Genomic DNA, 104,074 nt, shown 5'->3' on the forward strand with positions numbered 1-104,074 from the left:
AATACACGCACACATAACCTGTCTGGTGTTTCTACTCTTCTCACCTGGTAGGTTGTTTCAACTCTGAAAAGGATAGGACATTTCCCCTAGACTTGTTATCCTTCTTTTTCCTCTTTTTCTCCTTCCATAACTGGAAGGGATTTCCATTACATCATATCTTATTCTTTCCTGAGGTATTATTTGCCCTTCTGTCTTGTAACTATAATGGCAGAAGGGCTGCAGGGCAATCTGATTTAGGGGGAAATGGAAATATATATGCTTAATATTTTTAGTATTAAATTATCCTCTTTTCCTGTCTAATAGCAGTCTGTGTAATGCAAATCACATCTCTTAATTAATTGGTTATTTTACATTCACTTTTGCTTTGGGAATTCTTGTACTATAAGAAAAATTATATGCATTTTTAGATATTTCTAGAAAAATGAAGCTCTTTGGGAAAATTTCCACTGGGTCCACCTGGCCTATACTCATGTTCTCCAAGTTGTTTATGCCAACCATCTGACTCCATTGAAGCCTCAGCCCCAGAGCTGTGTTTTAGCTCCTGTGTTGTCCAAGGTTTGCAACCACAAGCCTGTCCTGCAGTAATTCTCTAACTTGGCCTGCATCCCCAAACCCCTTGTATTGCTTTGTTTGGAAGGCAGATGAAACGCCGCCCAAAAAAAAAGGTCCTGTCAAAGGAGCAGGGAGCTTCAAGAAGGAAGAAACTGTTAGCAATGTCAAAAATTGAAGAGAGTTCAGGTAAAATGAGGAAAGAAATATGTCTTAATGACCTTCATGAGAGATTTTGGCAGAGCAGTAGAACTAAAAGTCCTAGATAAATAGCCGATACTTCCAGAATTGTTGTATTATCCTCCACTTCTTTATAGCACCCATTTCAGCTCTAATTCATTTCATAATTAATGGTTCGATGTTGCTTTCCTTCCAAAACTCTAAGCCCCCTGAGTACAAAGACTGTACCTTTGGTATACTGCTTGTCTGTTTTGTGTCCTTAGGACTGGACGTAGTTCCTGGCACACAGGAAACGCTGAGCAAATAAATGTGGAATGAGTGCAAATTAATGGAAATTTTAAAGACACACAACCTTTTAGGTATTGAGTATTAAGGGTGCCAGTGGAGGTTCCAGGAGATGTCACTTCTAGTCCTGGTCCCATCATCAGCAAGGTGTATAAACTTGGACATGTCACTGAATTCCTCCGACTCCCAGTTTCTCTTGTAAGAAACTGATTGGATCTGTGAAAGATTTTTCTGTCATTGGTGCTTTTTTAGTAAATTCAGCCTTGTTTTTCACGTATGAAATGAAAAGTTGTAACTTTATCTTCTTTAGAGTCACACATTTTATTCATCGCTCCAGGCAATGTATTGCCTGAAGTTGAGCTTGCTGGCATGGAGATATTGACTAACTCGTATTTGCCTTAACGTCTTGTCTCATTTTCCGGTTTTGGGGATTCTACCTTTTCTCATTTCTCTTACGATTTTACGTTCCCCGGCCTTGTTTATTTCTTGCTTGGTCTCTGCTTGTTCTCGTTTCCCTTCTTGGCAAGAGGAAAAACACAAAAGGAAAATAGAGGCTGAGGCTGGGTACCTTGGGTAGCAGCGTGACTCTTACATGATGATCTTTTTCTAATAGTGAAGATTTTCCTTTGAGAACCACACTACTGTTTTTTCTTTCCAAACTGAATTCATATTTATACCTTATTAAGAGTTCATTTGCACTAAATGGCTCTTCGTCGAGCCTCTATTTGGATTTGCCTGTGTGTGTGTGTGTGTGTGTGTGTGTGTGTGTGTGTGTGTGTGTGCGTGCCTGAGTTTATGCCACAGTTTCCTTAAAGGTTGAGCCCACTTTTTATTCTGAACCTTTTAAACCACATCTAAACTAAACACAGCAATTAATTTTTTTTTTTAACTCAGAACTGTGCTCCAGATATACAGTTTTATTTCAGAGAGAAATGCTTTATAATGGTTAAAGATGGAGACACAAATCCTTCTGATTATATCAGAGCATTCTGTACTGTCATTTCCATGGTTTCTCAGCTACTAAAGAAATTTAATATCCAAGAGGAACCAAATTCAAAAAGCTTTAAAATAGAATAGAATAAACTTAATATGCAATGCAGTTTCCTAGTCTCCCAGTATTATGATGTAGATTAAATCAGGCTCTGAGAGGACAGAAAAGATTCCAGTTCCTATTAGAAAATCAAGCAATTAGGGAAAAAAAGAGTGGTTTAAGGAAAAGAAGAAACCTTGAGCTACTGTTAAATTAATTATGTGAATTGAATCAAAGAAGGTTGAGTTGAAATTATTTTTACAGCTTTAGTCTTCTTTGGCAGAAGAGTTAGAAGGCGGTACTTGGGAGATCTAGAAAAGAAGATATGGGAAGGGAATTTTCAAGAGATGTAGTGGTCCGTTTCTCCTGTAGTCGCATAACTCTTAATTCTTTTAAGTTTTCCTGCTGGGGAGCATTATTTTCCATTGTAAAAATGTCCTAAGTTCTTGCCAATAAAAGAGCACCTATATATTATAGTCTATTGAATCAAGACTGATGATATGGTAAGTAATTTACAGAGAGAGGCATTGAGGCCAGCCCCCAAAAGATGCTATCATTTCATGCAAAAGTGAGTCAAGGGTAAAATGAACTCTCAGAAATGTTATTCTTTCACTGGCCAACTCCTGTCATCCTATAATCGGGACTTACAGTTGATGCGCTCAGAGGTGGGAGGTTGCTATTGTAGCTGTGTTTCTAAGTCTAGGAAGTTACTTCTCATATTTTAAATAGTAAGAGGACGTTATAACATTTAAACGTTTTCTTTGGGGTATTTGCCCGCGTCAAAGAATTGAAGATACCAACTTGTATTGAAATAAAACCGCAGCCAGAGGGAATTCCTCCCCTTCAGACTTACATTCGTGAAGTATTAAGAATTCCCCTATTTTTCTAAATACAGTGATGGATGCATTTTGGCAAAGTGAAAATTGAATATAAAATGTTATGATGAATTATAAATATAGATATATTTCATTCTCTCATCTCAACACTTTGCATTAAATATGGTGTTGTATTTCTTTCAAGTGACGAATTTTATCTGAGAAAAATAATAAAATGATCATTTATTTCAGAAAGGCCTTTTGGAAAAGTTTACACTCGTTTCCTTTCTATTTTTACATACATACATAACCCACTCTTGAAGAGCCAGGAAAATGCTTTACACGTTTCATGAACTCCATCAAGTGAGAAAGAACTTAAAGCAAATATTGACATAGGGTAGTGTCTTTGCATATCACCTAGTGGGGAGAGATTTAAATTAGCTTCCTGGAGGATGGATCAACAAAACCCAATGGTAAGTTAAGTCTGCACTGATCTTTTGAGAAAGCTTGAACTGAGGGGTAGACTTTGGAAGTTTTAATGAGACTGAAATGGAAAATGGGGTGAGAAGTAGTTTACAAATCATCCATGATTATTTAAAAGATGTGTGTGTGTGTGTGCACACATGTGTGTGTGTTTGCATGTGTGTCTACAGATGAAAGGAATATGGGGGAACAGGATAAACCAGAGTATCTTTTAATTATAAACTAAAATAAAATAATCTTAATAAAATATAAAACAAATGTAATAAAACTGCAAATATGACATCAATACAAGATATTCAGCAAAGAGAGTCAGAAAACTAGTTTTGCCTTCCATATGAACTACATGTAAATATGTAAATTTTCTCCATGTGGAAGGGCTTGTGGGTCCCATGAGGAGTTCATAAAGGTGTTTATCCTAGGAAAAGTCACCAAGATTTCATGTTTCCCTACAGAGAACAGAATAGTATATTAGGCTACAGAATAGTATATCATTTGAGCCACTTGCTCTTCAACCAGTTCTGTCCTGCAAATCTCTTCATGGATACAAACACAGAAGATCCATGATGAAAAGGACATTTAAAAAATCATTGGGTCAAATTCAACCCTGTGTTTCATAATATTTAACTTGTCAAATTCCAGGAGGGCCTTAACAAATGATTCAAGATTAAATTTAAAAGTAGATAGGGGCAAACAATAATTAATGTTAAAATATGTAAAATTAGTCTAAGATTTAGATTAATACTAAAAACGCATTCTATAAGGAACGGACCCCAAACTTGGCTCTGAGGTTTCTAATTAATAATACAAAAGTTAAAATAAACCAATTATATGATAATTCCAAATGTCTGTTATTTCCCTCAAGGGAAGGAAAACCTTAACATTCCCAGCACTCATGCCAGGGAGGTTTCTGCCAAGGCTTAATAAAGAGCATTGTGAAATGTAATGAGCACAGTCTTCAACCACATCTTCACTTGCTACACTTTTGGTCTCTGAGAGCAATTTGGAGATCATAATGGCATGATCCTGGAAGTGTCTCTTGCATTGACCAACATACTACTTAGGATAACCTCACTGATTGGTTTTTGTTGGTGTGGGAAGGATTTTGAATTTACAGAAATATATACAGATTAATGGTAGTATAACAAACAGCTATGTAACAAACCCTCAGCTTAATTACATCTTAATTCTTTGCTAAATATTTACATTATATATATATTCTTTTAAAATGAAATAAAACATAGAGTTGAACTCTTCCCAGCCCCACCATCAACCCCTCCCAAGTCTTAATTTCCACCCTCTTTCTCCAGAAGTAACCACTGTTATGATTTTGCTATTTGTTATTCCCATGCATTAAAACAATTTTTACCCGTTAGTTGAATTTTAAATACATGTTAAAGAAGAAGTATATAAATGTTAAGTGTACAGCTCAATTAATTTTCATAAAGTAAAAAGGCTCATGCAAACACTAGTTTAGAAAATAGAACATTTTCAAGCCCCTCCCCACCCAAACTTTTACCTCCTATAACCACTATCCCCCTACCCTTCTCAAAAAGTAACCAGTATTCTTTCTTCTATGACCATAGATCAGTTTTACCTGTTTTTGAACTTGATATATTAGGAGTCAACATGTATATCTCCTTCAACTTGGTTTCTTTTGCTCAAAGTGGTGTTTGTGAGATTCATCTTGTGGTTGCATGTGGCTTTAATTGTTCATTTTCATTGCTGTATAGTATTCAGTTGTATTCGTATACCAGAATTGATTTAATCACTCTATTGCTAATGCCATTTGGATTGTGCCTAGTTTCCAAATATTAATAAATATTGCCATGGGCATTCATCTCCATAGATTTTTATTGGCCATAATCAAAGAAGGAAATTGTAGAATTAATGAATGATACCAAATAGTTTCCAAAGTGATTCTAATGATCACACTCCCACCAGCAAGGTTTGAGAGTTGCCATCGCTCTGCATCCTTGCAAAGCTTGGCATTATCAGCCTTTTAACTTTTAGCCATTTTGATAAATATAAAGTGTTACCATGATTTTTATTTGCATTTCCCTGATGATGAATGAGATTAAGCATTTTTCTTCTATGTTTATTGGCTCATTTGGGTGAAGTGCCTATTCAAGCATCTTGCCCAGTATTCAGTTGAGTTGTCTGTTTTTTTCTCTTATTGGTTTGTAGGAACTCTCTATTATGTGCGTGAGCTGTTTGTCAATTTATGTATGTTAGAAATATATTCCCAACTTGCCTTTTCATTCATATAATTTTTTATTTGATAAATAGAAGTACATAATTTTAATGTGTATATATTATAGTATTTTCCCTTATGGATATGCCTTTTAAAAATCTTATTTAAGAAATATTTCCCCAACCCATAGTCATAAAGATATTCCCCCATGTTTTCTTCTAGAACCTTTGTTGCTTTTCCTTTCACATTAAGTTCTTCAAACTACTTAGAATTGATTTTTGTATACAGGGTGTGGTAGGGGTATAGTTTCATTTTTTTCCCCCATATGGATATCCAGTTGATTCAGCAACATTTAATTAAAAGGCCATTATTTACCCAGTGCTATTCAGTGTGTGTTTAACATAAATCATAGACAAGAGGATTTGCTTTCTTTATTATGAACCATTTGTCCACCTTTGTATTAATACCAGACTGTTTAGTTAGCTACTGTAGCTTTATACCTTGTAATTTTGTAGCCTTGATACCTGGTGTAGAAATTTCCCTCGCATTTATTGCCTCTTGTAGAAGAGAAAAGGATGAGAGAACTCACTCTTCATGAGTGTTTTGGCTATTCTCAGCACTTGTATTTTTCCCTATTAATTTACACAGAAAAAACCTGCTAGAATTTTGTTTGGAAATGTATGGAACAAATTGGTATACTTGAAGATAATTTAAAATTTTACAGTATTGAGTATTCTAATTGATGAATATGATATACTTCTTCATTTATTTAGGTCTTTAATTTTTCTAAATTTTTCCAAATTTTCCGTGTACAAATATTTCACATATTTCATTAAATTAGTGCAAATAATTCCCATTTACTCTTCACCCAGATTTATCAGTTTTTAGTTATTTCCCAGACACACAGACATAAGTATTTATGTACTATCTATCTATCTATCTATCTGTCTAATCTCTCCTTCCCAGTGCATTACATCAGAAGGCACATATTGTAAGTTTTTTCCATTTTAGTGATGTTACCTCTGATCAAGATGGTGTCCACCAGCTGTGGTCCACTTACGCTTACCATTTATTTCTCTTTACCATTTATTTCTATTTTTAATTAAGTTAACTAAGGAGAGATACTTTGAGATTAAGTAAATATTCTGTTTCTTTCCAAATATTTACCCAATAATTTAAACATTCATTTATGATTCTTGCCTGAATTAATTATATAATCATTGTACTGTTAAAAAAAACTTTCAGTTCTCCTTTATATATTTGTTTATTTCCTTTCAGCACGAGTCAAGGATTATTATTTTATTCAATGGTAATGACTGTCATTATTCATTTTGAGGGTAAATTTGCCCCTAGTATGGCCAGTGGGGAGCGTCTTCAAGTTGGTTTTGTATAATTTTGACATGTCTTCTTCATTTTGGGAGTACTTTTCTCTTTTCAACATAATAAAATGTTCCAGACTCATCTGTTACTTTTACTGTAATGATTTTGGGATTAGCAAGATCTTCAAGGAGACTTGTTTCCTCAGTTTGCTAAATTAAATTAACTTTTTTATTCTAAAATTTATTATAGATTCTTTTGGATCTTAAAATATATAATCATGAGATGTACAAATGATGGTGGTTTTCTTTCTTTCTTCACAATCACTTTATCATTTATTTTTCTTGCCTTATGGCATTGGGTAGGACCTCCAGTACAGTGTTTAATAGAAAAAGTCATATTGGGCATCCTTGTCTCATTTCTGATTTCAGAGAGAAATCTTCCAACATTCCACCTTTAAGGATGATGTTCACACTGTATTTTTTGTAGTTTCCCTTTTAAGATGGAAAAAATTCTCTGCTTTTCCTGATTGCTAAGATTTCTTAACCATAAATGATAATATATTAGTTTCCTATTGCTGTTGTAACAAATTGCCATAAACTTAGTGGCTTAAAACGGTACAGATGTATTGTCATACAGTCCTGGAGGTCAGAAGCCCAAAAATGAGTCAGCAGGGGTGCATTGCTTTTCAAGGCTCTATGAGGGAATATGTTTCCTCGCCTTTTTCAGGATCTAGAGGTTGTCTACACTCCTTTGTTCATTGCCTTGCATCATGCCAACTTCTGTTTTTGTTGTCACATTTTTTTCTCTGACACTGACCTTCCTGCCCCCCTTTTGTAAGGATTCTTGTGATTAGATTGGCCCAATCATGATAATCCAGGATAATATGCCCATATTAAGATCCTTAAACTAATTACATCTACAAGGTCCCTTTTACAGTTTAAGGCATTGTATTCATAGGTTCTGGGGATTAAGGTATGTACGTTCAGCCTACCACAAATAATAAACGTTATTAAATAAATGTTCTGCATCAGTTGAAATGATCATACTATCTTCTCTTTTAGGCTGTACATGTGGTGACTTCACTTCTGATGTTCTCATGTTAAACGACCTTCATTCCTAGAATAACTCAGTTTCTTTGTGTTGTGCTACTCCATTTATAAATGGCTAGGTTCTATTTGCTGATGTTTTACTCAGTATTTTTGCATCTATCTTCTTAAGTAAAATTGGCCTGTAATTTTTCTCTTTTGATGTCTGAGGTTTTTTTTTTTTTCAAAAATCACAGTTTTCTTGGCTTCAGATAATGATCTGAAGAGTGTTTTCCTTTTTTCTAGTTTCATTAAAGTTTCTGCTTTTATTATTTCCTTTCCTGTGCGTTCTATGAATTTAATTTACTTTCCTAAATTCTTCAGATGAGTGCTTAGCTCGTGGTTGTTTAGTTTTTCTTCTTTTCTGATAAACATATTTAATGCTAAAAATGTCCCTCTGACATGACTTTAGGTGCAGCAAACAAGCTTTGATATGTAGTCTTTTCACTATCATCAATTCAAAATACATTAAAAATTCTACTTTTCCTTTTGATTTTTTTTCTTTCACCCACAGCTTCTCAACTGCCTCTTCCAGAATACATGCAAACATGCATACAGATTTTCCTTATGGGTGTATTTATCTAAATTGCTTGTCTGCTGTTATCAGCAACAGCATTCTCTCTGACTGTTTTGACTATTTCTGTATATGTGTGGATCCATAAACAATATATGATGTTTTTCTGTGCACTTTCAAATTTATATTTGTGTATATAAGTTTATATAAGATGTCAAATAAACATTAATCAGAAGTCAAGAGGCAGGGAATTATTAGTATCAGATTAAACAGGACTTAAGGCAAGAAGGACTTAGTAAGAACAAAAAGTAATAAAAAAATAATTCATAAGGAATACATAGGAATCATGAGTTTGTGTGCTACTAAAAATGTCATCTTGTATAAAGCAAAAACTGACAGATTGTTCACAATCACAATGAGATATTTCAGCTCAAGCTTGTAAGAAACTCCATAGGTCAAACAGCCAAAAGTAAAGTAGTTAAGATAGATATAGATGTTTTGAATGAGACATTTACAAATAGCAGGGCAGGGGTTGGGTGGGGAAGACAGAGAGAGACAGAAAGAACTTTACATCAAAGAAATAGCAAGTATACTTTCATTCAGGTACACAGTAAACATTTATTAAAATGGAGTTCATACATTCCACACTCTCTAAGATAAAATTGAATTAATAATTCAACAACAAATTGGTAATTAATATTAGAAAATTTAGAAATTTAAGATGGTTCTTCTAAATTTCTAATAGAAATTTTAAAATATTTTGAGTTGAAAAATAAAAGTATTAATAAAATTTATAGTATCTAAGATTATAATTTGAATAAATTCATAGGCTTAAATGCCTTTAGTTAAAAAAACAAGAATATTTGAAAATAACTGAGTTTCGCTTTCAACGCAAGAAGCTAGAAAAGTAACAAAAAACAAACTCTTAATTAGGGAGAAGAACATTTCAAAAGTAAGATAAGAAATTACTGTAAAATGAGTCAAAGAAACAAAAGAAAAGATCACAAAGCTAAGTATGTTCATTTAGTGAACTAGTAAAATAGTGACACTTCCAGGTGATCAAGAAAGACAAAAACATTTTTAAATATCATGAACTAAGGAAACACAACCACAGATATATCAATTTTTAAAATTGTAAGAGAACACTATAAAGTTTTAAAAATTTGAAAACTGTGATTAAGTATACAACTTTCTAGAAAAATGAACTAGAGCTACACATACCAAGATTAATCAATGCCAAAAACATAAGGTTAAGTTAAAAAAGAAGGTAGGATGACACAGTATGATTTATAATTTATGAGATACCCATATTCATATTTTAAATTTCTCAGGGTAGTCTTGTCTTAGATAGATTTTGTTTTCTAAACCTTATTAATAAATCACAGTCTTTTGTTCATTGTTAGCTTTGTTAAATGTTAAATCTATTACACTTATTATATTTATCCATCTGTTTAGTCTTATTCTTATCATCTCACTATGTATTTTCTGTTCACATTCTTTTCCTTTGTTCCTTTTTTCTCCTATTTATTTAGGCTGTGCCGTGTCTTAGTTATGGCACACAGGATCTTCATTGAGGCATGTGGGATCTTTAGTTGCAGCATGCGGATTCTTAGTTGTGGCATGTAGGCTTCTTAGTTGCAGCATATGGACTTCTTAGTTGTGGCATGTGGACTCTCAGTTGCAGCATGCGGGGTCTAGTTCCCCGACCAGGGATCGAACCCAGGCCCCTGCACTGGGAGTGTGGAGTCTTACCCACTGGACCACCAGGGAAGTCCCTCTACTATTTTCTTTTGAATTAATAAAAACTTTAATCTACTTTATTTTCTTCTAGAGGCCTAGAAGCTCAATTATATTATTATTTCACCAGGTATTCTGGAATTTTTAAAAATATATAAGGTTAATTTTATTTTCTAGCAAATTCTACAGCTGCGCAACATTTTTTCCCTTCTCTCATACATAACACAGAACCTATCGTACTACAGCTATGAACTAATCATTTTAGTCTATCATCTAATTATTTTCAGTTATATTTCACATTTCTAAAAACATATAAAACAGTAAATTGTTTTTGCAGTCAATAAATAATTAAATTTAGTGACATATTTTATCAGTTTCTGAGTTCACTTCTCTGCTTGATGACAATCTAATTTTTTTAAGCTGAGTATCTGTGGTAGTTAACAATCTTAGTATTTGTATATTTGAAAATGTCTTCATTGTGCTTTCACTGTTTTAGTTTAACTGGGTATAAAATTCTAGGTCACAGGTATTGGCCTCAGCACCTTAAATAAATCCATTGTCTTTTGGGGTTTCTTATTGCTGAAGAGAAATCTCCTGACTATTTAAGTGCCATTTTTCTTCAGATAAGGTTTCGATTCCAGCTTTTAGGATTTTTTTTTTTTTTTTTTTTTTTTTTTTTTGCGGTACGTGGGCCTCTCACTGTCGTGGCCCCTCCCGTTGCGGAGCACAGGCTCCGGACGCGCAGGCTCAGCGGCCATGGCTCACGGGCCCAGCCGCTCCGCGGCATGTGGGATCTTCCCGGACCGGGGCACGAACCCGTGTCCGCTGCATCGGCAGGCGGACTCTCAACCACTGCGCCACCAGGGAAGCCCTAGGATTATTTTTAATGTCTTCAATGTTTCAGTTCTAGCTTTATGGTTAATCTTGCACACTCCTCAGAATTCAATAATTTCTTATGAACATTTTTGTCTTTCTTCACTTTGGGGAGATTGCCAGTTATATCTGTTCAGATATTGTTCGTTCACCATTTCTTCTGTTCTCTGATTCTGGAGCCTCTCAAATCACTCATCCATATTTCTTTGATGCTTTTCCTTATCCCTTAGAAATTTATTTTGCTCTTTGTGATGAATTCTTTGTTAATTCTTCAGTGTAATCATATAATTCATTAATTCTCTCTTTTCTACCACATTGCTTCATCTTTAGAATTGTTTCACCTAATGAGTATTGCGTTTTTTTCTTTAATTTCAATGACTATATTTTTCACTTCCAGAGTCTGTGATTCAGTCTGTTTCATCTTCCCCAGGCTTGTTTTATTTATGAATGTATTAATGTACATATGTTTTATTTATATATATACTTATTTTATGTTTTATAGATTCTTGCTCTTGGTAAATAGGAATTATTAATTATTCTTTCATTTGAGCCTGTGTCATTGCCTTCCCTCATCCCTACAATGCCCTAGTTCCAGGTAGCAAGTCAGCAGTAGTTGGGTTTGTTTTTTTCCTCCCAGCTTTATTTTTTCATGAGCAGGAGAACACCCTGGCCCCTATTTTCAGGTAGTGTTTCTAGCTTTGGTCCTAATATCATCTAGAACTCTTAATTTCCCACAGTAGCTGCTACAACCTGAATGTGGACTCATGGATTCAGTCTTGTTTACCATCTTCCTTTTCTTCTATTTCTCATCTCTTTAAGAGTTTATCTTGGGGAGCCTTATTAGGACCGTTGTAATGCCTAGTATTATATTTTACTTCTTATTGCTGTGGTTTTGGAACTGTACATGTGGTAAAAATGTAGACTCTGCTCCATTTTGCACATGTTTGGAAATTTGTTATTAGATTGAAAATTATAAATATGCTCCTATGCCAAGTCTGGTAGGATGTGTGTTATGCCTCCAGAAAAATTAGTGGAGAATATCTTCAGGCAAGTAACCAAGAACTCTTGGTAACAATGAGATGATTTGGAATGGAAATAAGGAAACCTTATTGCCACTTAACAGTTCTGCAACAGGAGCCAGGCAACCTTGGAATGATATCTATGACCCTCAAATTATCTGCCAAATGGGATTTGTTGTAGATGTAGAAAATGAATAAATTTTGGACACTGCGGACTCCAAAATTCTGATTTAATATCTCTCATTTCCGACATTGTGGAATTTCATGGAATATTTAACATATTTTTTCAAGAAAAACAAACCTTCCTCGATCAGATAGGCTTGATAATTCTGTTTAAATGAAGGGAAACAGGTTTCTTCACTGCTAAAAGTCTCAGGACTTTTAATGTGCTCATAGTTGGGAGTCTTCCTGAATGAGCCATCCATGCAACACTTCAAGTGTTGACCTTGAAACGCATGGTCAACACGAAACATGTAGGGGTTAGCCTTGGAGCCTCCCTTCCTTTGCTTTTTAAGTAATACTTCCTTTTTTTTGAGAATTAGTGTTCTATGAAACAAATGTTTAAAATTCAGTGTTTGATTTTTTTTTTTAAGTTAGAGTGTGCTTTCTAGAAGAGAACATATTGATATAAACACAACTGACTGTCTGTCACCTTAATTTTGGTGGAACTGACTGGGTCAAGGTATGAACTCAAAGAACAATAATAACAAAAAACTCTGCCTAGGACTTCAGCCCATTATTTAACCTCATTAGCATCCTACTCTAATCACTTACAGAATTAAAGGTAAGAGGAAACTTGAATGGGACCTACCACAAATTCAGGGTCAGGATCCTTAGGCTTGGAAAGAGAGAAGTCAGCCAGCTAAGGAGAACAGCTTCATAGGGTGATGCTAATGGGCCCTGAAGTGCTAGCTTCTGTTTTTATGGATGGCTACTCTAACCAGTTAATTAGGTTAGATGAAGCCAGGACCTCTATTTCTTAAAAGGGAGCAGATATCATTTGCCTATTTTTATCCAACATGATGATAAGTAACCTGGATTACAAATAATTTTCAAATAGCACTGGTCAGCGACCTCAGTAATTATAGGATTTGGGGAATGATTTTTAAAATGAAAGTGTACTGGATCAAAAATATGTGTATTAGTGGATAATATTTTTAGTCGTAGAGTCAGACACATGTCATAAAAAGCACTAATGAGGTATAGTTTGTATATTTACATCTATATCCTTATATAAGGATAGTAAGCTTACTATAAGCTTATAAACTAAGCTTATAGTAAGCTTAGTTTGCTATATTACTTAAATTAATATTTTTATATCATTTGTATCTTTCTTATAATCTTCTATCTGGCTAATCTCTTGAGTTCCTATAATGCACTTTCTTGAAATTTGAAATCATTTCTGAGAAACCCTTGGTAAATATCCTCATTGTTTGCTATGAAGTGAGCTCTGAGAACAGAGATATTGCACCACAAGCTGAGACTGAGTTTTTAATTCCTTCTTTAGAGATACTTCCCCTCTGGCAATTCTGCAGACACAAGCTAAAAAACAAGGTCATAATTTTGGAATCTTACAACTGTTATAAGGGACCCCAGAGGTCACTGACTTAATATTTATGCTTTCTGATTGTAATCGGTAATAATCATTTAAAAGATGCTTGTAGCCTGTATCATTATTTCTGATGAATTTTAAATATAGCAAGCAATATTCTAATTAATTAATCTCCATAATATTTATTTTCCTGCCTTTTGCATCATTTCTCCCCAGGCATCAGAAAAACATAAAAGAAGAGACGTCTACAGTTTATTTCATTCTCAGTTGTTTAACATGCTCGGCCCACCTACACCTCCCCCATCTCCAAAAAAAAGAGAGAAGGATTTGAGCTAGCTTAGGGAAGAATGGCTCCCTAGCAAAAGCAGAATTAAGTTTGGCCATCAGACGCCCCCATGATCTGACCCTAACTTTGACCTCCAGTTGCAGCTCTCATGACTGTCTTGAAGTTTATATTCCAACCGCACTTAATCTCATGCGACTGACTCATTGTTGGGTCTTATTTCTCCCCCTGCAGGAATGGTCTCTCTTCCTACCCACGGCCTGCTTGTCCCTTGGCCTGGTGAACTCCCACTTGTCCTCTAATCTCCCTAAGCAAGGTTAGGGACTTCCCTGGAGGTCCGGTGGTTAAGCTTCCTCACGTCCACTGCAGGGAGCGCGGGTTCAATCCCTGGTCGGGGAACTAACATCCCGCATCCCACATGCCGTGTGGCAGTGCCAAAAAATAAAATTAAAAAACTCCCCGAGCAAGAATTTGCTGACCTTCTTGGGTTGATAAGTGCCTTTTTCTGGGCTCTCATAATATCTCATGCAAAGATCCACCTTTGCAGTTTCTGTAATGCATTATGTTTATGTGGTTTTCTCCTCTCTGCTTGAAAAGGTGTGCATCTCATTCTTCGTGTCACCAGTTTGTAGCACAGTAGGTGCCCAATTAACGTTTACTGGGCTCATGAGTGCCATGTGTGATAATTACACAATAAAATATTTTGGAGTTGGGCAGGTAAACCCCACTAAAATGAGGATTAAAAAACAAAGCTATGTAACACAATGAAGAAGGTTTGAAGGACTGGAGATAGAAATCCTGAAGGCTTTAGTGGAGGATAATTGCTCTCTCGCATCAGTGAGGCATTGAAGTGTTCCATATCAATGAGTTTATCGTATATGCCCCAGTTGGTAAGTGACATGCTGAGTAGGATTAAGAAGTTGGCTCTATCTTTGCTCTCTTTACACCAAATTGTGTTGCCTTCGTGGTTCTCAGCTTTATTTGACATCTCAAATATAGGTTCTTTTTATTTGCATGTATTTCCAGGATATACGGTGGGATACAATTTCTCTGGTTTACAGATTGGTTTGGAAAGTGGATGTGCTATAGGATAAATTAAATTCTGAATATGGTGGTAGAAAAGGACCAAAGACAGATTTTGCAAATTTACAGGTTGCTGTGAGTTGACCTTGGGATTATGCCAGATTTCAGGCTTTCTGCTCTAAGCCCCTTAAGGCAGGGACTGAGTTATATTAGTGTTACACTCTCAGGCTGTTCTCAGCAGCACAAAGTCAGTGCTTGATAAATGTTCCATGACTGACATGCTCATCCAACAACTCACACATCAAAGAATAATTTGTTAATTATTATTATCGTGATGTCTATATTTGTTTTCTGACTCGGAATCCCCAGTGTTTCCAATAAATATATTTATAGATAAAAGATGTTTTGCTGCTGATAGTATTTTATTCAAAGATAAAAGGTATGTTGACCCAAATTAATTACAGAAAGCCAAGAAAGTCAATTGGGGCTTTAAAAAATTCTCTTGCTTCCCTTACAAACACTTTGATCTTAAAGTATCATGCTGTCTGTAATCGCCTTACTTCTTAATCCCACTGACTGAAAATATCAATCTTCTAGCAGGTCCAAGTGGGATGTTTCTATGGAGGGGAAAGGGCAATAGAAAGGCAGGAACATAAACCAGATCTCTAGTCTTGAGCTCTCTCCTGACCTCCAAACTTGCATATACAAATTCTTAACTTGATTTTTCTACTTGGATGTCTAATAGTCGTTTGAAATTTCCCATTTCCAAAAATGAAACTTTTCATTTTCCCTCCTTCAGTAACTCAGGATCCTGCAGTCATCTGCCATCTCATCAACAGCTTCATCTTTCTCTCTGACCCCAAATCTTTACTCTTCCTCTACTCCTGTCTTCTCTCAAAACCATCTCTAAACCATCGGCAGCCCTGATAGCTTCTACCTTCAAACTAAATGAGAGTCCGGCACTTCCTTGTCCCTCTGCAGCCACCATTCTTACCCAAGCCACCAACATCTCTCACCTGGACCACGCATTGGCTGCCCAACAAGTTTCCTGGCTTTACCTTTCCCCTCTGTTGTCTATTCTTAACGCGACATCTCAATAATCCTTTTCCAGTGGAAGTCAAATCACATCTTATCTCTGCTCAAAAGCTTCCAGTAGCTTCCCATCTCATCCAGAGTAAAATTCGAAGTCGTTACCATAGGATATCAGCCCCTGGAGGATCTCCTTTTCTGTGGTGTCACTCCTGTCTTCTTCCTGTTCCTCAAACACAACATGCCCACTCCTGCCTCAGAGCTTTTGCATTGACCTTCCCTCTGTTAGAATGCTGTTCTTCAGATGGCCCCGTAGCTCACTCCCTAATTTGCATCATGTCTCAGGTGTTATTGCATTATTGAGGCTTTCTTTAAGCAATCCACCTAAAATAGCAACTCCTTCACCTCCATCACTCCCTGCCACCTTTACACTACATTTTTACTTCCTTTTATTATCTGTCATACAATATATTTACTAGCTTCTAAAAAACAGTTATTGTCTATTTCCCTCCCTTAGAACATAAATTCTATTTGGTAATAATTTCTTTTTCTCTGTGCTTTATACTCACATCCAGAGCATTGGACATAGCGGATGCCAGGTAAACATTCGTTGAGAAAATGAATGAGCTTGAAAATGATTAACAAAGAACGTCCTGGTCCATCAACTCACTTGCCCCTCCCTTTGAGCCCATGATAATAGTGGGTCAGGAATTCTTATTTCTGTGGTAGAAAAAGGAAAACCAAGAGTTCAAGAGTGTCTTTAGAATTCTTGCAGTTGCAGGGAACAAAGACCCACAAAATCTAGAAAAACAATAGAAAGCACCCCAAGTGTCATGACTTAGGGGGTCTCACAGAACCAGAGTGTAGGGGTGCAGACAGATGTCAAGTAGGGTCTCAGTGGAGGTGATGGGATGGGAACACTGCCAAGGTGACTCTGGCTTCTTTCCTAGGATGGCTTAAGAATACACAAGACTCAGTCTCCCTTTCCTGTATTGCCTCTTCTCTTCCTTTCGATCACATTATTTGCTACGTGCAGATCAACTTTTTCTGCTCTTTTGTCCACATGACAGAATGAAGCTTTCCATAGCTTACCTTTTGTCAACCCTGTTGGGGGAGAAAATCTGATGGGTAAGGTCTAGTTCGTGGTGGGTGAGGAGTGTGCAGACATGATGGACATAGTTTCCCAGAGAAGTGGCGATCATTTTGAGCTGGTCATAGACCCTTAAAAATATCTGTTAAGAAGTGGGAAAGGCATTTTCCCAAAGTAACACATCAAAGGAAAGTAGAGGCTGGACTTGAAGTGGGGTCTTCTCTTCCAAATCTTGTGCTTCTCAGACTTCTCCACACATACTCTTTAGTGAGTTACCCAAGGAGCTACTATATCCCTTTGATGATCATAAGCAAGAGTAGTTAGGCTTAAAAAAGAAAGACAAAATAGGGCCTTCCCTGGTGGTCCGGTGGGTAAGACTCCGCGCTCCCAATGCAGGGGCCCCGGCTTCGATCCCTGGTCGGGGAACTGGATCCCGTGTGCGTGCTGCAAATAAGAGTTCGCATGCCACAACTGTGACCTGGCACAGCCTAAATAAATAAATAAATATTTTTTTTAAAAGACAAAATAAAAAGGGCTTGGGAGAGAAAAAAATAGCATATAGGGATGGGAACTTTGGTATTCCGAGAGCCCAGCGCCAACTACCGTGCTGCTGGAAAGATGGCTGCAACACCAGGCAGCTGCTCAGGCTGCTATTCGTATCCATGGTGCTGGAGAGTGTAGGGGTAGAGAAGTACGTGCTTCTTTTGTGTTGCCGGGGAGTGTGCCCAGTGGAGCATCAAGGGCACTGGTCTGGCATAATTCTACCACTGGTGAACGTAAGCCTGCCCTGTAAAATATTTATTCTTTAATTTTTATTTATTTATTTTTGCGGTACGCGGGCCTCTCACCGTTGCGGCCTCTCCCGTTGCGGAGCACAGGCTCCCGACGCTCAGGCTCAGCGGCCATGGCTCACAGGCCCAGCCGCTCCGCGGCATGTGGGATCTTCCCAGACCGGGGGTCGAACCCGTGTCCCCCGCATCGGCAGGTGGACTCTCAAGCACTGTGCCACCAGGGAAGCCCTTATTTTATCAAATTTATTTCAACTTCATTCCCTTCCAGAAAAAGAATGAAGGCAGCTCATGTACCCCTGTTGGTTCATAAAAAATGTAATTTACTTTACTTTCTGCCCCCAGTTAATTTGGCCCCATTGTGTCCTTGCCCCAAGTGCATGGAAATGTGACTTCACTATGGAAGAATCCATGTAAAAGGTTGTACACTATACTTTAATGTCAGAAGGGCGGATGAGTTGACATCGTATAATGGAGAGCGTATCACCCCTTTTCCTAAGAGATGTAATAGCAGAAACAGTCTTGACTGTGGAAACTTCCATAATAACTGCTATGCTCATTTTTTATTGATGATGGATAAAAATTCTCATAATACTGACGCACAGTTACTTGCTGGAATATAGCTTCAGGCTGCCCCTAGGGCAGACTTTATTTATGCATTCCTACTTTCACTATTTGTAATGATAATGATGATAATAATATTATTAATAATAATAATAAATCAGTACTTTCTGAATTACAATAGGAACTAGAAGTTTCAGCTATTTTCACCTCGACCTACTCTGCTGAATCTTCTTTTAAAGATGTAATGCAAGAAAAACCATTATAATCCTCACCATTGTTCTGGTTGCTAATAGACCTGTGCAAATATTATTGTAGGCTTTTTAAAAATTATTAATTTATAAAGTGCCCTGAGCCTTACAGAATATGAGCAACTGAGCAGGCTGGGGCAATAAAGTTACATAAATCACTGTTAAGTTAATAGCATAAACCACAGTGACCCTACGGTGGCTCAGTACAGTAGTTTTGGAGAACAGGCACAATCAGGAATTTTTGAAAATCTAAAAAAGAAAGTATATTTTAAAATATGTAAATATGTCTGTTGATTTATAAAGGCAGTGTCAAATGGAGATTAATGGAGAGCCCAAAGAATCAGCAAAAACCAGTAAGATCAGAATGATGTTTAAAATTCTTGTATAGTTTGATGATATTTTGATGACTTCAGAAATGTTCATCAGAGAATCAAACTGCAGTCAGGATAAAAAGGACAACTCACAAGTGATAATCACGCTTTCCCTGAACTGGGCTTGCAGCCCACCCAGACTTATGAAAATCCTCACTGCATTTATTGTTTGCATACTGTAGAGGATGCTGTTCTGAACACTGTGTACAGTGTAACTTTGTCAGGTGCAATGGGAGAAATTCCTGTCTGATCTTAGTACCAACCACTGTGGTACTTCTGAGTAATGGGTTTGTTTTTTATTTAGTGGGCCCTGGGAACTATGTGATTGACCACATTTCCCTTTTAATAATGGCAGTGAGAGAGCAGAATTCTCATTTATAGCCTTCCCATAGCAGTGTATATGTCCATATAGGAAGTGTTTTCTCATTATTTCTGAATCCACTTTATGTTACTATAACACGTTTTATTATGTTTAGTTAGCTTTATACATCTGGTTAGCTGCCTTACCTAAATCCTTACTGAAAAGAATGTGGGGCTTAGGGAGGAAGAGAAACGGGGAGAAAGTTGAAAATTTTAAACTTAGACATAAATATAATTTTCTATTACAAGTTATAAAATCTAATTTTTCTGTATTTACAAAAGAGGTAATTAAATTCATCTTAAGGGATTCATACCTCTAATGCTGAATAATAAATAACTTTGATAGTAAATATCAATTTTCATTTATACCACATTCATGGGTATAACCACATTAATCCACACTGAATATCACCTCAGAGTTTAATACTGTGGGATAGTTGCTTAATAGGTTTGTTCATCTCTGTTTCAATTTATTCATCTGCAAAATGGCAGTAATAGTGTGTAGGCTTGTTGAAGGCTACACATAAGCTTGAAGGCTTGTTGTGAGAATTAAAAAGAATCTCTGTGAAGAACAAGTCTTAACCTCCTTGCACCTCAGTGTTTTCATCTGTGAAAGGGGTATACAATAGTACCTATATCACAGCTAGGTTGTGAGGATTAAACAAGCAGGCATAGTAACATGTTTAGGAAAATTCCTAATACCGTATAAATCCTATTATTGTTGTTATTATTTCTTATATTTTTATTTTATTTTACTAATACCGTATAAATGCTATTATTATTGTTGTTATTATTTCTTATATTTTTATAAGATATTTTCTTTTACTATTTATTTTATTTACTATTTATTTTATTTTACTATTTATTTTATTTTACTATTTTATTTTATTTACTATTTACTATTTATTTTACTATTTATTTTATTTTACTAATACCGTATAAATGCTATTATTATTGTTGTTATTATTTCTTATGTTTTTATTTTATTTTACAAAGGTTTTATAAATATCCAAAATTAATTTCCCCAACTTAAGGGTTGGAAATATTGCTTTACTGAAACTGAATCCATAGTAGGCTTCTTAAATGGGCTTAAAATGGCCGTTTTTAAAAAATCACACAGTGTGCCAGTGCCTCCGTGGGATTCTCTGTTTATATTGGTCCTAAATACCGTAAGATTAGCAACTGTAGAGCGGTGGTTCTCAACTGGGTGATTTTGATCCCCCCCACTCCCTAATGCTAAATAACTTTGATAGTAAACATCAGTGTTAATTTGTATCGTGTTCAGGGTGCATTCGGCAGTGTCTGGAGTCATTTTGGTTGTTGCACCTGGAGGGGCTGTGCTCATGGCATCTAGTGAGTAGAGGCCAGAGAGGATGCTACACATCCCAGAATACACAGGACAGGTCCCACAACAAAAAGTGACCTAGCCCTGAATGTCCATGGTACCGTGGTTGCAAACTCCTGGTATAGAGTTTCATGGCCAAAAATGGAATAACAGAAGGAATGGTTAGAGAACCGGTGGAGATCAAAATCTTTCTTACTTAGTTGCTGCTGTTTCTGCATTTCCCACCCCCAGATTTTAGCTTTCAATTTAGTTTTGTCAGAAGCCTAACAAATATGGTAAGAAAATTAGGAAATGTGACATGGTATAGTTTAAAGAGTCCTGGAGACTGCCATTGCCCACTTGCCTCTAAATGTACAAATAGTTCTATTTTCAAAAAGTAACTTGGACCCAAATTAAGAATCTCAGGAAGATCTGTCAGAGTCCACATCTAGCACACATCCTAGAGAAACTCTTGTGTGTGTGAGCCTGCGGGGCTGTGCAGAACAATATTTTGGTAATGGTGAAAAGTTAGAGACAATCTAAAGGGCCATCAAAAAGAAATGGATAGAGGAAATAAATTTAAAAGTAAGTGAACTAGATATGTATCAGAGTGGATAGAGGTCAAACATAATTTGAGTAAAAAAAGCAAGTTGTAAAACAGCTCGTTGGGATACCACCATTTTAAAAATCTTAAAAACAATATATCAACAGTTAGGATTGTGTTTGGTCGCATTCGAAGAAATTTAATGACAGTGGCTTAACCAAAAAGAGGTTTATAATTTTGTCCTGTAAGAGTTCAGCTGAAGGTGATCCAGATGAAGGTGGCTCTAAGAAGCCATCAGTCAGGTCCCACAAAGCGAGGGATGGGCCACTTGTACAATTAACCAGGTCTGGTGGTCCAGAAAGGGGATAGGGTATATAACATGTAAATATGTTTAATTAGTCCATCTCTGGTGGAGAGCTTGAAAATTGTTTTTAGGGGTCCTCAAACCTGCAACCAGGGTTCCTTCCCCAGAGCTCATTCTATCTTTCACTCTTTCATCCTCAAGATGACAAGATGAGAGCTTCCACACCACACAGTTCATCCATGTGTCAGGTCCATAGAGAGAAAGGGTAGAAGATGAATCTGAACCTAGTCTGAATATACCCCCTCTTACCAAGAAAATGATGGTTTTTACAGAAGCCTCATCTTCTGAACTTCTGCTTCTACCTCCTTGGTCAAATCGAGGTCACGTCGTTCCCTACCCGCCCCTCCACTCTTTAGCTGCACCAGAGCCTGGGAGGGGTGAATGAATAGACTTCTTGATCTCTGCTTCCTGAACAAGAGCAGTGTCCTGACAGAAGGGAAGAGGGGAATGACAATGAGTAGGTGGGCAAACAGAATCGTCTGCCTCAAATAGTATAAAATGTTTAAAGATGGGTAGTAAAGATGTAAAAACATGGTCTGGGAGAATATATCCCAAATTGATGAGAGTGTGTGCCTCTAGGGAGGGAGAAAGAATACCATTGAGTAGACGTACAAAGCAGATTTTTCCTTAATTCCTATTTTATTTATGTATTTAATATAAACAATTTCTGAAGCAAATTTAATATTAAATTTTAAAAATCTGGGTCTTCGATGTATGAATCTTTTACTCTGTTCTTCTATGTAATTGTTCTAAGTTAAGGAAAAATCTCATAACTTTTGCCAACCTACAAAATACTCGGGCTAGTGGTATGTATTCTTTTGTCTCAAGAGAAAGAGAGATATGAATGTATCTGCCCAAATAATGAGACAAGAGGGGACTGAGATGAAAATTCCAGGGAGCAGCATTCCCACCGGCCACAGAGCTGGACAGTTCTTGGAAGCTCTAACTCCCAAACCCATATTGCATACGGCTTCCCCCAGGTGCATACTCTGAAACAGTTAAACTAGGATTTAAGCAGGACCATGGGGAAATAATTTTAAGTATTCATGATTCATCTTGTTCTCAGTGAAAGTCAGCATAAAAGCTTGCATGTACAATGTTTCCAAATAGCTGACTGTCCTAACATTTTCTTTCATAAGAGATAGGTCACACAGGATACTCATACAAGAGGTACTTTTATGAAAGGCACTTTTATCCACCCCACCACCAAAAAAAAAAAAAAAAGAAGTGTAATGAATTATTTTCCAAAGCTGATGGTTTCGGAGCATTCATTTTCATGAAAGTCAAAGTCACCGCCACTCAGTAATGAATTCCTTTTGGATGCAATTCAGACTTTCCAAGGTTACCAATTCAGGTTTTACAGAAAAAAATTATACTGGTCTGACAAGAGATATGCCTGGCAAGTTGAGGAACAAAAAGTTAAGGAAGCAGAAGACCCAGGATGAGGTGACTGGGCACCTCATGAGCACTTGAAGAACTTATTTTTGTGCCAAAGCAAAGAAGCCAGTTTAGAATAGGTTTCAATTTATGCAGATGAAGAAATCAGAGAAAGAAGAAAAAGGAAAACTTAGTGTTTTCGTTTCACGTTTACTTGCTGCAGACTCCTGACCCCCATGACTTAAAGTGCTTCTATGAAAGAGGAGGAGCTTGGAGGGGAAGGGAAGGGAAGAAGTCTGTGTCAGGGAAACTCAGAAGGTCTTCTGTAGAAGAATCCCACATCTTCCCTGTAACGGTGTCTTTTATTAATTTGCCTAAGAAAATATTGTAGGGGTTTCAGCGTGGGAAGGAAGAAAAATGAGTTTTATTTTTCCTAGCTCCACTAAATATAGAAAAGGAGACAATAAACGAAAACAGTCTGGCATAATTAATCCCAGTACCACAGAAACAATGGCAAGACTTTTCTTTGAACCAATCTGCACAATATAAATCTCTCTTTGGGAAGAAGCCGTCAAATTACTTTAATATTCCTGAGGATTGAAACTGTTGGGAACAAACCAGTTTAGGGCCCAAAGAAATCGAGTGGTAATTAAATCCCATTCTGATCATTCTGACAGATACTGTTTTCACCTTCTCGAAGTGTCTGTGGACCCACTTCTGGGTACGGCAGGACAATTTTGCTGGTCAAAGCTAAGTTTGGAAAATTACAGACCAATGGGAAAAAGCAAATCTATTTAGATGTTTTAAGTTGCTGCTCGCTGATGGGTAGAATCATTTCATCATGCATTCCCGCCTGGGGATCTGAACCTTTGGGCTTGAGCCCCTGTTCAGACCCAAAGACATGATCTTTGCCAGTCTTCTGGGCACGCTGAATGCTCATTTCCTCATTTGTTTAAGAAAACAAAACTTGCCTCTAGAGTGGTTGTGAGGATTAAAACAATTTATGTGAAAGCATTGCATAAACTCTAAAATGTTGAGCAAGGAAGATTATCCTAAGGGTATTACAGATACCATGTTATTGGCAGAAAACTTGAATTTTTAATTTAAAATGTTTAATTTTTGTTCTGTTGTATGTATTTTGCTTTTGTGCACAGGTCATTTTGGTCTTGATTGTGCCATTCGCTAGAGTAGAACTAGGACGCCCCTTCTCTTCTTCCACCTTTCATCTCTTCGCCTTCAAAGAGGTAAGGAGATCTAACATTCCTTCAAGCTCAAAGGCTCCAAAGGTATGTGACTCAAAGTACAAATAAAGAGCAGAATCTGTCCTGAATAAAATCCTTGTGTAGGCAAATCTGAAAGGAGATCAACAGCGTGAAAGAGCATTTCTGAGGCACTTGAAACTGAAAAATAGAAATTATAGTAGTGGATGTTTGCTTTGGCTTCTCCAGGAAGTTGGAGAAATGAGGTCTGTATTCTTCGGAAGATTCTGATTGAAAAGAGGATTTTTATTAAGTTTTAGAAAAGCCATAAGGCAAGGATGAATTCTCTAATAGCTGCTCACACAGTTCCTGCACACTATCCCTTTCGAGGGACTGGAGCTTTGATGAATGTGGCTGTCACCCCCAGAGGTGTCATGCACCATATAACATGCACCCTGGATCCACACCGCGGTGTTTAGTCTTCTGTGGAAGAGCACAGAACACACAGATTCGAGGGGAAGCTGATTCTGCTTGGTGCTGATTTTACATGTGGGCAGGTAGGTGTGCAGTTTTAAAACACAAATTACCAGGATGCTAGAGATCACCGGCACTCAGGCTGTGAAGGGGCGCATGTGTGCAGCAGAGCCAGAGATGTCCGTGAGCTCAGTCAGGTCCGACTCCACAGTCTCGAAAGTAAAAGAAACAGCAGATCCAGAAAGACCAGCCATTGCCACTCATGCTTCTGACTCTCAAGGCAAAATAAACCGGGCTGAATGAACTTTTTTGTCACATCTGATTCAGCAGCATACAGCTTAATGGGCTGCTTCCCCAGAGAGAAATGGTGGACATCTGCTCTTAAATATGACTGACATTTTCAACTACCTTTTTCTCTAATGCTTTTTTTTTTTGCGGTACGCGGGCCTCTCACTGTTGTGGCCTCTCCCGTTGCGGAGCACAGGCTCCAGACACGCAGGCTCAGCGGCCATGGCTCACGGGCCCAGCCGCTCCGCGGCATGTGGGATCTTCCCGGACCGGGGGCACGAACCCATGTCCCCTGCATCGGCAGGCGGACTCTCAATCACTGCATCACCAGGGAAGCCCTCTCTAATGCTTTTATGCCATATATCGCTGAAGTATAATCTTAAATTTTTTGAAAAGTACTTGCAAAGAGTTAATGAAAGAGGTTGTAATCTTCAAGTAGAGATCAAGTATGTCTTCCTTCTAAGATTGTTTTTGCTGTGATGGAAATTGCTAGAATGTGATGGGCCCACGTAGTCTTCCTTTCAGCCCAGTGAATCTGTAAAAATAAATTTCACTGCTCCCTCACATGTGACAAATGAGCATCTTCTGTCCTGGACATGTACTGGGAACACACTTTAGATTATTCTGTAGGTCCATATAGTGCTTTCAAGTCTTCCATGGTGCTTTCACATGAGCAGTGTCCCACTACTTTGAGCCTAGAAATATGCCTGAGTTCAGACAGAAGCCTCTTCAGAATAGCTGCATCCTTTGAAAAGAAGACAGCAGATTATAGCCAGAATGATTACAGGTCCAGGATGAGATCTTGCAATGTTTGAGGGATCCTACAGTGGCCGTCCCGCAGTGATCAAGAGCCATCACCTACAAAACGTGTTTTCAAAAAATAAACAACTTTCATTTCTTTTAAATCGGCCCTCTCAGATCTCCATTTTTTTTTTTTTTTTTTTTTTGCATCCCCTCTTATGTGTCAATGTGTATGTTGGGAACAAGGCTGGAAACTTCAGGTCCTACACAAAACCCAGAGAGAACCAAAATGAGCTCTTCACAGGCTTGAAGACAGGTGGTAGGAAGCGAAGTTTATGGAGTTTATAAACATTTTTTAAAAAAAACCGTAGATATAAATTTCCTCAAAAGCAAGGGCAATGTCTTATTCCTTTGTGTATCTCTCACATAGCTAGCAGTGGCTTGTATGTGGTAGGTATTAAAAGGTATTTGTCGAGGCCATTGATCATTCATAGAGCAAAATATTATTCTACATAGACCATGAGAGTCTCCATGGAGCATAGAAAGATGAATAAAACAAGGTCCCAATTCCAGAATTTGCACAGGGGCACCATTTGGTCCAGGCTTCAAATTCACAAAAACCCTAAAACAGACACTCTTCATTTCTCCACATGAGGTTATATATGCCTTCATAAAGATAATACTGACAAGATTGAGAGCTGACATTATTCATCATACAAATTTAAATTAACCCACAGTTTTTGCAACTCTTTTGATGTTTTTTTACCTTTAAAGATTTAATTAATATATTATCCTATAATAAAAACTATTTCTATAAACTCATCTATCTACCTAGCTAGCTAGCTAGCTGTCATCTGTCTGTCTATCATTTTTCTATCTGAAGTAAAAGATTCATGAAAGAATGATTATTATTAATGATGAACATTACAGTAAGGTGGGATCCCACGTGATTTTTACCCTCTTTTCTATATGTTTGAAATCATTGCGTTGAACACATATGACTTGCGTAATCAGAGAAAAGCAACAAAATTATATTCAGTATGCAAAAAAAAAATGAAGTAACATTCAGCAAATGTGTGAATGAGTGGAGTCAGTCAAAAATGACACCTTAGCTTAAGCCAAAATGACTGGAAGGATGGTGGTTTTGTAGGCATTGAGCATTCAAGAAAAGGAGCTGATTTGGGAGAGGACACTTTTTTTTTTTTTTGCGTTGCGCGGGCCTCTCACTGCTGTAGCCTCTCCCGTTGCGGAGCACAGGCACCGGATGCGCAGGCTCAGCGGCCATGGCTCACGGGCCCAGCCGCTCCACGGCATGTGGGATCTTCCCAGACCGGGGCGCGAACCCGTGTCCCCTGCATCCACAGGCGGACTCTCAACCACTGCGCCACCAGGGAAGCCCGAGGTCTTTTTTTTTAATTAATTTTATTGGAGTATAGTTGGTTTACAATGCTATGTTAGTTTCTCCTGTACATCAAAGTGAATCAGTTATACATATACATATATCCACTCTTTCAGATTCTGTTCCCATATAGTTCATTACAGAGTACTGAGTAGAGTTCTCTGTGAAAAAGACAATGATACCACTTTTATGTGGAATCTAAAAAAATGGTGTGTAGAACTTTTTCTACGTTCACACAAAAGAGTAGCTGGGCATTATAGTCTCAAAGAATAATTAACATTAGGAAAAGCTCAAGAAATGATAATAAATGAACAAAGCAGAATATACATGTAAATATGTAGTTTGATTTTAGTTTTATAAAAAATTATAGGTATAAATAAGCACAGAAAAATAATGTACCCAACAGTAGTTTTTGAGCAGCTACTATGTGCTACCCACTTGGGACACAGAGATGAACAAGATAGGTACCCTTGACCTTTACATTTCCATTATAGGTAGGATAGACAGCAGACAAATAGACATATAAAGTAGAGATAATTTCCACTAATGATAAATGCTAGGAATAAAGTAAAGATAGTTGTGATGGAAATTATTGGCAAAGGGAAAAAGTGACGGCCTCTCTGGGGACCTTGCACTTAAGCTGGAATCCAAATGAAAAGGAGCCAGCTCTGGGAAAACGGGAGGTGGAAGTAGGAGTTGTCCCAGGAAAAAGCACCAGCGGGAACGAAGTCCCCAAGACAGAAAGAAGCTTGGTGAGTTCTGGGGACAGACAAACTTTCAGTGTGTCTGGATCTGCTTGGTTATTATGGTAGAGTCTAAGACATGGCCAGTGCCCTCGGACAGCTCATAGACACAGAAACGAATCGTTGCATATATTATTGTAACCACTGGGACAGAGGCAAGTACAAAGTGCTGTAAATACACAGTAAAGGAGGAGAGTCACTCAATCTGGGCAACAGGCAAATGTGATCTTTGAGCTAAGCCTTCTGAAGCTTTTGTGGGTTTCTGCCATGGTTGGCGATCGCTAGGTGAGGAATACTGCTAGAAGGGGGACTCTTCATCAGGAGCAGGGGAAGACATCACGGAGGCAATATAAATAGAAGCTGCTAGATTAGTAAATACAGGAGCAACTGACTAGTTCAGCCAGATCTGAGAAGAAGAGGGGAAAACTTCTGGGGACCACTGACCCATCGCTTCTCCTGTAGATTCTTCTTCGCGATCATGATAAGTGACAAATCCCATAGCTCCGTGTCCATGTTGTCTTACCTGGTGTCCTCATCAGCTCTGCTGCTTCAGAGGAAACTCCAGAAATCAGTGACCCAGGACTGGAGGATGTCTCTGCTCCCAGAGGAGGTCTGTGCTCACTTTCCTGGGTGCTCTTAGGGTGCAGAATAATCTTGGCTGATGGGATCGTTCTTCCTCCCCGAACCATTAACTCGGGATGGGGAAATGGGCTACCCATGAGAAGGGAGGAGTGAGTAGACCAAGGTATCAGTAATGGAGCGCTGGCAATGGAGAGCATCTGAAGAAAAGAAATAGCGTGGTGCACAAATACATAGCAATGTAAAGGATAATGACAAGTTTAGGGGGGCGTGGGTAGTATGTTATGGTGGCAGGTGTGTGTGTGTGTGTGTGTGTGTGTGTGTATGAGTGCAGTGATTGATGGTAAAAAAAGACTGAAAAGTCAGGTTAGGGCCAGCTTGTGAAAGGTCTTAAATGATTTCCTTGGGACTTTATGCTTGATTTAGTTGAAAGAAAGGCATCACCAAAGTGTTAAATAGAAGAGACATATGATAAACTGTGCATTTTAGAACGGCTCTGAATTCAGTTTGGAATATTATTATGGGGGATTAAACCAGGAGGTTGAATGACCAGTTGGGAAATGACTGCCGTCAGTGAGGCAAGAAATGATGAGACACTAAATTAGGATGGTAGCAGTTGAAATAGAGAGGGCAGGTTAAAAATGGAAAGGAATTATAAGCAACATAACTGAAAGAATTTGGAGATCACTTAGGTAGAGACGATAAGCAAGAAGAACCAAGGGTCAAGGAGATCTCTGGGGTTTTGTTTTTTTTTTTTTTTTTGCAGTACATGGGCCTCTCACTGTTGTGGCCTCTCCCGTTGCAGAGCACAGGCTCCGGATGCGCAGGCTCAGCGGCCATGGCTCACGGGCCCAGCCGCTCTGCGGCACGTGGGATCTTCCCGGACCGGGGCACGAACCCATGTCCCCTGGATCGGCAGGCGGACTCTCAACCACTGCGCCACCGGGGGAGCCCTCTGGTTTTAACATGGGTGCCTGAGAGGCTAGTGGTGCTACTAGCCATTATATGGAACACAGGGAGAGGGGCATATTACATGTTAAGTGTGGTACAACTTGTACTCCATGTATACTGAGTGCATATGCTTGCAGAGTATCCGGGGGCGGGGGGAGATGCACATCCAGGCACGGAGTCCAGGAAAGAGGCCAATAACTAGGTATTGGTAGGAGTTAGTTGAAACCAAGAGAGCTGATGAAATAATTATAGCTTTGACCCAGCTGTCACTCAGGTCATATGGGAGCCCTTGAACACTAGGGAAGAATACTTGTTGCCAGAAGGTAGAAACAACCCCCAAGATCCCAGAACCACAACCATCTGAACTCTCCAGCTACGCACTTGGTAGGAACGGAACAACACCTTCCACAGAGAAAACATATTTTGTCTTGCAGATCCAATTTCCCTTGCCCAAAATTCTCAGTTTAGATACAAAGACTATATGATATCTGACATATAGTTGGTTTAGGAATTTTTGTTTTCCTCACTAATTTGATCAGATTTGCATATGATCCATTTGATCACTTATCACAATCAATTATAAATTTAGTAAATATTTGGCAAAAATCTAAAAAGTTTACATAAACAAGTTAGATGGGCTGTAAATATGGACTGGGAAACAGATTTTTTCTGAAGTTTTGTCTTTCAGGGTTCCTTTAGTTCTCTGTCCTGGGGAAATCAGCTTGACTCTGTAATTCAATGTGAAATTCCGCTATGGTTTGTCTTCCTCTATGGTTTTCACACTCTATGGAGTGTGAAAGTGTCAGACTGGCTCTTGTAAAGTGGTCTCCATGGTGTTCATCAAGACCCAGTGAATCATTTTGGTCAGTTTGATTTTTCCAGGGTCTTTTAGATCTATTCATTATTTCATTTCCTAAGGTTTAACACTTCGTAAGGCAAGCAGAATTTGATACGGTTTAAACCTTTGAGTTATCTAAAGCATCCTTAGTTATAATGGCAAAGTCTTTTATCTTCTTGGGTGAAAAAGAATGGTGTGCTTTTCCTTTATTTGCAAAATGATATTAGAGTCTCTGTACATAGCAGCAGGCTCTATAAGTCAGTGAGATTTCTTTTTGTTAATAATTGTCTTCAAAATTACAATAGTAATGCGTACTTAAAACTTTCAAATTATAGAAAGCATTAAGGTAAAAAAAAATCGGGGGCTGTCCATGATCATTGGAAATTTGAGCATCATTTCCTCTATTTCTAGCCACTGGACAAGGCATGGATAACATTTATAAAAAGAGTGACATGCTCACCTCATGGTTTTCTCCCTCACTTTGATGTAATAAAATAGCTAAGTGATTGTTCCTTATCAGCATTTATGGACCTACTCCAGTCTCTTTAAAAGCTACATAGTATTATGGAGTCTAGATGTTCCGTAATTTAATAATGACCCTATTGATGGAGACTATGCTGCTATTGTAGCAACTACTGAGAAAATACTGCTCTGAACAGGCTTGTATACATATTTTTGCACACATGTATCTGCAGGCTACATTCTTAGAAGTTGAATTGCTGGGTCAAATGATAAACGTACCTTTAATTCTGACTGATATTGCCAAACTGTCTTCCAAAGGATTGTTCCAATTTACATCCTCACCACCAATGAATAAGTATGCCCACTTCCCTTGATCCCCTCTAATACAGCATTCTAAAAGTTTTTTGAATCTTTGCCAACCTGCTAATTGAAAAATGCTATCTTATGGTTTAGTCTGGATTTGAAAAACGGTATTTCATTGTGGTCTGATTTCCATTTTCTTAACTATATCTTTTGCAGTAAATCATATATGTAACCTCTTTTGCTCCTTTTTCCAGTGGGTATTTTTTTTTCTTCTTATTTGTAAGTACTGTTTGCTCTGAAAACTAATGCTTTGTTACATTTGTTGCAAAAATATTTACCGTGTTTGTTGTTCAACTTTTGAATTTTCTCAACTTTTGAATATTTTTAAGATGTAAAATTTTTAGTTTTACAAGTTGAAATATATGAATCATCTACGGTTACTAGTTTTATGTCTTGCTTTGAAAACATTCTCACCATTGCAATTGTAAAAGCAAAGTTCTCTGTGTTTTTTATTTTTAGTGTTTAATTCTTTGATCCATCTGGAAATGTTTTGGATACGAGGATTGAAGTAGGGATCCAGTTTGATATTTTTCAGACCTGAAACCACTTATAATAGTCTATCAACCCCAGCCCCATGATTTACCATGTATCAAAATCCTTATGTATTTCAGTTTATTTCTTGACCTTATTCTGTTCCATTTTTCTTCTTGACAGAATCAGATTCTCTTGCTTATTGTAGCTCTTTAATGTGTTTAAATATGCTGAAAGCACCCTCTCCAACTTTTTTCTTCCTTTTAGTATTTTCTGGCTATTCTTTCATGCTTATTTAATCATAATATCTTTAGAATCAGCTTGTGTAGTCATTAAAAATCAAAATCTTATTGATTCATTATGGAGATGGTATTAAATTTATAGATCAGTTTAGGAGAAATTGATTTTTAAATTGACTTTTTAAAATATCAAGGCTTCTTACCACTTCCCAATAGAATATGTCTTCCTATTTGTTAAATTATTCGTTGATGGTCCTCAAAGTCGTTTTAAAGTTTTCTTCACACGAATCTTGCACATTTCTTATTCAGTTTATTCCTATGTAGTTTATGATGCTAGTTCGTATTATAATGGAAATCTCTTATTCAGATACATATTCTATGTGATGTTGATTTGTGTATAGAAAAGCTATCGATTATTGTGTGATTTCAGATTATTTGTAACAGTTTCTTAGGTTTTCCTATGCTTTTCCTGCATATTCAAGACTCAGTCTTCTAGAAGTAAGCGATAAATTTCGCTCCTCCTTCCTAATTTCTTTACCTCTCCTTTCTCTTGTCTGAGCGCACTGACACCTTTCTCCAGCAAGTAGATAATAGTGATGTATTCCTGATACCTTTTGCCATTTAGAAATTTTAAATCTTTACATAAGAAAATCTGTTATTCTTTTCTTTCATAGCTTCTGGGGTTTATATCTTGCTTTGGAAGATATTTCCCACTCCCTAGATGCTAATGAGACATTCCATATTTTCTTCTAATATTTTATAGTTTTCACTTTTACACTTAGATCTTCGATCCATCTGGAATTTATCTCTATGTATTGCATGAGATAAAAATCTAACTTCATTTTTTCCAGATGGTTCGCCAAATATCCCAACATCATTTATAAAATTGGTCAGTCTTTCCACACTAGTTTGAAATGCCACTTTAGTCATATTCTAAGTAGATCAGTTTTCTTTTTAAACCAGAGCTTAAAAAATAAATAAACTGAATTACAGTAGAGAACAAAGACAGGAAATGCAGGCAAAAAACAGACATTAAGATAAAGTTGTACACAAACTATTTAATGTATATAATATAATACAAATGTCATTCATACCAAAATAGTATAAATATAAATAATTCACAGACAATTTTCTTATAAAATACTTCTGTAAGAAAGATTCAGAGGATGGACACCCATGAAATATAAGACTGTAGGAGCTGATTATTCAAACGTTGTTTAGAGTTACTCCCATCATATAGAAAGTTATTTAAGCCTCAAAGCCATAAACATCGTCCAGCTGCCTAGTTTAACCCCAAATCAGATGTTTCTGAGAGTGGATCAGAATGTCCATTAAGTAAAAAGCGAAGTCTGAAATTAGGGGAAAAAAAGTAACAGTCTCTTCTGTTCTTATAATTCTAGACGGTTTGATTTTTCATTTACATCTCTGAGGCTCTAGATGTATGTCAGCATGTATGTCACATTCCTGACACTGGAGTAGAGTGAAGGTGGACAGTGGCCCTATGCAATCCTTTCTCTTTTAACAGGAGAGGTGACTGAGTCATTGAGATCAAATGCCAGAGATAATAAGAGTCAGTGTGGATCTCTGAAACCTGTATGGAAATCCTAAAACGTGCACTGAAATGCATGCGTTCCCAGGGCTTTGAAAAGTCTATGAAATAACAAGTTAACAATTAATATTATGATAGTGAATGCTGATAGTTAACTGGCCACATCTTTTTGGTCTTAAAAGGCCTGAAGTGCTACTACATGTTAGTGGAACTACAACAGAGCCAACTGATGAATTTGTGTAACAATCTTCATTTTAGAAGATTAGAAAGAATGTTATTGGCCAATAAAAATTTCCATTTTCTTATGTTATCTGTTCCAGTTTAAATAAAAATTAACAGAATAGTCAAAGAGAAAGACAGATCACTAATCTTGCAGTGTCAAGTCATGTCCTCGGAGACACCTCTAGTAAGTGAAGAAAGCCCACAAGTTGGTTATGAGGTGTGTTTCTACACAGCATCGCTAAAACATGCGCACTGTGTTTTCTCACAAATGGAATGATAGGTTTTTAGGAAGCACATTTGATTGAGCTTTAATCAAGCAATTAAATAACAACAGTAACAATAATAATAACAATAGCACCAGCAACCACAAATAAGCCACTTTCTTCAGTGGTTGGGGATATGCGTGTTCTGTGTCTGTGGAGGCTGGAAGAGAGGTATGGCCTGCATCGCATTATATAGATGATCTAAGTCCGTTATGTTATTACAGGTACAACAGAAGCCAGCCCCAGAATGTCAGCCTCTGGGAAGTAACTGCTGTCCAGGGCGCTTTATAATTACAAAATGCTTAAATACTAGAAACTCTTTCACAGAGCCAAGCCCAGTCTCAGATTTGAAAGCACTTAAAAACTATCCTTGTAACAGCCATACTGCTTTATACTTTATCTATTTTTAGAGGCCCAATATTTGTTTGGCTGGAAGAAAAAAATTGGAACGTGAAAAGTATGCCCAGGAGCAAATCTGCAATAATAAGCAGCACATACATGTTGTGGAGGAAAACATTCAACATAAGACAGTCAACATAAAAACAGATTCTGCTGAGGCGTCTTTATAAATAGCAGTTATTATTTTGCTTTCAATTGCTAAGCGTTCTAAATAGCATGCCCTTAAAAGTCGTCAAGTTCTTTATATGAATATAATTTCCTGATCTTAACTTTCATAAAGTTATTATGAAAAATTATAAATGTATTCCATTAGCTTCATGTGTAAGTTTACAATCATCATATTGTTAAAATTAGAAACACAAGGAAGAAAAAGAAAGAAATAGAAACACTATCAGGCACTGGAGAAGCTATTAATTGGAAAGTATTAATTTTTCTGTATAAGAACAGAGTTTGCCTATGCAACTCTTTATTAAATGGTTTGAACAGATATCCTCTCCCATAGATTTATAGTTGAAATTGTCCCAATTGGTTGTCGGTAGGTCACACCCAATTTAAGGTCACACCCTGCCTTATCTTTAATGTCCCTTTCAATTCCTGAGCATAATAACAAGGAGGAATTATGCTTTGAACCCTAAAGGAACAGTTTTGGGGCTGTTTGCTTTACATAATTACTGCTATAAAGTAATTATACTTTATAACAGGTAGATTTTCACACTGTATCTTTAAAAGCAAAAAATCATTTTAAAAGGTTCTGAATCGCCTCCATCTGGAAAGTACAGAGGCATATAAAGGGAACGTATGGCTATTTCAGTACTGGGGAAATGCGGTCGTAATGCAGGGAAGAAAAGCGCATTTCCTGATTTCCACGATGCTGGGGCATTTTCTGATCCCCTTCGCTAATCCAGGGCCGTTGGCCGTGAGTAGGGCTAATGCAAGTCTCCATCACCAGCATCTTCCCTGAGACCAAAGGCCGGCTCCAGATGTGGCAGTGCAGAGGAGCTACCTTGACAGCCGGCAGACACCAGCGACTATGGTAACACTTAAAGGGCCTGAAACACCTTTAGTCACTGCTGCAGTGCGTTCTTGCATCAACCCACGCCATTCGACTTGGCAATATAGAAAATGGTAAAGTGGAGTTAAGGGAAATGCTAACGAATACTGCAAATCATGTTTAGAATGGAAATTGTGACTTTGCTAGCATTACAAGTATTTCCTGCCTCCCAACCAATAGATCCGTAACCAGGATGGCTTGCTGTGAGTTTTGCGGCACCCAAGCCAAAGCAGTAACATTTCCGTAAGAGCATATGCGCCATGACAGAAGACTACAGCAGCCCAGAAAAATGATTTTTCCTGGGAAGGTCTGTGCAGCGATGAATAGGGCTCCTGATGCTATGGCAGCTGGGCAGAGATTTTCACTGCTTCCAGCCCACAGTGAGGTAATTTTAAAGGCACTTTTCCCTTCATTTATTCTGCATTCACTGAATGTACATTTTTTGATGTCAGGGGGACATTGCAGGAAAGATCAGATGAGATAGGCTGACAATAGAGCCAAAGTTCAAAGCTTCTCTATTCTCAGGTAACAGCCAGGACAGTTTGTCTGCATTAAATGTCTTGAGGGCATGTGTCACTGTAACCCTGTCCGCAGCTTTTCAAACAGTTCAAGACAAACAAATCACTTAGCGGTTGAACAACTGTAGCATCTGATGCCATCACACAGACGTGGTAGCGACAGCCACTAATCAAAGTTCTTTTCATTCCGTTGAAAAAGAAGTTCCTCGGCTTTGGTTTAAGATCACTTTTTATGTTGTTCTTTTGAAAATTATTATATGCCAAGGTTAAAAAAAAAGAGAAAGAGAGAGAGAGAAGATTCTGTCTATAGGAACCGGAAAGTCAAGCCTTCTGGCGGCATGCTGCTCTCGGTGACTAACTACGGGGTCAGGGGAGAGTCGTCAGAGGTGACCGGCAAGGCCTGTAAAGGAATAGCCAAGCCCTCCTTCGAACCACCTGCCCAGGCCCCAGGTGAGACCCCACTCTCAGCTGGTACACCTGGGCGTCTGTGCTCTCCTTTCAGGCGTTCTTGCTGACTCCGCAAGGAAGCATGGACAACCAAGGCCAACACCACCAGGCGGTAGAGCTGTAACACCACCACCAGGAAATTCTTGGCAGCAAAGAACACCAGCATCTGGTTGATCACTTTGAAATAGGTCATCAGGATGAGTCGCACAACAAGGAAGGGACCGTCTTGTATGAAGACGCTGATTCCAATGTTCCACAGGTCGGCACTGTATTGGCAAAAGAACCGACTGGGGAACCCCCTTGTTGCCATAGACACAGGGCACACAACATGCTGTACTGAAAACGCAAGAGAGACCAGTTACCGTAGCTCTCTGACATGCAGAAAAGTAAGGCAGAGTGAAGTGGGGACAAGTCATCAGCCATGGGGGTTACGCTCATGCACAATGGGGAGTGATTCTGTAATTTCATTCTGGAGGGAAACAAGTGTAACCACCCTGCCATTTTACATCCTTGGGCATTTTATATTCAAAATGGATCATCTGTTATAAGTCCAATGACACACATGAAAAAAAGCCAGCCTCTGGTTTCTATCCACGTAAAAAAAAAATCAGCTCGTCTTCAAGTCCTCACTCACACTGGGGAAAGCACAATTAACTAGGCTAGAAAGGATAAAGAGCAGAAGAAGCCGCCCTGTCTGTCTTTGAAGTCTGCAGAGTAGGAAGGCAGCACGGCAGGGTGCTCTCAGCCTCAAGTCAGGGAGCCTGGCTTCCTCTCCTGGTTTCCTCATTTTCTAACAGCAAGATGCACGCCAAGTTACTTAGGCTGCCTGGACCTCAGTTTCCTCCTTTGAAAACTGGAGAACAATGACAGCTTTGAGGAGAGGGGCCCCTATTCCCTGACTGTTTTTGGTTCCATTAGACTAACACCCCTGGCACCTCTCCTTTCTCACCGTCTTTCCCTGAGGATAATTCATGACTTACCTGGCTGCTAAATTTGGGAGATGAAACAGAGTGTCGGTGGCCCAGAGCTGTCTGCATCCCCTCTCTGGTACCTGCCTATTTACTGGTTGACTCACTTGGCCCTCTATGTAAATTGTGTTGTGAAAATTCAAGCACTTATCTTCAAATTCAAACTGAAGTCACGTTAAACATATCTCTCTAACAGGGGTGGGGAAAAAAAGCCCAAATAAATGCCATGGTTATTTTATTTTGTCTAATTCCTTATGGTTTTGTTGCACAGTTTACAAGAAAGACTGGATATAATTACTGATTTTCCAGTCGAACAAAAGGAGGTCCAATCAACAAATGAACCTTTTTTGTTTTAATTTCTAAAATGTAAATTTAATTCAGGGTCAAGGGCAGAAAATAATCCTTTTATAATAATGAAGACTTCCATTTGGAGTTTTCAAACAAAGAATGCCTTCGTCTACTGGAGCCTGCAAATATTATGAAGCTGCTTTGATATGGGTGCACATAACGTACCGTTTGTTGGAAACACAATAGTGATTTAGTCAGAAGTAACATTTGGTCTTTGTTTTTCAAACAGCTGCATAACATTATCACCCCTGAAAGTTTACAGAATTTCTTTCTTAAATAAAAATTTTCTAAGCAAGGCGGTAAACCACAAGATATGGGAGGGTGAGGCCCAGCAGAGGGAATGACAAAAGAAAAACCAACGTAAGATCAATAGTCACCGTTCCTAAGAAGTTAGGGTCGGGAAATGGCTCCCAGAGGACCTCCTAAAAGTATTATTCGACATCTAAACTGAAGGTGCCTAATATTCTCGCAGAGGACACCAGCTGATTAATGGTATAGAGTACCTTCTGGGGCACATTACAACAAAATCTCTGTGTGTGTGTGTGTGTGTGTGTGTTATTGGCATACATTTGTTTGCAGTTATTAACTAGTAATTAGGTGTGGGGCATTTCCAAAAAGCCACAGCCACTCTTTCCTTCTGTTGGCAATTTTGTTTTGCAAAGTGGATGCTAAGGTCTAAAATGGCCCCTAAAACCTCTGTGCCTATCAAAGTGGACCAAAAAAAGATGCAGAAAAAAATTAAATATCTCTGTACAAAGATTAATTCTAACCCTGAGGCCATCAGGTAGGGTACCGTAAGAAAGGAGTCAGACTTCAGGAAAACGTAACTATTCAATCCTAGAATTTCTTCAGAGTAAAGTGGCATCCAGGAGAATTTCCAAATCAAAATTCCAGGGCGGGCTTCCCTGGTGGCGCAGTGGTTGAGAGTCCGCCTGCCGATGCAGGGTACGCGGGTTCGTGCCCCGGTCCGGGAAGATCCCACATGCCGCGGAGCGGCTGGTCCCCGTGAGCCATGGCCGCTGAGCCTGCGCGTCCGGAGCCTGTGCTCCGCAACGGGAGAGGCCACAACAGTGAGAGGCCCGCGTACCGCAAAAAAAAAAAAAAAAAAAAAAAAAAAATTCCAGGGCTCCTAGAAGTTATGGGGTAACTCCAGGTCAATGCATTCCAATAGAACCATCTGTGTTAGGAAAAACGTTCTATATCTGTGCTGTCTGACATCATAGCCATATGCAGCCACGGAGCAGGCTAGTGTGACTGAGGAACTGAACTTTAAATTTTATTTAATTTTAATTAATGTTAATCTAAACAGCCACATGTGGCTAGTGGGTACTGTACTGGATAATGCAGCTCTAGATCATCAGTATGAAATGGCCAGAAAACCGTTTACTTCTTGCAAAGTCTTGGGGGTTTATGTCTTTATTAAAATAAGCCCAATGGGACTCTAAGAGCCAATACTGAGGAAAAATCTAATTTCCCATGTGGCCCTGAACCTGCTCTTATTCCCTTTGAAGTTCTAATACAAGGGTCTGACAAAGGAATGAAAATGGCCCCTTAAAAAATCAGGAGATAACATTTGCATGCCAGTAAGTGTGCTGAAGCACAGTCGCTACAAACTATGTCTTATTTTTGTCATCACAAGGACCCTCAATCCTCACTGCAATAATTATCATCCCCATTGCATGGATGAAAAACTGAGGCGCTGATGTGTTAACTAATTTGCAGAAGCTTTTACACATTGCAAGTGATGGAACTACTGTATGAAATGAACATAAAGCTGTGCTCTTATCGACTTAATTGTGTCAGGCTCACCACGTACCAGAGTGGATCATGGCTTTCCTAAGTTTCAACCTAGTTGTCTTCTAAACTGAACTGGAACTAACACTGAGATATCGAAGTGATAAAAAAAAAAAAAAAGATAATCCTCTCAAATGCTTCCTTAGCTTCACTGCAGTTCATAATCAAGAGCTGTACTTTTCTGTTTCTTTGAGCAAACATCGGACACTTACCTGCCAGGTCAAGTGGGAACTGCAGCATACTCCAGGTCCATATAACAAGGATGGCATAGACCAGAGCAGGGCTATTCCTAGAATGCAGACAAAATTTTAAATTACTGATGAAAAATACGAACACATGCAGAAAAATCTTGTCTCTTTTTGTTCTCATATTTGACTATATCCTAATAAACTTCTTGAGAGTTGTCAGAATATCTTGGTGATACAAGATATCCATGAAAAATTCATGCATGATTAAAATGGAATAAGGAAAAAGAAGTTTAAAAAAATCTGGGACTTAAAACCCAACTTCCACATGTGCCAACATCTGTGTGAATTATGACAGAGCCTCTTGGTCCTATATTGCTGTATTTAGTTTTACAGAATCATGGACACGTTATGGGAGGGAAATGCTAGGACAAAAGTTAGACATTAACCTGGAAATTCAGAGGACTGATTTCAAGAAATTTCAAGGAGGGAAATTGAAAATTGTTCCAAGATTCCCAAGACTCTAGCTTAAAAGTACATCTCAAAAGGCCTAGATGAGGTTCAACAATTAAGAGCTTAGCATGTAAAAGAAAGTTATCCTCAGGTGAAAAAAACGTAGGGAGATAAATCCAATCATCAAAGATATACATTGGACACTAGGATGTAAATTAAAGGATGTGATTGTTTCATTCACCATTGGATTTCCCCAGTGCCTATAACAGTACATGGCAAATAACAGTCACTCAACAAATATTTGTGGAAGGAATTGCTGAACGAATAATCAAAGGATCTGTACTTGGAAGAAACACAAATGTCATAGACCTAGGAAAATGGTCTTGAAGACTAAAGTCAGAAAGAAGAGAGGTTACAAAAACGCAAAGGATCCGAAAGAAGTCTCAAAGTCACGTTTTTACAGCAAAATCCCAAAGGAAATTATCAATTTGAGGTTAGTGGTGTAATAACAGATTTTGTTGCCAACTTCTCTGTCAAGAGGGATTTCCAGAATGGAGAGGGATAGAAAAACATCAGGGAACAGTAATTGAAACCAAACTCAATGAGGTGATTGTAAGGGATATCTTTAAATGCTTCGAGTATTGAGGCCCTGAAAAATTAGATCTTAAAACTCTGAGAGAATCTGTAAATGAGATTTCTAAGCCATCATTATCTGTCCTGGCAGTTAACGGTGAAGACAAGGTTGGTGACAAAAAAAATGAAGTCTTAACTTTCAAAATGAAGCAGAAGTATATTTTTAACTATAAAGGCACATTTACTGTTAATCCCTAGTTAGATTATATAACTGATTATTTGAAAGATTTCTGAGAGCCCTTATTGAAGAAGACAGTGTTACCTGAGAATCAGCACGGGTTACCTGAGAACAACGGCACTCAGCTAAGATTATTTTCTCTCTCCCCCCCTCCTTGTTTTTAAAATAGAGTTAGGATTACTAAGCAGATAATGATACATACATAATAATAGACACTGGATTTAAACAAGGCTCATGAAAAAAGCCTCCCATAGTGTTCTTATTAGCAAGATTAAGAAATGTTCTGAGTGTGAGCACAGTTAGGTGGATTCCTGACTGTGTAAATGACTCAGGGATCTGTAAAGGGAGCTCTCCAAGGGTCGCTGCAGGCTCTGCCTTTGACTCTGTTCTACTTCACATTTCATCACTGAGTTGGTTGCCGACATTGATGGAAGGCTTCTCATATGCACATATGACATTGGGGGCTGGATGAGAAACCAATACCCCAGAAGACATCATCAGGATCCACAAAGATCTTGACAGGATGTAACTGGATGACCTAGAATAGGAATGGAAGAGGTAGCACTTCACAGCAGCAGCCATTAAAAAGGCTCAAGGATTTTCCCTTCCTGTTATCTAATTATGAGTCCGCAGTGTGACATGATTTACGATTTTCCAAAATCAGATGCAATCATAGGTCTCTTCCCGAGACGTTTAAAGTCTAGAATTTTACGTGAAAATGCCTAGGGAATGCAGTCTATAACTTTTCCCTCTTTGCAAAGTCAATGTCTCTATATAGTAGACCTTCAGTAAGCGCCTGAATTTCTAAATAATCTTGCCTGCCGTTTCTGAGCTCATACTATGTGCCAGGCAGTTTTCTAAGTGTTTAGCTCTGCGATCACACTTAATCCTCATACCAGCTCGACAAAGTACGAACACTTATTATTTCTCTTTGGCCAGTGATTTCAGCATCCACCTTCTTACCTTTCCATGGTAGTATTTCCATTAAGGAAATGGACAGTTTTAGCCCTGCTCTGTTCTACAATATTCAGGGTGTATCTGACATATTATGTGTTGTCCTTCATGTTTTAGGAGGAACACTGAAAACATTTTTGGTCCAAAAAAGAGAGACTAGGGTGGTGAGAGGACTCAGAGCCAGACATGGCATAGTTCAAGGAACTAAAAACTAGAGAAGACTGCTTTAAAACTTGATTTCATACATTTAAAGGGTTATCATTGTGGAGAAGGAATTAAACTTATTTCTTACGACTTCAGAGGGGGCCAATTCAGGTTCAGAGGATTTGAGTTGCACCTGTAAGAATCCAAATTTCATCCCAGTAGAGGAAAGTACTTTCTAATAATACTAATTCAAAATAGAACACGTTGCCCCTGGGGTTAGTATATTCTCTATTAGTGAAAGTTTTCAAAGAAAGTCTGGACAAAAACTTGAGAAAATTTTGGAGAGGATTTTGTAACAGATGTAAAATAGGTTTCTCAATAGATGGTCACTTTTGAAGTTTCTTCTCATCTCAGACTTCAGTAATTCTACGAAAAAACCCATGTGCAATTTGTCTGCAAGGCAGCAGAAAGAAGTGGTAAAGCACGAGCTCTGGTGCTAGGTTGCCAGGGTTCAAATACCAGCTCTAACCCTCACCAGAGAGACAGGATGTGGGCTTCCAGTCCCAGACTAATCATTTACCAGCTACACGAATAGGAACAAGTAATTTAATACCTATGTGCTCTAGTTTACCCACCTTCAATGTGGGGATGACAGTAATAATAGCTATTGGATTTCATATGATAATTTTTATTAAATATATTGTTTAAAGATATTAAACATATAAAGCTCTTAGAACAGCACTGGATACAGACTAAGCATGGTATACTACCACAAGTTAAGTATTATTATTTTTTACCACGTAACCTTGAGACTCTTGCAACTTCCCTTGCCTGCCATTCTTCAGCTTATAATATCGTGGTAATGACAGTATCTACCTCATGGTGGTGTTGTAAAGACTAAGTAACTCATCACAACTAAAACCCTTAGAACAGTGCTTGGCACACAGCAAGAGATAAATCAATATTATCCACTACTACTGTTAGTAGTAGTAATAGTAGTTTTATTTTTATTATGTGAACATATTTCTTAAACTCTTTGTGTTTTAATTTTATTATTATACAAAACAGGGGTAAATAATAAACTGACTTTAGCCCTAAGTAAGTCAAACTCTAACCCTCTAATACCAAATATATGTCTTTTGCATTCACAAGTATTATTATCTGAACACACACACTATGGGAGAATGTGGGTGTTGAGAAACCTATTACTAAAGTTATCAAAAATAACTTTGGAAAAGATGGCCAGAAAATCTTTGGAGCAGACAAATTTGTATTATTAATTCAGACAGTAAAATTTACCCAGGAAGGTTAAACGCTGGAATATAAATACATCACTGAGCTTAAATGGCAAACACTCCAAATTTGTGAAGGAATTTTGGAGTCAATTTCTCCAGCATTGTCTCTGTTGTATAATTGTCTCCCCAACTTGTCTTGCCCCATTTTCTCATGTGTAATCTGTCTTCATAAGCGTCAACTGAGAAGCATGTAAGCAGACAATGGGCTCTTCATACAGAGACAAAAGATCATTTGAAGTATAATTATAGATGTATCACTTCTCTGCTTGGAAAACTAGGAGGATAAAAGACTAGCATTTGGTAAATCAGTGCACCACAACTATTGGGTGAAAAGTAAAAATAAAGTCATAAATTGCTAATTTTTTTATTAAAGTATAGTTGATTTAAAATGTGTTAATTTCTGCTGTAGAGCAAAATAACTCAGTTATACATAAATACACATTCTTTTTTATATTCTTTTCCATTACGGTTTATCCCAGGACATTGAATATAGTTCCCTGTGCTATACAATAGAACCTGTTGTTCATCCATTCTGTATATAATAGTTTGCATCTACTAATCCCAAATGTGAGGATGACAGTAATAATAGCTATTGGATTTTATATTATAATTTTAATTAAATATATTGTTTAAATATGTTAAACATATAAAGCTCCTAGAACAGCTAAGAGCTGTTCCCACCCCGCCCCCCCACCTTGGCAACCGTAAGTCTGTTCTCTATGTCTGTGAGTCTGTTTCTGCTTCATAGATAGGTTCATTTGTGTCATAGTTTAGATTCCACATATAAGTGATATCATATGGTATTTGTTTCTCTTTCTGCCTTACTTCACTTAGTATGATAATCTCTAGTTGCATCCATGTCGCTGCAAATGGCATGATTTTGTTCTTTTTTATGGCTGAGTAGTATTCCAGTGTACATTTGTACCACATCTTCTTTATCAATTCATCTGTCTCTGGATATTCAGGTTGTTTCCATGTCTTGGCTATTGTGAATAGTGCTGATATGAACATAGGGGCGCATGTATCTTTTTGATTATAGTTTTGTCCAGATACATGCCCAGGAGAGGGATTGCTGGATCATATGGTAATTCTGTTTTCAGTTTTCTGAGGAACCTCCAGACTGTTTTCCACAGTGGCTACACCACCTTACATTCTCACCAATAGTGTAGGAGGGTTCCCTTTTCTCCACATCCTCTCCAGCATTTGTTACTTGTAGACTTTTTAATGATGGCCATTCTGACCAGTGTGAGGTGGTACGACATTGTAGTTTAGATTTGCATTTCTCTAATAATTAGCCATGTTGAGCATCTTTTCATGTGCATATTGGCCATCTGTATGTCTTCTTTGGGGAAATGTTTACTTAGATCTTCTGCCCACTTTTTGATTGGGTTTTTTGTTGTTGTTGAGTTGTATCGGCTATTTGTATATTTTGGAAATTAAGCCCTTGTCAGTCACATCGTTTGCAAATATTTTCTCCCATTCCATAGGTTGTCTTTTCGTTTTGTTTATGGTTTCCTTTGCTGTGAAAAAGCTTGTAAGTTTGATTGGGTCCCATTTGTTTATTTTTGTTTTTATTTCTATTGCCTTGGGAGACTGACCTAAGAAAACATTGATATGATTTATGTTTTGTCTATGTTCTCTAGGAGTTTTATGGTGTCTTGTCTTATATTTAAGTTTTTAAGCCAGTCTGAGTTTATTTTTGTGCATGGTTTGAGGGTGTATTCTCATGCATTGCTAATTTGCTTAACTGTTTCTTTTTGAAAGTGTAAATACTCGTATCAATAAGAGATAATCAGTGGATAGAGTTGCTCTAGCTTTTTAAAAAGCATCCCACAAACCTCTTCAGAGGAGCAAAAAAATTAAGGAGAGAGAGAGAAAAGGAAAGAAAGCAAGCAAATGAGCTATTAAGCTAACCTGGAAGAAATGCTTCATCAAGCAAAAAGAGCTAAACTAAAAGAACACATAGCATAAACATAGAAAAACTCTCCTTTGTTTGGTCAGATATTCACAATGAAGTAGCAGTAATGCTACGGGAGCATTTTACCAAGTGTGATTTTTCTTTTCAGTAAATGATCTGTGTTCAAAAAAAGACTGCAGAGAGTGATCTCCAAAGGTGTAAATAACTACTTAACTCTTCCTGGCAATTATACTGAAATTCAGACTTGTTAAAATGTTGGAGGGTGACTGTAGCAGAATGAAATGGTCAGCAAATCCTCTCCCCAGCAAACATACATAACACTGGACAAACTGTCAAAAACAACCACTTCAGACCTCTGGAAATAAACCAAAGGCAAATAACAAATTGAGTAACATTCATTCATGAAAACCTGGTAGAACTTCAGTTAAGAACAGTGAGCTTCTAAGGCATTCTTGCCCATGGGATGTTCCCTTAAACCTCCAGCTTTGCTATGTGAAGGAAAAATGGCACCAGACAGTTAAATAGGCAATGAAGACTTTATTGAAGTCTGCAGTAAGGGAGAGAGACTGAATTCACCCCCACTGAAACAAAATCAGAAGAGTTTTTAAACACTGGGGTGAGCTAGTGGAACAGTACTAGAGGTTGTTAGAGAGGGAAGTTGGTCAATGTGATTAGGCCATCTATGTTTGCTAATTGGCACTGATATAAGTTAGGTTCCTGTCGTCCCAGAGAGACTAGGAGATGGGGGTGTTATCTTTCCTGATGATCACATTTCAAAGGGATGGCTCTCACATCCTCGAGAAAGATATTCCTACTCTGTAAAGCTGGAAAGAGTCTAAGAGAAGACTTGCATCTCAAAGGGACGTAGAAAGAAATTACAGTTGCAAGTTTTCTAAAATCAGTGCTCTGAGGAAAGGGGGAGCAGAGGCTTATATTCAGGAATAAACTTTTTTAAAGTTTAATCAAGCTGAGGGGAATGTTAAGGCTGCCTTGGTCAGTCGGAGTGGTGGTTTTACCAGGGAGAGCTTAACAATGAAAACCAGAGGCCCCTTGTGACCAGAGTATGCTGACTTGATTTGGAGTGGAGTGTGAAATCCATGGTTAAAGGTGTGGTCAGTAAAAGTAACACATTTAGTTGGAAATGAATGGGGAAGCCCGTGGCTTTCCTACTTAGAGGTTGCAGCCCCAGCTGGGGTGAGGGGCAGACTAACTTAACATTTCATGGAGAGATTCCAAAAATAAGAGAGCCATAGAAAGGCTAGATAATGTCTCCAAGTTTGCCAGACATGTGCAGGGACGATCCAAGAAGGCCCAGTAGAAATTTAAAACTGGTTGTATATGAAAACTTTCTGAACTTGAATGTGCGATCCGGCTCATACACAGATCCATCAGCAGAGGGTGGAACTCAAAAGGGCTCAGAGTGTTTGATCACAAACCCTGCTCAAATCATTGGCTGACCATAGGTGTGACCCTAATAGCCATGCTAAAGACAAAAATAAGAATTAAAAAAACAAACAAAAAACAAGTCCGAGCAGAAACATCAGTGACTGCAATCCACGGGGAGATAGAGTCCTCAGATTAAGTTCAGGCAATTTATTGAGACAACAAAGATGACAAGAAGATTCCTGAGGCATGTGGGGAAGCCTGAGGATAACATATTGCTACAAAACATAATACAAAATGTTCAGTTTTCAGCAAAACAGTATGAGACATACAAAGAAAGAGGAATGCATGACCCATGCTCAGGAGAAAACAACAACAATCAATTAATCAATAGAAACTGACTCTAATGGGGTCCAGATATTGGATTTAGCAGATAAAGACATCAAAGCAACTATCTTAAATATTTTCAAAGAATGAAAGAAAACTATGTTCCATAAACTAAAGAAAAATATGATGACAGGGACTCAACAAATAAATAACTGAAATAAGAAATATAAACTAAAAAGAGAATTAAACAGAAATTCTAGATTTGGAAATATGGTAACAGAAATGAAAAATTCACTAGGTGAACTCTACAGTTTGACTCTACATATGGATTTGAGATAGTGGAAGAATCAGTGACCTGGAAAATAAATCAGTGAAAACTCTCCAGTCTGAAGACTAGTAGGTAAAACAGATAGGAGAAAAATGAACAGAGTCTCAGAGACCTATGGAACACAACTAAGCATTTCTATTTGTAATAGCAGTCCCAGAAGGAAGAAGAGACAATGGGTCAGAAAAAGTGAAGAAATGATGGCTGAAAATTCCTCAATTTGAGGAAAAACATTAATTTACAGATCCTAGATCAACAAAGTTGTAGTAAGGTTAAGACAAAGAGACCCACACCTAGACACATCACAGACTCCTGAAAGCCAAAGAGAAAGAGAAAATCTTGAAAACAGCAACAGAAAAACGACTCATTTGTACAGGGTAATGACAAAACAATGGCTAACATCTCATCAGAAATAATGAAGGCCAGAAGAAAGAGGAATGATATGTATAAAATGCTGAAGTAAAAACTATGGAGCAAGAATTCTTCATACGACAAAACTATTTTTCCAAACATGAAGGAAAAATACACACATTTCTCCACAAAGATTAGGAGAATTTGTTGCTAGCACATTTGCCTTAGATGAAACAATAAAGGAAGTCTTTCAGGCTGAAAGAAAACGACACCAGAAAGTAACTCAAATCCACAAGAAGGAATAAAGAGCATCTTCAAATATGTAAGTAAATATGAAAACATATAAATATACAGTCATATCATTTCTTCTCTTAATTTCTTTAAAAAAACACAAGTCTATAAAACAATAATTATAAAACTGTACTGTCTGGCTTATAACATATAAAGATGTAATGTATATGACAATAATTGCAAAAAAGAGGGGGGAGAGAATTGACCTATTAACTTGTAATAGAGTGTGAAGATCTAAAATCATATTGTATTCCCTACAGTAACCACTGTAATAAAACAATACACAAATCAATAGAGGAATTAAAATTGTTCATTAAAAATATTTTTAAAGCAGTAAATAATTAACACAAGAGCAAAAAGGAAATGAGACATTGAGAAAAACAAATAGCAAAATGGCAGATATCAATTCAACTAAATCAGGACTTCCCTGGTGGCGCAGTGGTTAAGAATCTGCCTGCCAATGCAGGGGACACGGGTTCAAGCCCTGGTCCGGGAAGATCCCACATGCCGTGGAGCAACTAAGCCTGTGCACCACGACTACTGAGCCTGCGCTCTAGAGCCCACAAGCCACAACCACTGAGCCCGCATGACACAATTACTGAAGCACGTGCACCTGGAGCCCATGCTCCACAACAAGAGAAGCCACTGCAATGAGAAGCCTGTGCACCGCACAAAGAGTAGCCCCTGCTCTCCGCAAGTAGAGAAAGCCTGCACACAGCAACAAAGACCCAATGCAGCCATAAATAAATAAATAGATAGATAGATAGATAAATAAAAAAAATTTCAACCAAATCAATAATTACATTAAATATTAATGGATTAAACACATTGCAAAAGCTTGGAAATTTTTCCCCCAAATTCATGTCTGCGTAGACTTCAGAATGTGATCTTATTTGGAAGTAGGGTCTTTGCAGAAGTAGTCAAGGTAAGAGAAGGTCATAATAGATTAACCTGTGTCCTAATCCAGTGAGTGGTGTCCCTATAAGAAGGAGAAAAACTGGAGACACTGACAGACACACTGGGGAGAATGCCATGTGAAGACAGAGGCAGAGATTGGAGTGATGTGTCTATAAGCTGAGGGACACCAGAACTGCCAGCACCCACCAGAAGCCACAAGAGGGAACAGATTCTCCCTCAGAGCCTCTAACAGAAACCAACCCTGCTGGCACATTGATTTGGACTTTCAGCCTTGAGGACTAAGAGAGTATAAATTTATGTTGTATTGAGCCACTCAGTTTGTGGTAGTTTGTTATGGCAGCCCTGGGAAATTAATATACACTCCAATTAAAAGACAAAGATTGTCTAACTGAGAGGAAAATGCAAGATCCACCTATATGTGGTATATAAGGAATACAGTTTAGATGTAAAGATACAGAGTTTGAAAAAGATATCCCATGTCAATAGTCGTCATAAAATAGAGTGCCTGGATTCATATGAGACAAAATAGACTTTCAGACAAGAACTATTACTAGAGAAAAAGTAACATTTCATGATGAAAAACAGTTACTACATGAGGAAGAAGTTTAAAAAATTAATGTGTGCACATCTAAAAACAGAGCCTCAAAATACATGAAGCAAAAACTGACAATACTGAAAAAAGAAATAGACAATGCAACAATCAGAGTTGAAGATTTCAATGCCTCACTCTCAATAATTGATAGAACAACTAGACAGAAAATCAGTAAGGATATAGAAGACTTGAACAACCCTATCAGCCAACTTGACATAACTTACATTTACAGAACACTCAACCAGACAACACATTCTTTTCAAGCCCACATGGAACATTCTCCAGGATAGGCCATATGCTAGGCCATAAGTCTCGGTATTTTAAAAGGGTTAAAATAATTTTGTATATTCTCAGACTACAACAGAATTAAAATAGAACACAACAGGGAGAAATTCTCCCTGTTGTGTTCTATTTTAATTCTGTTGTAGTCTGAGAATCCCCACATGGAAATTAAACAGCTTACTTCTAAACAAGTCATAGGTCAAAGGAGAACTCATAGGAGAAACTGGAAAATAATTTGAACTGTATTAAACAAAAAGATATATCAAAGCTTATGAGATGCAGATAAAGCGGTGCTTAGAAGGAAACATAACTTTGAATACCATATTAGAAAAGAAGAAAGGTTTCAAATCAATAGCTTCCATCTTAGGAAACTAGAAAAAAGAAGTGCAAATTAAATCCAAAGCAAGCAGAAGGAAGGAAAAATTAAACATCAGAACACAAACCAATGAAATGTAAAACAGAATAATAGAGAAAATCAATGAAACCGAAAATTAGTTATTTTAAAAGACTGACTAAATTGAGAAGTCTAAGAAAAAATAGAGGAGACACAAATGACCAACCTCAGAATGAAAAGTTGGGGAGGGGCATAATAAGTGACCCTATAGAAATTGACACAAGTATAAAGGAATAATATTATGGACAACTTTATATAAAAAATAAAATTAGATAAAATGTAAGAATTCCTAGAAAGAAAAATATAATCAAAACTGACCCAAGAGGAAATAGAATAACTGAATAGTCTTATGAGAAATAATGATATTGAATTAGTAATAAACTATCTTCCCATAAAGAAAAACCTAGGCTTTGATAGCTTCCTAAGTGGATTCTATAAAATATTTAAAGAAGAAATAACATCAGTCTTATACAAAGTCTTTCAGAAAATAAAGAAGGAATGCTTCCTGAGGTATTCATTGAAGGATATTACCCTGATACCAAAGCCAGGAAAAATATCATTTGAAAATATTACTAAAAATCAGTATGCTCTATGAGTATAGATGTAAAAATTATTAACAAAACGTTAGCAAACCAAATTCAGCAACATATAGAAAGGCTTATACACCATAACCAAGTGATATTTATCCCAGGAAGTCAAGGTTGATTTAACATCTGAAAATTAGTTAATGTAATACACCATATTAATAGAATAAAAGATAGCCACCACACAATGATCATAAGAAAAACAGAAAAACATTTAACAACATTCAGTGTCCATAGAAAAAGAGAGAGAGAGAAAAGAAAGAACTCTCAGTAACCTAGATGGGGATTTCCTCCAACTGATCAAGGGCATCTATTAAAAATATCTGTGCAAAACCTATAGCTAACATCATCCTTAATAGTGAAAGACAGAATGCTTATCCTTTGAGATTGAAAGGTCCACTCTTATACTTCTGTTGAACATTGTACAAGAAATTCTAGCTGGTGCAATGAGACAAGAAAAAGAAATAAAAGGTGCACAGATTAGAAAGAATCAAAAATATCTTTGCTTTCAAATGACATTATCCCATATGTAGAAATCCCTAAGGAGTCTACAAAACTAGTAAGCAAGTTTAGCATGGTTTCTGGGTACAAGATTGTCACACAAAAGTCAATTGTATTTCTACATAGTGGTAATAAAAAACATGAAAATGATACTAAGAAATTAAGAAAATGATTCTATCAAAAAGAAAAATATTTAGGAATAAATTTAGGAAAAGTGGTGCAAGACCTATACATTGAAAATTACAAAACTTTGCTGAGAGAAATTAAGGAACATCTGAATAAAAGATGAGATAGTTTATGTTCATGAATTGAAAGACTTAATATTATTAAGATGCCACTTCTTCACAAATTGATGCTTAGATTTAATACAATCCTTATCAAAACTCCAGCAGGATTTTTTTTGTAGAATTTGACAAGCTAATTATAAAACTTACATGGAAATGCAAAGGAGCTAGAAAAATCAGAACAATTTTTGAAAAAAGAATAATGTTAGAGGGCTTACAGTATCCAGTTTCAAAACTTACCATAAAATTCCAGTAATCTCAATAACGTAGTACTGGCATAAGACAGACACACAGAGCAATGAAACACAATAGAAAGCCCAGAAAAACTCCTTACATATGTGGTCAATTGATTTTTGACAAAGATACCAAGGCAATTTAATAGGGAAAGGATAGTCTTTTCAACAAATGGTGCTGAGACAGTTGGTCCTAGCTGGAACAAAAAATACTGCTGGGATAATGCCAAAACACAAAATGAAACAAGACAAAACATGAACTTAGACCCTTACCTCATGATACACAAAAATTAAGTGAAAACATTACACAGGAAAATATTTCTAATTTTTGATGGGGCGAATATTTCTTAGAATCTATTATTCCCAAAGCACTACAGGGAAGAAAAAATGATACATGGGATTTTATCAAAATTCAAAAAAATTGTTATTCAAATGACAACATTAAAAAATGGTATACTGGGAGAAAATATTTACATTATGTATCTAATACCAGACTTGTATCCAGAATATATAAAGAACTCTTACAACTCAATAAAAATTAATCCAATGAAAAATGGGCAAAAATTTGAACAGATACTTCACCAAGGAAGATATATGAATAGCTAATCAGCACAAGGAAAGATGCTACACGTCGTTATTAAATTTATGCTTCATGATTGTCTTTTTGAGGCCAAAGAGGAAAGCTACACTACAGCGAGAAGGATTTAATATTTCCTTTGAAGAGATGGAAATTTGCAGTGTTAATTCTTGCAGTATAGATGGGGCCTGAGATGAAATCAGAACTTGGGAGGTGGGCCTTAGGAGGGAATTAAAAACTCTCAGTTCTCTCTGGGCCTTGATTTTGGAGTCTTTGGGTCATGATGGAGACATGCATGAGTCTAGAGGAGACCACAGAAGGTCACTGACACAATGCAGTTATATTAAAAATAAAATGATTTCATCTGAGATCATGAAACCTGAAAAGAAACTTAAAAACAATAATCTGGGCAGAGTTTATTCAGTTCTATTCTCAGGACATGGTATAAGTTTAAAATGAGAAAAAACACTCAGATTAATGTATTGGTGGGTGAAGAAATTGCTGAACTGAAATTACCTGGGTTGGGATAGGATTGTGTGTCCTTTATTTCATCAGTTGCTCACCATTTGCTCCCCAGTCTCCACTAGCACTAGCACACTACCTGGCCCACACTAGACGATCAGTCAAGAGTTGGTGCATGAATGATCCCTCGTAATTTTCAAGGTATTTCCCCCCCGGGTGATTGACATTGTAATCATTAACTTATTTAATATTCAACATCTGTTGGGAAACACTGACCTATAAAATGCCTCTTGGTGTCACTTGCGGATGGGCCTCATAAACAGGCCATTAAGGTAGCTGAGTTTGGCGTTTCTCACATTTTTATAACCAGCCCCTCAAAACATATTCCTCCTGAACCCCCTCTCCTACCCTATTTCCCATGCATCTCACTAGATATTTGGCATTTATATGTCTACTTCTATTTAGGTAGAATTAATCATCCTTATATTGTCATGTCCGTATCACTGTGCCTGTAGTTATTTATTGTTTTTCTGTGCTCGGTCATGATTTCTTCATGATTTTCTTGTAACCTCATTGTACTGTAAGTATTCTAATGTATCTGAAAATGTGTTATACAATGTGAAGCATTGACCAAATATTTGGTATTAAAGCTACAAAGCTAAAGTCAACATTCTGAGGACAGTGGGTCAACTTAGATTGGATTCTTTTTAAAATTCGACGTCTACTTACGGTATAAGAAAACTTAGTAGAAATGGAACAGGAAATGATCATGTGAAGGTAAGCTATGATTACAGATACACTTTGTACTACAACTGGGGTATTAAGTTTACTCAGTAAGTTAGTGTATTTTGCTCGGCTTTATGTTTCGTTGTTTGAGAAACACAGCATAAAATGTAGAATTAAAAGCCAGCCTCACTGCAATTTATTTTTATAGCATAGTGCAAAACAACCAAAGCTGAAAGTACATTTAGGCACTGAGACTTAAATCCCTAAAGGTAAGAAAGTAGTTCCATAAGCAGCTGGGATCAGGGATTCTGAGTTTATTTGCTCGTGGCAAAAATAAAAGTACGAACTCAATAAGTTTTAATTTATAGGCATCTACACCAGATAGCCTCTGGGCACTTCGAACAAAACTGACTAAAAATAAAATTTAGTAAAATAAAACCTAATCTGCCCCATTCTGCATTCACGTCAGGGAGTATGTATAAATTCCCCAACTGGCTAGAGGAGTGATTTCTCCATGTCACCTCTAGGTTCTTCCCTGGAATGGTAGCTTTGCTCTGCTCTAGAAGAGACCCTTATGATTGGCTACATTCCTGGACACTTGAGCATGTGAAAGGGAAGCTAGGGATGGTCATTCCACCCTCAGAAGGTTTTCGGATAACCACGGCTTCACCTAATCTGTGGTCATGCAAACAGTCAGAGCTTCTCTGTTCTTACCCATGGGTAATATTATTTGCCCCTTTTCTCTAGCAGCAACATCCTTGACATATTCATATATAAAGTTTTTATATATATATGGTAATACATATGTATGTATATACATACATATGTATATATGTGTGTGTGTGTTAGGGGGCTGGTACCTAACATGTACCCGAACAGCAACAAATTCTATGATTCTAGCACTGGATATATGATCTCCTGAAAATCCTTATTCATGCAGAATATAAACAATAGAACAAAAAGACAGGTGTGTGGGCCTGACCTTGAAAAGAAGGTCTTTTCATTGCAGGGCCTTCTTACCTCACATTTTCTTCTTCCAGGGTCTCACTTGTGAATTCCAGTATGTCAGCAGCTGTCCCCACAAACATAAGGAGAAGTTGAGAGAGTTGATCCCGAGTAATCCCGCCTCCAATGGGTAGAAGCCATCTTCCAATTATTAGCATTAGCAGGAATGTCTGATGGAGTCCCAAAGTCCAAACTTTCTCGCATACTGTAGATAAGTTATTTACAAAAACTTTGGCCTGTTTAAGAGAAATGTCATACAGACAGAATGATTATGAGCTATCACCTTAGAGAGAGAGGCCTTCTTCACCATGGCTGTCAGTCAATAGTTAGCTTTTGTGGAAGGTCATTTTCAGAAAATGATTCTTCACTTAATAAAGAAAGTAAAACTCTTTTCAACTGAACACGCTTAAAAAAAAAAAAAAAAAGCTAATGTGGTCCTTAAAATGGGGTAGCCTTATAACTGAAAGTAATTTAAACCTTTCACTTACTAGGGGCATTGTACTATATGATATTTTAAAAACCAATTTTGCAATGTTTTATAGATAATTTATCATTTCATCAGTCTCTGTAACCAGTATAACACATAGCAACATTTTAAAAATTCCATATTAAAATTTAAAAATTCCTGTATTTTTCTTTTATAGATTTCAAATCGGAATTTACTAATCTGGTAATATTTTTAGCATGGTACAAATCTTTCTTTTGATTTTTATTGCTATAAAACACCATATCAGGGCTTCCCTGGTGGTGCAGTGGTTGAGAATCTGCCTGCTAATGCAGGGGACACAGGTTCGAGCCCTGGTCTGGGAGGATCCCACATGCCGCGGAGCAACTAGGCCCGTGAGCCACAACTACTGAGCCTGCGCGTCTGGAGCCTGTGCTCCGCAACGAGAGGCCATGACAGTGAGAGGCCCACGCACTGCGATGAAGAGTGGCCCCCGCTTGCCACAACTAGAGAAAGCCCTCGCACAGAAACGAAGACCCAACACAGCAAAAATAAATAAAATAAATTAATAAACTCCTACCCCCAACATCTTCTTAAAAAACAATAACAAAAACACCCCCACTATATCAAAGGAGAAAATATATAATAGTGTTTATTCATTACCTAAAAGTAAAGAAAGAGAATAACTATAAGGTTATTTTTACTCTGAGCATTTAACATATTATTCAAAAATTCATAAGCTAGCAAATTTTATTCTGCCCCTATTCTTGGACTCTGAGAAAAATTTACATCCCATTCGTGTATTCTGGATGCCATCTCTTGCCCACTTAACTTCCAAATAACTTTTAAAGTATATTATTGGCCCTATCAGTTACGATCTCTAAAGACTACAAGGGTGTAGATCTTAAGTGGATTGGATAGTGATTCCAACTGATCTATACAAGTGACTTAACTATATCTGTGCAAAATTTATTTACCCCTCTTGATCACGTGCTGATGTCAAGTGTAAAGGTTAAGGGAGGATAAAAGACAAGGCAGGATGCTAACCTGATTGAAGCCGGGAGTGAAGATCAATAATCTTTCATTTGCACACTTCTTTGAGACTTCTCATACATTTTATTTAATTCTTGGAGGAAGCATACTAGCAGTGTTAATATTTTCAATTGTCAGATGATAAACTGAGAGACAGTGAGATTGATTTGTTCAAAGTGATCTGGGTAAGCTGTGATTGAAGCTTGAAGTAGCTCTGTTAAACCTCACAGAATCTGTAGCCTGTCTTATTGTTGAAAACATGGTTCAGTGGTAGGGGCCTTGGCCTTGAGTCTCTCCAGTATATCATTTTCTAATAGGTCATGGTTTGTTTGCCAAATATCAAGCATGAGAAGAACAAACAAGCGATTCTATTTTGGCTGGAAACCTTCCCTGACTTATTAACATAAGCACCTAAAAAATATATAGGGCAGATCCCAGTCTTTCCATTATATCATTCCTTCACAAATGTATGTATCTCTCTTTGTACATAGACTGTCTGATCTAAGTGTTAAAGGTTCCTTAATACTGCAGGTTAAATATATTTATTAATGTATATAAGATATATATGCCTATTATGCAAGTTTAATATGTTTAATAATATTTTAAAATACAATTATCTTGTGAATTCCTGAGCCAAACAATTGGCAAATTTCCCTAGGAAAGAATGAGCTGAAAGGTATAGAGCATGTTATCCTCACCAAGTGAAAAGGTGATCTGCTAGATCCTTTAATATACAGTGAGAAAGCTCTCACCGTCTCAATGAGATCATCCGCTCTGTTGGTTTGTTCAGTTGACAACAGAGTTTGATTGAAGTCTTCTTTGGTGCTGGTGTTCTTTGACATTCCTTCAGATTGGCTACTGCAATACTAAGAAGTGTTTTAAAAAGCAGTATGTCAAAAAATATCACAGTAGGTAGAGTTTAAGATGGCTTCAATGTGTCTAAGAGGTTATGAGCAAATATGTGACGTTTCACAGTATGCATAAACATTTCTGAAAATCAGAATATAGGCTTGAGATAGAAAACCACTTTTCAGCTAATATGAGAAAAGAGTCAACTATACATGTCTTATTTTTCCACAAGTCTATGAGGATGTAGATGCTCTGAGTTCATTGTGGAGAGCTGTAGAACTTATGATCGATCACTGTGTTCCCTTCCTTGAACCCTGGATCAATTATAAAACAAAGCAACAACCAATGAAAGCATGTATGATCCTGGTCAAAGCATTCATTCTAAGATTTTGTTTCTTGTCCAGAGGCCTCTTTATCTAAAATACCATTTTGCTAATATAGATAATTCAGTTACTTTCAGTCATGCCTGTTAAGCACTGTAGCAACCCCCCTCCCAAAATAATAATAAATTAACATATTCACCCACCAACATATACATCTTGTGTCACTTTAGAAGTCAGTTTAGGTTTATAAAAAATTTAGCAATAGACCTAAAATAAATGGCACTTTTCCCCCTTCTTGTTCTTTCATTTTGCATGCAAATTTCTACAAGTGAACTGTGGATGATTTTTATCCAGCCAGATGCTGGGAATCTGAGGTACAGAAAGAGAAGAAAAAAGTACAAAAGAGAGGAAAGGGGTGGCACTTGAAAATGTAACTGTAGCCAATGATTATTTCACAAATGGGTAAAAAAAAAATAAAATATATATATATATATATATGGTTGTTTTTTTTAAAAACATCTGCAGAGCAAACGTACTTTTGAAACACATACACATGCACAAACACACACACACATGATCACACATTTGGATTTAGAGAGAAATTATTATTTTTTAAATGCTAACATTGTGAGAAGTGTATTTTTCTTAATTATTCTGGATACTTCATCGATCATTCTATGAGCTACTTGGAAAAGTAGGAAAGAAAGTCTGTCAAGAAGCTATTTTTTTCCTCCCTTCCATCGAAACAACTAGTGTTACAGGTGAAATGACAAGAATAATTAAGAAAAATGGCCATGTGCCGTAACTCTAAGAGCAAAAATGCAGTTGTTTGTACCCTTTTTTTTTGTACAGCTAAGGCTCCGAGAAAAGATAATAAAGATAACAAATTAAATCTTTGAGCAACAAATCCTCATTGCAGAGGAGTTTGGTGACTCTATCTAAGAACCTCATGTTCAATAGGAAACAAATTTGACCACTTCTCTTACAGGCATGAAAAGCAGATTGTATATTTAAAATGGTGACCCTGATATGTTTTTTTACATTCTTATCACTGAAACTCCATAGACATCTTGTTATTTTTAAAACATCGTCATCTATACTGCAGCATAAGATAACTTGATAGCAAATAGTTTTGTAGTTCGTGTTATGGTATAAAGACCTGAGTCCCTCTGTAGTCTTAGAACTCTATTTGTTATAAATTGATACGACTTTCCTTTAAGTGGCAGCTGCCTTAGGACTGCAAAGAACAGTGGTTTAACTCCTAAGACCTAACCTGACTTATATTGTTTTTATGGTAATATTGTTTACATTCAGCATTGTGTAAGTGAGTGACGTGCACGATCTGGGTGCCAACAAGTCACTTTTTCGTGGGCTCTGTCTTAAAACTTTTAATAGCTTAGAAAGTACTCCGTCGGGTCAACCAGACTGTGACACCATCAAGACCAGAAAATTTCCTTTGCTTGAATTGTGCCACTTCATAAATAGACTTGACTAAGAGTTAAGGTCATAACTGTTGTCATAAGCATTTTGTTTCCATTCAGGTAGACCCAGCCAGATTCAGAAATGAAGGTACAGAATTGATCATCTAGGAGAAATGTTTTCATGAAATAGGCCAGCATGTTTTTCAAATGCCAAGTCATAGGTTAGAGCATTTAGGGTATAGAGTAAAGGGAAAATGTGAAAGGAAATTAAATGATCCTTTCCCATCATGAAAAATCCAGATGATTTTGATGCAAATTCCTGGAACACACAGAACACATAATTGAGAAAGGCAGTGTGGTTTAATGCACTAGGGCTCAAGACTCAGGTTCTAAGCCCCAGAACTGTGGTTGATTAGCTGTGTGGCCTTGGGAAAATTACTTAACCCTTCTTAGTCTCAGGGTCCTCTTCTATAAAATAGAAATCCATATACCATGTCTAACTTAAGAAGTTGCTGGGTGTATACATGAGAAAATGTATCTGAAAATACTTCGAAATGAAGGGACTATATGAAAAAAGTGATTATTATCATAACCAAAATTTCCTACATGAATGGACTAAGAATTTCTCTACCTCCCTTTATTCTGCCATTTCTTATTTCTTTAAACGCAATGCCAATACTTTTTTGTCTCTCTCTCACTTTTTTCTACTTCTGTCTCTGCCCAGCCTGCCCAGTTCAATCACTGGGCATTCGTTTTAATTCTCAGTGTCAAAATGAGTCAAATCCATTACTGCTAAAGGTCCAATTTCTTTTGTAGTATGAAAATTAAAGAGGTACTTCCCAGGGCTCAAAAATCTCTTTTTTCTTAAAAAGAGAGCTTTTGGTTGCATGCTATTTGTTGTAATAGGATTGGACCTGTATATCAATTAACTGTGCAAAGCATTTATATTATAAAAGCATTTGGGGAAATGAATTGTTATTGTGGATGATAGCCACGTCATAGAATTAGATGTGAAGGAAAAAAATGATTCAAATCACCAGAGCTTATTTTCATATCCTTGAAAGCAGTAAGTAGTAAGGAAATTGAAACAGTCCCCTAATCCTTATGGTACAGTTTTTAAAAGCTATAATAACTTGAACCAACCAATCTACTGTGACAAAAATACTTTTGCTACAAACATATAGAGAGTCTTTGACTTCAGTGTTTTTTAAACAGGAGATTTAGGCAGACAAATGTTTTCTTCATGCCTACATCATTGGTACATGCTTGTGGAATTCAGAAATAGTCTACAGAACTAAATTCCCATCTGTGTGCCTAAAATTTGGAGCAAGCATTTTCCAGATAAGGTTTGAATATCTGAAACATATATAAGAGGCTTAACTTTGCTATAAAATGACCAACTGTAGCAAAGAAATCTGTGAAACAGTCTCACAGATTTTACCAGTAAATGTCCTAAAATAATATTATAACTACTGTAAAACATATGAACCTGTAACCTGCACCCTGAAGATGTGATGTCCAGGCTGCAGTCTGATGGACTTCGCCAACTGGCACCCCCAGTGTTGTACAGGAGCATTTACAACAATCAATGACCGAATCCAGCCTAGAGCCTGCTACCTAGGGTTGCCCAGGCAAGAAGCAGCTCACTTAAAAATCAGTACCTCCCTCTGTATCTCCCTAATATAGATTAGGGACTCTTATTGGAACCCACTGTTTGTTTTCTAGGTCCGTGTGGTCTTAAAACAGAGAGCCCACCCTTCCTGACGGTGGGTCCCCTGGCTCCTCTCCTTTACCCTTATTTCGGGTCCCTAGGGTGAAATTCCTATTTTACTGAGACAGTTCATAGGACCCTCAAAAGTGAATCTCCTGTAACCTGCAAAGCCTGTATTTTAAGACAGACTACTTCAAATAGCCCCTCCAAGTTTGATTGTATTTGTATAGCTGAGTACAGATGATGGGGTTTCTTTTTTGTTTCTGTTGTCCCTAAAAATGTCATTTTATAGGATGCTAGATGACTGAGCCCTGCCCGTTCTTAGCACAATAACTCGTTGAAGCGGCAAGGGTTAAAACCAGAATTGTATATCCCCATGTAAACTGTAGCATATTGGAGGGGAAGTCTTAAGAACAAGATCTCTAACCCAAATTGTTAATGAATGATGTAGTCTTAAATCTTAAATGAATGCAACATTTTCATGGGGTTTTACAGATCATGGATTCACTTCCTTTTCGCTGAGGCCTCTTACTTATTCAAATCTTGATAACTCCAGTTCCTTAGAAAAGTGCATTTCTGACAGAAATTGGATTATAATATGAATGTAGTTTATTGCTGAGTATTCCACTTCCCTACTTTCCAAAAGGACATACCTGGGTCTCATGGTGCATTTCAAGAAGCCATAATGATGGAACAATGCTAATGAGATATAAAAATATGGCTGGTGAAAACCTGTGAAAGAGGAAAAAAAAGATAGCTCAGCTTTTACAAAATTTTTCAAAAAGAAAACAAGTGCACATACCCTGACCACACTGAGTCAGATCATTTTATCTCAAGTGTTTATTTCTAAGGGGGAAAAAGCATTATGTGATTCCTGCCATATGGATTATAGAGAAACAAAGTAACTGTAAAAGGCACTAGCAGCTGTCATTCTCACTGAATTTCTAATCCAATTAATAGATGTTAATTTTAATATAGTTTAATGGGGTACTGCCAATTAGTTTCAGGCACAAAACCGTATATTTTGTATTTAATACATTTTACAAAAAGCAAATACAGAAATAGTAAATCTTAGATTTTTGAACATTGTACTTTCAGAAAGATTGGCTACATTTTTCATCATTAACCTGAAATTCTGAGAGCTCAAATAGTAACGTACAAAAAGACAAAAATCAGATGATATGTACTGAAGGAAATCAACTGGCTTTGTGTGTTTCTGCTAAACCTGGTACAAATAAAAATACAGGCACATCTCATTTTATTACGCTTTGCTTTATTGCACTTCACAGATATTGTATTTTTTACAAAGTGAAGGTTGCCGGCTACTCTGTGTGAAGGAAGTCTGTCTATCAGCGCAATTTCTCCAACAGTATTTGCTCATTTTGTGTCTCTGTGTCACATATTTCAAACTTTTTCATTATTATTATATTTGTTATGCTGATGTGTGATCAGTGATCATTGATGTTACTTCCAAGACTCACTGAAGGCTCAGATGATAGTTCGCATTTTTTAACAATGGAGCATTTTTAAATTAAGGATATGTGCATTGATTTTTAAAACAATGCACACTTAAAAGACTACAGTATAGTGTAAACATAACTTTTAAATGCACCGGGAAACCAAAAAATTCATATGACTTGCTTTATTGCAGTGGTCTGGAACTGAACCTGCCGTATCTCCAAGGTATGCCTATACCAACAAACAACAGATGAAGGGTTTGGTATTTTTTTAAAGAGCTATCTATAGTAATTATTTTCAGACTCAAAATTCAGAGGGCAATTCAAAGAGAGTGCTTTTGTTTGTAGTCAGACACATCAGGTTCAAATGTTAGTGTTGCCACTGACCTCTGTTTGCTTCCTAATCCACAAAATGGGAACAGTCATATACTAGCTTAGGCTGCCATAACAAAATACCACAGACTGCATGCCTTCAACAACAGAAATTTATTTTCTCACAGTTCTGGAGATCAGAAGTTCAGGATCCTCACATGTCCTTTCCTAAGTGCATACACATCACAAGGACAGAAAGAGATTTCTCTCTCTCTCTCTCTCTTTTTTTTTTTTTTGTGTCACGCAGGCCTCTCACTGCTGTGGCCTCTCCTGTTGCGGAGCACAGGCTCCGGACGCGCAGGCTCAGCGGCCATGGCTCACGGGCCCAGCCACTCCGCGGCATGTGGGATCTTCCCGGACCAGGGCACGAACCCGTGTCCCCTGCATTGGCAGGCGGACTCCCAACCACTGTGCCACCAGGGAAGCCCCTTTTTTTTTTTTTAATTTATCTTTTGGCTGCATTGGGTCTTCGTTGCTGCATGCGGGCTTTCTCTAGTTGCTATGAGCGGGGGCCACTCTTCATTTCGGTGCGCAGGCTTCTCATGGCCGTGGCTTCTCTTGTTGCAGAACATGGGCTATAGGAGTGTGGGCTTCAGTAGTTGTGGCATGCGGGCTCAGTAGTTGTGGCTCGTGGGTTCTAGAGCCCACGCTCAGTAGTTGTGGTGCACCAACTTAGTTCCTCCGTGACATGTGGGATCTTCCCGGACCAGGGCTCGAACCCGTGTCCCCTGTATTGTGGCATGTGGGATCTTCCCGGACCAGGGCTCGAACCTGTGTCCCCTGTATTGGCAGGTGGATCCTTAATCACTGCGCCACCAGGGAAGGCCCTCTCTTCTCTTCTTATGAGGCCACTAATCTTATTATTTTAGAACCCTACCCTTATGAACCTCATTTAACCTTACTGACTTCCTAAAAGCTCTGTCTCTAAATACAGTTACATTGGGGGTTAGGGCTTCAACATATGAATTTGGGGAGAACACAGTTCAGTCCGTAGCTGTCACATTTATCTCACAGGAATTTTTATTATACAGTTGACCCTTAAACAACGTGGAGGTTAGGATCACTGACCTTCTGCATAGTTGAAAATCCACATATAATTCTGTAGTCGGTCCTCTGTATCCACAGTTCCACATCCACAGATTCAAACAACATGGGACATGTAGTACTATAGTATGTATTTCTTGAAAATAATATGTATATAAGTGGACTTGCACAGTTCCAACCCATACTGTTCAGGGGTCAACTGTACTTTCTATAAAGCGGCGCCTGGCAGAGTTGGGCATTCAATAACAAGTAGCTACTACCAATATAATTATGGGACATTGTGCAATGAAAACATGTCCTTAAAAATTTGAAAGAAGATGAAAATTACATACTTTCCAAATTTATTTCTTCCACTTTCATTTAATTTAGATTGGAATCTTGCTTTATGAATCATCTTAAAGTCAAAATTGTAAGTCAATATAATTTTATTAAAATACTTTTAGTACACATATGTGATGGTTTAAAGTGACCTGAAAAATAGAAATGTTAATTGCTCAAAAATAGAATTGTTTGAGATGAAATGCTACTAAATTCATACTGTTATAATCCAGTGGGGGAAGAAGTGAGCAAACCTAAATGCAGGAAAATTTTTAGAATGGACTTTTTAAAGGCTGTTAACCCTTTCATTAATATCTCCTTTCAACTTCTGAGGAGAAGAAGGGAGAAAGGGTAAAAGAGAGTCTTTTAAAAAAATCAGTATTTAATATGTATAGCTGATTTACTTTTGTTATAAAGCAGAAACTAACACACCATTGTAAAGCAATTATACTCCAAGAAAGATGTTAAAAAAAAATCAGTATTTAAATGGACACTCCCCTACCTTTGAGTTCCTGCAAAAAATAATTTTGAAACAAAGGGGTATGGGTCATGATATTATTAAAATCTGATTTAGACGATGGCTGGGCTGCAGCAAGATATCAAAAGCCCCCATGTTGAACATGCTTTCAAAAAGAAAAGGAACACTTAATTCTTTGACCTTCCATATCAAGGGAAACATCAGGAGAGAATATTTCCTTTGTGAAATTGGGAAAGGAAATGAATTCTGGTTGGAGGGACAGTCGGAGGGAATATGTAAATGTCTGTTTGGATACATCAAATGTTGGCTGGACTGCAGTTTTGTTGACTCTCTTGGAATTAATTTTGGGATTAACTCCCCTAACAATACTGAAGACTCTAGACTGAACATAACATAGCTCTTGAAAGAGGTTAAGAATAAAAAAGAATAACCCTTAACATCTTCTATGCATAAGATTTATTTCTATAACTGGAAAAAAATACTATCCTGGTTCAACATATTTCCTCTAATTAGAAATCTAGTTATATTAGAAAACAAAAAAGTTCCAAATCCAGGATTTTCTGTGCTGCTTACTACAGAAAATCTAAATTCTCTCTCTGATATTCAAAGCCTCCATTATCTAATCTTATCTCCCCTTCCCCTTCCTCTTCCTTTACCACATTCTATCAAGCTGAGCAACTCAGTAGTTTCAACCTGCTGTGTATTTAAAATGAAACAAAACAAAATGTTTTAGAAAGTTTCCCTCACTTCAGCCCCTCTTCATCAGACCTATCTGATGTAAGTGAAAGGGGGTGGGAAGAGGGAATCACATTTAACCCCCGGAGAATTAATCATATTCAGCTCAAGAGTGTATGAGTCCATAGTCTTTCTCCCCCTATTTCCCACCCTCTTAACCCTACACCTAAGAGGATTTGCTGGAATTTCCAAAGGCTTCCAGGTAGAATTACCAATGAAATGCCTAGTCTGCAAAGTGGTCAATAGCAAATGAGAATCAGGAGCTTCCTTCCCTACTTTCTCCCTCCCCCTCCCCTTCCCCTCCCCTCCCCTTCCCCTCCCCTGCCCCTCCCCCTTCCCCTCCCCCCCCCCCTTCCCCTCCCCTGCCCCTCCCCCTGCCCCTCCCCCTCCCCCCCTCCAGTAGCAGGCTATGGTAGTTGTACAACTGAAATTTCTTTTTTTTTTTATTATGGAGAAAATAAGTCTCTATAATCTAGAGAAGTATTAAAACATGTATGATAGGTTTTATTTGGGACATGAAGAAGACATTTCAACCATATGTCACATATGTTTTATTGGACCATGGGTCCCTGTTAAGAGCAAAGGGCTCTATTGCCCCTTCAGCTTGGTCCATCTGAGAAGAGAGGCTCTGACATGGTTTTTGGAGCAAACGTCCCTTCAAATTATGACTGCCTGTTTTGGAAAGCCCTCCTCTTACATCTCTACCCATCGACGTCCTTCCTGTATTTTGCAATATAGGAATTAATGGCAGCAGTTAATCTTAACTTGTATTTTTCTTGTGACCCAACACATTCTCCACTGTTTTCTTGTTATGTGTATATATGACTTCGCTTTCCTAAGTTCCTTGAAGACAGATCCTGAGTCATATATATCTTTATGTCCCTTCCCTCTTCCCTCTCCTTCATTTTTTCCCCCTCCTCAGTGGTCTCAGGTGTCTTTTTAAGTCTTTAATTAATGTTTATTAAGCAAATACTTAAATACTTGAATGCCTGAATTTATAAATAAAGGGAGGATTGAGCAAATGAAGTGAATGGAGGCTGCTGGCATCTACGAGGACATTTTCTTCCCATTTCAGCGGGTCTGGTTACAAGTATGCTCCTCTTGCTGTGTCCCTTGAGGAACTGTGACACTGTGATAGCATTTTCATGAACTTGAGAGACCCAAACTTGAATCTTGCCTCTTCTATTCATTCATCTTTAGAAAGTCACTACCTTTCCTGAGACTCAATCTCCTTGTCTATGGAAATGGGTATAATAATATCCACCTCATAGGGTGGTTGTGAGGATTAAATAAGACAGTGTTATGAGCTTGATACTGTATATGCTCAATACATGTGAGTTGCTGCCTTACCCAGGCTCAGCTCTGCAGATACACTCATGGCCACATATTCAGCGCCTACACTTAAAGCAGACCCACAGAATACCTGGTTAGAAGATTGTTTCTTCAAATAACTTGAAATCAATCCCATTTTTAAACTATGGTTCTCAAAACCAAACCTATTTGAGACTCCCTGAATCAAGGGAAGTTGTTTGCAGTGCTGTGGACATCATTATGTCTAACTTCACGTTCACGGTTAAGGCAGTTACTGTCACACAGTCATGGTTGGCGTGGGCTTTTTGCTCATCATGACTTATAAAATGCTGTACCATCAGTACGCTGCCTACCTCTTGGTCTCTGTTGCTTGCATTCTTCCTCACTGTGCTCCTATAATGGTGTTTTCTTTCAGTTCTGGAAAAAAGCTGAGTGAGTTCCTAACTCAGGCCTTCACACATGTATTTCTCCCCCTTGAAATACCTCTCTCCCTCACTTTTCACCTGATTATCTCCTTCTCAAAATTCATGTCAGGCTCTATAGGACTCCACAGAAAAGCTTTTCTTGTCCTTCCAGCCTAAATTAGATCTCCTTGTTACACTTGTTCTATATATAACACTCTTCACTTTCACCCCATACAGTTTCAAATTTTATAACTATATATATGTGTATGTGTACCTGTGGTCACTAATTGTCTCCCAGCAATTCTGAGTAATATTGGAGTGGCCAAAAAGTTCGTTCGGTTTTAAGTACAAATAAAGGACGCTTTTCATTTTCATGAAGACCTTTATTGAACAACATATTCACTAAATGAACAAACTTTTTGGCCAACCCAATACAAGCACAGAATTGTGTCTTGTCTGCTCAACATTATGCCCTCAGCTCCTTCCACAGTGTTTGGCACATGATGGGCCCCCCCAAATAGCCAGTGATTTCATAAGGTCCTAGTTGATTTATAATTCCAACTTTCTTGACACTCTGTTGCTGTTTGACTAGAAATCTCTTTTTGAAATATCATCATAAATTGATTCTTATCAGAAGTTTTTCTGAAGGAAACTAATTATTCTGTTCTTGTATAAATTTGGTATTTTTTGCCACTACGAAGGATTTTAATATTTCAAGATGACATTTAGCTGTTACTTATTATTTTGAAGGTTTGTCATATTCTTGATAGTTCATTGTCAGTGATTCATTTTTGGAACCAAGGAGAATGTGAATTCTAAAAATTAAAAACTAAGCCTGATCCCACCTTTTTCTGGGTAATTAACGAAATTGCATGCCCTTTCTTAGGGGCTACAAATCATTTTACTCCAGTTTTCATGTCTTAATTGTATCAAAAGTAAGTAGATACCAACCACAAGCACTAATACCAGAGAGGGGTCTAGCCATCTCAGAAATAAATCAGGTTTCTGGTTGCTTGTTTATAAAATTATGTTACACTATTGAGAGACTGACAAAAACTGATAAATATATGATTAAATGAATAAGACATGTCCAGGTGGGATATTTTTACAAAATTGATAATACCTGATTACTGATGAGCTACCTATCCTTGGAAACTCAGACTTATTACAGTTCCAACCATCACTACCCTATCACAATATAGAAGATGCCCAGCATTAATACTTTAATGCCAAATTGCTTTCCCTTTGCTCAGCTAGTTTTTCTAAATTCCAGCCTTCCTGAAGATAATTTTTCTCCAGAGAAATTTTGTTTTATTTGTTTGTTTGTCTTTTATTTCACAGCCCTTAGCCAACACACCAATTCTCTCTAAATACACAGCAGGAGCACCTTACATTAAAGGATGTTTTTCTCTATTTGTTTACGTACTTATTTGTTCACTACTACGTTTGTAGGTCTTCCTACATGCTAGACACTGCTCTGAGCTCTTAAAGAGCTATACTCATTGCTTTATTTTCAGTTCACTTCATCCAAAAATAAAGTATCATTTGTCATACAAAGTTGTCATTTCAACATGACAGTGTTTTTCACAAAATGATTATGTCATGACATTTAGCAATTTAGCCCTGCAATGGATATCTACTTCAACTCACCATTAGCCTGGAATTAGGACTCCATTTTCCTCTTCCCCAAAATGATATTTATTATTGTTTTCTTATTGGAAAAGTAACATTTATTCACTTTAGAAACATACAACAATGGAAGTAGGCAAATAGAAGAAAAATTAACCATAATATCAGCCACTACCCTGTGCAGCTTTTCTCTCTGCAGACAGTGAGGATTCTAATCTTGTAATTATATGCATAAATCTGAAGATAGATAATATTTAAATGGAGCAAAAATAACGTTCCAAAATTACTTTGATGCGAACTGCAATTTTATTTATATTTCACTGCTCAGTATTTCCTACTCTACAAAGGCAGCGTGGAGTTGTCAGGATATACTAGACCCAGGTTTCAAAATCTCGTGTTAAACAGCCTCGAGGGTCTTCAAGATTTCTGGAGCACTTTATATTAATAGGCTTCTTTTCATGGAAATCGAGAAACTAGGTCAAGATATCCTTTCATGAGCCCCTAAACCGTTGTCTAACAACTTAAGGACTGTCTGGCCTCCTTACTTGTAGACTGGTTTCTTGAAGTGGGCCTTAACAGCCACGGTTTCCATCTGGGCTGCTCAGGAGGGCTTTCTGTTAGCACAGGAGGTAAGGGTGTCCAATACGACAGCCTCCAGATAGCGCCTACCTCTCCGCCACCCCTCAAAATGCACCCTGTGCTCCTCTAGAACACACGACCCCCAAATGCCTGGGAAATCACTAATCTGTCATCACCTCCCTCCTAGAGCCCTTTGCTGGTGCCCGCCCATAAGGGAGGAGCAGGGGGAGGGGAGGCCACCACCAAATGGCCGTAGGCTGGTGAGAACTCCCCACCAATGGAAAATTGAATATGGAGTGTGTATGTTTCCATAGGTACCAAGATCAGATGATGGGTTTGTTTTGTCCAGGATCTTATGGGGGAGCAGACTAATAACGAGAATAGAAGAGACAGGGAGGAACTTCAGATGGGTTAGGAATGCCTATTACAGTGGAATCGTTCTTTAGATTTCCAAAGCCCTTGAAGAATGCCCACATCTAGGTTTTGTAAAAAGGAGAATACTTCTGAAGCTGAACACTAGGCCTTTAATTATAACTTTCTTTGTTCATTGTCACTGATTGTTTTTTTCAATAAGGTAACATTCTCAAAGTATATTATCAACCACTAGCAAAATCAGTATTACGTACTTCACTTCACTTAAGAATTTCCAAGATGATAGCTAAAGCAATGACAAACTCCATTAAAATTGAAGTTGCTCACGTTCAAACCTCAACAGAACGCTTCAGGATGACTAAACGAGCTCTAGGGACAAAACATGCATCGATTTTTAGGATCGACATTACTGTTTTTCTCATAGAATTTCTGAGGCAAAGGAAATCGTGACATCTTCGTAAATGAACTGGTTCCCGCTGAAACCCTGGGTATTACCATCATGATATTCCCTCAACCTGAAAAGCCCTTCTCTCTTCTCTCCACTCTTGTAAAACCACCAGCCACTTCAAAGGCTAGGACATAAAGCACATACCTGAGAAATTTTCCATGTCCAACAAGTCTACCATACAGACCGTATCTTTATTCTGAAGCCTTTCTGCACTCTTGGACTTAATTTGTGGAAAATTGTCTGGTTCTCAGAGTATTGTTTTGTCTTGTCCTCATATAACTGCGCATGTTTTATATTCCTTCAAGAACACCATCATAGCACCTACTATAATAAATGATTGTTTAATGAACAAGTGACCTTAAGCACTAATGACTACAGGAATTTTAATGGTCTCTCAGAGGATTAAATGCATTATGGATGTTATTTATATAACACTTCAATTTATTTCACTCTATAAAAGACAGTGGTATTTATTTCTGTTCTGTGGAAGAGATTGGTTCTTCACTTCAGGACCAAAAATGAAGACGCTCTAGAATTCTTCCCCTCTTCTGTCTTCTTTTGCATCTGCTTTGATTTTACAGGGATGTCTGCTTGTGCAAGTGTCTCCGAGTCGTGGCCATGTGGAGTCTGAAATTTTGTACATTCTAAGCAAAACCATCCTAGTACTCATTAGCAAGTCACCTGAGATTTACCTACCCAATTTTGAAACAGAGTAAATACTTTGACCCTTTCTCTACTGTAGGGAATCCTTGACCCCCAAAATATACGTAGTTGTACTGTCCACAGGCAAAACCCAGTTTGGTTACCGAATGCAGAGCGCAACAAACAGGCTGATGGAGTTTAATCCGAGCGTGGGAATACTTCTCTGAGTTTGGCTTCCTCATTTGCAAGTAGGAGCTAGAATAGTAGCACGAGGGCTATTGTGAGGAGCGAAGGAGGTAATCCATTCAGTGCAAAAGCCTGGCTCAATAAAAGTGAGGGCTCACCATATGCTAGGCATTGTTTTTGTGATTTATTATTACTAGTCGTGACCTTAGATAAGTGACCTAGCCTTGCTATGCGGCAGCGTCCTCATCATAAAATAGTAATAAAGATGAAAACGAATTCATTGGGTGGTCGTGAGGATCACATGAGATAATGGATGTAAAGCAGGCTAGGAGCATCATCAGTACTCAGTAATCAATAACTGTTACCACCTGCATCATCACCATCACTTTCATCCTCCTCCTCATCTCCACTATTAACAGACTGTCAGAAAATGGCACAGCCAATATATTAAGAGGCTATTCCTAATAATAAAATAGGTGTGTGGAACAGGGGGCTCAATCAGGGAAATAAGAAAGCAAAGGACTCTTGTAGGACCCAACCGAGGCTGTCAGAGGCATCCGTCATAGAGAGGACTTCTTTTTTTTCTAAGAATTACTAATTTTTATTCTAATAAGCATACAACGTTAAGTCAGTCATACACCAGCTACTTCTTGGAGGTCAGACAACCCAAAGATAAAATATAACCCCTCTCCCTGAACAACTATGGGTGGTAAGTTTATATTCAGAAAAAATAAACAAAATCAGCCCCACCTTGGCATTTTATATTAAAATTGTGGACTGTTAACAATCCTGAACGTGACTTTCAAAGAAAGTTCATTTTTTCATACCTGCATATTAAAAAATACTATTTTATTTTTTAAAAACCACGGGTTTTCTTTAACAAAATGATTTATGCACTCCAGGTCTAACACGCCTGATATTGGTACTTTAGAGGAACTTCCAGAGTAGGGAGGGAAATGCACATGGGGAAAATAAACCTCCATGTAAAGGTGAATTTTCCATTGTTGTAAAAGTGAAGCTATTCAGATTCGTCCTGATGCTGTATGCATAATAATGTCACTGCTATGAGAAGGAGAAATGCTTGAAATTTAGAAGTAGGGATATATACACTGACTCATGGGAGCTGCCCACACTAATTTGTACTTTGTTTTTCTCCCAGTCAAGTACACGAAGTTACAAAATATTATAGCCTTAATTTTCAGTTTTAAATGTCTCACTTGAACATACTGGTGGAGAAAAACAAGGGCATCATTCAGTGGTTCAATTTCCTGGGGGTCCCATTCTAAATGCAGCCATAATTATTGATTTGATCCCAAGTTCATTGTGAAATAAAGGAAGAAAATACGACTTCTTCTTAGGAGCAAAGCATAGTACTAACTCAAGATAGGTTAAGACTCTTCCTCCCAAACCATGACTCGGATCACTAAAAACAAAGTCATTTGCTGGTAACATTCAGTGTATGCCTACAAAAAGGATGCAAATGTAAGTCACCCTTTTGCCTTGAGCTCAAGGTTCAGGATAGAAAACGTATACACACGAACACATGTGAGGATAGTGAATATTATAAAGTTCTGGATGTACACTGCAGGCAGTGCTGATAAGTCCAATGCACAGTGGAAAGTATTATTGGAATAACTAAAAAGTTAAGGAGAGATATCAGGAAATCTGGACAGCAAATGTGAACAAGAAGAGAAACAGTTTATCTCCTGGGAGAATTTCCGGTGCCCACCCTGGCCATATGGAAATCATAGGGTCTCCTTCTAAATGCCTTCATTTCGTCCTCTCTGATACCCAACGAGATCAGGAGAAGAGTGCTTTTATTTCCCAACGTCCTCTGTGGCGTTTTCGTAAGCAGTTTTGGTAGAGGAAGATACATATTATCAAATACTACAGCATTATAATCCTACAGAGCTCTTCTACACTGCTCAAAACTTGTTCAGGATCAGACCTCATAGGATACCTGTCAAGTCTAGGTTTTTCATTTCCGCTGCTGAACCGTCTAAATACAATTGATTAATCAAATCAGATTTCACTGAGTTTTTTACACAATTGGTTTGAATTTGCAATCAATTTAGGATGGAATCTCTTTTGATGTTTAATTTATCTTTCCTGTTTTTAGTTGGGGGCCAGCCAGACATTTTCAAACACATGATGTTTCAAATGAGATATGGTAACAGATACACACTACTGTGTATAAAATAGATAAACAACAAGGACCTACTGTATAGCACAGGGAACTCTATTCAGTATCTTGTAATAACCTATAATGGAAAAGAATCTGAAGAAGACTATATATATACACATATATGTGTGTGTATGTATGTATGTATGTGTATGTAACTGGATCACTTTGCTGTATGCCTAAAACATTATAAATCAACTATACTTCAATTTTTTTAAATGAGATATGATCAAATATAAAATTTAGAAGGAATTTCTCACTTGGAGGCAGGGGACATGGGGAGAAGAGACAATGAAGACTAGAAGAGAAAGTCAGTATTTCTCTGTCTTCTGGGAGGATGTCGGAAGTGTCCCAAGGCACGCATAGCTCTTCTTCCTCTCACTTCTTTCATCGTCTCCCTGGCTCTTCCCTTGCCTGGCTCCTTCTCTCTCTAACGGACTCAGCTCACACGTCGCCTCCCCAGCTAGACATCTCTCTTTCCACCCAGTGGAACCTTCCCCCGGGCCTCCATCCCTCTATAACCCATCCCACTTAGGCCTTCATAATTCTGATCCCTCATTTGTTTACCTGCTTATTGTTACTTATCAGCACACCTGGTTTTTTTCTTCCAGTTTCACTGAGGCGCAACTGACATACAGCACTGTGTGAGTTTCAGGTTGTACAGCATTAATGATTTGACTTACGTACATCATGAAATGATTGTCACAGTAAGTTTAGTGAACATCCATCTCATACGGATACAAATAAAAGAAATGGGAAGAAATAGTTTTTCCTTGTGATGAGAAGTCTTAGGATTTACTCTCAGTAACGTCCATATGTAACATACAGCAGTGTTAATTATATTAATCATGTTGTACATTACATCCCTCGTACTCATTTATCTTATAACTGGAAGTTTGTGCCTTTTGACTGCCTTTATCCAGTTCCCCGTCAGCACATTTGTTTATTATTTATTTTATTTTCTGAGTCCCTTGACTAAGATACGAGTTCTTTCAGGGCAGGATTTTACCTGCTTTATTCACCTCCGTATTCTTGGCACTAAAAAAGAAACATCTAACACACTTGAGATGTTCCAGGTATTTTTGCTGAATGAAGAATGATAAGGCTCTGTGTTTCCTCCAGAGAAATCCGTTATCGTTTCCCCACACTCACCTCCCTCAGGATGTCCTTTACTTACCCAGCCTTGGCACTCTTCTCTCTCATATCTGCTTTTCCTGCTGCGGCTCAAATGCTGTAAAGCCTCCTCTCCCTCCCTACTCACCATCCCCTGGCCACGTCCCCACCCTGCCCCATCACTCCTCCCCACATCCTTTTCTCCTCTAAATTGTTAGAGTCCTAACATCCCTGCTTTCCCCATCACCAGCTCAATGATCTTTAAATGGTTTAACAACTCTGTGCCTCAGCTTCCTCACCTAAAAATGGGAGAAAACAGAAACAAAATAACTACAGCTGCTGTCAGGATCAAGTGGGAAGTTCTGTAAAACACTTGAAAGAGCCCGACCATCACAAAATGCTAACTATTCACAATTATTCTTATTCCCACACATGTGAACACTTCATTGAAATGCTACATTTTATTTTAAAATCTCAAATATGTCTGTTTTCTGTTTCTTCACAGTGTCTAGCATGTGTCATGTTTACTTAGCAGGCAGGTCAACAAGTAGTTGTCTGATTCAACCTAATAAAAGAGAAGGGAGGGGACTTCCCTGGTGGCGAAGTGGTTAAGAATCCCCCTGCCAATGCAGGGGACACAGGTTCAAGCCCTGTTCTGGGAAGATCCCACATGCCGCGGAACAACTAAGCACGCGAGCCACAACTACCGAAGCCTGCGCACCTAGAGCCCGTGCTCTGCAACAAGGGAAGCCACTGCAATGAGAAGCCCGCGCACTGCAACAAAGAGTAGCCCCCGCTCGCCGCAACTAGAGAAAGCCTGCGGGTAGCAACACAGCCAAAAATAAATAAATAAATTTATTTTTAAAAAAAAAAGAGAGAAGGGAAAGAGACAATGCAGAAAGGTGACCATATAAGTGAGCTGTTTTATTAACTCAATGATATTTACCTTGTATTCTTGAAATTTTGATGAAGAAAGCTCAGTACTTACAATTCTACAGTTTTATCAATAAATTCAACTTAGATTTCTACTTATTCTCAGATACCACCTGCTTTTAAGTGAACAGGCTTCAAATTTGTCACAATCTTGATCGTTTTTCTATTTCCTGAGGAATATTTTATCAGTATTAGCTAGAAAGCAACTGGAAATCTTATCTTCTGTTTGTACCTAAATGGTAATTCACAGACCCTTTGGATTGTTGCCCAGACAACAGAAAACAAAATCAAGAAAAAATAAAGCAGTGATACTAATTTTCATCTTAATGAAAAGTAAGTGAAGAGCAGATGAAATTAATAAATACTAGGGGAAAAGGGCCAAATTCCACCAGCACACATTTGTTGGACTTAACAAGGAACGTGTCGTTGGCTTACGCTCTTTATTCTATAGGATTCCAACAAATTAAGCTCCTCCAACTGGCAAGTTCTTAGTGTTGATGTAATGTTGCCTGTCCCTGGACAGCTGAGCTCAGCAGCTCTAGTTCCATTTTTCCTATCCAAAGAATAGCTAAAGAAACATTCTTTGGACAAGTGTAATATGTTTGCTGCGTTTCAAGAAATTTTTTTCACATTTTCCTCTCTAGCTCTGTTTATTGCACCATGATTTCTACAGCTTTGATTTATTTGGGGCCAGGTGCAAATTTTAATAAAAAGAACAATGTTCAAACTAGCCTAGAGCAGTCTAAAGGAGTTTCATGGATCCGATATTCCAGAAGAGAAATTTTCACTTCATGTGTAAACAGAGTTTAGTTCACCGTTCAGGCCTTGATTGATTGATTGATTTTCAGTGTGAGAGGGTTGTCCCTCTTCCTCCAACTCTTCTTCTTTCTCTTCTCTTTCTTCTTCTTCTCATTCTCTTCTCCTGCCTCCCCACCTCCTTCTCTCCCCCTCCTTCTTCTTCTTGACTAGTAAATAGACAATGTATTCAATTGATACAAAGGGTAGTTCTTTGACAAGTTTGTTTAAAACTTGAGGGCATAATATACATAAGTCTGTAACTTTGTCCTTCTGACAACATATCATGGACATCCCTCAAAGTCAACAGATAAAATCTAGCTCATTATTATTTTTTTTTTTAATTTTTTTAGTGGTACGCGGGCCTCTCACTGCTGCGGCCTCTCCCGCTGCGGAGCACAGGCCCTGGACGCACAGGCCCAGCGGCCATGGCCCACAGGCCCAGCCGCTCCGCGGCACGCGGGATCCCCCCGGACCGGGGCACAAACCTGCGCCCCCCGCATCGGCAAGCGGACTCCCAACCACTGCGCCACCAGGGAAGCCCTAGCTCATTATTTTTAATACCAGCAAAATATTCTATAGCATGGGTATATTACAATTTTTCAACCAATCTATTGGTGAATAATCAGGTTGATTTTAGCTTTATTTTCCACTAACAAGATGAAAATTAGTATTTTTGTATGTGTGTCTTTGCATATGGGTACTTTTGGTTCTATAGGGTAGAGTCAAAATGTAAGACCAATGGATCGAAAGATACAGATACAGGGACTTCCTTGGTGGGACAGTGGTTAAGAATCCGCCTGCCAATGCAGGGGACACTGGTTTGATCCCTGGTCCAAGAAGATCCCGCATGCCGTGGAGCAGCTAAACCCGTGTGTCACAACTACTGAGCCTGTGCTCTAGAGCCCATACTCCACAACTACTGAAGCCCATGCACTCTAGGGCCTGCATGCTGCAACTACTGAGTCCATGTGCTACAACTACTGAAGCCCATGCAAGAGCCCGTGCTCTGCAACAAGAGAAGCCACCGCAATGAGAAAGCCACGCACCGCAACGAAGGGTAGCCCCCGCTCGCCGCAACTAGAGAAAGCCCATGCGCAGCAACAAAGACCCAACTCAGCCAAAAGAAAAAGATACATATATCTTTATATTATGTAGATCTACATAAAGATCTCTGTAGTAACATTTTCCTACTTAGAGGAACATTTTCCCACTGCCATCATTTTTACTTTATCTTTTTTTTTATTCCATCAGCCTTGATTTTCTAATGACAACTTTTTTTAATGTTCAAAAACAACAAAAAATTATGCTTTTCCTTACTCAGAAAACTTCAATCCAGAAATGAAGTATGTCCCAAATCAAACCCTTTTTAAGTGTCACCATGTTATATCTGGGATAATTTTCTATATTTTTTTAGCATTCCACTTTCTGATTTTTTTCTCAAACTTATGAAAGAACAGCATGTGACCTTTGTCCATCACGAAAATGACGATATTTGTAGACTCGGTTTTATTTGGTAACATCAGTAGAACAAAGAATTACTTATCACATTTCTGTTTAGATCATTTTACAAAGACTCGTTTGTTCCTGAAATTTTATAATAGCCAAGTCTATCAAGGATTTTTTATTTTTTTTGCTAACTCTCAAATATAATCTTGATATTGAGCCAGCAAAAATTTTTTTCAGTTAGTGCTATAATATACAATATACATCATGAGCCTGTTCTGAAATAAAGATGAAAATTATTTTCTGCTTTTTGGCTCTGAACCAATGGTTTACTGGCCAGTCTCTCAGGTAAAGTTTTTTGACTTTTACAGACAGAAAATATGTCCACTGGACACAGAATATTTTTTAATAAGAAGAAAAATAAGAAAAACTCTAGGATCTAGAAAAGACCATTTCTTTTGTATTCATTGACCATCAACATGTATTATTTCATTTAATTCATAACAACCTATGAGATAAGTATTTATAGATGAGGAAACTGAGACTCAAAAAGGTTACGTAACTTATTCAGTGCCTCACAGCAAGTAAGTAGGAAAGCCCCGATTTTTACTCCATTATCTGTCTGATTTTGAATCCATGCTCTATATACAAACATGTCCCCAGTTTCCTGTTTAATTTGCCATATTGACCATCACCAGTTTTTGGCCCATCCTTTTGTCCTCTCTCAGTTTTAAGTTACATGTCAATCTGAGTCAGTCAGTGGTCAATGGTGATACGGACATGAAGGTTCCATTGCCTACAGTATTTCTACACAACTGGCATGGAATTTTGACTTAATGTGAGCTAAGCCCTCACTCTTGGAGAAGAAGGAGGATATTTCAGGGCCAGTTGAGCTGTTCCTTCTTCTGAGGTTGACACGTCTCCCAGAAGCTCTGATGATGGCTGGTGGCAGGACTACTTTCCATGGAACATTAAGCCTCAGATTTCATCCTCATGTTACTGAAGATATTTTTTACCCTAGCATGTTAAAGCTACTCCGTAAAAGCTAAATCAGTCTCATGTGATCTGCTTGCTGGGTGAACACTTTTCTCCCTTTTGTTTCTTTAACCCTAAGGCTTATTTGGGGAACTAATACTATTTTTCTTTGAGATTTCCGAAAGGCATACTGGAAAGTTCCTCAGATCTCTCTTGCTTGATAAGCTGTTAATGGGGGGAGGGGCAGTGACATTCCTCCAATCCTTGTTGTCTTAAATTGTTTCTACTTGAATAATTCCTTCATTGATAATTCTAGAAATTTTTCGACAGTGGAAAATTTAAGCCAAGACTCACATGATTTTAAGAGACAACGCATTCTCTCCCTTGGATTGTAGTGAAATACACAGCCTTTTGTAGTTTAATATGTAAAACTGTCCAGAGGGGTTTTTTCTTTTATTTTTTCTTAATATGCCATCATGTATACCATTTTTGAATTGGCTAACAGTATTTTCCTCTATCTCATAGCAGTTGGTATTTTTCTTAAATATGGCACACATGAAAACACAGACTCATTGTTTTAAAAAATAATACAGAAAGAGGCCTAACTCAGATAAGTTTGGGCTGAAAATTTCCTGGGAGTGGAGCCGTAGAGGTAGAGGCGCTTTGTAAATGGCGGGGAATCTTTTTCTCAATTCTTTGATTGCCATCCAAGTCTTTGGGGAGGAAATAAAACATCACTAAAGAGTCTGCGGTCTGGCACGTTGAGGTGAGGGCTGAACCGCTGCCTGCTAGTACCTTCACCAGCGTCGTAACCCATCTTTTTTTTTTTCTTTAACGTTGTAAATGCTATATAAACTTTATATGAGCAGACAAGCTCAGAAATGCACATTCATTTCAAAAGTACCATCTTAGTACAAGTTAGAGCAAATTAAGATGAATCTAAGCGGGTTAAGTGAAACCAATGTCAAAATCACACATTTATATCTAAGGTAACTTCCTAAGGTGATATAGAACAAATCTAAGTGAAACTAAGCAGGCTGTTTGCAACAAGGAAGAAATGACACATGTGACAAGATGGGCTGACCATTAACCGAGGCTCTCGGAAGCAACCAAGCCCGGAAGACACCTGAAGCTAGTGCCATGCTGCGGCTGGTTTGCGGCGAAGCGGCTGAAACCACAGACGTGCTGCGAGTGGCTTCTCACCCCGGGAAGTGCTGCCCCCAGCGTTGCCCGATGTGCACAAGCCCTTACACAAGTCGCTGATGCCCGGCGAAGGGCATTCCCATAACTGCATGCACTCAGGCTAAGCCGTGCACAACCACACCCCAAATTCAGAACGCAGAGCACATGACACCCCCGTCGCCCCACTACTCTCCCACTTTGGAGCACTTTCTGCAGAGCATGCAAGCGCTTCCCTTCTTTTTTCCCATCTTTCAAGTTGCTAGACCTGGGGTTGGGTGGCGCGTGGCTGCAACTGGAGCCTTCCCCTCTCCCGGGTTGCCCTGGGACCCTGGGGCACTCCGTTGTGTCCAAGCGACGCCCAAGCATCCCGCGCTCCTTCGATGCTCCCAGCGAGGACAAAGGGGGTCCTCCGCATCCCAGTAAAGAATCGTCGGGGAGACGGGCTCTTGGGCCGCCTGAGAGTGCCGCAGGGGACAGCGCCCGGGGACTCGGCGTGCCCTCCCTCACCCCGGGTGCGCTCACCACTTGTAGCCTCTGCCGCGCTTGAATTTGAGGGTCAGCGCCGTCTCCAGAAAAAGCAAGAGGTTGAGCAGCGCCAGCAGCCAGTACCACGGCTCCTTCTTCACCTCGGTCACTCGCCAGACTCCAACCAGCGAGTGCAGCACGAAGAGCAGCCGGGTGGCCAGGGCGTTGAGCAGGACCAGTCCCTCCATGCCGCCCGGCGCGCTCTGCCCGCGCCCCGCAGACCCCGCCGCCGGGAGCACCCGAGCCCGCCCGAGGGCGGGACGCGACACAGCTCCGAGACCTGCCGCTGCCGTCGTCCTCCCTCACCCTCCCGCGAACTGGAGCGAGCGGAGCGCCCCTCCCCCAAACTTCCTGAGAACTCTTGAAAGAGAGGCGATTCTGCACCCAGCTTTTCGGGCTTTCCGGGGAGTCTGGGGCTGCGCTGCTCGGGCTCCCAGGCGTTATTCTCCCGCGCTTGCCCATCCCCCTCCCAATCCCGGGGAGTGGGGAGGGCTCTCTCCGTCCCTGCCCTCGACCCCCGCCGCCCGGCCTCCGTGGGGTCCTCGAGAACCTCGCCGCTCCGAGGAATTGGAAAGAGGGAGGCGGACTGAAGGTCGTGGGGCTGCATAGCCAGAAAGGGGGAGGGGGACGTCGGGGGCTGGGGGGTTCCCTTACTTTTCCACTGAAGTACTTTAATTCACTCACACTTCTTGCAGGAACAGGCTCTCACGGTGACTCTGAGATGGGACGCAGGAGAGCCGGAGAATCTGCTGCGCAGGCAGGTTTAGAAATAAGGTTCCAGCCCAGTTTGAAGAATTAAAACTTTCCCGGACTGGAGGAAACGAGGCACCCTGGGCTTTCCCAGAGCTCCCTGCCCCTCCCTTAGCAGACGGGTAGCCCGGGTCACTTCCACGGTTTGGACCAGGTGTTATTAAAGCAAAGAGACAGTCTTTATTATGTCTCGCCCCCCAACACACTATTTTTTCTGAAAGGAAGTAGGGTGGCAAGACAAGAGGGCAGAGGGGACAGTGAGGGGGAGACAAGATAAAGCTAGGTTTAGGCCAGACGGAGAAATTCATGGAGTAGGGAACTGTACCCTTGACATCAATGACTCATGAAGTAAACTCCGACTTGCCAGCACCCAAGGCAAAGAGGCAACTGAAGTCAGCGTTTCCCAAAGCACCTTCATGATTTTTGTTTCCTTGTTTGGTCTCCTACCACCTGTACCACTATTAACTTAACATTTTTCCTTAAACGAACTCAAATTTTTACTGAGATAATTTTTAAAGAAATCTTTGTATCACTTGTAAATGGAAAATCAGTGTAGTAGGCTATAAATGGAAGGTAATTACCAAAAATCAATAGAATAAAATGAAGCTAAGTTATTGAGATCTTGCTAGATATTAATTATTACCTTCCAAGCCTCTGTGCCTCAACCTCCCTCTTTCTGGGAAAATAAAGAAATGCTAGTCCTGGGACTTTCCTGGTGGTCCAGTGGTTAAGACTCTGGGCTTCCACTGCAGGGGGCTCTGTTCCATCCCCGATGAGGGAACTGAGATCCCCCATGCCTCGTGATGCGGCCAAAAAAAAAAGCTAGTCCTCTTACTACCAAGCAGGAATGCTCTCTTGACCACATTAGTAAAACTCAAAGAGAATTGTCTTTCTTGCTTAGGTTTATTCAGTCTAAAATCATCCCATCCCTGTCTTAAATTAGGTTGAAATCTCTGAATTATACAATTACTGTCTTCATTAGGTGAAAAAAAATCCAGTTACTTAAAAGAAACTCAGTTATTTCTGGTGCTGTGATTAAGGAGATTTCTTTTTTCCTGTGCGTCTGCATTCTTCCACATCTTACAGGAAACCTAGCAGTGATATCCTGGGGCTGTTTATTATAGTGCCCTTCAGTGCAGGCTGATGGCACAGTGACCAGTGACTGTACAGCAGTGATTCTGTACAGCGGGAAGCAGCATGGTGTGGACGTTGGAGCCCCAGCACTGGCTCAACTGGCTGTCCTGGACTCCTGGCTCAGCCACTTAGTTGTGTGTAACCTTTGTACCTCAGTTTCCTCATCTATAAACGGGGTACTAAGCCTCTCAACTCGTAGGGCCATTGTGAGTATAAAAGGAGTTCATTCATATAAAGCTCCTGGCACGTCCTAAGAGCTTGGCAAACCTTGGCAATTACTGCCTGGACCAGGAAACTTAGTCCAGGGGAGCTGCTCTTTGATGATCTGAGACAAGTAATAATAAAAGTGCAGAGAGAAACTTGACATTCCTAAGACCTGTCAAAATCCTCCAACCACGACACCACCAGGAACACATCTATTGCTGAACAAGTTGGTTTTATTACGTTTTTAGGGAGGGAGTACACACTCCATGGAGAACTGTGGGGTGTCTCGCTAAGAAGCTGTCAGAAAGGTTAGAAAAGACTTACTAGAAAGGATTGGGCTTGTGTTAGGTGATTTTAAAGAGGGCTGAAGAAGGTGGGGCTTTACTCTAAATTGGATGCTATCAGCAAGTAGGGTTAATAATTCTACAGTTGAGTGTCTTGACGCTAATTTAGATAGGTGGAGAATGTTTGGTCATTTTTGTGGTTTGGACAATGTTCATGTTTTGTCTGTGTTCAGACATGATTGTAGAGTGGTCCTATCTTTTGTCTTGATCCATCATGCTCACAGAGTGGCCTTGCCTGAAGTGGATGTGCTGTGAAATTTTTGTGCTCACCAGGAGGAGACCGAGACCTGGCTGACAGTGCCAGACCAGTTGCCTGCTTCAGGGGGTTGCTTTTCTCTTTCTCAGGTCTCTTGAGAAGGGCTCTCCAGGGGGAGAGGTTAACAGAAAAGAAAGGAGGTCAATCTGACATCTTCCCCACATCTTTTTTTTTTTTTTCTCTGTTTTGAAGGTTTAGATTCGGTATAGGTTTTGTTGTCTCTGGATCTGAAAAACAAAACTGTCATTAATGAGCACCTTAAGGTTAGTTCTTTTTAATTTTCTCCTAAACCCGTTTTAGAAAACTGGAAGCTTTGAAAAATATTTTGAAACCTTCAAGCCAAGAGTCCGATAATCATTAAAAAAAGAAAAAAGCACTGAGCAATTAAAAAAATCTCCCACACCTACAGGGCTAGAGATATCCCAGCCTGATACTATCCGAAGAGTGTGCATGCAATTACGGTCCCACCCATGGCCTCCCAATAGTGATGCAATCCAAAGTCATGTCTGCATCCAGAGCTACCAAAGTTGCAGGTTGGTCTCAAAAGCCACAACCTCCTAATAATGTTCATTTCTCCCATAGCCCCATTTTGATCCTATTCAGACGTCACTCTAACACACACACGCACACACACAGAAGCAGGCAGTGGTGTCAGTGTAAGGAGGGCTCCCATGAGCCTCTGAGAGCTAGTGCTTAGTGCGTCTCACTCAGGCCTTGGTAGAGCTGCCTTGATTTCTCTCCTCTACCCCATCCCCCAGCCTTGGCTGCTGCAAGAGCCACATCCACCCCCAAGAGTGTTCTGATTCTCTTTACACGCTTACTAGGAGTCTCACCCAGCCCACCCCCCTCTTTCTTTCAAGAACACTTCTCAGATTTTAACTCGAGATCATTGAGGGCCCTAGGTAAGGAGTAGCGGTGGTCCCCAATATAGACGGTCTGAATATAGTTATTGAATAAATACCTTGAGCACAGCTGCTCTTCACACTTGCTGGTATGACTTTAGCGTCTTAGGCGCTCTCATGGAAAGAGCTGTGCTCATCTCTGTTCTCTTAGGCTGTTTTCTTCTACTCTGCTTTCTCCATTGACCCTATCCTATCTGTATTCTATCTTCCTGAAATTCCTCAAAATGCCTCGTCTGTCCCCCCATGCTTTCAAAGCACTGTTTTAATTGCATCCTTTCTGGCTTTAAAAATCTTTTCTATTATTTCAAAGGTGAAGTCTTAGCTGCTAGATCACAAATTTGAACCAGAAAACTCACAGATTTATTTACTGTTCTGAAACATAAGGATTAAATAGGAACTCTAATTGCAACTATTTCACATTATATATAATAGTAGAGGAAAAACAGATCTTTGCTAAGTGACTAATAACTGTAATAATTACTCTCATTTTAAAAAAAGGAAAAGTCAGAGGTAATTATCAACCTTCAGAAACTTTAACAGCTGGCAAGGAAGAGAAATCTGAAGTATAGGCAAAGGGTCTGGAGTGAGGCTGCCCTCGAGTTGCCTTCCTCAAGCCTTGTCACCACCTCTTAGGTGATTGGCAAGTTGCTTAACCTCTTTGAGCCTTGGTTTCTCATCTGTAAGATAAGAATAATGATAATACCTTCATGTATTATGAGGATTAAATTAAATGATATTTCTAAAGTGCTTAGAAAAATGCCCAAATTATAGCAAGCACTCAGTAAATATTTGTTGAGTAAATAAACGAAGATACGAGTGAGAGCTGAATAAGCAACACCCCAAAACAGAAATATGTTATTCCCCAGCTGGCATCATAGCTGAGTCCTCTTCTAAGGCCAGCTGCTTGTAAATGATGGGGTAAATAATAAAGCAGTAAATATTATTGGTATGAGCTCAGGACTTCATTCTATCACATGCAGGGAGATCACAGATCAGTGGAAACACTGCATGATTGGCTGTGATGGTGAGTAAGTCTAAAAATGCTGGTGGTTTTCCTCCCCTGAAGTTGTAAGATTCATTTCCCAGGATAGCTAAATGGTTAAGATTTTGGCTTGGGAGCCATGCAGCTTGGGTTTGAGTCACAGTCCCTGTTATGGGCTGAACTATGCTCTCCCAGTATCCATACGTTAAAGTCCCAACCCCTAGTACTGTAACTCAGAATGGAAGTGGATTTCAAGATAAGGTCTTTAAAGAGGTGATTAAATTAAAATGTAGCCATTAAGGTGGATCCTAATGCAATTTGAATGGTGTCCTTATAAAAAGAGGAAATTTGGGTGCACAGAGATAACAGGAGTGCACGTGCACAGAGGACAGGCCATGTGAGGATTCAGCGAGAAGGTGGCCGTCTGCAAGCCAAGGAGAGAGGCCTCAGACAGAAGCAGACTGCTCTCTGTGATCTAGAACTGTGAGAAAGTAAATATCTGTTCTTTTTTTTTTTTAATATTTATTTATTTATTTTAAAAATTCATTTGGCTGTGCCAGGTCTCAGTTGGGGCATGTGAGATCTTCGTTTCCATGTGCGGGATCTTCATTGAGGCACGCGGGATATTTTAGTTGCGGCATGTGGGATCTAGTTCCCTGACCAGGGATTAAACCCGGGCCCCCTGCATTGGGAGCATTGAGCCTTAACCACTGAACCATAAGGGAAGTCCCAAAGGTCTGTTCTTTAAGCCAGTCTGTGGTATTTTATTATGGCAGCCCTAGCAAAGTAAATGCTTCAAGCACTTAACCCATAGATTTTGATGATGAAATGAGATTATCATTTAGCACAAATTCTGCCTCATAGTAAGAGCCAAATATGTTAGCTAATATTATTATTGCTATCATTATAATACCAATGATTATTATTGTTACTAGTGTCTCCAGAGGGACAGTTATCAGGCCCCCTTCCTATCATATTGAAATACACACCGCAAATATTGTACCTCTATGTAAATCACAAGCCTATTTTACAGATGAAGAAACAACTTTCTTTTAAAGATTTTTGGGGTCTGGTAAGAAGGCTTGAATCTTTCAGAAAATAAAGTGTGACTATCAAACACCAAGTAATCCATTTGAAAAAAGAAAGTTCATTCCAAATGTGAATTTAAATAATGATTAGTTGGCTACTTGATTGGTTGATTGGACATGTTGATTCATTTTGGATTTGTCCAAATAAGCCTAGGATTATAGCTGTAGTCGTGAAGATACCATGTAGCATTTAATCGTGAAAATTCTTAACCACAGGAGCACTAAAATGAATGTATACAGGAAAGCATTGTAAGATGCTTCTTGTAAATGCTTCTTTTAGGTGTGACTTAGAAGAGATCGTCAGGGGGCTAGGGAGAGATTGATAGTGTGACAGCCATAGTGCCTTGTCTCCAAACCCCAACTCAAGGTCTTCCTTTGTAAAATGGAGCTGGGGATGCCAGGCTTGTATATACCATGATCCTTAAAAGAGTCACATGAGGTAACGAATATGAAATTGCTCCATAAAAGGACACTGAGGTTAAGGTTCACATTACAGTGATACGTCATGTTGGTATACATTCCCTTGATATGATGTGATGAGAATAGCACTGTATCTCTGTGGTCTTCCTCCCCAAAACCCATAACCCCAGTCTAACCATGAGAAAAAACATCAGACAAACTCAAATTGAGGGACATTTTGCAGGACACCCTACCAGTACTTCTCGAAACCATCGAGGTCATGAAAAACAAGCAAAGACTGAGAAACTCTCACAGCCCACAGGAAATTAATTAGACATGATGAATGGATGTGGTGTCCTCACTGAGATCCTGGAACAGAAAAAGGACAGTGGAAAACTAGTGAAGTCCAAATGAGGTCTAGAGTTGAGTTGGTAGTAATGTAAGATATTAACAAAAGGGAAACCAGATGAGGGGTATACGGGAACTGTCTGCACTATCTTTGCAAACTTTACATAAATCTAAAATTATTATAAAATTTAAAAGTGTATTTTCAAAAAGGAAATTGACGTACTAATATAAGAATTTATCTGATTATTTCATTTAATTTGAAAGCAGCTTACAAATTCAAAAGCTCACTTTAGAAATGTCAGGTAAGGGAATAATTATGTGATAGTTTGCAAATACTTTTAGAATAGCAGAGTCGAGTATTTTTCTGTTGTCGCCCAGGCCTAGAGTCTCTGCTTGATTATCATTGTCATCAAACAGTCATCTCATTACTGAAGAGTTCACTGAGCTCACCAAGTCCGGCCTCCTCACTTTGCAGACTGAGGCCCAGAACGGGCAGGTGACTTATTTAAAGTGTATAATAGTGTTAAGAATGGAAAACAAAAGATATTTTTTATTGCACATAAAGTACTAGAAAAATTATGAATATGTATGTGTATAAATATATATACACACACATAATATATGTTATATACTGCATTATCTATAAAATCTTTCTTTTTAATAGAAATGAGATGTAAAAGCATAGACGTCCTTATTGAGTCTGTTAGTCTGGTGGGTTTTTTTGGGGGGGTGGATTGTTTTGGTTTTCTTTTTTTTTTTTTTGTCTAGACTGTTACGGAAACACATCCAGCTCAGTTAAGGAAGGAAGTTGATAACAAAAACAAATCAGTAAAACTGTGTCCCTTTTAGGTGACAGGCCTGCACTACATTGAGGATTTAAAGGTGAGAAGGATCAGGTCTTTGACCTTGGGGACCTCCCAGCCTGGTCCAGGCAGCAAACACCTAAGCAGCTTTACACTAGCACGTCAGAAGCACGAGGGTAGATGGGAGTCCCCTGACCCAACTATAGGACCAGCTCGATGGAGCCCATCTTGGAAGAGTGACCATCTGAGATGCCTTAACGGAGGAGTGAGGAGTTAGCCGAATGGAGAGACGGCAGGGGCGGGGGGGGGGATTCCAGGCAAGAGAAGAGACTTCTTGTCCTCTGAGATTGCAAGGAAGGAAGGAAGCATGTGGATTTAGATAAGGCAAAATCTTAAGACGGGAAGTTGACAGATCAGGCTCGAGGGGCTGTCGTCACAGTGAAGTAGGGCGTGAGGCCGTGTGCTGGCAGGGAGGGGAGGGCGCTGGGTGGAGATCTTTAGGAGTGTGGTAAAGCCTTGGGCCTGTATCTGAGGGAGAAGAGAGTAGACTCTAATCCAAGGCAAGTAAAGGGTTAACGAACATCCCAAGCTGGCATTAGCACCAACACACAGGAGTATGCAGCTTCCTCTGGCAGCCTTCAACGGTCCAGCGGTAGAGAGAGTACAGAGAAAGTAGGTTGTAGCCTTCATCTTGGGTTCAGTTTTCCCAGACAGGGTGAGCAGAGTGTGGGGATCTAAGAGAACCAAGGATGGTGAATATTTGCTGTTCGGACCTCAGCTGTAAAGGTCGTGGGCAGGGCAAAAAGGGAAAGAAGGAAGTCAGGAGACTGGAAGAAAATAAAACCGACATGAAAGCCAACGTTCCTGTAAGAATCAGAGAAAGTCACAGTCTCTTAAAACTAAATTTGTTAGAAAAGAAAACCAATCCATGTGTCAAGCTTCTGAGTAAAGAAAGGAGATGTCTGGAGGGTTAAGAGAGGCAGAAGATGTTCAACCCAGATGACATTGACAGAGGATGACACTTAGATGAAGGCAAAAGCTCGATGGGGTGCCAGGAGAATGCACCTGGGTGTTGGCATTGTTCAGGGGTACAGAATTGAAGAGCAGTAGGGGATAAAAAAAAACACCAAGGAGAGGAGGTGGAGTGGCAATACCTTTCGTTCAATGACCAAGGATTGCAGAAATGGGAGGAGTGGTCAGAACTGATGCTTCTAATATGGCCAGGAAAGAAGCAGCTCCTGGTGAAGGGTTTAGGTACCAAGAGACCTAACTATGGAACTACAGGCAAGTACATGAATCTAGGCCTCCCTTTCCTCATTCTAAGGGTTCTGCCCTAACAGGCTGTTGTGGCACTGGAGAAGGTAATGCACCTGGACCACAGTAAGTGGTACCTAATAAAGGAGAGCCAACTTTGACAGTGGCTGAGAATCCTAGGTGGTCTGACCAGTCTACGCAAGACCTGCACACAGTGGACAGAGAGAGGTGGTGATGCCCAGGTGCCCGGCGGGCAGAGCAGCAGTGGGAGTCTGATATGACCAAGAGCTTAGGTTTGAAAACCCATAGCAAGCGTTTCATGTTGAAGCCTACTTTGAAATACAAAAAATAGTGGAGGTTGGTATCCTAAATCATTACTGCAGATATGTGTTCTAAAAAGAAATGCCCTTTTTGGCCCTGATTGCACCCCAAAAGGCTAATCTGTTGTTTGTAGGTCAAGAGGAGGCATATACATGGCAGAAAATGAAGTAGAGGGAAGAGGCGTTTAATCGAGTGAGGGATGGGAACAAAGAGACCAGGAAAACCTGTGTAGAGGCAACACTGTCAAGTGAACTCAGTCGAATTCCAAGGCTCTGGGCTCAGATTGTGTTCATGAGGAAGGGCCATTCATGAGATCCATGGGGTCTTTCGCTCTCATTATTCCTAATAAGTTGGTTATGTTTATAAAATAGAATCATAACTACATCTGGAACTTTTACACAGAAATTAAGGTTGACGTATGTGCCAGAATGATTTATATTCCCTGATAAGATGGTAAAGATTTACTTTACTTGCACTCTTACTTATTATTCATACTTTATTTTGCAAATTGGTAGTAACCCAACTGCAGCCAGATCGAGAGTTCACATGCCAAGTTTTGGTCTGAAAAGTTTTTGCATCCAGTATATACTTGGCCACGAAAATAAGGAGATTGAATAAGAGAAGAGAGAAGAGAGTGTTTTATGTACTCTGGAGGTCAAAACCAGATGTGAGTAAGGTTCTCACGGAGTGTGGCTAGCTAACATCTGGTAATCCCTAATGCATTTCACTGCCCATTTGTAAGTTTCCCCCAGTGTTTAACATCAACAGCTATTCAGGAACGTAGTGACTTGCACAATAATAAAATTTATAGATATGAAAGACAAAGCCAGAAAATTACTCTGTTCTTGGCATTCATCCTTCCTGGGCAAGGAGTTCATATTTTCTTTCGGTCGATGCCGTGTTTAATAACGCTATATGATTGGTTAGATTTTGATTGAGCTGAATGTGTTTTGTTTGTTTTGTATGACTCAGTGAAAAAAGAAACATAAAACCTTAGGCTAACTTTAATCAGAGAGCTCTGTTTTTTTCTGTGTAATCTGAAGAAGACTTGGGAAAATAGCCCCAGAAGGACTAGTTGTGCCTCTAGTTGGGGAGGAAGGCGAGTACGGGTTGGTGAGGAAGGCGGATAATTTAGCCTATTTTCTTCTCTTGGCACAGTGTCTCTGATTTCTTGTTCCCTTTCAAAAAACTCTCTTCTACAAAGACAGCTCCCACGACCTGCAGAATTTGTAAAGAAATTTGCAGAGGAGAGCAGACATGTCTGTATTTCCAAACACAAAGGTCACAAAGGCTGTGGGACACAGCTGCAAAGTGGATGGCTGCTAAATGCAGCAGTTAAGGTTGGACATATGTTCCTCACTCTTCCGTAGATCTATGTTGCATTATATAAATTAACAGTAATCTAGACATTCCTTTGGCAGGTCCATAAGGCCCACAGAACTGATTAATTAATAACTAATTCAGAGATGACAACAAGGTATACACTTGTGTGCCTACTCAGGTCCACTGGTAGTGGCTGCCAGGAATACAGGCATTAGAAGATTTCTAAAGCTCTTCCCAAGCTCAGTGGTAAAGTGCACTGGTAGACTTTGGATACTGGCCAGGGCAGTGGGCACATGAGCCACTTAGTAACCATCCTTCATTTAACCTAAGGTGTTTGTCATGATAAGAGATAAGATCTGTTTCCTAAAGTTTGGGAATTTTTAATTCAAAATAAACCCACAGTTACAAATGCATATGCATGTCATGCAGTAATAGTAATACAGCCAGTGATGTGATGACACTTTGTATCTTTAGAAGAGCTTTTACGAGTCATCCCATGAGGTTCTAAAGTGATCTCACAGTATAGAAAGGGGAAGTATTTTTATCCCCATTGCCAAATGAGGAACTGGATTTCAGAGGAGATAACTCATCATAGTTCGTGCAGCTGGTAAGTTAGAGAATTAAGGAAATATTTTGTAATCATCTGAATATCTTATAACCACTCAAATTTCTGACTCAAATTAGGAGTCACAGAACTGTGGGAACTCTGGCTAGGATTGTCTGATTCCTAAATTTTGCAACAACAAGAGTGAACATGACTACACAGGAAACGTTTACAATAAATGTGTGTATACATGATTAAGTGACAAGTGGGCAATAGCCAGCCTTTGAAATGCATGAATGACTATTAGTCAGAGTTCTCCAGGAAAAAAAGGATTTATGTTTGTATGTATTATGTGTGTATGTACATGTATTACTTATAAAGAATTGATTCATGTGCTTACGGAGGCTGGCACGTCCAAGATCTGCAGAGTCCGTGTCCCAGTTGGGGTCTGAAGAATGGCAGCCTGCTGTAGAACCAGGAAGAACAGAGCTTCTACTCTGAAGGCTCTCCAGCAGGAGAATTCTCTCTTTTTTGTAGAAGCGTCAGCCTTTTGTTCTATGCGTGCCTTCACCTGATTAGATGAGGCTCATCCCCATTATGGAGGGCAATCTGCTGTACTCAGTCTGCCAATTCAAACGTTAATCTGAGCCCAAAACACCTGCACAGAAAAACCCAGAATAATGTTTGACCAAATATCTGGGCACCCCATGGTCCAGTCAAGTTGACACACAAAATTAATCATCACAAGTCCACCTCTTGTCAACTTGTCATCCATATACTTCTCCTTAAGCCATATTTAATCTCCAAATAAGGTAAATAACAATGTCATCCTTATACGTAACATGACACAATTATCCTGTGTACAGCCAAACACACTAAGCCTTTTCCAAGAAGAGGACAGAAAACCCTTGAGTGATATTTACTCTTCTCACTGATATGTCATAACTTAAGTACTATGAGGGTGGAATGTTATGGACTGAATTGTGTTCCCTCAAAATTTGTATACTGAAGCCCTAAACTCCAATGTAACTGTGTTTGGAAATAGGGCTTTTAAGAAGGTGATTAGGGTTAAATGAGGTCATAAGGGTAGGGCCTTAATCTGATAGAATAGGTGTCCTTATAAGAAGAGGAAGAGACACCAGTTGTCTCTTGCTCAATCTGTGCATGCACAGAGGAAAGCCCATATGAGGACGTAGCGAGAAGGTGTCCATCCACAAGCCAGCAAGAGAGGCTTCACTAGAAACCAACCCTGCAGACACCTTGATCTTAGACTTTCAGCCTCCAGAACTATGAGAAAATAAATGGCTGTTGTTTAAACCACCCAGTGTGTGGTATCTTGTCCTGAGCTGACTAATGTAATGACCACAGCCCTACCTGAGGACGTTTGTTACTATCACAGAAGAGGGAATTTATTCAAAGTATATCAGTCCAATAATTGTCTGCACGTGCTAATCCATTCTGTTAAACTTCTAGGCTGGGCATAGACCCAAAATACCCTTCCTGATATTTTGAGGGCTGGATTATAAATTATAAATTGCTGAATCTTCCCATGCTGTTTCAGGGGCAGCATGGCAAAGTTGCTAATAGTAGGGGATGACTGGGAAAGAGAGGAGAAGGTCAGTCCATTTTATGGAAAGCTGACCATATGCTGAGCCTTTGCAACACAATGGGGAAAAGATGCAGGTAGTGTTCTAGTGAGTGACCTAGGTTCCAGGGTGGGGCTAGGGGACTTCTTCCTCTGAATCTTTAGGGTTGTAATGACAAAAAACATTGATTTTAAAAAGTTTATTTGGAGGTTCTAGCAGAAACCAACTATACATATAGGCTTACCTGGAGGCTACTCCTCCCTCACTGGGGAGAGTGTATGCTTTTTCACTTGTCATCTTTGGCTGTCGGCAGGGCTAGCAGGTGCCACGGCCTGGTTATCCTGATGTCTTGACATTGTGCTACCTGCTGAGTTGTAGAAGATTTGATTTAGGTCTAAGGAGTTTGCAATGGACGCATGCCTAGAAGATAAACTAGACTGACAAACACGGTGTCTGGTGTCTGTCTGTATGTGTGTGTTTAATCACACAACTTCTAGGGCCCTAATTTGTTGCAAGGCCCCAACTCCCCTAAGGAGTTGGTTTTCATTCTTTGGGCAAAACTACTTTTTTGACAGAGTTGAAGAGAGCTCTTGAAATATTTTCAATGTTAATATACCACCTTCATGCTCTAAGTCCTAAAGAAAAGCCAAGCAGAGTGGGGTCTATGGCGTCCCTCACTGTTTCCGTTTTTCACTGTACTGCCTTCATAGCTTTCAGAGATGACCTATGAAGCTGTAAATAAAAGCAGCACAATTTTTCTCTGACAGTATTTCTAAACTCTCCAGTAGACGCAATGATAGGTTCATTCAATAGATTGGTACAGACTTTCCTTGGGGAAACTAAAGCGTTTTTTGTTTTTTGTTTTCCTTTCTGAGTCAGAAATTGATAATGCAGAAATATTGCGCAAATACCATGACTACGGCATCTTTTCTTTTTATTAAACAGCAGTTGTGGTTTGAAGAGTGACTTTCTTCAGAAAATTGTGGAGACTTTGCAGCAATGGCTGAAGGTATACTCTCCAAGTTACCTAATTGAATAGGTAAGCTTTATGCCTTTAAAATGAGCCATATGTTCGTGTGTTCCTTTTTTTTTTCTTTGAAGCCTCCAGAACTTTTCAGTTCATAACATTTTGTATTGAGCATGAAATTGACTGCAATTCTTACTGCTGCATTTTTTAGAAATCCCCAATGTAGGGGGAAAAAGAAAGGAATTTTTTAACAAGCCCAAGGTCCAAGAATTATACCAATGCTACCTTTGTTTCCCATAGAGCCTTAAGAAAAATCGTATCTCAACACAGCTCCTGCTAAGTTACTAACTCCTGTCAAATTGATGCCCTTCTAACAACAACAACAAATTCCCTAAGATGGGTTGGTAAGATGAGTGATGAATGATGAAACAGTAGGGAGTAGGTTAATAGACAGTGGTACTTTTTATAAGAAACTCAAGATTAAGTTCAAAAATGAATCAACCAAATCCAATTTTGAGTCAAGGGCATTCAAGACAAGTTTTACCATTTTCTCAAACTACTAAGAGCTGAAAAATTTAGTCACAGATGAAAATATCCTTAATGGAATAAGCTAAAAATTGATTACAAGGAATGAAACCTCGGTGTGGCTGGCCACAGAAACCTATCAAGGAATCTTGAGGGCAGAGCTGAGGCTTAGACATGCTGGCACAGAAGGTGGATGACTGTTCCCTTTCCTGCACACCTCGAACTCCCTCTCTATCCCCCTGCCACTGCCCCACCCCCTCCCAGCCCCACGCTGCACAGGGCTGCTGAAACTTGCTCTCCTGACTTCAGAGAGAAAGAGGCTGTTCATTCTTTCTTTTCCACAGTCACCCCCAACTCTGTACATTCCAAACTCGTAGACCTAGCCATGCTCCAGGCTTCTGTGGGACCCGTAAGTCTCAAAGGACTTGAATTTCATCCACAGCAGGGATGTAGCCTGATGCGGCTTGGGGTTGGAGGTTGTGAGTTTAAATTCGGAGACAAAGTGTAGGAGGGCCCCTGAGAGAAATCACTTACCAAGCTGGATGAAGGATTCTGCCTCTGTGAGTCAGACTCAGGTGAGCAGCCCAAGTAGGGGAGGAAGGAGAGGTCCTGGGTGTTCTGTAACTCCTCCAGCCCTGAGTCACCCATATGCTTTGGGTGAGTATTACAACCGGCTGTCACTAGGGAATCAGGCCACTCCACCATGGGACATCCCCTGTAAGCATAGGGGTGAGAACGGAAAGGCGTTTTCCTGCTGCCTTAAAGAAGAGAACCAGAGAGTCCGAGGCAAGTGGCAATGAAGCTGTAAGTGCAGTCCTGGCCCTCATGGAGATGATTATCTGTCTCAAGAGCACTGACCCTCAAACAGGGCGGAGGGAGTGTCAATCATGCCTGACAGCCATCGGCCCTCAGAGACTTGAGGAAAGACTCCTTGGGTGACTTTTCTATAAGCTGGAGAGCCACAAGCTGGAGAGACCTGGGAACATTTGAGTTACATATGACTTAAACCACACTCGATCAAGCCTTGCTCATGATTACAGAGCAAACCCAGGCTAGTGTTAAGAATGTAATTTAGACGTTCACTGCCAGCTTGACGGACCCCCTGCTCCCTTTCTCTTTTTTGTTTGTTTTGTTTGGGTTGCTTCAGTTTTCATCAAGAAAGGGCAAAAGTGGGTCTATTTAATTTTTAATTCTACACCTTTTCATAGCAAAAGAGAGACCTCATTTTAAATTCACTCCTAATCAAATACTGTTCCTGTGAATTGTGAATTGTTGCCTTGAGGTCAGAGCCCACAGTAGCATAAAGGCAATAGTTGAATTCTGAGAACAGGACAGAAGGAGAAAGAGTTGAGGGTTGAGGACTCAGCCTTTGGGGACTCCGCTGTTAGGCACTGGAGGGACCCTATTAGAAGTAAGAGTTCAAAGCCAGTTGCCGCATGTAAGGATCAGCCAGCCGAGATATCTACAGTAACTAGTACAGACATTGATTCTTACGTTTACTTAAAATATAGACCAAAGTTGACTTATACATACATATATACATGCTTATATAAATATATATGAATGAAGAATTTGTCTCTATAATTTATATGGATAAGAGATCACTATAGATAGATAGGTAGATAGGTAGATACATAGATAGATATTGGGTTGGCCAAAAAGTTCGTTCAGGTTTTACCATAAGATGTTACAGAAAACCCGAACGAACTTTCTGGCCACCCCCATAGATCGATAATGTGTGTATTCCATAGATGTGTACATATGTGAGATAACAGCAGGAGACAGGAGAAAAGAAAAATGGGAGAATTTATTCCTTATGATCCCTTCCTGTCTACCTCATCTCTGCCGGTGACTACCTTCTGGGATTACTGCTTCAATCAAATAGACTCTGTCCCGTGGCTCAAATCTTTCTCTGGGCTCCTTGCCCTTGTCCCTGCATTGTAGGCTTAAAGGAGATAACAGCTTCCCAATGTTACCAATCCTTGGGTGCTTCAGCATCAGGTATTGGCTCCGTTCATTCTACCCACACCTGTGTAAACTGTTTTCTCATTAAACTTGCCTGCTTAGACAAAAGTTAACCTTCAAGGATGCCAGATATCCCATGACGAGACCCTGACTATAAGAGGAGCCGACTTTATGTTGATCTTCCTGTTAGGCATCCAGGTGAAGATATAGATAGGCAAGCAAAAGTGGGTCTGGAAAAACCTTCAGGCCGGGAAAGTCTGAGCTGGAGAAAATAACATTTAAGAATTTTCAGCCTTTAGATGCAGAGGGGAATAGTTATGACCTGTTGCTCTCTGGGAAGGCAACCATCCCCTCTTGCTGACGCCCACTATCTTGAATTACCATCTTGTTGGATTCAAGGCAGTCCTGGACTGCCCCCTCCTTACGCTGAGGAAGGCTGACATCTAGGGTTAAAACCTGAACTAATTACTCTCCTTCTTCTAAGTGTCTATCAACACCAGTCTCCCCATGCATCACATCACTACTTATGAACAGAAGCCCAAACTTCCCAGGCATCTACTTTTGCCAGGATTCTCATCTGCGTACTGCTGTGTACATCCCCATAGGATGAACTAATTCTCTCCTTCTCAAAATCTTTTACTTTAAGCAATTTTAGATTCTTAATCATATATTATTTAGCCTGTGACCATAATGGACTCTTCAAAACATGGATAACATTCGTCCAAGAAGAGCACAAAATAAATTCACTTAAGCCACTTGTTCATAATTACAATAGACACGATGCGCGTCATCACTGAGCAAACTCCAAGATAAACATTTGGCCATGGAGACAATGAGCTAAATTATATGGATCACTTTTTTTTTTTTTTTTAACTATTTTGGGTTTGCCCCGACATACATGGCCATAGACAGTTAATTGGATCTATAAATACTCCCAGTTAAGTTTTTGTTTGTTTGTTTTGTTTTTGCGGTACGCGGGTCTCTCACCGCTGTGACCTCTCCCGTTGCGGAGCACAGGCTCCGGACGCGCAGGCTCAGCGGCCATGGCTCACGGGCCCAGCCGCTCCGCGGCATGTAGGATCTTCCCGGACCGGGGCACGGACCCGCGTCCCCTGCATCGGCAGGCGGACTCTCAACCACTGTGCCACCAGGGAAGCCCCCCAGTTAAGTTTAATTATTTCTCTGTGCAGAATCTTAGGTTATGTTAACTCTGGTGATCATTTGGGATAATTTTTTTTAATTCCACAGAGGTTTGTTTTGAAAAGTTGACTTAGAATATGCTCTGAGAGAAAAAAAGAAAAAGAAATTGGATAAAGGAGTGAGAAATAAGAGCATGAAAAGATTACTCTGTAAGAAGCCAATATAATTGTAGAAGTATTAAAATCCCTATAGGAGATTTACAGAGAAGTGTGCCCTGGATTAGAATTTGATATCAAATAACTGAAGTCATACAATTTCAGTGCCATTTGTAGTTGAGTTAATAGCATATGTTCCTGGAGGATTACAGCCAATGATTAAGGAAATTAGGTTTTGTTTGAAATTAATTTAGTTATATAAAGCTGCTACTATAATTTACAGCTTTGATATTTAATATTTAATAAGCCAGATCTTAGAAGAATACTAGATATAGCTGTGTCATTATTCCTTGAAATATTATTCCCATAAGTCATTTATATTTGCTGGCTGATAAGGACGTTCATCAAGTAGATGGACTCAACACGAGTCCACTGATAAAGCCAATGCAGGATTACAGTTTGCCAAGTCCCTTGTACGTTTCCACTCCATTTCCCACACCTGTAACTTACTGAATCATAATTTATCTGGCCGGTCAGTTGTCATAATAAAGAAACATTGCAGCCTTTCCTTCAGCAGCCAGCTGTGGGAATGACTCAACTCTGCCTTTCTCTCACATCTTATGTATCTGTGACTTTTAGTCATTAAAAATCACGGGAATGTCTTTGTAAATATTGCGCCCTCAATATTTTTCTTTCTTGTTTTTTTTTTTTTCACTGCTTTGTCACATTTTTTTCCCTATCCATCTCCTTGACTTTTCCTTCATTTTTCTGGAGCTCTGTAGTAATGATTCCAATTTCTTTCCTGCATATATCTATGGCTCTTTGTAGAAATTTAATTTTTCTTTTTTCTCTGATTTATAAAAATTAATCCTAAATTTATAATACCATCAGACTAGCTTTTATTTCCTAACATTCCCAATTTTTTCTCCCTAGATAAGAATATCTGTACTATGTAAACTATTTTTTTTTAGTACTTGTGTTTTAAACCTTTTATCTCACTTATTCACTTGCTTTCATTGTCTGAACAACTACTGAGAATCCTTCTCGTCACTGCTCTGGTTAGTTTTGTTCCTCTCACTCTCTTTTACTTCCTGATTTGGGCTTCCTTCAAAGACAGTTCAAGTCAACCTTTCAGAAAATTCACAAGGCACACTCTCTAACCTCAAAGATTTTAGAGGTCTAAACAGAGGACTTAATGCAAGAATATCACCTTTAACAATTTATTTTATATATATATATATATATATATATATATATACATATACACATACACACTTTAGGTAGGTGGCAAAGTGTAGAAATTAATAAAAATGAAATAAAGTTGGCCAGTGCATAAACATGCAAGTTGAAATAGCAGGAGTTTGTTTGAAGGGAATAAAAAACGCATTAATACCGTCTATGACACAAGTTTCTTTTGTCCTTTCCTGCCATACCTCTAAAGCTTCCAACATGGTGAGTACATTTAATAATAATAATAATATAATAGTATAGTGAATAGTGTATGGTTTTCTGGAGCTAGATTGGCTGACTAGCAGTCTTGGCTTCACCATTTAAAGCTGTGTGACTTAGCACAATTACTTAATCTTTCTGTGCCTCAGTTTTCAAACATGTAAAATGAGGATACCAATGGTACTCTGTTGACCAAGTTTTTGTGCTAATACATGTAAAATGTTTAAAATCATGCCTCAGACATAGGAAACTCTCAGTAACTGTTATTGTTACTTACTATTATTTTTGTCACTGCTACTATAAAATAAAGTAGAAAACAGCAGATCAAAGTGAACATTAAGAAACAAGCAAGAATCACTGCAGTAATTGGAAAGTCATTTACTTAATCTATATCTTTTCATGTGTTTTTTTGCTATATATCTGGAGTTAAAGATTCTTAGGTACTCTTTGGATTAGTCCCCAAATAACACATATCAAAATCACCAGTACAGTATAACAGTCACTCTTCTTATCTCAAAAGTAACCCCTGTAAGAAGTTGAAGGAACCCCTGCATCAAGCATATTTGAGATGGGAATTTTTTTTTTTTTCCTGTACCTATAGTTGCTTCAAATCCTGCAAAGTTTGAAGCTCTGGTGATTGTTAAAAAATTCCAACTCAAGAACTAGAGAAATAGTATGTTTGCACGAATATAAAAATTAGAGCCATAAAGCAACATCCGGAACTAAATCAAAAGATCCCACAGCTCAGATTAGACTTCCCTAATTGATTTGAAGAGAACTCAATGGGTGCTGGCTGTACAGAGGCACTGACCTCCACCCAGTAAGGAAGTTAAGAACAGAGGACAGGGTAACTGGAACAGCAGTCCTAATCCTTCATATGTCATACAAAGGAAGGGAAGGAGAGAGTTTATTATGTTCCAGCAAATCATGAAATAAACCAGACCACTCCATGAAAGAAAGAAAATTCAGACTGATCAAGGAGAGAAACAAGGGCACTTCCTCTAGCTGTGTTTTTATCTATTCACAAACTGGACCCCATAGAATACTGGGAAAGGGGGAAAAAATCTACATAATGACTAATACCAAATAAAGCATCTTCAGCTAAAGGGGAAGACAGGCAGAATCTGTAAGACATGGAAGTATAGCAGCAGGGGCTATAAGAAATATAAGTTTAAGTTATCAAGGGAAGAGAGAAATAGAGTGGTTAATGATGGGCATTCCTGGGAAAATAGTGCTAGTTATAGGAAATAAAGCAGAACGAGTGTCACATCCAGGTCTACTACAAAAGTATTTTTAATTACGTAAGACTTTTTAAATAGGCTACCAGTTATGAAGTTTTAGAAATTGTCAATATTTCTGAGTCAGAAAATCTGAGCGTGTCACATCTATGCCATTTATTAGCTTCACGATGTGAGCAATCATTAAACTTGCTGAACTTCATTCCTTCCACAGGAAAATAGAAGTAATAGTATCTACACACTACCACCTTATAGCATTTTAAGAGTAGTCAAATGAAATTATACTTAGAAACATAAAGCATTATTGGAATGTAAATTGTTAACATCACTCAGCTTTTGCTCAATTTTAATATTGGTGAGGATATTACTACTTTATCATGTTATTATGAACAGCTCTAATTGCTAAAGAAGGAAGACCGTAAAATATATGAAAAAAATATACAACTCCCACGCTGATTCAAGCTATATCCCCTGGTACATCAGAATTAACCTTGATCTACTATCCAGTGGTATTTCTTCAATAACGATAGTTATCATAATACCCTTTGAGTTTTCTATTCTGTATATTACAGAGGAAAATTCAAGGGTTGGTTAATTCGGTTGTTTAATGACATCAAGATCTGGATTTACCTCGTTCCATTTTCTACTCAAAATATGATGCATTTTCCAGCCCTGGAAATCCTGGTCCTTTTCTTCCAGATTCCTTTGAGTTTGTTAATATCCTTCTCAAAACTTGGTGCCTATACCTGTGACAGACTGCTGCTCACCTAGCGCATACACATCTCCATTCCGATTGCGCCTTCTCTTTGCCAGCAGAGGCCTATTCTGTTCAGATATTGGAGGGTGTGGTAGTAGTTGCTCAAGAAAGGCAGCCCCGCCTCCAGACCCAAGAGGTGAATTTTTTTTTTTTTTTTCTTTTTGCAGTATGCGGGCCTCTCACTGTTGTGGCATCTCCTGTTGTGGAGCACAGGCTCCGGACGCGCAGGCTCAGCGGCCATGGCTCACGGGCCCAGCCGCTCCGCGGCATGTGGGATCTTCCCGGACCGGGGCACGAACCCGTAACCCCTGCATCGGCGGACTCTCAACCACTGCGCCACCAGGGAAGCCCAGAGGTGAATATTGATTAGTTTAAGTCAATCATGGCAATTTAATTACCCTGCCACCTTCACGTGATGCAATCTTGGCCACTAACATTCAAGAGGGAGTCTTCAGGAGAGCCTTTAGAAAAGTTTTCTTCACTCTTTAGAAAAGATCCGAGACCGGGCTTCACCCCTTCCCGCCCGTGGGGTGATGTTTGGATGTGCCGCAGACGACCTGAAATGATGCTAGGAGGAAAGCCAAGATTATTGTAGAACCACCAACCCAGGGCTCCTTTATTATGAAGCCACTGAATTAACAAGTGTTCATTTTTCCATTTTGCAGATATTCTTATGTAGGGCAATCCATTTTAGTTATTGCCTAAGCCCTATTTAGGACTGTAGCACTGTCTTTTGAAGCCCCTACCCATCCCTTTTGCCCACCTGAGATGATCTGCTCGTAGCCAGCACTCTGATAGCTTTCCACCTCAGGTGCCTGAACATCTTCTCTTCTTGAAGGTCCTGTGCTAAACATGATAGGTGAGGAGGAATTTAAGTCCCTTCCCCCTGAGCCTCAATCAATAGGAAATGGGATTTAGTGGAGCTGGGGGGTTAAGTCTCCCCCGACTCTGGTGGCCCATCTCTGAAACGCATTAAACGTGGTTTCTCAAAGGGCTCCAACAGAGTCCAAGTTGCCCACAGCAGAAACCCACTTATTAACTCAGCTTTTGCTGGGTTGTCTCCCTTCCTTGTCTCACTTTTTTCTTTTTAATAGATTTATTTTATTTGTTTATTTATTGGCTGCGTTGGGTCTTCTGTTGCTGTGCGCGGGCTTTCTCTAGTTGCTGCGAGCGGGGGCTGCTCTTGGTTGCGGTGTGAGGGCTTCTGATTGCGGTGGCTTCTCTTGTTGCGGAGCACGGGCTCTAGATGCGCAGGCTTCAGTAGTTGTGGCTCGCAGGCTCTAGAGTTCAGGCTCAGTAGTCGTGGCGCACAGGCTTAGTTGCTCCACAGCATGTGGGATCTTCCCGGACCAGGGCTCGAACCCATGTCCCCTACATTGGCAGGCGGATTCTTAACCACTGCGCCACCAGGGAAGCCCCCGTCTCACTTTTTTTCCCCTCAAATTTGCTTTCCTTGACCTTGGGATCACCTTCTAAATAAATCACATGTGTCTAAGACCTTGTCTAGGGTCTGTTTTCAAGGAACGCAAATTAAGACAAGTTGTATATTCTGTTACTTACAGCTGAAAGCTTTCTGTTGCAAACGTGCTAGAGCGGTGCTGTCCAACAAAACTCTCTGTGATGGTGGAAATGTTCCATAGCCGTGCAGTCCAATAGCCATTAGTCACATGTGGCTGTAGTGTGTGTGAAATGTGGCTGGTGTGCCCGAGGAACTGAATTTTTCATTTCATATCATTTTAATTCATTTAAATAGCCTCATTTTGCTAGTGGTGACCATGTTGGACAATCTAGCTCTAGAAGCAGTCCAATGAGGACCAAATGAATGAAAGAACTGCATCCCTGTTGTTTTAAACATCAGAATTATAGTCCACAATCATATATTTTGCACAGTGAAGATTCGTACTAGGCTAGGCTTTGTGAAGAATACAGAGATGAATAAACATCTGCCTTCTAAAACACAGTCTAGTTAGGAAAACACACACATAAAATATATTATAAATATATTTATAAACATAAATAAAGCAATATGCATGTTAAAAGTGGCATAAACAAACCACTATGGAAAATAGAAGGATGTACAATTAATTTCTGCTGTGGAAATGTAAGACTACTTCCCTGAGGTAGCATATGAGCTGAGTCTTGAAGATAAATATACTGTCTTTAGAGAGGGACAGAGGGAGAATTATATTTATAGACGGATAAAGATACAGAGAAAAGCATGAGAAGAATGAGAATGCAAGAATGAGAAGAATGAGAATGCAAGTGGTACAGTAAAGCTAGGCTATAGAACAAAATTCTAGGTGAGGTCAAGAGTGCACGGAGCTTTGAATTCTATATTAACACACTTAGATTTTATTGTTCTACGAATGACAGAGAATCATCACTGAGTTTGAGCGTACGTGGTGATGATGGTGTTGTCGCTGACATAATTGGTTATAGACAGGAATAATTGGAGATATAGAAATCAATTAGAAATTTACAACATTAATCCACGCCACAAATGACATTGATGTGAACTTTGTCCATATCATTGAGAATAAAAACAAGAGGCAGGTAGACGTGGTAAATCCTGACCACAAACTGAAACTAGGCTATGAGGGAGAACAGTTGGAGATGCCCCAAGAAGACACAAGGGGGGACTGGGTTTGAGGGAGAAAGATAATGAATATACTGGGATGAAAGAGATGTTCAGCAGATATTTGTGCAGGCAAATGCTGGGTGTTCGTTGTTAGCTACATCAAAAGAAGCAGACTTAGCGGGAAAAAGAAAGAGAGGAGGCTCGTAACATTTACTTCGTCACCCAAGGAGGATGCAAAGAGTTTACAAAAACTAAGTGAAGCAAAGGAAAGAACTGGATTTTCTTTAATGGCCACGTGATACTTTTAGCGAACGTTGAATAAAAGATGGTGGTTTATTCCTGTTAAATTCCCTTGTTGATTTGGGCTCATTATTCCAGTCTACTGAGCTGATGTTTTGACTAGCAGTCATTGTACAGAAAAGTTACTCAGTTTTTCCAGTTGTCTTCTTTTGTATTTTTAGCCTCAAAAAGTTATTTAAGATATAAAAAAAATTGAATAAAAGGAAAGGCTAATCATTTCCCTGGCAAAGGAAGCAGTTTTGTGAAGCTTGTGCAGTGGACGCTGTGGTTTCACCACCCATATCCCCGTTCAGGATCGAGACTCTCACTTCCAGAGGTTGAGTGTTGGCGCCTGACAGCTCAGAGCTGAGTCCTTCTCTAAGAACTGGCCCTCAACCTGTATCTATTGCCTGGTTAATGTAGCCCCTTTGTTTTAATTCTGGTCAATCCGGAAGAATCATCCTAGCCGTATAGCCTCTGATGGGATCAGCTGGAGCCTCTGCTGTAACTTCATCATAGCTGGACTTCTCCTCTGCAGCCTTCACAGGGGTTATTCCCACAAGCATTCTCCATAAACTACCTGCATGCAAACCTCCATCATAATGTCTGTATCCCCAATGAAACCTACCTAAGGTGAATTTCAAATCAAAATCTCAGTCGGTAATTTTGGACTTGACAAAACCATTGTAGACATCATTTAGAGTATCAGGATCCTTTTTACATTTGAAAAAGAAGATTAATGAGGATGACTGTTTTTAAGTTATGTTAATTTAATCAGCATGGCACTGGTGAAACAATAAAGAGACAAATGAATAGAGGAGAATAGATATCTCAGACACAGATCCTCCTACATACAAGAATTTATTATATTATGAAGGCCATTGACATCACAAAACTATGATAAAGATTAATGGCATAACAAACCAAAGAGGAAGGGAAAGATGATTCAATAAATGGCGCTCAGACAACAGGATCGGCAAAATAAATTAATTCTTATATCATGCATTAAAATAAATCCAAGATGGATTAAAAATTTTCAATTTTACTAATAATCCAGGAAGCAAATTTAAACATCAGTGAGATACAATCTTTTGCTTGTCATGTTGGTGGAAAGAGTTTATTGATGAGGGCATGGGGATAAAAGAGTACCTTCATATACTGTTGGTGGAAACCTAAATTGTTACAGCTTTTGAAAGATAATCTGATATTTACTATGAAAATTTTAAAATGTGTATCTTTGATTTAATTCATTAAACTTTTTAATTAAAGAATAAAAAAGTAGTATAAAACATTAAGAATAACATGCATATATATATATGGTAACCTTCAGAAATCTTCGTTTTTACAAATTTATATGCTTGTGCACATGTAAAAATAAATATATACAATCACGTAACCACCACCCAAATCAAGATATGAAATGCTTTCAGCACTTTAGAAGTTTACCTGGTGTTCGATCCTGGTTAATATTTCCTTTCCACTAAGTGACTAGAACCTCTCATGGAACTTATGGTCTACTGGCAGAGACAAATATTAAGTAAATAAATAGACAAATGATTATTAATACGTGGTATTCA

General features: G+C 38.9%; 1 protein-coding gene across 1 annotated transcript; it reads right to left on the reverse strand.

Annotated features, from left to right (window-relative positions):
• Nucleotides 1-35,561: 35,561 nt before the first annotated feature.
• On the reverse strand, nt 35,562-79,562 carry TMEM26 (transmembrane protein 26). Its single transcript, XM_027091845.1, has 6 exons — nt 79,204-79,562; nt 60,734-60,812; nt 56,529-56,642; nt 54,315-54,535; nt 39,517-39,593; nt 35,562-36,530 (listed from the first exon to the last, which is right to left on the reverse strand). The coding sequence occupies exons 1-6, from the start codon at nt 79,392-79,394 to the stop codon at nt 36,106-36,108; spliced, it is 1,107 nt and encodes a 368-aa protein (XP_026947646.1). The 5' UTR covers nt 79,395-79,562; the 3' UTR covers nt 35,562-36,105.
• Between the last annotated feature and the right edge of the window lie 24,512 nt (nt 79,563-104,074).

This window comes from Aethalodelphis obliquidens, unplaced genomic scaffold (assembly GCF_003676395.1).
Source record: "Aethalodelphis obliquidens isolate GAN/ISIS:26980383/991018 unplaced genomic scaffold, ASM367639v1 scaffold73, whole genome shotgun sequence".
NCBI classification, from domain to species: domain Eukaryota; kingdom Metazoa; phylum Chordata; class Mammalia; order Artiodactyla; family Delphinidae; genus Aethalodelphis; species Aethalodelphis obliquidens.

Excerpts from the sequence above, each read along its gene's own strand:
- TMEM26 (XM_027091845.1), bottom strand. The coding sequence starts at position 79,394 with ATGGAGGGACTGGTCCTGCTCAACGCCCTGGCCACCCGGCTGCTCTTC. Across the intron at positions 54,536-56,528 it reads CGGATGATCTCATTGAGACG|GCCAAAGTTTTTGTAAATAA; the intron begins GTGAGAGCTTTC and ends TCTCTTAAACAG. Across the intron at positions 36,531-39,516 it reads GTTCCCACTTGACCTGGCAG|TACAGCATGTTGTGTGCCCT; the intron begins GTAAGTGTCCGA and ends TTGCGTTTTCAG.